At 46.9% G+C, this 141,713-nt stretch overlaps 4 protein-coding genes and 1 long non-coding RNA gene across 16 annotated transcripts in view; 2 read left to right on the forward strand and 3 right to left on the reverse strand.

The window, feature by feature from the left end:
• The window catches only part of CCDC43 (coiled-coil domain containing 43), a 9,946-nt gene extending 7,844 nt beyond the window's left edge, over nucleotides 1-2,102 (reverse strand). The window contains exon 1 of one of the 2 annotated variants that reach the window (XM_072780880.1): nucleotides 1,780-2,102. In XM_072780880.1, coding sequence (XP_072636981.1) covers nucleotides 1,780-2,061 — 282 coding nt within the window. In that variant the 5' untranslated portion in view covers nucleotides 2,062-2,102. The remainder of the gene's footprint in view (nucleotides 1-1,779) is intronic. The other variant, XM_072780881.1, reaches the window with a different exon arrangement.
• Nucleotides 2,103-15,023: 12,921 nt separating this feature from the next.
• On the forward strand, nucleotides 15,024-50,760 carry DBF4B (DBF4B-CDC7 kinase regulatory subunit). The gene is given in 15 exon segments (XM_072780892.1): nucleotides 15,024-15,047; nucleotides 16,865-17,320; nucleotides 17,759-17,824; nucleotides 30,587-30,741; nucleotides 35,122-35,307; nucleotides 35,910-35,960; nucleotides 36,740-36,827; nucleotides 38,834-38,910; nucleotides 40,580-40,613; nucleotides 42,059-42,104; nucleotides 44,914-45,030; nucleotides 47,444-47,552; nucleotides 47,684-47,808; nucleotides 48,664-49,359; nucleotides 49,361-50,760. Coding segments are annotated over 14 exon segments (1,947 nt in total). The 5' UTR covers nucleotides 15,024-15,047; nucleotides 16,865-17,298; the 3' UTR covers nucleotides 49,536-50,760.
• On the reverse strand, nucleotides 50,432-58,106 carry LOC140606865 (uncharacterized). The gene is made up of 2 exons (XR_012009076.1): nucleotides 57,849-58,106; nucleotides 50,432-55,105 (listed from the first exon to the last, which is right to left on the reverse strand). It is a non-coding gene; the product is annotated as an uncharacterized lncRNA (long non-coding RNA).
• ADAM11 (ADAM metallopeptidase domain 11) lies at nucleotides 56,402-76,133 on the forward strand. Of its 9 annotated transcripts, XM_072780883.1 has the most exons (27): nucleotides 56,402-56,532; nucleotides 57,004-57,179; nucleotides 65,288-65,364; nucleotides 65,549-65,615; nucleotides 66,601-66,686; nucleotides 66,778-66,853; nucleotides 67,244-67,310; nucleotides 67,379-67,446; nucleotides 67,807-67,881; nucleotides 67,973-68,044; nucleotides 68,247-68,413; nucleotides 68,838-68,922; nucleotides 69,049-69,139; nucleotides 69,275-69,326; nucleotides 69,829-69,928; nucleotides 70,011-70,082; nucleotides 70,196-70,288; nucleotides 70,651-70,731; nucleotides 71,271-71,321; nucleotides 71,436-71,499; nucleotides 71,726-71,825; nucleotides 72,053-72,172; nucleotides 72,266-72,434; nucleotides 72,527-72,641; nucleotides 72,729-72,819; nucleotides 73,475-73,492; nucleotides 74,010-76,133. In XM_072780883.1, the coding sequence occupies exons 1-27, from the start codon at nucleotides 56,469-56,471 to the stop codon at nucleotides 74,023-74,025; spliced, it is 2,313 nt and encodes a 770-aa protein (XP_072636984.1). In that variant the 5' UTR covers nucleotides 56,402-56,468; the 3' UTR covers nucleotides 74,026-76,133. The 9 variants fall into 9 exon arrangements, with proteins under 9 accessions (XP_072636984.1, XP_072636983.1, XP_072636985.1 ...); XM_072780882.1 differs by having other exon boundaries at nucleotides 73,475-76,133; XM_072780885.1 differs by lacking the exon at nucleotides 56,402-56,532 and adding an exon at nucleotides 66,167-66,248 and having other exon boundaries at nucleotides 73,475-76,133.
• A 21,053-nt stretch (nucleotides 76,134-97,186) lies between these two features.
• Nucleotides 97,187-141,713, reverse strand: part of GJC1 (gap junction protein gamma 1) — a 46,738-nt gene continuing 2,211 nt past the window's right edge. For 2 of the 3 annotated variants that reach the window (XM_072780895.1, XM_072780894.1), the window contains exons 2-3: nucleotides 99,923-99,998; nucleotides 97,187-98,808 (exon numbers count right to left, since the gene is read on the reverse strand). In XM_072780895.1, the coding sequence (XP_072636996.1) occupies nucleotides 97,598-98,788 (1,191 nt within the window). In that variant the 5' untranslated portion in view covers nucleotides 98,789-98,808; nucleotides 99,923-99,998 and the 3' untranslated portion in view covers nucleotides 97,187-97,597. Of the gene's footprint in view, nucleotides 98,809-99,922; nucleotides 99,999-141,677 lie in introns of all 3 variants that reach the window. The other variant, XM_072780893.1, reaches the window with a different exon arrangement.

Here is a 141,713-nt window from a genome sequence, read left to right on the forward strand (position 1 = left end):
GACGCTCAACCACTGAGCCACCCAAGCGTCCCAAAAAAGGATTAATAAAAAGCATTTATTAACTGTTATTTGCTCCTGACAAGATACAATGTTCTTGAATCTTAACTCAAATTGTTGCTGACAAACTTAATTCCTAATACTGAATTCTAGCCCAACCTGGTGATTGATTTAGCAATGCCTTTTGTTTTTTCTGGAAAGGGATTTGGTAAAACAGTCAGTGGCTTGTATATAGAGCCTGACCGACAGAAAGTAAACAGCATTATGAATTATGTGTTTGATATATACCATATTCACTGGCCTTGCTGTTCTGTAAAGTTGCTTCTCAGTTGTTTCATGAACAGGACCCCTGCCTCACCATATAATTCCTGGCCAATTCTTCCCAAAGTCATTTCCTATATAGAAGGGGTTGGGAAAACCAAGAGAAAATTAAGCATGGTGTGTGGATCCAGCAGAGAGAGGGGGAAGCCACCCTTAAAAACGATTGTGTCTTCCGTAGTTCATGTAAACAGAGGCAGATATAAAGAACCAAATCTGGTTTTAGATAACATTTCTCTCATCTATCAAGACACTTAATAGTCTAAGGCAAACTCATGCCTGCTTTTATCAGCAGCAGACATGCAGTTCTAAATGATGACACCATGAAAAGAACAAGCCAAGGAGCTAATACCAATGGGTACCCAAGTTACTTCAACTTCTTTTTCATGGAGTCTTTAGTAACTTCTAAGCTGGAAATAACAACTAACTTAAATCGCTTGCCTCACACTATCCCCCTCCACCAACTTGCAATGTCAAGGTCCAGGAAAATAATTTACTCCATACTGTTCCATTTCCACTGAATTTATGAGCCACATCACAAGCTGTTTTAAAGCTTTCCCATTTATAGGTCAATCTCACCAGAGCAGCCTTTGGGACTAAAAGCGGGACATTGCCAGGAGGACCTGGGACAGCTGCACTGGTATTATATTTCAACCATTTGCCCAATCACTGAACCAGGTTTCCAACAAGTAACTATAAGCAGAGATGAAGGCAGCAGAATGGTCAGGCTGGAAAAGTGGACAACCAGGTGACTTACTACTTAAACACAGATTAAAGTACACATTTCTGAGTTCTTGAATCTGTTTTTAAGAAGCTGGTACCAAGTTTATCTCTCTTCTTTAAAACTCTGACTTTATTTCCCACCTCCTCCAGCAAACACTGACAATTTCTGCATCTCTAAATACTATAAAATATTAAGCACAATATTTGTTTCAGTTCGGCCTAGGCCTAGACCTATACCAAGACTTTTACTGCCAGCTTACCTTTTTTGGACTCTTACCTCCAAAATAGGAACCGAGAGGGTACTTCCTGCAGGCTTTTGTCATGGGACAGCCCTGGACACTGCCTCTTAAAGAGCACAGACATCCCCAGAGCACTTTATTCCCCTCTCTGAACACTGTCAATGGATGGGAATGAGATTGGTCGTTAGGCGTTTATGATAAAACTCTCACTTAGACACTTCAACGCCTTCGGAAGAATACTCACCCAGCTCACCCACAGGCATCCGAGAGGGTCGTGTCCCCAGGAATAAGGGAAAGCCATTCTTCTTTATGCACCTGCAACCTTTTGACTTTCCCAAACCCTGGTTGATGAGCAATCCCCTTCCCCCGAGGCCCAGACCTCAGAATATTCCTCTCCCAGGTAAGACCACTAATCATTTGGGACACCAGGTATGGGAAAAGGGGTACGAAGTACTGACAAGGGCCGCCAGAAAGCTAATAGGAACGTGTCCGGGCTTCTCACCAAGAAAGCAGAGAGGATACCCTGCAAAGCGTCCAGCTTCTCTTCTTCCTCCTCCTCCTGCAGGACACCCAGGATGTAGGCGCCGTAAACGGCTCGGTCCACTCCCAGCGCCTCCAACCGTCCGTCCAGCCATGACCCAAAACCGCCGTCCCCGCCACCGCCTTTTCCGGAGGCAGCCGCAGGCACTTCACTGGGCGCCGCCATCTTGGGGTCAGGGTCCTGCCAGCCTCCAGGGCGCCTACCGCAGTGCCTGACGGGCCGCGCTGCGGGCCCACTGCGCATGCTCCGAGCGAGAACCCACACCCCGTGGAGCGCATGGACCAGTAGTGACCCGCCTGGGCGTCTTGCGGCTTCTAAATAGAGCGCCTGTTGGCAAACGCACGGTTACGTCATCGCTCAGGCACCCTGGCAGGTGAATATTCTTAATAGACTCTTTTTTTTTTTTTTTTTTACAGTCGGGGAAGTTCAGAGAGGTTCGGTAACTTGACCAAAGTCACGCGGCTACTACCTAAATAGGACTGGAACTCAACTTCGAATCCAGCGCCTCAGTTCACCGCACCGAGCTGCCCTTCCGCGCGCCTTCGTGGCATAGATACCAAGTCGCCCACCTTCACACAGCTTTCCAAAGGGAACTCTGTCCGGAAGACCCACCGTCTCTCTCTCTCTCTCTCTCTCTCTCTCTTTTTAAGATTTTATTTATTTATTCACGAGAGACCCAGAGAGAGAGAGAGAGAGGCAGAGATAAAATGCAGACTCCCTGCAGGGAGCCCGATGGGGCACTCGATCCCCGGACCCCAGGATCACACCCTGAGCCAAAGGCAGATGCTCTACCACTGAGTCACCCAGGCGTCCCAGACCCACCATCTCTTAACTAGCACCTTCACCATGCTCCGCTCGTATCAAAACTCAAGCTCCAGAAAACCTTCCCTGGTTCCCGGCAATCTGTGTTAAAAGCAGTGTGCATGCGGTTGCTTATCTGCTTTTAGCGTGTTAGTACCGGACACAGTAGGTGCTCAATAAATGATCAGACAACCTCAAGTTATTTTTCACTCATTCATTCTATACGTAAACGCCTATCTCGGAGGAGCCTTGTTTACTCTTGGCCATCACTGTGCTAAGTAAGAGCTTTCGATGCATCATTGCTTGTAATCCCATCAACAACCCTGTGAGAAGATACTCTTATTGTCCCCGTATTCCCCGTGTTAAAGATAAAGAAACTGAAGCACAGAGTCTCAGAGCTACAGGAAGCCTAACTAGAGGCAAGGAGCTTGTGCACAGCAGCCAGAGCCTCAGCTGAACTCTGCGAAACACCTGGCTCCGTGCAGAAATGAATTACCCAAGAACCTAGGTTGGCTTTTCCTGAACTGCAGAGAGGCTGGTAGGTCATGAACCTGACTCCTTCATTCACTAAATGTTTGAGTACCTACAGCATGGCATTGCTTGTGGGCACCGCAAATACAAAGATAAATGTCACAAAAATCTCTGCCCTCGAATGAGCCTTCAGTCCAGTGAGAACAGGCATGTTTAACGACAATATGGTGACATGTTTTAATGGAGCTTTGTCCAATGGAGGCTGCAGTAGGGTGCCTAGAAGATGAAGTTGACGTTACCTGTTGGAGTTACTTGTTGGAAGCTGTGGAGATGGCTGGTTGCCTAGTGGAGATGGTGCTCTTTTTATTTGTTTAAGATTTTACTTATTTCAGATAGTGAGCGAGAGAGAAAGCATGCAGGAGCAGGGAGGAGTAGCAGAGGGAGAGGGAGAAGCAGGCTCTCCACTGAGCAGAAAGCCCAACTAGAGGCTCGATCCCAGGGCCCTGGGACAATGACCTGAGCCACTCAGGTGCTCTGGTGCGTGCGTATACTTTTTTTGAAGAATGAATAAAACTTCTTTAGGCAAAAAGAGGAAGAGAGGGGATCCCTGGGTGGCTCTGGGGTTTGGCCCCTGCCTTCAGCCCAGGGCGTGGTCTTGGAGTCGCAGGATTGAGCCCTGCATCCGGCTCCCTGTGTGGAGCCTGCTCTCCCTCTGTGTCTCTGCTTCTCTCTCTCTGTGCGTCTCTCATGAATGAATAAGTAACATCTTTAAAAAAAAAAAAAAAAAAAGACGAGAAAAGAAGACCCGGATGCAGGGAACTGTGCACAAAGATTTGTTAGAGTCCTCCAGTGATTCATGTACAGCTTGAGCAACAGAGTTCATAAAGAAGATATGCAGGAGATGACAGCAAGAACAGGGGCTTCTGTACTTTGCAAAGGAAATTTTTTTTTTTAAGATTTTATTTACTTATTCATGAGAGACACAGAGAGGCAGAGACAGAGGGAGAAGCAGGCTCCATGCAGGGAGCCCAATATGGGATTTGATCCCGGGATCACACCCTAAGCCAAAGGCAGATGCTCAACTGCTGAGCCACCCAGGCATCCCTTGCAAAGGAACTCTTGAGAGAGTTCTCTATCCTTATTGAGATAATGTAAATGAATAGACATGGAACATTAAAATTTAGCTCAGGGGCAGCCCCAGTGGCGCAGCGGTTTAGCGCCGCCTGCAGCCCAGGGCGTGATCCTGGAGACCCGTGATGGAGTCCCACGTCGGGCTCCCTGCAAGGAGCCCGCTTCTCTCTCTGCCTCTCTGTCTCTCTGAATGAATAAATAAATAAATCTTAAAAAAAAAGAATTAGCTCAGAAGTACAGGATAGTGTGAATATTAGCTCCATGGCTGCTATGTGGTCCCTAAGTTAAAATATGACAGTAATGGAGTCAGAGGCCAGAGTCAGCCCCCAAACAACACTTGCCTGTTTCAGTACTCAGATACAGCTTCGATTATATATATATAATTTATATATTATATGATTATAATCATATATATGATATGTATTATATGATTACATATTGTATGGTATATAATCATATATATATGATTTCATTTTTAAATAATCTCTACACCCAACCTGAGGCTCAGACTTACAACCCAAAAATCAAGAGTCACATGCTCCATGACTGTGCCAGCCAGGTGTCCCCTCAGATATATCTTCTAACCCAGTGGCTGTCTTATAGGTGGGGCATGTCAGTCAACAGACTTGGGAGCCATCATGATTCAAGGGTTGTAGTTTGAGGTCAATGCAGAGCCCCTCAAGCAGAAAAGTACCATGAAATTTTGTTGGCTTTTCTCTTAATTTTTATTTTGAAATAATTACAGACTCATGGGAAGTTGCAAAAATAGTACATAGAAACCAGTGCACCTTCACCCAGTTTCCTTCAATGGAAACAACTTATATAACTATGTTACAATATCAAAATTAGAAAATCGATACTGAAAAAAAAAATCGATACTGGTACTATGCACAGATTTTTGAAGGCATTAGGAGCTTCTCACAAAACTGAATGAAGATTCTTCAGACCCTGCATTAAAAACAAAAAAGCCTCAGGGTGCCTGGGTGGTACAGTGGTTGTGTGATGTGATGAGCACTGGGTGTTATATGCAACTGATGAATTACTGAACTCTACATCTGAAACTAATGACGTACTATACTATATGTTAGCTAATTGAATTTAAATTTTAAAAAAAGTAATTGCTCATGGTTAAAAAAATCATACAACTGGAAAAGTGACAGAAAGCTTACAAAAAAAAAGAAAGCTTACAGAAAAAAATCAAAATGACTAAACTATAAAAAGATGTTGACGCATAGTTTTTAAAATATGCAAATTAAACTTGGAGATGAGATAACCATGTTTACTTCTCAGATCAAAAAGTCTGATAATATGCCGTGTTGATCTGTGATTGAGTAGCAGGCACTGGAAAATGTTGGAGCAGGAGGTAACTCAATACAATCTCCTTGGAGGGCAATTTGAAAAGAGCCAGCATTTCTATAACTGAGAATTTATTATAATGTATACATGTGTGCAGAATGACCTGTTTATAAGATAATTCATTACAGTGATGCTTATTGTAGTGAAAGGACATAAATAGTCTCCATTCTGTCAGTGGGAGACTGGCTCAAAAGAGGCACAAAAAGAAGTACTGGACAGCTGTAGAAATGGAGGAAGCTCTTTATGTACTGATAGGTAACAAAACTCAAGATACGTTGTTAAAAAAGTGAGGCTCAGAACAGTATGTAATGTTTGCTACCAATTGTGTTTGAAAAGAAGGCTGGGTAAGGGAAATACATATACATACATGTTCTTGCATGTGCATAAAATATCTTGGGAAAGATACACAGGGGATAGGAGGATGATTGTCACTGAGACAGAGAACTCAGGGAAACTAGGTTCAAAACATCTTGTTTTAAAACTATAAGCAGGGCACCTGGATGGCTTAGTTAAGCAGCTGACCCTTGATTTTGGCTCAGGTCATGACCAAGCCCTGTATTAGGCTCTGCATTCAGCAGGGCATCTGCTTCTCCCTCTGCCCTGCCCCCAACGTGTAATCTCTGTCTCTCTCTCTCTCAAATATATATATACACATATATATTTTTAAGATTTTATTTATTTATTCATGAGAGAGAGAGAGAGAGAGAGGCAGAGACACAAGCAGAGAGACAAGCAGGCTCCATACAGGGAGCCCGATGCAGGACTCGATCCTGGGATTCCAGGATCACACCCTGGGCTGAAGGCAGGCACTCAACCGCTGAGCCACCCAGGCATCCCTAAAATAAGTATTTTTAAAAATAATAGAATTATGCAATGTTGTATTTATTTACCTTGCATCTTTTTTCCCCCCAGAAATAAAGCCTACTTGAATACTTCCTCCAATCTCATTTTCTTCTCTTCCTTCCCAGAGGTAACCACTATTCCTGAATTTGGTGTTTATCTTCCTCTGGAATTTTTTTAAGATTTTATTTATTTTAAAAAAAGATTTTATTTATTTATTCATGAGAGAGAGAGAGAGAGAGAGGCAGAGACACAGGCAGAGGAAGAAGCAGGCTCTATGCCAGGAGCCCGACGCAGGACTCGATCCCAGGACTCCAGGATCACGCCCTGGGCCAAAGGCAGGAGCTGAACCACTGAGCCACCTAGGGATCCCCATGTTTTGAAACAGTACATATTACAACATATATATGTATGTATCCATATTACAACATATATATGTATCATATACATACATATATATGTATCTGTAGGAATATGTAGGAATATGTTGTTTTTGCATGTTGGACTTTTCATTCTGCAGTGTGCTTTTTTCCCCACATAAAATTGTTTAGAATATTTATCCATTGATAAAAAAAAAAAAGAATATTTATCCACGTTGATACATGCAGCTCTTATCCATACATTTAAACCACTCTTTAGTGTTCCACTGCTTGAATATATCCCAGTTGATCCATTCCTTCGTTGTTAGGCATTTAGATTATTTACTAGTTTCCCAAATAGTGCTTCAATTAACATTCTTATATATATCTCTTTATGTCCTTGTGGGAAATTTTCACTAGGCCAATAAGCATCAAACATACATTTTTTTAAAAGGCTATTTATTTTAGAGAGAGAGAGAGCACAAATGGAGGAGAGGCAAAGGGAGAGAATCTGAAGCCGACTCCCTACTGAGCATGGAGCCTGATGCAAGGCTGGATCTCAGGATTTTGAGATCATGACCTGAGGTGAAACCAAGATTCAGCACTTAGCCAACTTAGCAAACTGTGCCACCCAGATGCCCAGCATCAAACATATTTTTCCCACATACTCAGCAGGAAAAATATTTCACTATGCATTTCTAATGCACAAATGTGTATTTATGAATCAAATAACAAATTATTATGTCCATGATAAGACATACAAAAAGAATTATGGGGGCACCTGGGTGGCTCAGTGATTGAGTGCCTGCCTTTGCATAAGATCCTGGGGTCCTGAGATCGAGCCACATCTGGCTCCCTACAGGGAGCCTGCTTCTCCCTCTGCCTATGTCTCTCTCTCTCTCTCTGATAAAATCTTTTTTAAAATGCAGTAAATGGGGCACCTGGCTGGCTCAGTCAGAAGAGCATCCAACTCTTGATTTCTGGGTAATGAGTTTGAGCCCCATGTTAGGTATAGAGATGACAAAAAGAAATGAATAACATATTACAAAAATCATACATATTACAAAAATCCTTAGTGAAAATGATGTGGTTGCGTATGTATGCTTCATAACTTTCCCCACTTTTTTTCTTTTTAATTATGGTAAAATGTACCTAATATAAAATTTACCAAAAAATAAAAAAACGAAAATAAATAAAAAAATAAAATTTACCATCTTAACCATGTTTAAGTGTATGGTTCAGTAGTGTTAAGGATTCATCACTGGCAAGAATATCTCTTGAATTGAGCGATTTTTTTTCACTCGTTGGCCAGCTGCCTCCCTCTCAATGCTGGTTGAATTTTCACTTAACCTGAGAGTTTGTACTTGCAGTGTTCACTTGTGAGTAATCTCGATTGTGCTTCTTTGGACAAATTTTCTTAAATCCTTTGTCCATTGGAGGGTTAGGAAAATTCAATTTAGATAGCATAATCTATAAATCCATCCATCTGGGCATATGTGAACTACATAGAATATTAAAACACAAACATACCACAGAGCTGAAAGAAAAAAAAAATACACTATCCCTCCAAATGTGAAGCTTCCCTTTCCCATTCCGCAGATAACATCCCTGCCTTACTACATACCCCAGGATGTCTAACAAGAGAGGCCCAGGGAGGGCACCAGTGTCAATCTGCTTATGGAAGATTAGCAAAGCTCACTTGTTTTTATTCTTTTAGATAAAAGATGAATTTAAATTTTAATGCTTCCTTTCAGTAGCCATGTGATTTTCTTTTGCTAGGAGGTACACACCTCTCTCTGGAGACCAGGATATACCTAGAAAGAGAATTGCTGGGTTGAAGGGCAGATACCCTACTGGATATCGCAAAATTGCTCTCCCAAGGGCTTGTTCCAGGTTACATTTCCACCTGTTTCCTCACATTTTTATTAAAACTTGGTTTCATTATAATTTTTCCAACCAAAAGGGTATGCAATGGCATCAGATTGTTTAATTTGCATTTTCCTAATTACTAGTGAGTTTGAGCATTTTTTGTTTGTTCTCCATTAAAATTTCCTCATCTTAAAAAAAATTTTTTTCTCATCTTTGAATTGCCCATTTATATCCCTTGTAGATTTTTCTGTTGAATTGTCTTTTCCGGGTTGTAGTCCCACTGTCAGGGGGAGACAGCAGGGAGGGGGTGGGCAGGGGAGAAGGAGAGCCTTACCTCAGTCACATACTGCAGCATCGCCATCTGGGCCAGCTTCTCCTGAATCAGCCCAAAGTTGTGAATTTTCTTCCCAAACTGGGTACGATTAGCAGCATGATCCACCTGGAAGAGGGGAAAAAAAAAAAAAAAAAAAAAGAATTGTCTTTTCCTTACTGATTTCCATAGAGTCTATGTTTTCCTTTTTTTCTATTTCATTATTTTCTATTTTTTTATTATTATCTGACCATCTGCAAACTTTGAATGTACTCATTGTTCATTTTCTGACTTGTCAAAGTGAACACTTGGCTGATTCATTTTCATTGTTTTTTAATTTATTTATTGTATTTTTAAAAGATTTTATTTATTTATTTATTTATTTATTTATTTATTTATTTATTTATTTATTTATTTAAGAAAATGGGAGAAGCAGACTCCCAGCTGAGCAGGGAGCCCAACATGGGGATCTATCCCAGGATCCTGTGATCATGACCTGATCCAAGGGCAGATGCTTAACCAACTGAGCCACCCAGGTGCCCTCATTCCTTTTTCTTTTTTTTTCCAAGACTTTATTTATTTTTTTATTTGAGAGTGAACGAGTGAGAGAGAGAGAGAGAGAGAGAATGCGGGAGGGCAGGGGCCAGAGAGAGAGGGAGAAGCAGACTCTTTGCTGAGCAGGAAACCCAACATGGGGCTCTATCCCAGGACCCTGTGATCATGACCAGAGCCAAAGGCAGATGCTTAAGTAACTGCGCCACATAGGTGCCCTGATTCATTTTCATTCTGGCTTGTTTTCTAACATAGCATATTCATTTTAGGTCATACATTTCCCTCTAGTTATTTTAGCTGAATTTTATAGCTTTTGGTTTTTTAAGATTTTGTTTATTTATTTGAGAGAGAGAGCAAGTGAGCAGGAGCAGGGAAAGGAACAGACAAAAAGGCACAGGCTGACTCCACGCGGAGCACAGAGCCCAATCCAGGGCTTGATCTCACGACCCTGAGACCATGATCTGAGCCAAAACCAAGAGTCAGATGCTTAATCAACTGATCCACCCAGGTGCCCCTGGTTTTACACCTTAAAAAAAAAAAGTATTGGGACGCCTAGGTGGCTTGGTGGTTGAGCATCTGCTTTTGGTCCAGGGCATGATCCTGGAGTTCCGGGATTAAGTCCCACATTGGGCTCCTGCAAAGAGTCCGCTTCTCCCTCTGTCTATGTCTCTGCCTTCTCTCTGTGTCTCTCATGAATAAATAAAATCTTTAAAAAACATTATCTTTTCTTTATTGATTTCTAACTTCATTATACTGTGGTCATAGAATATGTTATTTGATTTTTTAAGAAATATTCTGTATGATGTTGATTTTTTGGTATTGGTTGATACTTGTGGGAGATAGTATAAGTCCATTTTTATACTCTTCTAGTGTACTTGAAAATAAAACTGATTTTCTAATATTTGCATATTAAAGTTTGTTACATTATTTAATCTTTTATATGTTAATAATTTTATTCTTGTTACATCTATCTTACTTTTGGGGAGGAAAATATGTTAAGATGTCCCACTATATTTATAGATTTTAGTCTTTCCTTGTTTTTTGTTTTTTGTTTTTAAAGTAGGCTCCATGCCAACATGGGGCTTGAACTCATGATGTCAAGATCAAGAGTCACACACTAGGGATCCCTGGGTGGCGCAGCGGTTTGGCGCCTGCCTTTGGCCCAGGGCGCGATCCTGGAGACCCGGGATCGAATCCCACATCGGGCTCCCGGTGCATGGAGCCTGCTTCTTCCTCTGCCTCTCTCTCTCTCTCTCTCTCTCTCTGTGACTATCATAAATAAATTTTAAAAAAAAATTAAAAAAAAAAAAAGAGTCACACGCTGTATGAACTTAGCCAGCCACGTGCCCCTTCCCTTGTATTTCTGCCTTAAATATTTTTTTCTGCCTTAAGTATTTTGAAGTTATGTTGTTAGATTCATATAAATACTAGGTTACTTAGTTCCTGGTAAATTGTTTATTATCAAGCAAGGACACCTCTATCCCTAATAATTCTTTATCTCTTAAAGTCAATTTTGTCATATTTTAATATTGCTAAAATATTTTAATTTTGCTATATTTTAATATTGCTAATATTTAATATTTAATATTTTAATAGTTTTCTTTGTCCATGTTGCCCTACACTGAGAGGCAGCACAGAACAGTATCAAGAACATGGCCTCTGAAGTCAGACTGCCCTGGTTCATATCCCAGCACTAATGCTTTCTGGCTGGCTGTGCAACCTCAAGTGAGTTATAACTTCAGTGTCCCCATGTACAAATTGGGCATACTTAACTACCCACCTAACAGGGTTTTTATGAGGATTAAAGTAATTACTATTTTTAATGCATTTTGAATGTCATAGTAAGCACTACATAGGTATTTATAAAATAATTAACATATATATGCATATATATATATCTGCATCCATTTTCTGTGTCATTATAAGTATTTCTCTGATAAATACCGTATAGCTGGTAGATACTGCAATGCTGCAGTAGATATTACATAAGTCATAGCACATATGTGTGAGTGTGTCTGTAGACTAACTCCTAGAAATAAGATGCTGAGTGGAAAGATATGTACATTTGTAATTTTGCTAGATAATGCCAAACTGCCTTACTTAGGAAGCTGGTACAACCCCAATGTAAGGCAATTTGGCACTACCTAGCAAAATTGATCTTTGCCAGTCTGTTCAATGAAAGTGGCATTTTAGAGTAGATTTACATTTCTCTTAAGTGAGGTTGTGCGTACTTGAATGCTCTTTGTATTTCTTTTTTTTTTTTTTAATTTATGATAGTCACAGAAAGAGAGAGAGAGAGAGAGAGAGGCAGAGACACAGGCAGAGGGAGAAGCTCCATGCACCGGGAGCCCGATGTGGGATTCAATACCAGGTCTCCAGGATCACGCCCTGGGCCAAAGGCAGGCGCCAAACCGCTGCGCCACCCAGGGATCCCTGTATTTCTTTTTCTAAGAATATTCCCTTACCCATTTTCAATTAGGTTGTTGTTCTTTTCTGTATCTTATTTATACAGGTTTTTTTTTTTTAGGTATTGGGAAATCAGTCCGTGTTCTATGATATGAGCTGATTTTTTTTTTTTTTTTTTAACTTTAAGCACTTCCCTTCCGGAATCAAGAAAAACGGTGAGAAACAAAATTTTGAATTACTATCTCAAAACATTTTCTGCCGTGTAGTAAATATACCTTTTTCTGGTCACTGACTTTGCACTAAACACATGTTTAATATTTAAAATGTCACTTTCTGGTAAATACTATTATCTTCATTTTACAAATGAAAAAACTGAAGATCAGAGAGATTCAGTCATTTATTTGCTTAACAAATATTTAGTAAGCACCCACCAGGATATAGCAGTAAGTGAAACAGAAAAGGTCCTTCTTCTTATGGACTTGCATTCTACCTGGGGAAATATAGACAACAAACCAGCAAACAAAATACTTTCTGTTAGTGGTAAGCACTGTGAAGAAAATAAGCCAAAGTAGTACACCCAGCAAGAAATGGGGGAGCTGCTGTTAGGTTGGGTGGTCTCCAAAGTCCTATCTGAAAAAAAATGAGATTTGATCTCATTGCCTAAACGAAAGAGAAGAGCTGGGAAATGAGACCATTGGTATAAAGGCCCTAAGGCACCAACTCGTTGGGCTCACTCAAGACACAGGAAAGTTTGGTACGAGGAGCAAACAGGGAAAGCCTCTGGGTGGTTTTGCAAGGGAAGGTAATTTTATCCATAATTGGGGATCACAAACAGCTTTTTTGTTGATGTGTATATCAGTTATCTGTTGCTGTCTCACCCCAAAATGTAATGACTTGCCACCAATCATTGATCTTCTCTGGGTTTCTGTAGGCCTGGCATTTGGGAGCAGCTTGGTTGGGCTTTTCTGTCTTGGGATCTCTTGGGATCTCTTGTTCAGCTTGGCTAGGGCTGAACAATCTCCTTGCAAGATGGCTCAATCACATTAGTGGTTCAATTGGTGCTGGCTGTTGTTAACAGGGAGTCTCTATTCCTCTCAGTCTCCACAAAAGCCTCTCCACAGGCACACTTGAGAGTCCTCCTTTCATGATTGCTGGCTTCCCCCACAGCAGGTGATCCAAGAAACAGCAATACAGACGTTGAAATGTTTTATAACCCAGCCTCAGAAGTGGTGTGTTGTTATTTCCTCAATGTTCTATGGTACATAGCCCTATTTGATGTGGTCAGTAGTATCAGGAGTTGTACGTGTTGCAGGCCCTCTTCAGACATTGTCTACCACAGTGTTTTAGAGAATGCTTTTAGGCAACAGGCTTGAACAGTGGAAACCTGAATAAAGTAGAAGGGCCCACAGTGACCCCAGCCCTCTGACTGAAGACAGGACAGGCACATCAGGCCACCCGCCTCAAACTATCCATAGGACCCAACTAACCAATGAACTACTTCCAACCTGGCACAGTTACTAAAAAAGGGAAATTCCATACATCCCCATACCTCCTTACTTCCCTCTGCCTCCTTGCAGAGTGCCTCTTCTTTGCTGCCCTGCCCACCACTCCCTTGCAGTGTATTCAGTACATTCCTACCTCCTTTGTTCTGCCTCAGGTGAATCCTTTCACTGCTGGCACGCTGGCCCTGCACCCGATTGATCGAGTCACCCCACATTTGATTGATTGAGTCACCCCACATTTGGGGAACTGCTTCTAATCCGGACAGACAGCACAAATATGGGTATTTTAAAATTTATATAGTTTTTTTTTTAAGATTTTATTTACTTATTCATGAGAGACACAGAGAAAGACAAAGAGGCAGAGAGACAGGCAGAGGGAGAAGCAGGCTCCACGCGGGGAGCCTGAGACGTAGGACTAGATCCTGAGTCTCCAGGATCACGCCCTGAGCTGAAGGTGGAATTAAACCACTGAGCCACCCAGGGATCCCCAGAATATTTTATAAAAATATATTTTCCAGGGATCCCTGGGTGGCGCAGCAGTTTGGCGCCTGCCTTTGGCCCAGGGCGTGATCCTGGAGACCAGGGATCAAATCCCACATCGGGCTCCCGGTGCCTGGAGCCTGCTTCTGTCTCTGCCTCTCTCTCTCTCTGTGACTATATATATATATATATATGTATATATATATATTTTTTTGGTTTTGACTAAGGTCATGATCTGTCAGGGTCGTGGGATAGAGCCCTGAGTCAGGCTCCCTGCTCATAGGGGAGTCTGCTTGTCTCATTCTCCTTCTGCCCTTCTCCCTCACTCACATGCTCTCTCTCGCTCTCTTTCAAGTGAATAAATAAATCTTTTAAGAATATACATTTTTTTTCCAAAATAAAGATAATTAGAAGAATGGCATTGTTTTACATTTCTCCAAATCTTTTAAATAACTGATTAAACAGAAGAGTGTTCTTAGTTTTGCTTCTGCATACTCCATTAAACATTCATGAAAGAATGAGAACAAAAATTGGAAAATAAGGGCACCTGAGTGGCTCAGTTAAGCGTCTGCCTTCAGCTCACACCATGATTTCAGGGTCCTGAGATGGTGCCCTGTGTCAGGCCCCCTGCTCAGTGAGGAGCCTGCTTCTCTCTCTCCCTCTGCCCCACCCCCATCCTGCTCAAGCACTCTCTCACTCTCTCTCGTCTCTCAAATAAATAAAATCTTTTAAAAAATAGAAAATAATGTCTTTGTGTTATTGTAAACTATTGTAAGTAGTTTGGACTTCATGGGATTTTTTTTAAGATTTTATTTATTTATCCATGAGAGACACACACAGAGAGAGGCAGAGACACAGGCAGAGGGAGAAGCAGGCTCCACGCAGGGAGCCCGATGTGGGACTCAATCCCGGGTCTCCAGGATCACACCCCAGGCTGCAGGTGGCACCAAACCGCTGCGCCACCGGGGCTGCCCTTCATGGGACTTTTTGAAAGGGCTGAGCTACACTTTGGGAACCTTGGACTAGATTATGAGGTAGTAACAAATGATACCCAAATTTCAGTAGCTTAAAATAACAGAAGTTTATTTCTTGCTTGTGCAACAGATCCATTTGGGGTTGCCCATGGTTCTGCTCTACGTCATCTTCACTAAGGTATGTAAGCTGACAGATGAGCCTCTAGCTAGGACATTGCCAGTCATTGTGATGGGGGAAAAGAACTTGGTAAATGATCCTGTCTCTTAAAACTTGTGCTTGAAAGTGATGTCAATTTTTTTCTTTTTTTTAAAGATTTTTATTTATTTTATTATTTATTCACAAGAGAGACAGAGAGAGAGAGGCAGAGACATAAGCAGAGGAGGGAGAAGCAGGCTCCATGCAGGGAACTCATGATGTGGGACTCAATCCTGAGACTCCGGGATCATGCCCTGAGCCGAAGGCAGACACTCAACCGCTGAGCCATCCAGGCATACCGATTTTTTTCTTTTTTCATCAGCCAAAGCAAGTCACATGGCCAAGCTTTAGTTTATCAGGGCCGGTATGTGTAATCTAGTGTAGGGAGGGGCCCTGTGGGAAGGGATACAAAATGTATGTGAGAGATAGAGATAGAGATAGGGATGTATCTCTGCATGGTTTTTAAGGAGTATCATTCCAGTTGTGCATGGAGAATGGATTACTCTGAGGAGATGAAGGAAGCTACTCAAGAGTAAAAGTGGTGTTGGGCCACCTGGCTGGCTCAGTCAGTAGAGCATGCAGCTCTTGAGCTCAGGGTCATGAGTTCAAGTTCCCCTTTAGTAGAGTTTACTTAATAAAAAAAAAAAAGAGTAGAAGTTGTGTTAGAAAGTAACACAGTGCTTTGGGCAAGAAGGTATGGTTGCTTGAACTAAGATGGTAACAGTGGTCTGATTCAAGATATACTTTGAAGTTGGCAGAACTTTTTCGGAGTGAGGGTGGGGATAAGGGAAAATACTGAAATAACCTCTAGGTTTTTGTCTTGAGCAACTAGGTGGATTGTATAACACGTACTGAGATGGAGAAGAATAGGTTTTTTTTTTTTTTTTTTGAGGGATGTGTGGGTGAAACAAATGTTCTGTTTTTAACATATTAAGCCTGAGGTGCCCGTTAGACATCCAAACAGAAATGTTCAGTAGCCACTTGAATATATGTCTGGAGATTAAGGGAGAGGTCAGAACTAGAGATAGAAATTCTGCAGGCGTTAGCATAAAGCTGAGTGTAAACCCATGGAGTTGAATGAGGTCTCCTAGGGAGAAAGTGTTAATATGGAAGAGAAGAGGGCTAAGGGCTAAAGCCCTGGCATGCTGCAACATTTATAGGTGGAACAATGGCTTTTGATCCAGCAAAGGAGATTTGAGGAGCCAGTGAGGGAAGGTGAAAACTGGTAGAAATGGAAGCAAAATGAAGAAATTGCCTCAAGAAGGAGAGAATAGGACAGCCCGGGTGGCTCAGCGGTATAGCGCCGCCTTCAGCCCAGGGCGGGATCCTGGAGACCTGGGATCTAGTCCCACATCAGGCTCCCTGCATGGAGCCTGCTGCTCCCTCTGCCTGTGTCTCTGCCTCTCTCTCTGTGCCTCTCATGAATAAATAAAATAAAATCTTAAAAAATAAAAAGAATTTTTTTTTAAAGGAGAGAATGGTCTGTTTTAATGTTCTAGAAATCATATTGTATGCATATCGCAAAGTGACCGTAGCATTTGGGAACATGGAAGTTACAGCTGACCTGGACAAGTACTGTTTTAGGGAAGAGGTGAGGATCAACGCTAATTACCTGAGTAGAGGAAAAGATGGGAAGTGAAGAATGGAGACACCTCTTTTGAGAAATATTTTGGTTGGGTGAATAAGTGGAGAAAAGGGAAGGAAACAAAGATGTGAAGAAGATGAAATGATGTGTTTTGTAAATTGTCAACGCTCTATAAGTGATAGGCTTGTTTTGTTATTTATTATCTGACTCCCAGGAATTTCCAACCAGCTCAGTGTGAAGAATCACTAAGGCCTGGTATACCACTGGTCCCCAGCTTCCCGTGAGGTGCAGAGTATCTCCAGCCAATGAAAAGTCCAGAGATGAAGAGACGGGTGGAGAAAGCAGAGCTGAGAAGGAAGCGGATGGAAGGGAGGATTTGCTGCGTTAACATTGACCTCGCAGGGCCACCGTAGGGCAGCCCTTCGCAGGTATCACGCTGGCTTAGGGGGCGGAGCGACAGGAAATTTAAACTGAAGCCGCGTTGGAAGGCGCCTGGAGACTGATAGTGCGCTGGTGGGGTTGCCGTCGACGCTTGGACATCGGAAAGAGCTCATGGAGCCCGCGAATAGAACGCGGAGGCCTTGAGGAAGGAGTACGGAGGCCGAGAAGGAGCCGAGGGTTTGAGGAGGGAGAAAGGAAAGGGTACGGATGCCGGGAAGGGGAAGATGGGGTAAGAAAGGCGGAAGGGGTTATGAGAGTATGGAGAGGTTAAGGGATGGGGAAGGTGCCCAGGAATTGGGGAGCGGATAGGTGCAGATGCTGAGGGGGGCAGAAGGGCCGGGAAGGGCTCCCAGGAGTTGAGGAGGCAGGTCTCAGGGGGGCAGAGGGACTGTGAGGGACAAAAACCTGGGAATTAGAATGTACAAAGGGTGACCAAGAAGAGGGCATGGGCGTTGAGGGCGCAGAGTCCTGGAGGAGGCGGTGGGACAGGAGCCTTGAAGCAGGCGCGGGAGGTGAGATGGGATATGGATCGAGATGGAGTTGAGTCTTGCAGTACCGGGGAGCCGCGCTGGGGATTGTGCGGGAATTGCGAGGCAGGGGCAAGGGATGGTGGAAGGTCGAAGGCTAATGATGAAGGTGGTTCTGCTGCTGTTTTGTCCTTTCTCAGGCGACGGCAGACTCTCTGAGCTGCAGAGTTCTATGGCTGACAGTAGCCTCCGGGCTCCGGACCTAGGTAGGTAACAGGTCAGAACTAGGGATGCGAGGTCGAAATTGCTACTCTTGCACCAGAGCCTCCTGGGATGAAAAGGTCGTGAAATGTTTAGCCCTATTGAGGTTTTCTAATTACTTAGTGATTTTGAGTGTGTGTACATGGAGGGATGTCATGAATCGTTTAGGAATTCATATTAAAGGTCGAACGAGCTTTCAGCCTGAATTACGAAGGAGATTAGCAGATGGGGAATCAGTATAGAGTATCTTATTAAGCCCATATTCATGGTTATTTTTACCGTAAACTTAAACACCCACGGAAATAGATAAGTATTTCTGCACGTGCTTACTTCCCTCAATACTCTCCCCTCCCACTTTCAGTATCTTCTAGTTTTAGTTCTGGATTATTCCAGATACAGGCTTTGGTTGTTGCCTTTGAACTGATAATATGCTTTACTAAATAATGTACTCTTTCTTTGCTGGAGAACTTTTCTCCGAGAGTGTTTTCAAAAGGAGGCTTTATGTGATAAACTTTCTGAGGCTTGTATACCTGAGAATATCTTGATTTCACCGTAGTGTTAAAATTCTTTAGTCAAAGTTCTTTTCCTTCAACATGCTGAAAAATTACAGTATTTTCTTCCTGCAGAAAGTAGAGGATGTTGATAATTGGTGTGGTCTGATTCTTGTTCCTTTGTAAGTGACCTGCTTTTCTCATGAGAACATTTTAGATGATTCTTTTTATTTTCTCACATTTTATTTATTTATTCATGAGAGTCACACAGAGAGAGGCGGAGACATAGGTAGAGGGAAAAGAACTTTGACTAAAGAATTTTAACACTACGGTGAAATCAAGATATTCTCAGGTATACAAGCCTCAGAAAGTTTATCACATAAAGCCTCCTTTTGAAAACATTCTCAGAGAAAAGTTATCCAGGCTCTCTCCTGTGGGAGCCTGATGTTGGACTCCATCCCAGGACCCTGAGATCCTGACCTGAGCCAAAAGCAAATGCTCAACCACTGAGCTACCCAAGCGTCCTTTGTATTTGTTTTTAAAATTCACTGTGGTATGACTATGTGTGAATTTTAGAGGGTTTTTTAAATAAGTTAATTACAATTTTATAGTTACATAATTTTAAAAGGTCAGGTCTGTCTCTTTTTTTTTTTTTAATTTTTATTTATTTATGATAGTCACACAGAGAGAGAGAGGCAGAGACATAGGCAGAGGGAGAAGCAGGCTCCATGCACCGGGAGCCCGACGTGGGATTAGATCCCGGGTCTCCAGGATCGCGCCCGGGTCCAAAGGCAGGTCCAAAGGCAGGCGCCAAACCGCTGCGCCACCCAGGGATCCCCTGTCTGTCTCTTTCTTATACACACTCCTCCTTCCCAAAAGTGGGCGTTGCTCCTAGGGTGCCATTATTTACAACTCTTCTAGTATTTACCTACTTATTTCTTTTTTTAAAGATTCTATTTATTTATTCATGAGAGACACAGAGAGAGAGAGAGAGGCAGAGACACAGGCAGAGGGAGAAGCAGGCTCCATGCAGGGAGCGGACTTGTGACTCAATCCAGGGTCTCCAGGATCACGCCCTGGGCTGAAGGCGGCGCTAAACCTCTGAGCCACCTGGGCTGCCCCTACCTATTTCTAAATAGCATACTCATACCGCTTCTGTTGTTTTCAACTTAAATTATATCTGTTGATTTCTCTTCTCTTCTTTCTTTCTTTCTTTCTTTCTTTCTTTCTTTCTTTCTTTCTTTCTTTCTTTCTTTCTTTCTTTCTTCTTTCTTATTCTTTAATTGAAGTTCGATTTGCCAACATATAGTATAACACCCAGTGCTCATCCCATCGAGTGCTGTTTACTTCCTTTTTTTTTATTTTTTTTAATTTTTATTTATTTATGATAGTCACACAGAGAGAGAGAGAGAGGCAGAGACACAGGCAGAGGGAGAAGCAGGCTCCATGCACCGGGAGCCCGATATGGGACTCGATCCCCGGTCTCCAGGATCGCGCCCTGGAGGCAGGCGCTAAACCGCTGCGCCACCCAGGGATCCCTGCGCCACCCAGGGATCCCTGTTTACTTCTTAATATGGAAAATATTTTTTTCTGTGTCTCCACTTACATGCAGCACATACAAACACACACGTTTCTGTCCTCTTCTCTCCTCCTCCCAGTGTATTTGTAGTGTTTGTTTTGTTGTTTTTTGAGTAGGCTCCATGCCCAAAGCAGAGCCCAACATGGGCCCAAGCTCACAGCCCTGAAATCAAGACCTGAGCTGAGATCAAGAGTCGTATACTTAATCCACTGAGCCACCTTGGCTCCCCTACATGTAGTTATTTTTTATTGGTCATTTATTTAGTTGCACTATCATGATTATGGTTATTCACAGATGTCTCATGTAGCAAACTAGGAAATATACTTCATTTTCTATGTATAATCACTAACTCATGTCCAGATTCTACCAGAATTATAAATCTTCCTTCACTACTTTCAAGTTCATCATAGAATCCATGTTTTCTTCTTTGTCTGGTAGACATACTTTCTGAAACCATTTGTCTAAGTCTTGTAGTCTGGTCCAGCTATTCCTAAGCTTGTTGCACCGGTTTCCTCCTAGAATTTCCCCTTCATCATTCTATGGATTTCCCTTTGTTGCTTTCCTGTGTGGGATCCCCTATATTCCAAATTCCTATTTTCTTCTCTCTTCGTTTACTTCCTCATTTTGATAGAGTACATCTTCTAATTTAGCTTCCTGAGGAAGGATACATGAAAAATATATTTTTCAAGACCTGCAAGTGGGACAATTCTTTTCTTCTTCTTTTTTAAGATTTTATTTATGTATTTGAGAGAGAGAGAGAGAAAGAGCATGAGGCAGTAAGTGGGGTAGGTGCAGAGGGAGAAGGACAAATAGATTCCTCACCAAGCAGGGAGCCTGATGTGGAGCTTGATCCCAGAACCCTGGGATCATGACTTGAGCCAAAGGCAGGTGCTTAACCAACTGAGCTACCCAGGCACCCCGACTCTTTATTCTACCTTACATTTGAATGATAGTCCAGCTATTTAAAGAGTTCTAGGTTAGAAATCCTTTTTCCCCAGAATTTTGAAGACATGTTACACTTTTTTTTTTTAAGTGTACAAATCTTGTTTTAATTTTTAATTCCAGTATAATTAATATCCAGTGAGTGTTATATTAGTTTCAAATGTACTGTATAGTGATTCAACCACATTCCACTTCTTACAGCTTCTAGTGTACTGTGGCAAAGTCTGATGCTATAAATATTTCTACCTTCCTCCTGTACATGATAAGGGTCTAGACTGGTCTGTCTGTAAACTACAGCTGCCCTCATCTAGCAACAATGTGATTATTGTCTATCTTTTTCACTTCCAAATTAGTCACTATTATTGTTGTTTTATACAGTCAGCAATTGTTTGGATTTATATATATTTTTGGCAAATTTTTAGACCCCTTCTGGGTCTAGCTTCCTTCATCCCAAAGTATACTTCTGTGAAGTCATTTAGTAAGAAGTGGTTGGGGATGAAGGGGTTTTCTTTGTTTGAAAAATGCCTTGGTGGGTGGGCACCTGGGTGGTTCAGTGGTTGAACATCTGCCATTGGCTCAGGTCGTGATCCTGGGGTCCTGGGATCAAGTTCCACATCAGGTTCCCCTCAGGGAGCCTGGTTCTCCCTCTGCCTATGTCCCTGCCTCTCTTCTCTCTGTGTGCCTCTCATGAATAAATAAAATGTTTAAAAAAGAAAAAGAAAATTGCCTTGGGTTTTCTCTGTTAAAAAATGGGTAGCTCAGTCAGTTAAGCATCCAATTCTTTTATTTATTTTTAATTATTTTTAATTTTTTTAAAATTTATTCATGAGAAGAGAGGGAAAGGCAGGCTCTCCATGGGGGACTTGATTCCAGGACCCCGAGATCACGACCTGAGCCAAACCACTGAGCCACCCAGTGTCCCCTCTCAGTGTTTTAAATACTTATTAGTGACATAAAGCATTTAATAATTTAATTATTTTGTAGTCTATATCTGATCATTTTATTTGAAGCTCTTAGGGATCTAATTTTGCTCTTATTTCTGCTGATTCTCATCCACAGTGGCTTGTTTCCTTCATGTGTTTTATAATGTTGGAGGGTGAGCTAATGTTTGATGATGCTTTATCTGAGGAAATTTTGGGAACCCTGAGCTAAGCTGTGTACCCTCTAGAATTGCTTTGCATTTGATTCTTTGAAGTATGTATGCCAAAGGCATTATGAGCTGGGATTACTTTTTACATTAATTTCTCTGTTTGGTGGTAGGTTCTTAGACCACATAAGTAATGTGAATTTGAATTCCAAATTCTTGGGAGGCCTATGGTTATAAATCTCAGAGAAGTCTTTTGTCATGTGGAGCCCAGGCTTACCCTTTTATCTGTTTTGGTGGATAGATTATTTTCAGATTTACCTTTTCTCCTAAATTCATGCAGGAGTTCTCAATTCTAACTCCTTCCTTGAGGCAGGCACAAGACCTTATCTCCTGGGCCCATCTGGCTCATCAATCCCAAACCCTTTTCTTTTAAGCCCACAAACTCCCCCAGGGCAGTCAGCATTAGCTTTCACCACTGTGGTTTTCAGCTTTCTCATCATTTGGGGCATTTGAGAAGTCCTCTTATTTATTTGTTTTGTGAATTTAGCAGTTAGATGGGATTTGTGTTTATATTTTAGCTAGTATTTTTAGATATTTTGTATTAGGAAGGCTTTTAAATTACTTGGTCTCCAGTATGGCCTGAAATGAAGCCAACATCTTCTTTCTCCTTAATGCCCTAAAATTTCTTGACAGAGTGCCCTGATGTGGGACTTTTTTCATTCATGCAGCTGGCACTTGGAGACTTTCAGTCTGGAAACTCATTTTCTTTCGTTCTGAAAATTGTTAGCATTATTTCTGTAAGATTCATCCCCTCCATTTTCTTTTATATTTCTGGAACTTTATATTCAGATATTGGATCTCATGGACTGATTGTTTGATTTTACTGTCTTTCTCTCCCACTTTCCATCTTCTTTTGTTTTCTTTGGAAAATTTCTTCAACTTAACCCCTGATCATTATATTTATTTCTGTAATGGATCTCTCATTTCCTTTCTTTCTTTCTTTTTTTTTTTTTTTTCCTTAAAGATTTTATTTTATTCATGAGAGACAGAGAGAGAAGGCAGAGACATAGGCAGAGGGAGAAGCAGGCTCCTCGCAGGAAGCTGGATATGGGACTTGATCCTGGAACTCCGGGATCACACCCTGAGCCGAAGGCAGACGCTCAGCCACTGAGCCACTCAGATGTCCTGGCTCTCTCTTTTCCTAAGAGGTTTTTCTTCTCTGTAGGTTTCTTTTTTTTTTTTTTTATAGTTGCTTACCTGTTTATGGAAGGCAGTGCATTCCTTTACCTCTCTGAGCTATTCATGGTATTATTTTTTTGGTTTCCTTCAGCTTTACTGTATTGTCTGTTTCCTTTATGTTCTTTTTTCTCTTTGTTTGGTGGTCAGATTTCTTGTTAAAAGCTTTCTTTTCTTCTTTTTTAGAAGCTTTCTTTAAATATCTGACAATCTGGGGACGCCTGGGTGGCTCAGCGGTTGAGCATCTGCCTTTGGTTCAGGGCGTGATCCCGGAGTTCTGGGATCGAGTCCCACATCAGGCTTCCAGCATGGAGCCTGCTTCTCCCTCTGCCTGTGTCTCTGACTCTCTCTCTTTCTGTGTGTCCCTCATGAATAAATAAATAAAATCTTAAAAAAAAAATCTGACAATCTTTGGTTATCCATTTTTATTTAAAAGTGAGGCAATAGGGGATGCCTGGGTGGCGCAGCGGTTTGGCGCCTGCCTTTGGCCCAGGGCGCGATCCTGGAGATCCGGGATCGAATCCCACGTCAGGCTCCCGGTGCATGGAGCCTGCTTCTCCCTCTGTCTATGTCTCTGCCTCTCTCTGTGTGTGTGACTATCATAAATAAATAAAAAATTAAAAAAAAAATTAAAGTGAGGCAATAAAATGCCAATTGGAGGGGGTTGTCAGTGGTAGACTTGATTGTAGGTAATCAGGCTGGAACCTGGCATTTTGCGGAAGTGTCTTACAGCTCAGGATGCTATGACAAAACACTGTAGACTGAGCGGCTTAAACAAAAGACATTTATTCCTTATACTACCGAAGGCTGGTAGTCCATGATCACAGTGCAAGTAGATTCAGTTCTTGGTAAGGGCTCCTTCCCTGCCTCACGTGTGACTACCATCTCACTGTGTGTTCATACAACTTCTTCCATGCACGCATGGTTGGAGAGAGAGAAAGCTCTGGTCTCTCTTCCTCTTATAAGAACATTAGCCCCATTAGGGGGGCTCGACCTCACAATTCCGCCTAACCTAACTATCTTGCAAGGCCTACACCTCTACTATTATCACACTGGGGGTTGTAAGTATGGTCATCAGCATTCTGGGAGCTCCATAGGGGAAGAGGTTTACAGGTTTCATGGTGCAGCATGTAGATATCCTCTTAACCTTCTGTGTTTTCACTGGGGCTTTATCCCTGCTCTCACCTGTGCTCCATTTTCTCTCATCTGGGCAACTTTCATACTCAGCGCTATTGACATTTAGGACAAGATAATTCTGTTATAATGGATTGTCCTATGTTTCGTGAGATGTTAAGCTGCATTCCTGGCTTCACCAACTGGCTAGGAGCACTCCTCCTCCCAGTTCTGACCACCAAAAATGTTTCCAGATATTGTCAGGTTTCCTGGGCAGGGGGGCAAAATCTCAAAATCTCCACCAGCTGCTGCTGGAGTCTTCTGCTGGGATGGGAGATGGTTCTAGGTACCTAGCTAGGTTCCTCCACCTGAACCACCAACTCATACTGTGTTATAAGATTTAACTCACTTGTTGAAGATTTGGGTTTTTTCTTTTTCATTCTTCACTTTAAAATAATTTCAGACTGGGACATCTGGATAGCTCAGCAGGTTGGTGTCAGACTCTTGGTTTTGACTCAGGTCATGGGCTCAGGCTCATGGGATTGAGCCCCATGTTGGGCTCCACGTTTAACAGGGAGCCCAATTGAGATTCTCTCCTCTGCCTGCCACCTATGCTCTCTCTCTCAAATAAATAAATAAAAATTTTTAAAAAAGTAATAGTAGTAATAATCCTTTGAGACTTACACAGACATTTCAGAAACAGTCAAGGGGTTCTTGTATACTTTTTACCCAGCTTCTCCCAAATATTAACATCTCAAGTAACCATAGTACAATTATAAAACTCAGGAAATTAATATTGATAAAATATTCTCTAACCTACAAATGTTACTTAAATTCTACTAGTTGTTTCCCGGCATCCTTTTTCTGGTTTAAGATCCATTCCAGGGCAGCCCTGGTGTCTCAGCAGTTTAGTGCCACCTTCAGCCCAGGGCCTGATCCTGGAGCCCCAGGATCAAGTCCCACATCAGGCTCCCTGCATGGAGCCTGCTTCTCCCTCTGCCTTGTGTCTCTGCCTCTCTCTCTTTCTGTGTGTCTCTCATGAATAAATAAACTCTTAAAAATTTTTTTTTCTTTATTTATCTGAGCCCAAGAGTCAGACGTTCAACCACCTGAGCCACCCAGGCACTTCCATATTTGTGCTTTTATATATATATATATATTATTATTATTATTATATATAATATTATTATATAATAATATATAATAAAATATATTATTTGTTTATTCCTGAGAGACACAGAGAGGCAGAGACACAGGCAGAGGGAGAAGCAGGCTCCCTGCGGGAAGCCCGATATAAGACTCGATCCCAGGACCCCGGAATCACGAATCACGCCCTGAGCCAAAGACGGATGCTCAGCCACTGAGCCACCCAGGCACCCCGAGGTTGTGCATTTTTGACACAGAAGTGATGTTGTGCCCTTTGTACTACATGGTGTCAGAAGGAACATGAATATGACAGGGCTCATCACTGTGTCCCATTAACTTTGATCATTTGATTACAGTGGTGTCTGGCTGTTTTCTCCACTGTAAAGTTACTATTTTACCTTTATATTTAATAAGTATCTTATGGGGAGTCACAAATGCGACTAAACAAATACTGAGGTCTAAACATTTCCCCCCCCCAAAGAGTCTAAACATTTTTAACAGTAGTTTTTTTATTGAGATGTAATTCACATTCCATATAATTCATCCGTATAAATTTGATGGTTTTTCATATATTCACAGAGTTGTACAACCACAATCAATCTTAGAACTTATATCACTTCCAAGAAAGAACCCCCTACCTAGAGATGGTTATTCCCAGTTTTCCCCTAAGCCCTGGGCTCTAGGTAGCCACTAATCTACTTTCTTTCTATAGATTGGCTTGTTCTGAATGTTACCTATAATTGGAACCATGCCATATGTACTCTTCTGTGACTGGTTTCTTTCACTTAGCATCATGTTTTCACAGTTCATTCATGTCATAGATCAGTATGTCATTTTTTTGTTGAATAATAATACTCCATCATATGCATATGATACTGCTTGAATGTTTGTTTATAAGCTGTCACGTGGACATGGGTTTTCATTTCTTGAGTGTATATCTAGGAGTATAATTGCTAGGTTATATGGTAACTCTGTGTTTAACCTTTAAAAAAAAAAAAGTTTATATGTTTATTTATGCATGAAAGACCCAGAGAGAGGCGGAGATATATATAGGCAGAGGGAGAAGCAGGCTCTATGCAGAGAGCCCATGTGGAACTCGATCCCGGGACCCCAGGATCATGCCCTGAGCCAAAGGCAAGTGCTCAACCACTGAGCCACCTAGGTGTCCCTTTGTTTAACCTTTTGAGGAACTGGCAGACTGTTTTCTGGTGTGGCTGCACCATTTTATATTCCTTCTGGCCAGATATGAGGATTCTGATTTCTCTACGTCCTTGCCAACACTTATTCTTTTTTATTATAGCCATCCTAGTGGAAGTAGTATCTCTTTGTGGTTTTGATTTGCATTTTCCTTATGGCTACTGGTCTTGTGCATCTTTTTACATGTTTATTGGCTATTTGTATATCTTTAAAGAAATTATATCTATTCATTGCCTTTTTTTTTTTTTTTTTGAGAGAAAGAGTGCGTGGGGGTGGGAGTCACAGTGAGGTGGAGGGAAAGAGAATCTTAAGCAGGCCCCATGCCTAGCAGAGTCTTTTGCGGGGCTTCTTCTTTTAACCCCAAGATCATGATCTTAGCCATAATCAAGAGAAGGACACTTAACTAATAACTTCACCACCCAGTGCCCCCCCACTTTTTTTTTTTTTTAATTAATGTATTTCTTTTTTTAAGTAGGCACACACCCAACATGGACTTGAACTCATGACCTTGAGATCAAGAGCCATACTGTCCCGCCAACTGAACTAACCAGGCACCCCTCGTTGCTCATTTTTAGTTGGATTATTTATCTTTTTATTATGTGAGGGTTTTTTTTTTTTAGGTATTGTATTTTTCATATCATTTATCTCCGATTCTTTACTTGCTGATCCTGTTTTATATTTCTAGTATTCTCCTTTTGAGGTGTTTTATTATACTGTAAAATTCTTTTCTCTGTCTGGTCCATTACTTAAGATGGACAGAAAACCTACACCAGAGGAAACATCTTTTTTCTTTTTTTTTAAGATTTTATTTATTCATGAGAGACACAGAGAGAGGCAGAGGGAGAAGCAGGCTGCTTGCAAGGAGCCTGATGTGAGACTCGATCCCAGAACTGGGATCATGCCTTGAACCAAAGGCAGACACCCAACTGCTGAGCCACCCAGGTGTCCCAAGGAAACATCTTTTATAGTACTTGTCTTCTCCCATGCTCAGGGCCATGTCTCCTGGAGGCAGCCACTCTCCTCGAAATATGCTTCTGGGATGCAGATGCAGAAGCGTACACCCTGAGTGGCTCAGTTGGTTAAATGGCTCTTGATTTTAGCTCAGGTCACGATCTCAGGGGATCGAGCCTCATGTAGGCTCCATGCTCAGCATAAACTCTGCTTGTCCCTCGCACCCTCTTGGTTTCTCCCCCACCAGCATAGGCACGCACCCACGCTCTCTGTTATCTCTCAAATAAATAAATAAATAAATAAATAAATAAATAAATAAATAAATAAATCTTTTTAAAAATTTGATCCAAACCCCTTATTTAAAATCCAGCAGTTTGGGGATCCCTGGGTGGCTCAGTGGTTTAGCGCCTGCCTTTGGCCCAGGGCGCAATCCTGGAGACCTGGGATCGAATCCCACGTCGGGCTCCCGGTGCATGGAGCCTGTTTCTCCCTCTACCTGTGTCTCTGCCTCTCTCTCTCACTCTGTGTGACTATCATAAATAAATAAATAAATAAATAAATAAATAAATAAATAATAAATAAATAAATAAATAAATAAATAAATATAAAATCCAGCAGTTTAAGGGACACCTGGGTGGCTCAGCGGTGGAGCATTTACCTTTGACTCAGGACGTAATCCCTGAGTCCTGGGATCTAGTCTCTCGTTGGGCTCCCTGCATGGAGTCTGCTTCTCCCTCTGCCTATGTCTCTGCCTCTCTCTCTCTGTGTCACTCGTGAATAAATAAATAAAATCTTTAAAAATAAATAAATAAATAATGGATGCCTGGGTGGCTCAGCGATTAAACATCTGCCTTTGGCTCAGGGCATGATCCTGGAGACCCGGGATGGAGTCCCACATCGGGCTTCCTGCATGGAGCCTGCTTCTCCCTCTGCTTATTTATGTCTCTGCCTCTCTCTCTCTCTGTCTTTCATGGATAAATAAATAAATAAAATCTTTAAATAAATAAAATAAAATTAAAATTAAATCCAGCAGTTTGGGGCTCCTGAGTGACTCAGTCAGTGAAGTGTCTGTCTTCAGCTCAGGTCATGATCCCAGGGGCCTGGAATCACGTCCAGCAGGGATTCTGCTTCTCCCTTTCTGTCTGCCTCTCCCTCCTGCTCATGCTCTCTCCCTCTCTCTCTCTCTCAAATAAATAAATAAAATATTTTAAAAAATAAATAAAATCCAACAGTTTTATTTTTTTTTATTTTTTTAATTTTTATTTATTTATGATAGTCACACAGAGAGAGAGAGAGAGAGAGAGAGGCAGAGACATAGGCAGAGGGAGAAGCAGGGTCCATGCACCGGGAGCCCGACATGGGATTCGATCCCGGGTCTCCAGGATCGCGCCCTGGGCCAAAGGCAGGCGCTAAACCGCTGCGCCACCCAGGGATCCCTCCAACAGTTTTACTAACTAAATCGTGGTGTTGGCTGTTCTAGGTCCATTTTTCCAAGCATAACAGACACTTTAAACTTGTTAGTTTCAAGTACATTTTTTTTAATTTCAGGGAAGTTTTTAGTATTTTGCTAGGTTGTATGGTATTTTGTATGGGGATTTTTTGTTTTATTTTTTGTCTTCAGGAACTCCTATTATCTGTATAATAGAACTTCTTTGCCTGTAGTCAGTGTTTGTCACATTGTCTTGAATCTTTTTTATCTCTTCAAGTTTTAACATTTTACAATGAAAGTTTTCAGCCCTGCAACAAAGTCAGAACAATTCTATAGTAAGCACAAGCACATAGATACACCATTTAGATTTTATCATTGACATTTTAATATACTTATTTTATCATAATGGATTTCCATCTTATATTTTTTATTTCAGGTTATTTATAGACATTAGTACCCTTCCTTTTAAATAGTTTAGCATGCATTTCATGCTAGAATTCCATATTTGTTTATAGTGTTTTCCTTTTAATGTCAAATTTATATGCAATGAAACGCACAATTCTCTAGATTATATTCATTGAGTGTTTGGAGGGAGTTAGCTTTACTGAAATATAATATGTGCCTGGGTGGCTCAGTGGTTCAATGTCTTCCTTCAGCTTCCTTCCTGAGCTTCCTTCAGCTCAGGTCATGATGGGATAGGGTCCTAGGATTGAGCCCTGCATTGGGCTCCCTGCTGGGAACCTCCTTCTCCCTTTGCCTACGTCTCTGCCTCATCTCTCATGAATCAATAAATAAAATATATTTTAAAATTTACCTATAAAATTCATTTATTATAAGTGTTTGCTTTCAGTGGTTTGTAGTTAATTCAGAGTTGTGCAACACACATAGCAGTCTAATTTTAGGATTTTCATCACCCCATAAAGAACCTCATGCCCATTTTTAGTCACTCCTTATTCCCACCCTCAGCCTTTAAGCAACCATGGATGTAATTTCTGTCTCACTCTGTTTTCCTTTTCTAGGCATTTCACATAAATGGAGTCATGTAGTATGTGGTCCTTTGTATCCGGCTTTTCTAATTTTGCATGTGTTTGAGGCTCATCGTGGTTGTGGCAGGCCTGTGTCAGTGGCCAGTCTTTCTTACTGCCCAGTAATAGTACATTGACTGCATGTGTTGTGTTCTGCTTACCATTTTATTTACATGGGAATTATTTCATATGGGTTAAATGAGTCACACTGCCATGAACATTCTTGTACAAGTTTTTATCGGGACATACACTTTCATTTCTCCTGGGCATATGCCTAGGAGTGGAATTGCAGAGTCCTGTGTTAACTTAATGGTTAGCATTTTGAGAAACTGCCAAACTTGTTTTCTCAAGTGGCTGCAACATTTTACATTCCTGCCATCCATGGACCAGAGTTCTGGGTTCTCCACAACTAAGCTTCATGAGGGCAAGAACGCTAGTCTCAGATTCATCTTTCTGTGCTGGGGCCTAGCCAGGGCACACCACCCGGAGGCTGTTGGTGAGCATTGCTTGGCTTGCAGGGACTCCCTTAGCCCCTGCTTCTCACTTTGCACCTTTTGTTTTTCTTTCCTAGGGACTCAGCTGGGAGTTTCCGCTTCTCTGAAAAAATGCCGGAAGACCTCAACAGATGCTGGGAGGCAACCCTTCTCTGGAAAGTCCTTTTATCTGGATCTGCCTGCTGGCAAAAGTCTCCAGTTTTTGACGGGGGCCATCCAGCAGCTAGGTGGGGTACGTAATCTACTTCTGACCTGCGATATGTGCCTATGGGGGTTGTAGGGCAGGAGCTGGAGAGAGATTCTCTCTGTGACTTCCATGTATTTTTAGTGGTACAATCAAAGCAATTTTAAGTATAAGCCTTTTTTTTTAATAAAGTTAAAATTTTTTTCCCAGTTAGAAAAGTATCTGAGAAATTTTGCAGAACATAGAACTGTTCCAAGTGAAAACCATCATTTTGATGTATTTTCTTCTGGACTCTTCTCTCTCCCTCTTTGTTTCACAGCTTTATTGAGATGTAATTCAGGGATGCCTGGGTGGCTCAGCAGTTGGGCGTCTGCCTTCAGTTCAGGGCATGATCCCGGGATCAAGTCCTGCATTGGGCTCCTTGTGGGGAACCTGCTTCTTCCTCTGCCTGTGTCTCTGCCTCTCCCTCTCTCTGTGTGTGTGTCTCTCATGAATAAATAAATAAAATCTTTAAAAAAAAATAAAATAAAAATGACATGTACAACAGTCAATTGTAGAACATTTTCATCACCCCAAAAGAAGCCCATACCCATTCTCAGTCACTCCCCATTTCTCATAAACACCCCCAACCTGGGTAAGCATTCATCTATTTATGTATTTTTTTTCCCCTTTATAAAATTTTATTTTATTTTACTTAGAGTAGGGAGGGACAGAGGACAAGGGAGAGAGAATCTTAAGCAGGCTCCACACCCAGTTCAGAGCCACACAGCGGGTTCCATCTTACAGCCCTGAGATCATGACCTGAGCTAAAATCAAGAGTCACATGTTTAACCAACTGAGCCACCCAGGTGCCCCATTGCTTTTTTGTTGTTCATTTTCTGTGTAGCTATGATCATGAATACGTTTTTGATTATCAACTTTTTGCCCATATCCCTAACACATTAGCACTTTCCTATCATTATTGTCTCTCATATACATTATTTATAGCGAGAATTTAATATCTTTGAGTGGATTATTAATTTATTTAATTGTTACCTTATGGACACTGAGATTATTTCGTTATTTTAGATTTTTAAAATAACGGGTGAAAAACTTTGGGTAGGGATGCCTGGGTGGCTCAGCGGTTGAGTGTCTGCCTTTGGCTCAGGGCATGATCCCGGAGTCCTGGGATTGAGTCCTGCATCAGGCTCCTTGCATGGAGCTTGCTCCCTCTGCCTGTGTCTCTGCCTCTCTCACACTCGCATGCGCCCCCTCTCTCTCTTTCTCGCTCTCTCTGTCTTTCATGAATAAATGAATAAAATCTTAAAAAAAAAAAAAAGTTGGACACTTAACAACTGAGCCACCCAGGTGTGCTGAGTGTCTAGCTCTTGATTTCAGCTCAGGTCGTGAGATAGAGCCCTGTGATATACTCCACACTGGGCGTGAAGCCTGCTTAAGATTCTTTATCTCCCTCTCCCTCTCCCCCACCCCTACCTGCTTGCATGCAAGTTTTCTCTCTTAAAAAAAAAATTAATTAACTCTTTAAAAAAGGTCTTTTTTCTCATGCTGGTGTCATCAGGGCTCACTCCTGCAGCTACATTTGGGTGGAGGGTCAGCTTGGCTGGAAGAACCAAAGTTGGCCTCACTTACACATCTGGCAGTTGGTGCTGGTTGCCTCTATATGGCTTCTCATGTGTCATTTGAGAAGCTTCTCACATATGTTGTAGGAATGTATAATATCATATGTATGTATAGTAAGCTGAGCCAACCTCTTTATACAGCAGTGTCATGGTAGCTTTCAGAGAAGTTGAAGAGAGAAGCTACAAGGCCTCTTAAGGCATAGGCTCTAGAACATCTTTCACTACATTGCATTATTCAAAAGGAGTCGGATTCAAGGCAATGGAAAAATGGGCTCTGCCTCTTGATGGGAGGAGCAGCAGTCATGTTGCAAAGGGGTAGGTGTACTGGAGTGGAAGGGATGTGCAGCCATTAGCCATTACTCCATTCATACGGGAAAGTCCTTGCCCTGCTCCTACTTGCTAACATTTGTTTTTGCCATATTACAGAAGGTAGATATGCTCATTTAAGCCATAACTTTATTTAAAAATTTTTAAAGATTTTTTTTAAAGATTTTATTTATTTTATTCATAGACACAGAGAGAGAGGCAGAGACACAGGCAGAGGGAGAGGGAGAAGCGGGCTCCATGCAGGGAGCCCCATGTGGAACTCGATCCCAGGTCTCCAGGATCACACCCCAGGCTGCAGGCGGCTCCAAACCGCTGCGCCACCGGGGCTGCCCCAAGATTTTTTTTTTTTTTTTTAACAGAGAGAGAGACAGAGGGAGGGAGAGAGCAGGTGAAACAGTGACAGAGAGAGAGATGGAGGGAGAGAGCAGGTGCAAGCAGGGGAGCGGCAGAGGGAAAGGAAGAAGCAGACTTCACGCTGAGCAGGGAGTCCTGATAAGGAGCTCAGGAGCTCCATCCTAGGACCCCGGAATCATGACCTGAGCCAAAGGCAGACGCTTAACCAGCGGAGCCACCCAGGCACCCCTCAAGCCATAACTTTAAGGATTCTTTTTTTTTTTTTTTTTTTTTTTTTTTTTTTTTTTTAATTTTTATTTATTTATGATAGTCACAGAGAGAGAGAGAGAGAGGCAGAGACACAGGCAGAGGGAGAAGCAGGCTCCATGCACCGGGAGCCCGACGTGGGATTCGATCCCGGGTCTCCAGGATCGCGCCCTGGGCCAAAGGCAGGCGCCAAACCACTGCGCCACCCAGGGATCCCTAAGGATTCTTTTTAATTGTGACGAAATGTATATAGCGTAAACTGTGCCATTTTAATCATTTGTAAGTGTACAGTTATCAGCATGAATTCCATTCATGTGGCTGGGCAGCCTTCACTGCTTCCACAGCTTTTTATCCCCAAACAGACATTCTGTAACCAGTGAGCAAGAACTCCCACTTTCCTTTTCTGCAACCCCTGTCACTCAAATCTCCTTTCTATCTCAATAAATTTGCTTATTCTAGAGCCCTCATGTCAGTGGAACCATGAATATTTTTCTGTTGTGTCTGGCTTATTTCACTTAGTATGATCTTTTCCAGGCTCATCCATGTTGTAGCCTGTGTCAGAACTTCATGTCATGGCTGAACAATATTTCACTGTACATATACATCACATTTTGCTTACCATTCATCTTTTGGTCACTTGGGTTTTTCTGCTTTTTGGCTGTTATAAATAATGCTGCAGTGAACATGGCTGTACAAGTATCTGTTCAAGCCCCTGTTTCCAGTCCCTTGGGGTGCATGCATAGAAGCAGAATTGCCAGGTCCTGTGGTAGACCACGTTAACTTTTTTGAGGAACCTAAACGTTTGTTGGTATTGTGTAGTTTTTTTTGGGGGGGGGTTCTTAAGTTCAGTGCCAAGTTTCTTTTTTTTTTTTTTTTTTTTAATTTTTAGTTATTTATGATAGTCAGAGAGAGAGACAGAGAGGCAGAGACACAGGCAGAGGGAGAAGCAGGCCCCATGCACCGGGAGCCCGACGTGGGATTCAATCCCGGGTCTCCAGGATCGCGCCCTGGGCTAAAGGCAGGCACCAAACCGCTGCACCACCCAGGGATCCCTCAGTGCCAAGTTTCTTATCCAGTCACCCTTTAGAGAGGGCCATCATCCAGCCTTATTTTTAGTGGTGTGCTGGAGGTAGAGCCAACTGTTAGCATCTCTTTCCAGTTCCACATTCAGTAACATCATGTTGGTAGCTTGAAATCAACCACAGTGAGAGTGTTCACCCCCCAGAAACCGGCACACACTACAAAGCAGGGCTTTTTCCCTGGAGAGGGGGGTCATTAAGCATTCAGTGCCTTACTGCTGCTTATGTCCATCTTTTCTACTCCCCGCAAATGGGAGTTGTGTCCTTGTGTCTCAGGCACTGTGTTGGGCCCTTGGGATACAAAGATGTGTCAGATCCTCTCAATGCCTGTGAGGAGCTTACAGGTAGGACAAGCAGGCACTTGTGCAGCTGAGTAGTAGCCAGACCCTTTCTTGTTTCATATTTTTGCCTCTTTGGGTAGTGTGGTCCAGATGCCCCAGTGTGTCTTAGCAGGAAAGCCATGGCCTAACTAAGCTATTCTTGTGTCAGGCCCTGTCAGTATGCTCTCACTCTGTGTAGACTCAGACTGGTCAAATAACAAAGCCCATGGCCTTCTGCTGCTGGGTCAAAAGAAGTAGCTCTGGAGACAAAACCTGTATTTTATCTATCTATCTATCTATCTAAACCCTATTATGTTTCAGGATGATGTCTTCTTGGGGGCTCAGTACAGAACTGCATTTGGTCTATTTAAAGACATTGATTCTGAAACTTCTGGCAGCCAAGATTTCCTTCCCTAACCTCTCAAAGTCGATGATTCTACATCTGCCTTTTGGTTTTCAGCCACCTCTGTGATCTGGTTTCAGGTAATTGAGGGTTTTCTGAGCAAAGAAGTAAGTTACATCGTGTCCAGCCGTAGGGAGGCAAAGGCAGAGAGCAATGGGACAAGCCCCAGAGGCTGCCCCAGCCCCAGCGAGGTCAGAGGGCAGACGCCGTCCATAGTCCATCCAAAGGATGGCCACACCAGGCCTTCACAGAAGCCTGCAGACTCGGTAAGAACCTCATCGGGTAAGAAAGGTATGTTCTCTGAACAAAGGAAGTAAGCCTCGGTGGGCCCTTGGGGTGGTCTCCAGCTTTAGTTTCATCTGGTTTAATTTAATCTCATTTGAATTCAGAGACTGAAAATATGTTATCATAGCTCTGGATCTAAAAACCTCAGCAGCTCATTATCCCCATGCTCTCCCTTCTGTGGTACGTTTCACTTTTCCTGGAACTTCCATGTCAGAGGTTCCAAAACAATAGGAAGGTCCTCTGTAAACCAGAGAGGGCTTGTTGAAATTGGCCTAGGCTTATCTGCGGGGGTGGGGGTGGGGGTGGAGATACTTAAAGAGAGGTCTTAGAACATTGGTGACACTTTGACCTCGGGTAAGTTCAGAACGCCTTCTCCACCTGGGTCTAAGCTGCAGCCACCTGTGGGTGACCTGGAACTGTTTGTGGTTTCACCTTTATGCCAGAAGGTTTTCTAGGCACTCGTTCCCCTGCTCCTCAGCTGTCACTGCTCCCAACTTTCTAAGAGACGTGACTCCTAAGACCTCATGAGCACCTGTGTGGAATATCTGTTTGTGCACACCTCATTGCTCTTCTCTCCTGCCAGGTCCCTATGAGCAGAGGGAAGGAGTTACTGCAGAAGGCCATCAGAAACCAGGTGAGTCGAGGGAAGGGGGCTGAAGGTGGGCGGCTCCGGCACAGGGGAGGTTTAACCTTTCTTCTGAGGGTCTTCTCAAGTACTGCTATAAAACGTACCACTTGTGAGATGTCTCATCCTTATTTTCTTACAAATGAGGAAGTAGACCTCAGAGAAGTTAAGTGATTTGTCCAGAGTCACCCAGGGTGGCAGTGGTAGAGTTGGATTTGACTCCCCAATCCTTCCATCTCCAGAGCCCAGCAAGAGCACCTCGAAGGGATGTTGGAGGACGTCTGTGCTGTACATAAGCCAGACTTTGTATGTCTTTTACAAGTAACTATTTATCCCTTTTGCAAGATCCAGAGCCATTAAAGTAAAGTGGTGGGAGGAGGAGTTAAGGTGATCTTATGAGAAAAGTGGGTAGTGACATCGAGAAGGGTGCTCGGGCTATGACAGGGGAAGGTGGTGTCGCTGCACTTGGGGCGGGTGCAGCCTGAGGCAGTCACACCTTCCTGCCTGATCATGATGTCTGTCGCTGCTGTTTGTTGTGTCCTTGCTGGGTGCTGAGAGCTTTCCTCGCAGAGGCCCTCCTGACAGCTCCCTGAGAAGCCTGTGCTGCTTCCTGATCACAAGTGGCTGGGCAGCAGTCTGCCCGTCTGGCAGTGGCCAGTCCATGTGGAGAACAGGGTCCTCCAGTGACTTGAAGTAGACCCTCCCACAACATCTCTTCAGGGGGTGACCCGGAGCCATTCAGGCCCCGGGGAGTCTCTTGCTCCTGCCTGACTGCATCATCCTTCCAGGAGAGCAGCAGTGGAGGAGGTGGCGGGAGCAGCAGTAGTCTCCTGACCAATGCCCGCTCCTGGGGAGTGAGGATCCTGCATGTGGACGGTACCGTTTCTACCTGGGGCTTCTGTGGAGGGGAGGTGGGGACTGGCTGGCAACATCCACTCTTAGAGGGATGTCAGCCAGTGTCAGCTAGCTGAAAGCAGATGTGCTCACTGTGTTGACCCACAAAGGTCGGGTGTGGAGACCAGCGGTAGTGATAGCAGGGCAAAGGTACTGGAAGATGCTCCTTTGTTTAACTGCGCTACATGTAGCTCTCCTCCAGCTGCTGTCATGAACCTGTTTCACAAACACAGAAATCCTCCTACTGCCCACAACCACTGATCAGGTTTTACTCTGTGTTGGGAATTAGCTCAATTAATCCCACTGCAGTCTTTCTTGCCCATTGTACAGATGAGGAAATTGAGTCTTAGATAGTAGGTAAATTATCCATAGTTTTATCAGAAGTGAGGAGTGTGGCCCACATTCCAACCTAGTTTGACCCAACTAAATTTCATGTTCTTTCAGAGCACCTGGCTGGCTCAGTCAGTGAAGCATGTGACTCTTAATCTCGGGATTGTGAGTTTGAACCCCACATTGGGTGTAAATATTACTTAAAAATAAACTCTTTTCTATTTTAATTTTATTTTTGTATATAAAGATTTTATTTATTTATTTGAGAGACAGCACAAGTGGGGAGAGAGGCAGAGGTGGGGAGAGAGAGACAAGCAGACTCCCTGCTAAGCAGGGATCTGGACAAGGGGCTCCATCCCAGGACCCTGAGATCATGACCTGAGCTGAAAGCAGTTGCTTAACCAACTGAACCACCCAGGTGCCCCTAAAATATTTTATTTATTTTAAGTAATCCCTGCACCCAACATGGGGCTTGAACTCACAATACCAAGATTAAGAGTCGATTGATTGGACAGCCTGGGTGGCTTAGCAGTTTAGCACCACCTTCGGTCCAGGGCGTGATCCCGGAGAACCAGGATCGAGTCCCATGTTGGGCTCCCTGCATGGAGCCTGCTTCTCCCTCTGCCTGTGTCTCTGCCTCTCTCTCTCTCTCTCTCTGTGTCTCTGTGAATAAATAAATAAAATCTTAAAAAAAAAAAAAAAAAGAGTCAAATGATCCACTGACCAAGCTAGCCAGGTACCCCAAAAATAAAATCTTAAAAAAAATTTTTTTGCATGTTCTTTGTTTTATGTAGGGTTGCCTCACAAGGTAACCACCTATTTGCAGGTTGTAATAAATTTACGTTAGAATAGCTGTCCTGAATGGGCTGGCTTTGAAGGCCCTCATACCCAGTTCTACTTTGAGTCCAGAGGTCCCCCCCACCCTTTTTTTGTTTTCTGAAGATTTTATTTATTTGTTTGACAGAGAGCGCAAGCAGGAGGAATGGCAGACAGAGAGTGAGAAGCAGGCTCCCCGCTGGGCAGGGAACCCAAAGCAGGGCTCCATCCCAGGACCCTGGGATCATGACCTGAGGTGAAGGCATACACTTAACCAGCTGAGCCACCCAAGCACCCCTAGGGTTTTCTCCTAATGACATCGTAGGGGCTGATCCAGATCCAGCTCAAGATGTGCCTGAGTGTTAGAGAACTGTGCTCAGGAAGATCCTGGTCTGGGATGTGGGGGGCTCCATTGTTACTGGAAAATCAGCCATTTCTGATGTGGTCTAATTTTCTGCCTTCCTGTGTGTAAGAGAAGCTCCTGCTGGGACTTCCATCTAAGGCTGCATCTGAGTAACTCACATGGCTGGTCTCCCCCATGGAAGCAGCTCTTCAGTGGTACCTAAAACCCTTGTGAGCAGGAAGGCACCTCCTATTCAAGAGCTATACTCAGTGCTACCAAATAGCGTGAAGCCAGCTTAGGTACTTTTCCAAGGATAGAGGACGCAGCCCTTTATTATCAATAGGTGCAGAGATGACACATAACCAGAAGGTGGCAGGCAAGGCTGGTATGACCCAGTGGGCCAGGCCTTGAGAAGTTTAGCCCCCAGCCCCAGGAAGGAGCCATGCTGGGGAAATAAGGAATGGGAGCCTTTGGCCATAGTCCTCTGTTTCCTCCACAGAAATGCTGATGCATGTGCAGCAACTGTCTCTCAACGCTCTATGTGTGAAGAAACAAGGGCTGAAGAAGAAGCCAGAGGTAGATTGTCCTACTGAGCTGAAGGGAAACGGATGGCTTGCAACAGCAAAGTCTGCGACAACTTTGGTGAATCCATGACCTACGCAAGCCATGTCTTCTGGCCATCCTGGAAAAAGTACAAGGAGTGCAGCCTCTCAGCATGTCCCTGGTGTCCATAGCCTCTCCTTTCAGTGCTCCCTACAAATCTCCCATGATACACTGAGGCATTCACCGTGGCCTAGGCCAGGGACTGCCTGTGGGTAGTCCTGGCCTAGATAAAACATAAATGCTCATGGCCTGCTGGCCAGGCTGCCATTCTGGGGACAGCTCTTGGCCCAGGAATGAGCCTGCAGATTGTATGGGTGGGGGCAGGGGATGTTGCAGTTTGAAAGAGCTGTCACCTTCCAAATTCTTATTTGGCTTTTCCTTCCTTTGCTGGAGTTAGAACTGTGTGTACCACACATCAAGAGAGCCCCAGCTGATTTTTAAAGCCACGGTGTCTTCACCTAGCCTGACTCTGAGGAAGGATTAAGCCTTATAGGCCCACCCCAAGGCCTCCTGGCACCCAGGAGCAGGGCCAACAGTGGTAGCAAACCAGTCTGTGCAAGGTGGAGCCCTCCACCTCAGTGCCCCTTGCCCCACACCCTCTGGTCTGCGAATCTTTGGGATTCTGCTGCTGTTAGATAGATTTGCATTGTTCACAATTCAAAAGGTTGTATGATGAAAGTCTTTCTCCCCTGTGACTCCTTTTCCCCAGCCATTGAGCTTCCTCCCTGAGATAAGCAGCGTGAACCGTTTCTTGGGTATCCTCCCAGGATCCAGGCTTATACAAGCAGTTAGGTCAGAAGGTACCCCCCCTTTTATGTAAATGCAGGGAATTTTTACTTTGCTTTGTTCACTTACTAATCTATTTTGTAGATACTCGGGTCTTCCAGAGTGAGTTGTGGGTGCAGTCTGCTGATATTCAAGGGGATAGGGAAAGCTTCTTTGGGTTGTTTGCCCTGGAGGTGTGGCCTGGAGGAGAATTCAGAACTTCTGTGGGCCCAGAGGTATAGTCATGGGCTCATTGGATCTCTCCTGTCTCCCTCCCTGCTGAATCCTACTGATTTCTTGTTTTTTTCCATTTAGTTTGTAATATTAGCTTTATTTGACCTTGACCTAAACACTGGTCTTGACCAACAGGGTCCAAATACACAAAACAGGGCACAGGAATGTGAGAGGCATGCGCTTCATGTTTGTCTTGTAAGCTGACCTGGAACGACAGCAGTGCCTAGAAGATGCAAAGTGCCATGCATGGGCATCTGCTCTGCTTCAGGTCTATCACCTACTCCCTTTGCATCTGTCTGTCCATTGTCGCCATGACGGTGAGGCAGGCAGGTGCTCCTCACACCCTGGGCTGCACAGCGCGGGCCTGCACCCAGGTCCGGGGGCTCTGTAGCTTCTGCTCTTGGCTGTGTCCTGCGTTCCCTCCACAAAATCAGCTGCCATTGAGATGCACACGTGGGGCTTGCCAGTCATCACGTCCCCGGGGAGGCAGAGGGAGCCATTGTGTTGGGTCTGTTCTAGCTCAGGGCCCAGCCAACAGCAGGAAGCAAAGTGGGGCAGATTCACAGCAACTCGCCTCACCAGGCCCGCTTCCTCGACCCTCTAGCTCCCTTGCATCCTTAACCTATTTTCCCTTTCCATTTAGGGAACGTGTCCAGCAGAGCCAAGAACGCGGAAAGGTCAGTGTGGTAGCTTTCCTCATCTAATTGCAGTCCCTCCCTCCTAAACGCTTCCCCACGGCTCCCTCTGTGGCAGCATCTGCTCGCTTTTCTGCGGCAGGAAGCAAGTCCAGGTTGTGTTGTCCTGTTGTGTTTGCAGGGCCTGAGCTTTGAAGACGAGAGGGCGGGAGAAGGGTATCCATGAGCGAGCCCAGAGCCGCCCAGCCAGAGCTTTTCTTTAGCGCCAAGACCCCACATGGCTGCTCTGGCTCTCGTACCCTCTGCCTATTCCTGGGCATTGACCAAAGTTCGGCCTCCTTTTCCTTCTGATTCAGGAGCAGTTTGGGGTGGGCAGTTTGACAGCTGCCTACCACTCTCCCAAATGCCACACTCCCTGAAACTGACAAACAGGCAGATTGACAGCCCGGCTCCTGGCCCCTCTTGGACCACAAGAGAGTTTCTCCCCGTGGATGTTTCTCCCAAAGATGCTCTTTAAGTGGCATTTATTCGTGCACAAGCAGGAGCTAAGAAAAGTCACTTGGCACCTCTCATATTCAAAATTCAAGGAAATCTGTGGGGGAATTGATTTTAATCACTGTCTCAGTTAATTAGAAAGACAAGAAATCGCCCCCAAAAAGTAATTAATGGGAGCTGCTGCCTTATGAGGAGTGAGGCTGCTTTTTGCTTGGGCGCTAGCAGAACCTCGAGCAGGTCTGTGAGTGAGGAGGCGCCACTCCAGGCGGATCTGGGGGCTGCTAGGTCTGCCCGGGCTCCCAGCCTGCTTTGGGTGTCCTTCTGACAGGGCTTCTGTGGGAAGTAGAAGTGGCTCTTAATACCTAAGAGATTTTGTAAACTATGTGAATAACTAGCTAGTAGAGGTTGAATCTCTTGATTAACAGCAAATTCATCTTCCCAGCACCTCTTTGATCCTGTCCATCTCTGCCCCACTGCTATGATCCATAAACATTCTCCAGCCCTCTTCCTCCCTGCTTTTCTGCAGAAAACCTAGGATCCTCCTGAGGTGTCCTGCCTGAGAGTGTTCTCAGGCCCCTCAGGATTCTGAAGCAGCAAGAGGGAATGTCGGGGAAGGACCTGAGGCTTTTAGCCCAAACCAGCTGGGGCCAAACTCTGCCCCTACCCCTGCTCTAGTCAGGTTTCTAACCCTCAGCTGACAGCCTCCAGAACCCACACACAGAGCAGGGTCCTGTGTCCAGCTTTGGGGTGGGGGGCACTCCGTGGCCTCTCTCCCGTAAAGGAACTGTCACCCAGGGTAGAGGCCAGAGGAGATAGAGGTAGGTGCCTGACCTCAGCCAAATGGAAAGGCATGCTTTGGGGTGGCGTGGGCTCCAGCTCTGCATAGCTCTTGGACCTTGGCAGAGCCTCGCCTCTGAGCATTTCCTGTGCGTGTAGCGCGGGCCTGGCACCGTAGCCAACAGATGGCTAATGTGCGCATTCTTCCTTTCCAGTGGCCAGGCTGAAGGCACCATTCCTCAAAATTGAAGATGAGAGCAGGTGAGTGGTGGGGGGACCCCATCTCCCTCCCCTCAGCCCACCGGGCTGCAAGGAAGAGAGGTGCTCAGGGGCCCCAAGCTGATGGGGTCATGGAGCCCCTCAGCCCTACACCTTCATCTTCTCCAGAAGCTGCTCTTTCCCCCTGTCCTGGAGAAGTCTCCAACAGACCAGGAGGAGCCTCTGAAGGTGGCATTACACAGTTGGCCCTCCTCTTGGTCATGAGTCAGAGGTTAGTGACCTGTGTGTGCATTACCTCCTTTTAATGCTCTGCTTTTATGAGCACACGATGTCCCGCCCAGGCTCATAGCTCCTTGTTTCCCCCTGGGCGTTCACTGGCACTTCCTACCAGACCCGTGCTGGCCCAGGACACTGCTAGAATGGTCCTCTTGGCTGAAGCCAGGGTACTGGGGGTGGTGCTGGTGATTCCCTTGTCCAATCGTCTTGAACTGGAAGCCTTTCTGTTTGGCTGTGCAAAACCAATTTCTGACACATGTGATCTTGTGGGGACCCTGGGAAAGAGTGGCATGAGGATAGCCTAGTGGGGAAACTGAGGTCAGAGAAATTAAGGGACTTATATACAGCCATTTGGCCAATGAGTCTTAGCCCAAGGTCAGCATCCAGGGTCCTGCCTGGTGTCCTTGCCTGGTGTCATCTTCACCCTGCCCTGTCTGTCCACCAGCGGGCCCCTTCTCATCTAGAGCAGGAGGGACATGTTGATAACCTGTGAGCTGTCAGGCCCCTTGGTTATCATTGATTCTCCAGTAAGTCCTAGATCAGAAACCTGTAAATCCATAATCACTTCAAAATAAAAAGTTGGGTGTTTGTTTGTTTGTTTGTTTGTTTTTAAAGATTTTAGGGATCCCTGGGTGGCGCAGTGGTTTGGCGCCTGCCTTTGGCCCAGGGCGCGATCCTGGAGACCCAGGATCGAATCCCACGTTGGGCTCCCGGTGCATGGAGCCTGCTTCTCCCTCTGCCTATGTCTCTGCCTCTCTCTCTCTCTCTATGTGACTATCATAAATAAATAAAAATTTTAAAAAAAAATAAAGATTTAAAAAAAAAAGATTTTATTTATTCATGAGAGAGAGAGAGAGGTAGAGACACAGGCAGAGGAGAAGCAGGCTCCATGCAGGAAGCCTGATGTGGGGCTCGATCCCGGGACTCCAGGATCACACCCTGGGCCGAAGGCAGGCGCCAAACAGCTGAGCCACCCAGGGATTCCACTGTTTTTGCTTTTTTAAGAAAAAGCCCACATGAACCCAGCAGAAACTCTTAGAATCAGAGCTTTCTAGGTCCTTTCGTCTCAGTATAGGCAGCTATAAGGCCCAATACTGGGGGCCTGCCTATCCTCCAGGGGACTTAGGTTTCCTTCTTGGCACTTGAACACAGTGGAGAGTTGGCTTTGATGGCCGGAACATGAGTGGAAGGAAGGCAGGGAGATACTGAGGATCTCTCTTCTCCAGTTCCTATAGAATGGAGGGTACACGTCCCCTACCCCAGCCCTGTCACTACCAGTTAAACACAAGTAGTTATGGCTTGTACACACCGCCAGTGCCTCAGTATCACAATGAGCATGGCAGGCACACAGCATTTCCAGAGGGGCATACATTGTTGGTGTGCCCCTGGCATCATAGGCGAGAGCGGGGATGAGGCTTCTTGTGGTTCTGTTTATGTACTCTCCTGAAGCTCGGTAGCCTTACCAACCTCAACTTTGCAGCCTTCCGAGCAGAAACAAAACACTGAAGAAGAAGAAGAAAGAGGGTAGTACTGTGGCTGTGAAGGGTGCCTTCTTCTCCTAAGGGCCTGAGAAGACTCATGTATTTCTTTAAAAAAGATTTTATTTATTTATTCATGAGAGACACAGAGAGAGAGAAAGGCAGAGGCACAGGCAGAGGGAGAAGCAGACTCCATTCAGGGAGCCCGATGTGGGACTGGATCCCGGGTCTCCAACATCAGGCCCCGGGCTGAAGGCGGTGCCAAACTGCTGAACCACCGGGGCTGCCCAGACTCCTGTATTAATTCACCCCTGAGGCCACAGGACTCTCACCATGCTCCCCCTCCCCCCACCCATACACACACACCAGGAATCCCTGGCCCGTGATCTCCCCTGGAGCAAAGGCCGTAACAACCAAACGCAGCATGCCTGCCAGCTACAGCAGCAGGCTTTGCCCAGGATCCACAGATCACCAGACCTGGCCCTGAACATTTCTTGAATGTGAGCAACTTGGCAAACCACCAAAACCACTCAGTGTAGATCTGACTATCCAGAACCTTCACTGTGCTTCTCTTTTCCATTCAGAATGCCTCCCCTCAGGTGGTAACAGAGGAGTAGCCCAGAGCAAAAATGTTCCTCTTCATGGAATAGAAAAGTCACTGTTCTGGTTTAAATATTCCTTCATTAAGGGCTGCCAGGCTAGAGTCCTCAAAGGTGGTTAGGGTCAGGAAGCAAAGTGGAAAGATGGATCAGGAGTCGAAGACATGGCTTGTTGCCTGGTCTGGACCACTTAACAGTCGTGAGCCCTTGGACAAGTCACAAAACGTTTTGGGCTTCGGTTCCTCTTCTGTAAAATGGGCTGACACCGCTTGTTCCTCTCAGCTCAGATGAGGCAGAGAGAGTAGACCGGCTTGATGAGTAGCCAGGGAGTGCATCAGTCTTACCAAGAAGGATGGGGAGGGTTTGGTTTTAGAACTGAAGAGGTATATGGGGGAGAAGCCACTTTCTCAGGATCAGGATTCTGAGGGTTTGGGCTGGGCCTCTCCTCCCCCTCTTCCTGCCCCCACAGTAGTCAAAATGAAGTTCTCTGTGTTTCAGGAAGTTTCGTCCCTTCCACCATCAGTTTAAGTCCTTTCCTGAAATTTCTTTTCTGGGACCCAAAGATGCAAGCCCCTTTGAGGCCCTGATGACCCCGAGCATCTTGCTTCATACCAGGTGGGTGTTCCTGGTCTGAGTACCTAGGGCTGGCTGCAGGAAGGGTCCTTCCCCCCGGGGAGTCTGCTGGTCCAATTTGGGAATGGCCATGTGTTCACTCCTGAGGCAAAGCCTGTTCGGGGAACTTCGCCCAGAGAAGAGAGATACTAGGAGTCTTCATCCATTTTACTTGGTGTTCTCCATCCCTACTAAGGAATTTGACTTGTGTCCAGAGGGCAACAGGCTAGTTTCTGAAACTCAGATCTACACACCACCCTTACCAGAGTACCCTGGGCTCCCATTAAAGATGCAGGTTCTCAAACTCCACATCTACAGAATCATGGTCTCTGATGATGGAGCCCTGAAAACTGCATTCTTATGAGCTCCACGGGTGATCTTTATGCACATCAGAATTGGAGACCTTTGTAGCTAAACATCAGGAATAACCTGGGGGCAGGGGATCTAGGGACCTACGACATTGTGTAGCTCAGAGTGGCTGGTAGGCTTGTGGGTGTTCCTTCTCTGCAGATGTGTGAGAATTTGAACCTTCACTGAGCAGAGGGCAGAAGGGATATGGCTCGGGGGATGGACCCAGATGCCTTCTTGGACCTGTTCTAACTTCTGGATCACAGGGTTAGTTCACAGGAGAACAGGCCAGGCAGATTCCCAGCATGAGAGTTCCCAGGGCCAAGAAGGGCCTGTGGATCCCCCCAGCAGACAGAGACCATGAACAAGCCAAAGTGACGGCCAGGTACCCCGCATACCTTTCCCAGAAGGTGCAGGGGACACCAGTGGGTGGTGTCAGGGCTGGGATGGCTGCAGATTGCAGAGGAACAGAGGTTGTAAAAGAAAGATAGTGAAGCGTTGGGTGTCTGCATGGGAGAAGTATGGGGAGAGAGCAGCCCGGGGTCAGGGGCAGGATGGGAGGTTTGGGGGGGTGAGAAAATCTATGAGAGGAAGTGTTTAATTTTTTAAATTTAAAAGTGAGTAGTGTACTTTGGTTCCAAATCCAAGAATTACAGAGGGTTTAAGGTGAAAAGTCTGTATTCCATATCTCCCCTCCAATCTCCAGATCATGGCTATGTCCAGAGAGAGTTTGTGTGGTCGGAAGTACATCACATATCCTTTGCTTCTCTTCTGTAAAGAGGGGTTGAACAGTGGCTGGGCTGGACCTAGCCTTTCCCACTTGATGTATCCTAAATGAACTTCCCATTAGTACCTAGAAAACATCCTCATTCCCTTTCATGGCTTCAAGGTCTTCCATTGTATAGTCTTACTGTGTTTTCTTTAATGAATCCCTTATTGATGGATACTTAGATTTTTCCAGGCTTTTGCTGTTACAAATAATGCTGCGGTGAATAGTCTTAGAGTGAATTTGTAGAATAAATTCCTAAAAGCAGAGGTGCTGGGTCCAAGGGTTCCTGCATTTATAACGTTGATAAACACAACCAAATTGGTTCTCACATCGTGCCTGGGCCTGTCACCTCCTGCCTGGGCTGCCACTCAGAGCTGTCCCCCGTGCCACCCTCCACCAGCCTGCTAGGTTAAAAACTGTCTCTTGGTATGATCTGCATGGTCATTTTTTCTCATTATGAATGAGGTTAAGTACATTCGTATGTTTGATTATTTGAGTCTCTTTCTATGTGAACCTTTTTTATATCATTCATCCATTTTTCTTTTCATTGATTGCTTTTCTTATTGATTTGTAAGGAGCCCTTCATGCATTAGGGAAACAAGCCCTCTGTGTTATTAATTATAAATACTCCTACACTCACACCCTGCCCTGTCTGTGATTTGTCTTCTGTTTACATTTTCTGCCATGCATACATTTCTTTAGATTGCATGTAGTTGAATTTATCAGCTTTTTTCTGTTTTCTGGGTTTTGCATCATGCTTAGAAAGCCCTCACAGGGGACTATTTTGGACTTTGTTGAGTTTGCTCAGACAGCCAAGCAGCCGCTAAAAATATGGGCCTGAAATTCAGACGAGAAGTCGGGTTCAAGAAAGAGATTAGAAAGTCCCCGGTGAAGGTGACAGCTGTGCACAGGGCAAGCCAGCGTGAGGGAGGAGACAGCCTGAGCCAGAGGAAGGGGACAGTCCAAGTAGGAGAGGCCAGGAATAGCACAGTCCCCTCACTGCCACCGAGGCCTTTCCCCTTTCATCCTGCAGGGCAGATGGACATAGGTTCAGATGTGAGCTCGAGCTGGAAGAGTCCTAGGAGGCCTTCTTGCTGCCACTGGCACCCGTCCTCACCTGTGCTTTGCAATGTTAGGGCAGTGACAGGACAGAGATCTCTCACCTTCCTCATTGGCACTCCTGCCACCTCTGGACAAGGGTCCCAAGTGTCAGCAGGCCTGCCAATGTCTGTCAGCCCCTCTGAGGGCCCCCACAGTGACTGCTTTCTTGCCCTCGCCCCCAACCCACGCTTTCTGCAGAGAACCCAAGGACCGAGAGCCAAGCCCAAGATCAGCCACCTGCACCCTGCCTAGGAGGAGGAAGGGCTTCTGTGAGTGCTGCCAAGAGACCTTTGAGGAGCTCCATGCGGTGAGCCCTCCCTGCCAAGCAGCTTCTCCCGGGCTGCTCTGACAGCACCTTTCCTACCCAGCCTGTACCCCACTCGCATCCCACCCTGGTCTTGCCTAATGAATGCCCTGTGCCCCTCTCACCCTGGGCAGCATCTCCGGAGCACCCAGCACCAGGGCTTTGCCTCGGAAGCCCACCCATATGCAGAAGTCGATCGGCTCATCGCCCAGCTCAGCCACAGCTTTGCCGATGCCCCCTTCCAGACCAGCCTGCCCAGGTGAGTGCTTTTTGTGCGGCCCTGCCGGCGAGGCAGGCGCAGCCACATCCTCGCTCTTGCTGCTGCCCGTTCTTGGGGAGAAGGAGCCCTCAGGCTGATGACGCCAAGGACCAGGCTGTGGCGCTTTTCTCCTAACCACCATCTTCCGTCCTGTTTCTTTTGGGGATTGGTGGGGGTTGGGAGCCCTCCATCTGTGGCTCCAGCTGACAGGGACTGGGCCCACACCAGCACGTTGCTCCTTCCTAATGCACAGGCATTGCAGTGCTTGTGGGGGTGGGGAGAGCAGTTCAGCCGTTGCTCTTGCATGTGCCTGGTAATGTGCCTGTGTGACCTTCTAGAAGCAGAGAAGGGAATTCCTGGGTCCCTCCCAGATGGGGATCTCTCTGCCGTTCTAGAAGTTACCCCCAGAAAGAAGGATTGCAGGGGGTTCTCCAAAATCCCAGAGCCCTCTGAGCTCACCTTCCCTGCTGCCGACCAAAGAGCTGTGGCTTCCCCTCTCAGGCCAAGTCTTCACCTCCCTGGGCTCAGCTTGGAAAGCCAGGCTTTGTGCTGCATTCTCTAGCCGCCAAAGGGCACAGCCTCCGCTGCAAAGTTATTAAATGGAACAGCCTCTAACCTGTTCCTCTGGCCAGCCCAGACCACAGGCCACAGAGCCAAGAGAGGTGTAGATAGTAGTGGCCGCCACTGCAGGGGCAGCCTGAGAACAGACCTTCCACAGAGCCCCAAAGTGGGCCACTCTCTTCATACCAAAACCCAGGAGGGCAGCGCCATGGGTGCCCTGTCCCAGGAAGATCCCAACTTGCCGTGTGCTCTAAGGTGAGCCTTGAGGCCCACTGGATGCTTCTGTTTCCACAGGCAGCCAGGCTCCCCATCTTCAGATGGTGAGCCTCTGTGGCCTGAGACTCTGCCTCTCAGCCAGCCCTCTCATCCATGCAAGGCAGCATCTCCCAGTATGAAAGAGGACAAGCACCAGGCCTCGGGCGCCGGAGAGCCAGATGGAACAGTGGATAGCATGAAGTCACCCACAGAACCTACGGAGACTGGCAAGATGCTGGGACCAGCAGCAAGCTACCAGGAGCTAGGGGGATCAATTGATGTCATTGCAGACTCCCCAGGGACACCAGTGTCTAAGAGCCCTGTACACGAGTGCCTCCTGACAAGCTCTGGTTCTGCAGAATTCTCAGGCCTGGACGTGGCACTTGTTGGCCACAAGCGGAAGGTTCAGTTCCCCAATGGCAATCCTGAAAAGAGGTCAGGGGTCTCTCAGCCACAAGCCTCATTCTTTGTCCCGAGAGCCAGTAGTCCTTGTGGCACCAGGACAACCAGTGGCAGGCCTCTCCTCTCCCTTCCCCTCCCAGGCCATGAGCGCAGGCCTTTGACTTCCTTCCTCCCCGTGTGTCCCCCACAGACCTGCCTCTCTCTCCCGGACTCCTTCCCCTGGCAGCCCCCAGATAGGCCAGCAGAGTGCTGGGCCGCACAGCCCCCTTGGCCTGGGGGAGGATGGCCCCCCGGGTCTGAGGAGTCTGAGCGAGCAGCCCCCGGCCCGTCTGCAGCTGGCTCCAGGCCAGCTGTCAGCCCGTCTGCACTCAGCAGCTAACGTGCAGCCCGCAGGAGAACCTGCAGAGAGCCAGTCTACCTCTGTCCCCTGCCCTCTGCCAGCCAGCTGGGGGGGGGCAGCTGTTCTCAGTGGTTCTAGGCCCCCTAACCTCCCTGTCTCCCAGCACTAGCAGAGAACTGCTCCCGTGAGTTCTCTGGGACATGCAGCAACTCTGGACTTGAGGGCCAGATACACCGGTACAAGTTCTACCTCTGCTGAGTACTGCACGCCCGGCCAGGGCAGACCAGACACAAGGAGGACAGCACCTCAGGGGCTCCCCACAAGAACCAGAAGAGCCCAGGGGGCCTGGCCTCTGAAGTCAAAGCAAACAGCTGTTGTCATGGCCAAGCTCTGTGGGGTTGACAGAGCTGGTCCACCCACTCCCTGGCCTTTGGGGTGGGACCAGAAGAGTCTGGGCTGGGGGCAGCCCTCTGCCCCCACCTCCAGCTGTGTCCCGGGCAGGCAGAGGTCTACAGTGGGCCCCTCCGTCCACGCCAGCCGCCCGCACCTGGAGGCAGAGGCAAAGTTGGCATGGGGAGGAACCACAAAGAAGCTAGGAGCAGCAGGATCCCCGGCCTGGCTTCCTGTCCCTCTGTAGGCACTCGCCTCTTGCAGAGCTGGGTTTCGGTGCTCCCCACCCCCACCCCAGCCTCCTTTCCCAGGAGCATGTGGCTCTCCTGCTTTCTGAAATGCCTGTTTGTCCCTTCCCCCAGCCCCCCACGCTCGTGCACACAGATCCTCAGGAACATATGAAGCAGAGGAGGGGCTGACTGCAGCACCTCCAGAGCTCCCTGGCCCCCGCATTTGGTGGGAGCCCAACACTGAATGGACCTTTCCCCTGAGCCCAGGTTATGGCCAGATGCCCCCCTCTAGGGACCCCTCCACTCTTCCCTGGCTGCCCACCCCCCTCAACCCATTTCTGCTGTTCCAGGGTCAGCGGTTCACCTGCCAACTTCTGCATCACCCTCTTCCCTCCCTCCTTCCCTAAGGACCTCCCCCCATTTCTTTCAGCCAAGCCATTAATCTGCAGACAGAGATGGGTTTGCTATTGATTCTTTGGCCACTTTTTTTTTTATTACATTTTGTGCTGTGGTTCTTCTCACCCTTCTCTGCCTCTGTGTGTTTGTTTCTTTAAATGTTGAAGCTACAAGAAGCCTGGTGCTATTCTGTGTCTCACTTTGGAGGAAGAAAGTGGGGCCTAGCTGTGGGTGAGGACCAGAGTTGTTACTTTGGAAATAGAGCAACTGTGTGTACAACCCTCATAGAGGTCATGTTTGGCCTTTTTATGCCATTCCTGTTAAACTTCACAATTAATCTTGGTTCGGAACTGTAAATAAATTTGTTAATAACAAATAGCAGAGGATAAAGCTGGAGTGCAGTGTGTCAGGCCTCAGTGTACCATCCAGTGACCCAGAGCAGGGCGGCGGGCCCAGCATACATGGGCAGAGTGAGTGGCCAGCAGGATGGGTGCCCCCTGCAAGGGGGAAAGCATATGTCAGAGCCACCACCCTCCCCGGCCCAGTCCCTGAGGGCTGCATCTGTCCCATCTCCCCTGGTCGGTCACTACGTTCTGCTGCCCACTGAGTGGTCGCCTACGGAGAGCATGCCCACAGCCCACTGCTGAGGAAACTCCTTTGCCCTTAGGAGCCTTCCTGCAAGGGGCCCCCTCCCTTATCCCCATTGCCTCTCCCACAACACCGCCACTCTGGCTGAGAAGTTTTCCCCACTCCTTCAGACCTCCAGGATATCCTGATGTGCTGCTCAAAGACCGACGCACCCAGTGTCAACACCCTCCTCACCATCTGCCCAGGACCTCCCAGCCGACTGGCCTTCCCCTCCCATCTCAAACAATCGTGACCTTGGACATCACATCTCAGCCAGGCCAAGCCCCAGGGTTGTCTCCCCATCCGCATTTTGGTTCCAGCACTCAGGAAACACATTTAGAAGGGACCCCAGGACACCTGAGACCTGAGCTAGGACAGACCTGGGGTTATTCAAACCCCCTTCCACTCTTCCACAGATGACCTTGACTCAGACTCTGCAGGCACTGCCTCCCCCTGCTCTCTGTCCCCTTCCCACATCTGACTCTTGCAAAGGGAGCAGTGTCCTTCCTTCCAGTCACCGTCACTGCTCCCTGCTCCGCCCCCCCGCCCCTTCCTTCAAACCTGGTCAAATTCCTTCTTGAATTTGCCATCTCTTCTTCCCTCTGCCCTAAAACTCCATCCTGGAAGACACTTGCATTGATTCAGCAGGCTCCCCCTGCTCTCCAGCTACTTCCTGCGGTCTCCAGCCACTGCCTCCATGTCTGCACCTCCTTGCCCTTCCAAACCCACGGAGGCTCTGCCTGAAGCACTCCACTGGGCTTGTCTGTCCCAAGGTCACCGGAGAACCTGATAATTGCCAAAGTCAGGTCCCTCTTCTTTTCCACCTTGAAACCTGGCTCCCCTGCTTCGTGACCTGCATACCCCCACCCCCACCCCCGCTGGCCTAGTCCTTCCCTCCGCCAGCCTCTGACTTCTACACCAGCCTCGTTAGGCACCGGCCTAGATGTCTGCCCTGAGCTGGCTCCTAGAGCCCTTACCCGCCCCTCGGCATCCCTGCTACCTCTACCTGGGCCTGGGACCCTTGTTCTCACCTCTGTACACTTCGCAGATGTGACCTGAGTTGGTAGCGCCACCCCTGACTCCCTTCTGAATTCCACTCTTCACTGTGCTGGGTGGGAAGGCACCCCTACTCACGCCGTGACTTCGGGGAGTCCCTTTACTACTCTGGGCCTCGGTTTCCTTGTGTTTCAGTGAAGGGCCCCACAGGCTCCATATTCTCCAAGGACCCTGTAGTGTATGCCTGCAGGCTACACAGGCCCAAGTTCACATCCCAGTCCTGCCCGTCACTGACCTGGGGCAAGGTTTCTGAGACACTTTTCTTAATATGAAAAATGGAGATAAAAAAAAAAGAAAAATGGAGATAATGGTAGTTTCTGCCTCACTAGGAAATCTTGAGACATCTGTTAGTGAAGTTATAAACACTAGAACACATTACAAACACAGCAAACTTTTGATCCGCCCTCCTGCCCAACACATACCTGTGAGGCTTCTCTAAACCCTTCGATAGAGCTTCTTTTCACTAATATACCTTGTGACCCACAGCCCCATATCCAGTGTGTGTGCGTGTGGCTGAAGCTGCTAAAGGGCTCAGTGAGACACCCAGGCCCCAGCCCCGGCCACTTTCCAACAGCCGGTTTCCCAGAACCTGAGGATCCCATGCGTGAGGGGAAGGGGGCAAGGGCATGGGTGCCACATTTCCCCAACCCTGGTGTGTTCAGCCCTTGGGAACATGACATTTGTGCACTCCAAGCCTCTCAAAGGATAGGTGTCCTGGGAACCCCGGTGCCTCCAATTCCTCCCTGAGCTTCAGAGGCTGAAGGAAGGACCACTGAGGGAGGGACTTCCCTCAGGAGAGCTATTGGTAGGAAGAGTGGCTCTCTCCTGGTGGAGAGGACGGGGTGCCAGGCTGGGGTCTTCTGAGCCCGAGGCTCTGGGCATTTGCTCTGCTCTCCCCCACCCACAGCAACAGGTCAGCAGGCATCTCTCCATGTGCTGGGTGGAGCACCTGATGAGGCCCCAACCCACAGTGGGGTCCTGTGGGTCCAGGACAAGAGTCAGGAAGCCAGTTTTCTCCTTGGCACCTTTAGGGTCGTAGAGACAGTGTGAGCCCAGATCAAGTGAGCTTTCTGTGCACCCGGCCCGGCTCTGAGCACTTAAGACCAGCCACTCATTTAGCCCCCAGCAGCGCTGTCAGGAAGGGCCTTTCTACCCCCATTTCACAGACAGGAAACAGGCTCAGGGAGGCTGGGAGACTTGCTCAAGGTCACACAGCCCTTCACCAGGACTAGGACACCAGCTTGCTGCCTGAAGCCCTAATTCCCACTCTTCGCGGGGCACCACCTTGCCCTCACCCAACATGGTCTCTGCTACAGGCCTCACAGCCTGGGCATGGGGCCTGGCGGCCTCTGTTGGCAGGAATCGCAGCCCCATGTCTTCCGGGATGGAGTTTTTGGGCAGAAGGAAGGAGGGGGGCCGGGGGGCTGCAGACTCGCCTCCCTCACCTGCAGCTGCTGGGACTCCGTCTTGGCCCCGCATCAGCCCAGCTTGGCCCCCGTGCAGGAAAATGTGAGGGAAGAACTGGCTGAAGGGCAGGACTTCGGGGAAGGAGGCCCCAGGCCTCTTGGTGGTAGAGGCTCCTGAGGGAGGGCTAGGCCTGGCGACCAGAGCCTACCAGCTCCCTCAAGCAGGGCTCACCCAGAGGGTAGCATCAAGATGGAATAGTGGCCCCCGCCTCTGATGTCCAGAGTCCTGTCCTCCTCCTGCAAAAGCAATGGGCAGAAGCGATCAAAGGAGCCCGCCATAGCTGTGGCACTGGGGTGACGATTCTCCCAGGCACCCCTGCCTCTGCAGCTCTTGCGCTCAGGAGAGAAGGTAGGGGAGAGAAATGGGAGAGGTGGGGGATCCCTGGGTGGCTCAGCGGTTTAGCGCCGCCTTCAGCCCAGGACATGATGCTGGAGACCTGGGATCGGGTCCCACGTCGGGCTCCCTGCATGGAGCCTACTTCTCCCTCTGCCTGTGTCTCTGCCTCTCTTTCTCTCTCTCTGTTTCTCATGAATAAAAATCTTAAAAAAAAAAAAAAAAAAAAAGAAAGAAAGAAAGAAAGAAATGGGAGAGGTGTAGCTTGTAGCAGAACTGCCATGGAGGGGGCACCTGGATGCCTCAGTGGTTCAGTGTCTCCTTTCAGCTCAGGTCGTGATCCTGGAGACCTGGGATCAAGTCCCACATCGGGCTCCTGGCATGGGGCCTGCTTCTCCCCCTGCCTGTGTCTCTGCCTCTCTCTCTCTCTCTCTCTCTCTGTGTGTCTCTCATGAATAAATAAATAAAATCTTTAAATTACAAAAAAAAAAAAAGATACCAGCTGGGCCTGCTTAAAGCTGCCAACCCAGGGCAAGGGGCTGTTGGGGGTCAAAGGGCCACACAGTTGAGCCATCACTGGAGCTGGCTCAGGATGCCACCAGCGAGGAGTCAGTCTGGGGGCCAGGAAGGACTCCTAACAGGAACCCCAAATAACCAGAGCCTCACAGAAACCGTAGCAGTGCACCTCAGCTGGGAGGGCCAGGCCCCAGACTGGGCATGCTGTGCTCTTGCTCATGTTGGGGGAGGCAGCCGGAGTGTCCGTTGTGAAACGACAAGCCCCACCTATCCTTTTGGGAAGCACACTGGATGGCAGCTCACTGATGTGGCCCTGGAACTGGCAGGGCAAGATGAACTCATCTGAGGGGCACCTGGGAGCCAAACCGTGGGAGGCGGGCTGGATGGCCTCTCATGGACCGACTGTCACCTGTGACTCTGGGAAGCTCACATGGGCACCTCTCTCTTGGAGCCTCCGTTTCCCCATCTATGAAAGGAGAAGCACCATCTCTCCCTTCTGACTGAGTTTCTAGGGACTATCCCATAGCAGGCTTTCATATCTGGGAGCCCCTCACGCCTACCCCCTGAAAGAGGTTTCCAAGATGTCTCCAGAGTGAAGGACCAATTGCCTCAGTGTCGCTGAGCATCTGGTACTGGAGTGGCAGGTGGTTGTTGGGGGTAGTCACCCTGGTCCTGCATTGATGTCAGCACCTCCCGGGAAATTGCCTTCTCACCTCTCCTGAGCCTAAAATAGAGCGGAGGGGGGGGGGGAGATGCTGTCACGAGCCAGAGACAGTTCCCCCATCCCTGGCAGTCCCTGGTCCCTAGGGAAGCAGAGGACCCAGGAAGGGATTCCCTGCATCCACTCCTGCTCCCCAGCCTAGTGTGGGTTTGAGGAGGCTCTGGCCTTGGGCACAAGGTCATGATGAGACCTCACCAGCAGTACCCAAGCCCCCCACCCCCTGCCCCATCCATCTCAGGTCTCTGGTTCTTGAGATCCCTAGCAGAGATCAGATTCCAGCCCCCAGTATGGGGACCCATCCTATCTAGGAGCCGATGAGCTGAATTAGGGTACAGAGCAAGAGAGGAAGGTTGAAAGGTCAGGTGGTTTGCAGACAGCGCAACCCAGTCCGGCCTGAGAGGGGAAGTTGGGGGGACTCCAGAGGTGTCTTCTGCCCCTCAAAGATTTGGGCTGGGGGGGGCAGGAATGGGGTATGCTAACAGCATGTAAAAGAGCTGGCTAATTTATATATTTAGGGGCTAGAACTGGGGCGCCTGCCCTGTGTGAGGGATTCAGGAGCCGAGGCAATAGGCCAAGAGCCCTTGCCGGTGGCTCTGGTGACAGCAACCCCGGAAGCCCTCCCGGAGGCAGGGGCATCTTCGGCCTGGAAACCCAGCGGCCAGGATGGAAGGGGGCCTGGCCCCGGGGCGTGGGAGGACCCGCAGGGCCGGGCTCCGCTGCGGGGCGGTGAGAGCTCCCCTCGGTCCCGTGGCCTGTCCTCCCACCTTCCCAGCTCCGGCAAGCTGCAGTCGAGCCCGGGCCCTTGTGGCGGGCCCGACACCCCTCCCGGGCGGGCAGCCACGCCCCCGCACCTCGACCGCGCGGGTCCCCAGACGGGCCGTCACCGGGTCAGAGCGCGGGGTCCCCGCCTCCCTGCCTCCCTCCCCTACCGAGCCCCGGGCCCTCGAGCTCCCCCCCCGAGGGGCGCGCGGCCGCGCCCCGCCCGCACCTGCCGAGGGGGCCACCGAGCCGCGGGCAGGCTGGTCTCCGGGCGGCGCCTCTTTTGTCCTCCCGGCGCGGCGGCCCCGGCCCTGCCCGGCTGGGGGGGCCCGCGGGGGGCGGGGGCGGGCCCTGGGCTCACGTGCTCGCCGCTCGGCTCTTAACCCGGCCCGCCGCCCCGCCGGGATGGCCGCGGCCGGAGCGCGCTGAGCCGGGCGCCCGCCCCCCGCCCCCCGCCCCGCCGCGCCCCCCGCCCGGCCCGCGCCCCCGCCCCCGCCCCCGCCCCCGCCCGCGGCTCCCGCAGCCGCGCCTCCAGCCCGCGCCGCCTCCCGCCCGCGCCGCGCCGCTCGCAGCCGCAGCCCCCGAGCCGGAGGACTATGAGCGAGCCATGAGGCGGCTGCGGCGCTGGGCGTTCGCGGCGCTGCTGCTGCTGCTGCCGCTGCCCCCGCCCGGTGAGTGACCCCGCGCCCCCGCCCCCGGCCCCGGCCCCCGCCCCGGCCCCGGCCCGCCCGGCCCCGGCCCGCCGCCCTCCCTGCCCCGCCCGGGTTTTGCGGCGCTCTGCTGCGGCCACCTTCTCCTGCAGTGCTCGGGGTGACGGCCGGTCCGAGCGGGGGGGGCGGGGGACGGAGGGCGCGGGCACCCACCTGTCCCCAGCGCGCCCGCCCCACCGCGGCCAGCCCCCTGCCGCCGGCCCGCCGGCTCTGCAGGTCTCTGCGGGTGGGGGGGGCAGTCGTGACGGGCGGGCGGGACGGAAGCTGCTGGCCCCCTCCCCATCAGGCTCTTCCCTCTGCAGGGGAGCCGATGCTCCCACCCCAGGGCTGCAAGGGCCACGCCACAGCGGGGGATGAGGTGCGCTCACCCCTGTCCCAAGTCTCTTGCCCCTCGGCGGGCATCTGCCTGCAGCTCTGGCCTTGTCTCCCCAGGTCTTGGGACCCGCGGTCCCTTCGGGGCTCTGCGCTGGCGGGTCTCACCCCATTTGGGGCGTCCGGGAGCCCCTGAGGTCACAGAGCCCAGCCGTCTGGTGGGGGAGAGCACCGGGGGAGAGGTCCGAAAGCAGCAGTTGGACACCAGAGTCCGCCAGGAGCCACCAGGGGGCCCGGTGAGTGAGGCTGTGTGGGGAGGCCAGGGGGCTGGAGCAGGCCTGGAGCCCAAGGAAGGCCCCCCCAGGCAGCCAGGGTTTGTGTGCGCCCCCCAAGCTGGCGTCTGCAGCTTCTCCTTCTGTACAATGGGCTGCCTACCGGCCGGCCGGGTGCCGGAGCCCACTAGTGGGGAGCGCTTGCCTCACTCTAGGCACCCCTCCAATCATCATGGGGATCCCCTGCCCTCCGTGGACCCTGGAATGCCTAAGATTCAGTCCAGCCTTGGGTCAGCCTTCCACCAGCCCCCACTTCCCTCCTGCCAAAGCAAGTGGTTCTACTTCAGATGCGGCTTGGGGAGGGCAGTAGAGGGCAGAGAGAAGCAGCCAAGAGCCCAGGCAACGGTTTCTCATCACAGCCCCCCTCAGCGAGCTTTCTTGGAACAGCTCAGCGCTTGCTTCTGCCTCAGTTTCCCTCTGTGCACTGATAGGCTTGTCATTCTTCCTGTCCTCACTAAGGGTGGAGCCTCAGAAGGAGGTTGGAGACCCCAAGCTCACCCACAAAGGCCAGCTTCACACCCCCGCCCTGTCCCTTTCAGCTACCAGGCTCCTTCTGCCTCCCAGAGGAAGGTTAGGAATGAAGGAGATTAATTGCAATTAATAATTAATTAATATCATGTGAATAATAATTACCCAGATGGAATATTCATTCAGCACGCCTCGGCTCTCCAGGAGCTGGAAGCTGAAAGTTAGCCAGGTCAACGGGGGCGGCGGAGGGCGGGATGGCGAGGGCCTGGCAGAAAGAAACGGGAGGTGTAGAGGAGAGACTCAGAGGAGGGGTACAGCCCAGGTCTGGGAAGTTCTGGCAGCTGGGGGTGGTGGGAGGTAAATTGGGCCGGGCAGAGGGAGGAAGGAGGGAAACGGAGGCTAGCATTACAGACATCTGTCAGACTGGCATCTGGCCCTGCCTAATGTACTTGGTTAAAAGCCCTTAGGGGGGGTGGAGGGGTTTGTGGGGGGGGTGCAGGGGGCGATAGATACTCGGGAAATGGAATGGAGCAGGAAGGCAGCATGCATAATAGATGGACCATCACTCCAGGCAGGGCGGGGGAAGGAGGGGGTGGTTAATGGTCCTGGGCAGGCAGGCTTGGGTGGGGGTGGGGGTGGAACAAGGGTAAGAGGGAAGGGGTCTGAGGCTGCCTTTGGTGTCTGTCCAGGTTCCTTGGGAGATGGTAGACGGGCCGTAAGGATGGTCCAAGGCCAGGGATGAGGTGTCCTGGCTGGGTTTGGTCCTTGGTCCACTTTCTTCCTTAGGGTCACCCCACCCCCGAGAACTGTGCACCCCAAGCCTGTGTTGGCTAAGAGTTAACCGCTCAGCTCAAATGCTGGGACCCCTGGCAGGTGCCTCAGAGGCAGTCCAGATGGAGGATTGGGTGATACCATGGTGGGGTCAGAGGGCGGGGAGGGACGAAGGCATGGGGACCGAGTAGAGATGAAGAATGGAGTACTCCTTCAGCCCAGTCCTTCCTGGAGGGAGAAAGCGGGGGGAGTCGTCTGGACTATGATGGTGCCTGGAACTGTGTGCGGGATGGGGGGTGGGCAGGTTCCCAGGATAGTGATGAGTTGGGTATGCAGGCAATAGGGGCATCTCTTAGAGTGTCATTCTGTGGGGTGAGTGGGTGGCATGTGTGCATGTGTGATGTGTGTGTGAGTGACCAAGTCTGAATATGCCCAACGGGGTGTCTGAGGGGTAAGGGCAGGAGTGAAGGGTTCATGGATCCGAGGGGCAGTGGTCACCTTCAGTGGGGGTCTCTCTAGCATGGAGCCTTCCCAGGGACCTCCCTGCAGCCTCCCCAGGGGACATACTCATAGTCCTGCCTTACCTGTACCTCAGGCTCTCCTGAGACCGGTTTCTCACAACTCTATAAAGCAGGGAACTTTTGCCTGCCCATCTTACAGATGAGCAAGCTGAGGCTCAGAGAGGTTAAGTAACTTGCTCAAAATCCATCAGCAGTGGAATAATCCCCTCCAAGGCCAGGTGCTTCCCACTGCACCATTCTGCCTCCAGGGACTTTCAGTTTTGGCACCGGGGCACCCCCACCCCGCAAGGTGGAAGAAGGTCAAGGGAGTCAAAAAGACATGTCCAAGATACTCCCCCTGACTGGAAAGAGATATTGCAACCCCCTGCCTCCCACCTGGCCTTTCTCCCTGAAGCACTTCTGGTTTTGGACCATCCAGGGCTGATGACGGAGCCTGTGTCCCAATGGGAAGTGCCACACCCTGGTGCTGCTGGGCTCAGTCCAGAATTACTGCATTGGTTTGGGACCTCAGGCTGAGCCAGGTGTTGGGTCAGCAGCAAGATCTTTATTTGCTCTGGGTCATGTGGCGAGGCTGGGGGACACTGGCTGGCAGGACTGGGTGGTGGGACCTTGGCTGCTCGCCGGCTTTGGCCTGGGATTGGTCACATCACCTGTCTGAGGCCAAGCTTTCTGATCCCTAAAATCAGAATGATGCTAATATTAATTTTGGCCTCATCCACCTCCAGGAGGTGGTGATAAGAAAGGGTTTTGTGTGCTGAGGAATCCTGGCTTTTATGGGAGGGGCGGCGGGCGAGACAGAAGGTGGCCAGGAAGGAATTAGAAGCTAGAGAAATGAGTTTACTGGGCCCTTACTGGGGCAGTGTTATGCCTTTACACGTATTGGTTTATGTAATGCTCATCACAGCTCTAGAGATGGGGCTGTGGTTATTCCCATTTTACAGGTGGGGAGACAGGCACAGAGAGGTGAGATAACAAGCCCAGGTCACACAGCACTTACATAGCAGAGTCAAGACCGACACCCCAGATGGATACTCTGAACCTGCCTGCCTCTCACTCAGGCTTATAGTGAGTGAGGAGGGCCACAGGGGAACCCTCTGCCCTCTCTGCCACTGCTCTCAACTCCTCACCTCTGTCCAGTTTGGAAGTCCTGAGGCCCACAGAGGTGGGGGAGCTTCTGGAAGTGCAGAAGCCCATGGTCACAGGGAGCTTGAAGCGGAAGGTTGAGACAGAAGAACCAGCAGGGCCACCATGTACAGTTGGGCTGGTTTTTCTTCTTTCTTTTCTTCTTTCTTTCCTTCTTTCTTTTTTTCTTTAAGATTTTATTTATTTATTCATGAGAAACACAAAGAAAGAGAGAGAGAGGCAGAGACACAGGCAGAGGGAGAAGCAGGCTCCATGCAGGGAGCCCGACATGGGACTCGATCCCGGGTCTCCAGGACCACACCCCGGGCTGAAGGCGGCGCTAAACCGCTGGGCCACTGGGGCTGCCCCGGGACCCTCTCTCTAGTCCGCACAGAGCTGCTGTGTGGACATGCCTGCCCCCGGGGGGGACTCAGACTCCTTCAGAACCAAGAAAAGTGCAGGATGCGGGGAAGCAAACAATGGGAGTGGAGAGGTTCCAGGCTCCAGGCCTAGGAGACAGGTTTATCAGAGCCAGCTAGGGGCGGGGGGACCCCAGTCACGGGCTGAGCTCCTATGAAAGTTTTCCAGACCAGGATTTACTGGAAATGCTACTATCCCCGAAGCCCTCGCTGAGGGTGTGTGTTTCAGTGTTTGTGTTTTCTTGCTGTAGGCGGGGGCCGATCCGGCAAGGCTCAGTCCCCAGCCCTTACTGGAGGGCGGTCACCAGCAGGAAGCCACAGGGCCTTGTGCCTGGAGCCCTAATACTGCACTAGGGCCACGGCCGTGCTGGTCTGTGCAGCCAAGGTCGCAGCTCTGTCCTGGGATTGGAGGCAGGAAGTGGTTCCTGGGAGGGGACTGGTGGCTAGAGGCTGCCCCGGGACTCACACTGGGCCCCACTTGCTCTGGGAAGGCCAAGGCCACGAATTGAGCCCCGCAGTGAGGTTGGGCAGAGAGATGGTTCACACAGGAGGCTAGGCTTGGGTCTGAAAGGTTTTGGGATGGAGAGGGGGGCAGCCTTGGTGGCTCCTGGTTCTGCTGCCTTCTGAATCCCACCTTCCTCATCCATAAAATGGGGCTAGGAGTCGTCTCTCTTTTGCCAGTCTGCTTGGGGGACCAGAGGTGATGGTGTTGATCAGGTGTCCTCCCTGGGATCTGGCGAGAACAGATGTTCAACATCTGTGAGGCCTGCCCTCGCTCCTGAGTGTCGGGGCGGGGGTGGGGGGAATGCGGGCAGCTGGCACCAGCATGAGAGGGCTGGTGTCTGAGACAGAAGCCAGGGCATTTGGGGGTTACCTGTCAGGCTCCAGGTGGTGCAAGAGTCTTGAGTCCTCCCCAGCCAGACACTGGCCTGCGAGCTTGGCCTTGCCTGATTTCCCGCTCCTGGCTGCCTAGAGGGATCCAGTTGCCCAGAGTCTGTCCCCTGAGGGACTAATGACCCTCTAAGGAAATGATTCTGTCCTCAAAAATGTAGGTCAAATCCTATGATCAGAAATGTGTTCAACTGCTCCGTCTGGGATTCCCACTGTCCAGCCGATCGGTTGAGCCTCAGCACGTTGTGGGGGACAGCGGCGGTGGGGAGGGGATATCTCGAGGTGGGGCCCTGCGTCTCTGGCTCCCTGTTTTCTGCCATCACCCAGCCCATGTGGTTCATTGAGTTTCCTCAAAGCCCTGTTCAGCTGGAACATTTACACTTCATTCTTCAATTATTAGTAATGTGGTTACTTATCCTTGCGATAGTTACACGTTAAAAAGGGTTTCCATCTAATCTTCACGATACCCCATTTTACCGATGGGAAAACAGGCTCGGGCTTCTGCTGCCTTTCCATTCAACATGAGTGTTGAGCTCCTGGGCAGGGGAAAAGACAGGCGTGTCGTGTATTCAGGGGACTAGAGGTCACCATGTGAAAAGTTGAATCAGTGATCAGAGATGTCCAGAACTGTGTGCTCACAGACCCAAAAGTAGAGGGGGCTACAGCCCTCTGTGGGTTGAGGGGTGCAGGCTTTGCAGGCAAGGGTGAGGAGGAAAAAAGGCAGGGTGGAGATAGAGGTTCAGGAGCAGGGATTTGGGGTGACAGTTTGAGGGGCACTGCTTAAACACTCAAATTTTTTGGAGCATCTGAAAACCCTCAAGATCCTCAGACTCCCCCTTCCCAAGACTGGATTCTGTGGGTCTAGGGTAGAGACCTAGCGTCTGTCTGTATTTGCGATTCTGGAATGTCAATGGGATTTTTGCCTCCTTCCTGCACCCCAAATCTGGTTGAGCCTGACACAGGTCATCAGCCAATGCCTAGGGGGTGGCCGGGCTGGTGACGAGGGGCCTCGGGGAGGGCACAGCCACTGAAGCCAGGTGGCCACAGCCGCCACGGCAGACTTGAACTCCAGCCTCAGGGTGAGATCTGACCCTGCACCTCCCCAACATGGCCCTGGGCCAGCCACCTCCAAGTGTCTCTCCCTGAGCCTTGGCCTGCCATTTGTAAAATGAGCACCAGACGATCCGGGGGCTTTGAGATCAAATGAGCCAGGGCACGTGAGACCACGGAGCAGGAGGCAAGAGCAGGGCACGGGGTCGAGGCCTGGCCGGCCGGTCATCAGCAGCGCTGAGCTGGGCACAGAGGTGGGCAGGCGGATGGCAGGGGACAGGGGCTCCCAGGGGAGGAACTGAGGGATAATGGGGGAGGTTGAGGGCAGGTCAGGGGCAGAAGGCAGACGTAGCAAGGAGAGGTTTGGCTTTGACAGAACTGGTGCCTGAAGCTTGGCCCAGGGGGCTGTCTTAGGAAGGGGGTTTGCTTGGTCTTTCTCTTCCTGCAGACAGGGTTGTCCCAGGTAGCCCCTGCCCAGCTCTCCAATTTCCCTCCTCTTCCTCCAGCACCTTGCTGGCTTCCCCAGCACTCCCAGGACCTGCTTCCCGTTGGCCCCAGCACCCCCGCGCCCCCATCCCAGCAGCTCCCCTTGCCCTTATCTGGCCTGAGCCCTGTGTCCTGCTGGGGGAGGGGCAGCCCAGCCCAGGTGAGGCCCTACCAGGTGGGACAGAATGAGGCTGCAGGAGATGGGGGGCACGAAAAGAACCTAGCATCTGCTCTTCCAACAGTCTGGGCTTTCCGCAGAGTGGGGTCAGCTTGGTCTGCACAGAGATGGGGAGGTGAGCCTGCTGGCTTCCTGAGTGGTGGAGAGTCTGCTAGCACCAGGGCCCACGCTGCCAGAATTCTCCTGGCCTAGGACGAACCCCAGCCACACAAAGCCAGCTTCACAGCCTTGCATCTGGGCTCATCGTACCATTTTCAGTGGAAAATATCTGAGGCTCAGAGAGGCTGCTTCATCATCCCTGAAGCTACACAGGGCAAGGGGTCTGGACAGGCTGCCCCTCTGGGGGGCCGGTCAGGGCAGAGATAGGGGCTTATCAGTGGGGGTGCAGAAAGAACAAGCACATACAGACTCGAGGGCAGGGGAAGGCAGAGGTAGTCCAGGCAGGGGTGGGTAGGGAAGGCGGAGAGATTGAGCCTAGGAGAGGAGCAGGAGGGTGGGCATAGTCCAAGCCAGGGCGTGGGGTGGGAAGGGTACAGGTGGTCCAGGCCCGGGGCAGGGAAGCAAGCAGAGAGGGTCCGGGGCAGGAAGAGGAAAGCAGAGACTCCTCAGCCTTGACTTTCTATTTCAAGTCTCATCGACACTCTAGGGGCTTAGGGTGGAGCTTGGAGCTCAGTGAGCCTGGGACTGGCGAGTCAGTGTCCTTGGGGCTCAGCGGCTGCCTTCCCGGGTGCTGGCCCTTCACCCCACCTCACCCCCTCTCCTAGGGCCTCTTGAAGACACTGGGCCTTTTCTATCTTACTTCACCTTCCAGGTGAGGAAGCCTTGGAAGCTGATTCTGTGGACTTGAATCCCAGCCCCACCACTTAGCTGTGTGACTTTGGGCTAGTGTGTCAGCCTCTCTGGCCTTGGGTCTCCTCATCCGTCAGATGAGGAAAGCAGTGGCATCTATCCCACTGGCTAGTTGTGAAGAGTAAAGATGATAATACTTGTATTTAGAACAGTGCCCGGCACATAATAAGCACTCAGTAAAAATGAGAAATCTAGGTGGTTGGTAAGGAAGCCAGCTAGCACCAGGCTATGAGATTTTGTGACCTTGGGGTTCCCTTCCATCCTGCAGCCCGGAAGAAAGGTGGCAAACAAAAGCCCCACACCTGCATGGCCGAGTGGTGGGCCCCTCGCTGGGGGTGGGGGTGGTGTCTGGGTTTCAGTCTTCTTAAACGGATAGGGATGTGAGGAAGGCTCTAGTCCCTCTCAGGCCCTCGCCGCGCTGCTGGTGTTCGGTGAGGCCTGAGCTTGGAGTGGGCTCGGGAGAGCCCCGAAGGCCCGCTCATCCCCTTAGCGCAGACCCTCCAGCCCTTTGTTCTGTCCAGGTCCCTGTTCCTCCAGGCACCGCAGCTCCAGGCCTGGAGTCCCCGCTCCCCACAGACGCTGGGTAGGGCAGCCATCTTGCTCAGGCCGGGTACGTTGCCATGACAACCTGGAGCCTCCCAGCCCCACTGCGAAGGCCCCTCTGAAAAATTTATCAGGAAAACTTCCGTGTTTAAAAATTAACCACGGGATTGAAATATTAAAGATGAGCTGCTTTGGGCAAGGCGGAGGGCAATGGACTTGGGGGTAGAGGAGCCAAGTTCTTTCCTCCCGACAGGATGGCCTCTGCCCATCACCCCGGCTTCCCATTCTAACCCCTGCTACCCTGCCTGCGGAGCACGAGGCCTCCTCCATAAATCCAGACCGGACCCAGATGCAGGAAGGAAGGGGCCTGCTTTACCAGGCCCCGGGGGTCACACTGCATCCCATCTCCCGTTTGCCCCCTTCCCATGGTACTTCCTGGGGGGGCTCGCTTTACACCCCCTGAGGCCAGGAGTGGTCCTGCCAACAGCAGGGAGGGCCTGGCATGAAGCAGCGGGTAGGCTGAGATGCCTTCCGTCCCTGCGGCTCAGGGAGACCAGCCCCAGGAGGTGCCTACACCAGAGAGGGTGGGCTGTGCCCAGGGCTGTGTATTCCTGCCTGCCCCCAGGGAAGGAACAGGGTCCCAGAGAAAGATGAACTCTTGCCCCCAAATCAGTGGTACCCCCCAGCTCCCGGGCCAGGCCATCCTTTCCCCAGCACTACTCCTTGTTCCGGGGTCCCCACGTTGACTCACTTCTGTCCTCCCCCCACCGCCAGCCTGTCCACCTGGCCCAAGTGAGTTTCGTCATCCCAGCCTTCAACTCAAACTTTACTCTGGATCTGGAGCTGAACCAGTGAGTACGGCCTTGGGCCTGGAAGGAAGGGCAGCAGGCAGGTGGGCGAGGTGGGGGCGGGCGGGGGGAGATGGGGGCAGGCCCGGCTCATGGGACCTGGATGTGAATTGGGGTGGGACCCAAGTGGGACCCACAGCCCCAGCAGTGACCCCGTCCTTCCTCCTGCCCCCTCTGTCTGTCTCAGTCACCTCCTCTCCTCGCAATATGTGGAGCGCCATTTTAGCCGGGAGGGGACAACCCAGCACAGCAGCGTGAGTGCCTTTGAAAGGGGACAGGGAAGTGGAATGAAGGGACAGTGGGTCAGTGGAGATGGGGTCCAAGGTGTTCTCTATATTTGGCTGGGCCCTGCCCCTTGGGATCTCTGCCCACCATGGAGGCTCTAAGGGTCAGAGTCAGAATTGGAGCGACGTATTGAACAACATGGAGCCTGGGCTCCCTTCACCCAGTGCCCAAGGTCTGACTCTGCTGGTCTCTCTGCCTGACACGGAGGCTTTCAAGGACCCTCCCTGCTCCATGCCCAGACTTTTCTAGGAGGCAGCACTTGGGGAAATGTTCTTACTCAGCACCAAGGCCCTGGGAATTCCTGGCTGCCTGGGACACGAGGGTCCCAGCCCCAGAGGCCCAGGGGCCTAAGCAAAGATGAATGAATGTCTATAAATAGCCTCCCCCCCCCCCCCCCCAACAACCAGCCAGTTCAGTAACTGGAGCACAAGTAATTCTGCAGGAACAGGGAGGGGGGTGCTTGTCCCCTCTGACCCGAGAGCCCCGGCCAAGAGGACACGTGCTGCTCATACTTCCTCAGCCACAGACCATGTCCAGAGGTGGTCCATGGAGGCAGTGGTGTCTGTGAACACACTGTGTGTGCAGGTGTGTGTGTGCTGGGGGTGAGTCCACAGCTTTCATCTGATTAAGTAAGCTCATCTATGGTAAGTTCTTAGAACAGTGCCTGGCACACGAGTGCCAGTCCTTCTCCAAGGAACCTGTGAACCATGTACCAGCCCCACCAAATGGTCAAGAACCACTGGTGTAGCCCAACTTCCTCATCTTACAGATGAGGTGAAGGAGGCCTGGAGAGGACCAGGCACTTGCCCAGAGTAGAACCAGGCTCCAGATCCCCAGATGTAGCCAGGGACCAGGGCCACCTGTGCCCTGAGCAGCTGCAGTGGCCCTCACCCCTCCTGGTGCCTTCAGGCCAGGGCAGGGGGTATGTTCGCTGATGTTCTGCTGCTCCTCCAGGGGGCCGGGGACCACTGCTACTACCAGGGGAAGCTCCGGGGGAACCCCCACTCCTTTGCTGCCCTCTCTACCTGCCAGGGGCTGCAGTGAGTAGGGGGGAGAGGTTGGGGGGAGAGCCTTTGGCCCTGGCCGGCGTGGGGGAATACATGGTGGAGAGCTGTGCCTCTCTTTCTGCAGTGGGGTTTTCTCCGATGGCAACTTCACCTACATCGTGGAGCCCCGTGAGATGGCCAGGCCACAGGAGCCTCCCCAGGTGAGCCCCCCACAGGCTCCTCTGACAGCCCTGCTACGCTGCCCATCCTCGTGGCTTGTGGCTGCCTCCTCCCTTCGTAACCTCAGCCTTCCTGCCCTCCTCAATCACCCGAGCTCTAGTTCCCTCCCCGTGTGCCCTCAGCTCCAATGTCCCCTCTAGCCCCCAAGTAACCTCCCATTGGGCTCCAGTGTCCTTTGCCCCTGTCTCTCAGGGCACCCCCAGGTCTTGACCCCGGAATCTGAGCATCTGGGAGATCAGATCCAACATGGGAGCTCTGGCCAGTTCTGGGTCACCGTGGGGTGGGGTGGGGAGGAGGGCTGGAGCTGTCCCTCATCTGGGCTCCAAGCAGACCTGGTCAGCCCCCCAAGAACTGATTCCCCCTCATTTCAGGGACCCCTCCCCCACCTCATTTACCGGACCCCTCTCCTCCCAGCCCCCCTCGGATGCAGGGAACCAGGTAAGGGAGGGAAAGTGGGGCTGGGGAGGGGGCCGGCTGTGCCCCCCTCACCTGCCCCCTCCCCCCAGGCTGCCTATTTGCTGCCCCTGCTCATACTGCTCCTGTGAACCGGCCGAGGCTGAGAAGGAAAAGGCAGGTACGGGGGCCCGCACAGACCTCGGGCTGCAGAGACCTCAGGCTGTGGTCCAGAGCAGAAGGACACCCCATCCACGATGGGGGCAAAGGAGGGCTCAGACTGGTGTGGCTGGGGGCCAGGGTACCGTGCCTGAGAGGAAGCCCCCACCTCATTTCCTATTGCCTGTATCAACACCCGCCCGAATTATGGACAAACTGAGGCTGCCTGCCCTCGTACCAAGGCTGGGGAGGGAGGGGACCCCCACCAGTGGGGGATCAGCCTCATCCCCGACTGGAGCTCAGCACCCCCGAGTCTGCCCATGGCTTGGCCCCAATGCCAGACATGGAGGGGACCGATTCCAAGTGCCCACCCACCGCCCAGGTCCGCCGGGGCCACCCTACCGTGCACAGTGAGACCAAGTATGTGGAGCTGATCGTGGTCAACGACCACCAGCTGGTAAGTTCCCAGCCTGGGGGCAACGCCAGGAGGGGGCCCTTGCCAAAGCAGACCTGGAGGCTGGCCCTCCGCCCACTCTCTTTCCTCCCAGTTTGAGCAGATGCGCCAGTCGGTGGTCCTCACCAGCAACTTTGCCAAGTCGGTTGTGAACCTGGCAGATGTGGTGAGCCATCTCCCTTCCCTTCCCTCTCCTCCTCCGCCCCTACTCCGTTGCACACATGCTTGGGGTGAGCTCTGGAGGGCCCCCTCAGCCTCTGATTCCCACTTTCTGGAGAGACAGGCTGAGGCCCTCCTCCAGCCAGCCCTGTGCCCCCGCCCTCTCCTGCCCTCCAGCCCCACCCTCATGTTCTTCCCTCTGGGCTCAGATGTACAAGGAGCAGCTCAATACCCGCATCGTGTTGGTTGCCATGGAAACATGGGCAGATGGGGACAAGATCCAGGTGCAGGATGACCTCCTGGAGACCCTAGCCCGGCTCATGGTCTATCGGCGGGAGGGCCTGCCTGAGCCCAGTGATGCCACCCATCTCTTCTCGTGAGTCCGCCACCCCACACATCCTGCCAGCCTCTGCTGGTTGCTGCGATGCACAGGGTTGCTGAACACCTGCTCTGTGCCAGGTGCTCTTGTAGAGTCTGGGGACTGGGCTCTTCTTGCCCTACCACCCAGACACTCGCAGCAGGCTGGGCATCTTTCCCTGTATCTTAGGCTGACGCCCCTTTTTCTGGTCCCTAGTGATCTTCTACTGCCTATCATCTCCCTTCTTGTCCCCTCTTCTCCTTTCAAACTATCCCAGCATCCCTTCCTCAGGGACTCAGAGCTCTGATAGAAGGGAAAAATCTGGCTCCCCTCCCCAAGGAAGGGCTATAGTGTGGGAGGCTCCCCAATCTCCCCCTCACAGCCTCCGGAAGCCACCACAGGCAAGGCAGTTGGGATCTCCTGACACCCCCCTCCCTTCCAGGGGCAGGACCTTCCAGAGCAGCAGTAGCGGGGCTGCCTATGTGGGGGGCATCTGCTCCCTGTCCAGGGGTGGTGGCGTAAATGAGGTGAGCGGTGTGGGGCATGGCTGTGGTGGGGGTTAAAGGAAGAGGGGGTGCTTGCTGTGAAGGGCATGAGCCCTGTGCCTTTGGAGGGATGTAGACATCTTTGTCCCCCATCTTCCTCACCCCCAGTATGATAACATGGGCGCCATGGCAGTGACCCTGGCCCAGACGCTGGGGCAAAACCTGGGCATGATGTGGAATAAACACCGGAGCTCAGCAGGTATCAAAGAAAACCCCCCACGTGGCCCCACAACCAGCCCAGATCCACTCCCAGCAGCCCTAGAAATGGAAAGGGTGTCCATGGGAGGGGGTCAGACCTCCACCCTCCCTTATATCCACCTGGCTCACCTCTCAGGGGACTGCAAATGTCCGGACAACTGGCTGGGCTGCATCATGGAAGACACCGGGTGAGTTCTTGGGGACCAACTGGGGGAGGGTCTTGGGCGAGGGAGAACTACAGGGAGTGCTGGGTGGAGTCTGGATCCAGTGGCCTCAAGAGGCCCGGCTATTGGACCCACTTAGGATTTCAAAAAGCCCAGTGTTCCACGGACACTGCCCAGGGAGACCCACGTTCTCTAGCCCGACGCAAAAACTGCCAGACTGTAGTGTGCGCTGTCGCCACTAGGAGCCGCCAAAGCCTCATTTGGAGGCACCCTCCCTCCTCGGCCACAAGCCACGCTCGGAGTCCTGAGGTTTGGGGAAGGGGACGCGAGCCACGCCCCCTGCCCGTCCCCGCTTGATGGGCAGGCAGGAGGAGGATCGTGCCGTCTCCCAGCACCTAAGTCCTCAGCCTCCTCGAGATGTGACCGCGTCTCCCTGTGCACCCCATCCCCAATCTTGAGAAGGAGCGAGAGTGGGCTGGGGGGGGCGCGGGGGGACTCAGCGGCTTCGTGCCCTTACCCTCCCCAGGTTCTACCTGCCCCGCAAGTTCTCGCGCTGCAGCATCGACGAGTACAACCAGTTTCTGCAGGAGGGCGGCGGGAGCTGCCTCTTCAACAAGCCCCTCAAGGTACCAGCCCCAGGCGGGGACGTGTGGGAGCGAGGCTTGGGCAGGGCCCCGGCCAGACTCTCGACGCCCCTTCCCCGTGCAGCTCCTGGACCCGCCAGAGTGCGGGAACGGCTTCGTGGAGGCGGGGGAAGAGTGCGACTGTGGGTCGGTGCAGGTGAGAGGCTGGTGCGCGCGCCAGGTGCGGGGCGGGGGCGCGCGCCCGGGAAGGTCTGGGTGGGGCAGGTCAGGGCTCGCCCACCCGGCCCGCCGTGTCCCCGCGTCCCTCAGGAGTGCAGCCGTGCGGGTGGGAACTGCTGCAAGAAGTGCACCCTGACTCACGACGCCATGTGCAGCGACGGGCTCTGCTGTCGCCGCTGCAAGGTGAGGGGCACCTACCGCCGGGGCGGGAGGGAGGAGGCGGGAGAAGGCCCGGGGCTGGGGACCTCGGGGTAAAGGGCGGGACTTGGGGAGGAGGAGCCTCTGGAGGCGGGGCAAGTGCAGGGGCGGGACTTGACGCGAAGAAAGCGCCAATGGGGATGGGGAAGGGCGGGGCGTGCGCGTCCGTGGGCCCGTTGAAGAGCGGGGCGGGGTACCTGCCCAGGGGCGGCGGGGGGCGGAACCGTGAGTCGGCCCGGGGGCGGGGTGACCGGGCTGGGAGGGGCCGGGGGCGGGGCGGGGCCTCGGGGAAGGCGGGCGCGGAGCCGCCGCTGTGGCCTCCGCCGAAAAATGCATCCCTTTCCCAGTACGAGCCGCGGGGCGTGTCCTGTCGAGAGGCCGTGAACGAGTGTGACATCGCGGAGACCTGCACGGGGGACTCGAGCCAGGTCGGTCCAGCCCAGCCGCCTTGAGGGTCCCCGGGCGAGGCAACCCCTATGCTTCTGGGTTGGGCCCCGCCGGGGCCTCGGTTCTCTGCACCCCTCCGCTCCCCTGCTGGCGTGGCCCCGGCCGGACAGCCTACTTCCCTCGCCTGAGAAACGGGTTCTTCATGCGTCCTGGTTTTGCTCCTTCCGTCATTAAGTCAGTATAGGGTGGCTGGGGTTCCGAGGGCCTGGCACGGTATTGGTGTGTGCTCGGGATCAGAGTGTATAATAGTATAGTTAACATCTCTTAAGTCCTTACTACATGCCAGGTATGTAGTTCCTGTAAGTTCTCCTAGCCCTGTGATGTAGTTACAGGAAACAGGGAGACAGGAGAGCCTATGGGACTTGCCAATCTGCGTGGTCTGAATTCGTAGCCAGGTCTCTTGTCCTTGCCTTGGAAGAGCCCTGTACTGAGCCCCAGGAGGGGGGCGTTTGGCACCCCTTCATTCGTCAACTCCCAGTCTTGGGGGCTCCTGTGCTCAGTCCAGCCCCTCTGTCCACAGTGCCCCCCTAACCTGCACAAGCTGGATGGTTACTACTGTGATCACGAACAGGTATGATGGGTGGGGGCCCCTCTCCCTTGGGCCCTCTGGCTCAATACAGTCTTTTGTCTTCTATCCATTCAGACTACTTAGGTCTCAGTCCCTTGTCTCCTGTTTGTTCCTTAGGGCCGCTGCTACGGAGGTCGCTGCAAAACCCGGGACCGGCAGTGCCAAGCCCTTTGGGGCCATGGTGAGTCTTTGGCTTGGAATGGGAGAGGAGACTCTGGAGGACCCAGAGTCAAGAGGCTGGGGAGGGGGATGTTCTGGCTAAATATACCTTCTACCAAGTGTGTGGGTCTCCAGGATCTCAGAGACCCAGTTGGACTGGCGGTCAGGCCAGAGTGTTGGAGGCAGAGGGCTGAGGTCCTAGGGCGTTCCGGGGTGGGTGGGTGACGCCTGGCATCATCTCTTTACAGCCGCTGCTGATCGCTTCTGCTATGAGAAGCTGAACGTGGAGGGGACGGAGCGTGGGAACTGTGGGCGCAAGGGGTCAGGCTGGGTCCAGTGCAATAAACAGTGAGTTACCAAGGTTCCTGATTGGCCTCCCTGGCTTGCGGGGCCGGGGGGAGGGGAGGCGGTTCAGAGTTGGGACAGCAGGTCCTAGGATGAGCCTATGAGTCCCAGTGGAGAATATGTGAAAAATCAAGTGGTGGGGAAGAGGGCAGATTTGAGTTCAGTAGTAGTAACAGCAGTTGAGTTGGAGGTCAGACTTGGAGCTCACTGTCTCCACCCTGCCCCAACAGGGATGTGCTCTGTGGCTTCCTCCTCTGCGTCAACATCTCCGGAGCTCCTCGGCTGGGGGACCTAGGGGGAGACATCAGCAGTGTTACCTTCTACCACCAGGGCAAGGAGCTGGACTGCAGGTCTGGGGCGGGACCGTGTCTGGGGAAGGGCAGGTCGCAGCCGTGATGGGGGTGGGAGGGCAAGGGTCGAGGCTGGCTCTGCCTGTTCCCCAGGGGTGGCCATGTACAGCTGGCCGATGGCTCCGACCTGAGTTACGTGGAGGATGGCACTGCCTGCGGGCCCAACATGTTGTGCCTGGACCATCGGTGCCTGCCAGCCTCTGCCTTCAACTTCAGCACCTGCCCAGGCAGCGGGGAGCGCCGGATCTGCTCCCACCACGGGGTGGGTGCCGGGAGGCCAGGGATGGTGGAAGGGGCTCCTGAGAGGGGCAGGACCCCCACTCACCTTTCCTGGCTGCCCCCTCACCTCTCTAGGTCTGCAGCAATGAAGGGAAGTGCATCTGTCAGCCAGACTGGACGGGCAAAGACTGCAGCATTCACAATCCCCTGCCCACGTCTCCACCCACGGGGGAGACAGAGAGATATAAGGGTGAGGCTGGAGCTGGCCAGAGTCGGGGTCTGTCTCTCCCCTTCTGCATACCTGTCCTTGCCAACTGAGCCCCGTCCTTCTCCCCAGGTCCCAGCGGCACCAACATCATCATCGGCTCCATCGCGGGGGCTGTCCTGGTCGCAGCCATCGTCCTGGGCGGCACAGGCTGGGGATTTAAGTAAGAGACATACATACACGTGACCCCCCACCATTCCCCAGCGTTCTGGGGGCGCATCAGAACCCCATACTTCCCTGAGAAGTTAGCTAAGCCAGAGCTTACACGTCACAGTGTGGGCCAGCCGCAGGGTCTCGTTTTGCTCACATTTCCAAGAGATTAAAAAACAAAAACAAACCAAAAAAACCCAAAAGATAACCAGTTAACAGTCCTGGTTCCCAGCTTTTCTTGCAAAAGGAGAGTGGGCCTCTGTGCATCCTGGCACTGCGGTGGGGCGGAGCCAAGCAGGAACAGGAGCTGCCTGAAACTGGCTGTGTCCTCTGTCCCTAGGCCCCAGGTGTTCTGTGGGCACCCCTAGACCCCCCCATCCCTCGGTGTTCTGTGGGCACCTGGGGCTGGGGCCCTTGAGCTGGTCTAATTCCTCCATGGTGCAGAGGAGGGACCTGAGTCCCAGGGTCACTTGGGGAGTTAGTTGCAGAGTCAGGACTCAAACCCAGGTAGGGCCTAGGTCCTCCCTAGGCCGCTCATTAGTGACCAGGTCCTGGGGACGCTGGCCCATCTCTTGGGGAAGGGGTCTCATGGGAGCCAGGAAGGCCCTCCCTGAGAGAAGGGCAAGGTCACAAATGGCTCCTTTTCCTTTCTCTCCTTGCTCCTGAAGAAACATCCGCCGCGGAAGGTACGACCCGACCCAGCAGGGGGCAGTGTGACGCCGGCCACGTCATCCCTCCCGCTGTCCCTGTCTCCTCCATCTCATTCGTCACCTCACATTCTGTTGATGGGGAGCTGGGGGCTGATTCCTCCACCCCTGCTGTCACTGCTGTCACTACAGGGGTGGGAGAGCCCCACTCCGGGAAGAAAGTCCTCAGCCCTCGCCCCTTCCTCCTGCCCACCCGCCGTCCCAGGCCTTGGTCCCTGTACTCCCACCCTTCCTGCGGCCAGACCATCCTGGCCAGGTGGGGCCTTGGAACTGTGTCCCCGCAGCCCCCTGCTCCCGGGAGGGGAGCCTACCTCTGCGTCCCATCTGTTTTGTCTTCCATGTCACCGCTGTCTGAACTTCCCACCAGATCCCCTCCCTGGCCAGCCTATGACTTGCCGCCTCTAGGGCCCAGCACTGACCTCCCAGGGCCCGGCTCAGGGGCTCTCCCTCTGGGCCCTGCCTCACGTCCTCCCCTGACGCCCCCTCTCCGTTCCAGGTCCGGAGGGGCCTAAGTGCCACCCCCTCCCTCCGAGCCTGGCGCCCACCGTCTCTCCGCCCTGCACCACGAGGCTGCCCCCGCCCAGCCACGGAGGGAGGCACCGTGCAAATGTCTTCCGGGCCCAAGCCTTTCAGCTCCTGGCCCCACGGGAGGGGGGTGGGGGTGGGGGTGGGGCTGTGGCCCTGGCCTTCCCACCGCCAGGGTGGACCAGGCCTGGGGCATTTCCCTCATGGTCCCCCACCCCACCTCATGCGGCTTTGGCCTCTCACACCAACTCTCCCTGTGTGAATGTAGCTTCCATCATCACAGACTGCCACAGCTCGGGGGCGGGGGGGGGGGGCGCTTGGGGGACCCCCCCCCCAGTGGCCATGGCCTGGGACGGCCCCTCCTCAAAACCAGGCAGCTGGGACCAGGGTTTTAGCTCTCTGGGACTTAGGGGGAGGGGACTGACATCTACCTTTTTTTTTACTGAATCTTAACTGATGAATGTAACTTTGGGGGTGCTGGGGCGAGGGAATTTGTGGGGATATTTTGACATTTGTGGGAGGGATCAGAGGAACCGAGGCATGGCCCTCCCCCCGGGGCCCTCCCCTGGGAAGATACACCTGGAATCCTCTCATTGGACGGAGCCCTCCCCAAGCCAGGCAGGGGCAGGGCACACTTGTGTGCCCCTCGGCCAGCCCTGCTGAGCTTGGAGGGAAGAATGAGTGCTGATTCAAACCAAAGCTGCCTGTTCTGTGCCCAAGGCCGAGGTTATGGGTACGACGACCACATGTCCCAGATTGTCTTCAATTTCAAAATGACCATCCTGCTGTCCCTGCCAGGATGTATGTATTTGGGAGAAAATCCAGTCCCTGAAATAAAATGACAGCTCCCCCCTTTCAAGAAGGGTGATTCTGGGGCTGACTCAGGGTTTAGCTGCCCCCCTAGCATGGCCTAGAGGTCCCAGGCTGGGCCATCTTCCCAGGGAGGACTCTCCCAAGCAGGAAAGGCCAGGGAGGGCCCAGTGACTGGAGGGTTAGGGGTTTTGCCTGTGATGTACAAGAGGAGGTAAAAAAAAAAAAAAAAAAAAAAAGGCAGGTCTCATATGATCCTCAGCTTCTAGGAAAGTCCTCAAGGCCCTGTCAAACCAATTCGACTCCTTACCCTCATTCCAGGGCTGAGTAGTAAGTTTACAGTTGTTCTCCCCATTACGTCCTCTGATCCCCACTGCAGCTGAGCCTGACGGACAGGCTGAGGCGGGCGGGATTCCTCATTCCTGCCTGTGGCCTTCCCTCGTGACCCATGGGACCCATGGGACGGCGGAACCTTGGTTCAACTACTACAAACCAGCCAGCAAGGGCAAGATGGGGGTTAAGCTACCTTATGGATGAAAGCCACAAATGAGCAGAGCCCCTCACCCCAGAAATACCCCACCCAGACTCAGCAGGGATTTCTGGACACCCCAGGGCCTTTGAGCTGCCTGTTCAGTCCCTCTGTTTCTGGGGCATCTTTGAGGAGGAAATGGCTCCCTGTTTATCTGCACCACCCCTCAGGGCAAACTGGGGACTGAGACCCTTTGACACCCCTTTGGGAAGCCGGATGCGGCTACAGTGGGATCCTCAATACTGAGCTCCAGCTGGCACTGCCCAAGAGAAGGGGGTGAGTGGGACACCCCCTGGCCAGTCCTGCTCCGCCAGCCCCACGAACTGGAGCAGGGGCAGGAGGGAAAGGGCTGGGTTTGGCACTGCTGCCGAGGTACCGTAAGGCATTCTCTGGTGGCACACGCGTACACACAGCTGGTAATGCATCTGGCACAAGCATTTGGATCCACATCTCTGCACAAGTGTGAATACCTCTGCACATGCAGACAGGCCTGTGTGTGCGCACACGTGGGGTTGGGCGTGGGGTGTGGAGGACTCAAGACTTCCTGTGACCAGTCCACCTGGCTCCCAGCTGTCTGCATCCTCCCGGCCCACCCTGGCAACACCCAGGGAGGAGTGGAGGCTGCATTGGCCCCGGCCTGGAAATGGCTCCATACAGCATCTTGTAAATACGTCATCTGGGGCTCGGGGTGGGGAGGCAGGGACAGGAGCATCAATTAAAGATCATGTCCTGGGGCTTCCGTGGAGCTCACACCAACCTGTGTCTCTCCTTTCTATAAATGACCGCACTGTGACTTGGGCCCTTCCTTGTCCTCCTTGGCCCTGGAGGGAGCATGATGACTGGGGCACTGGAGGTGGGAAGTGAGCACCCAGGACTGGGCGCTGAGAGACTGGGACGAAGGAGTGTAGCTTTCCATTCCCGGCCAGGAAATAGGCGCTGATGGGTGGAGGGCCAGCCTTTCCGCTTCCTCGGCTCTCCCAGCAAAGATAACTGCCTCCCTCTGGCTTTGGCAAAGCAGAAGGGGAGGTGAATAGGAAGCATCTTACTCAAAGGCAGGAGCCCCAACTTCCCTTTTATGGTTATAGCTAGAGAAGCCTCTCCTGGTCTCCCAAGAGATTCCAGAAAGCTGGATAAAACCACTAATCTGGTCCCAGGGCACCTGCTCTTTGGCCTGCAAAGAATCTGCTGTTTCTCACTTCTGCTCGCTCCCACCATGCCTGGGGCAGGAAGGGGCTGAGCTCCGCCAAGGCTCAGAGCCCCTCTCATTCTTCCCATCTTCCCCTTCAGAGGCTTTGGGGCCGGAGGTACTTGCCTCTGGAAGCCCCACTTGTTCCCTTGTTCGGGGCGGGGGCAGATAAGATGAGAGCTGGGGCAGAGAACGAAAGCAAGGTGATTTGGAGTACAGATAATGCGAGCAAGAAATAGCAGCGGTCAAGGGCCCGGAGAGAAGGAGCAGCTGGAAGCTCCAGATTCCCGAAGGGGAGGGGCTCCCAGGACCACCGCGGCTCTCATGCAGGGAGAGTAGGACTCAGGGCTGCGCCAGCCTAGGTTCCTGGTCCCTGCCCTGTTCTGACATCTGAGTCTCCCGGGATATTGGGAACATCTACCTCCTGTCTCCCCACCTGGCAGCCCAGGATCCTTCTCAAACCTGCCAGTCCTTGCTCTTCTAGGCTTGCCCTGTCTGCTCTGGATGGGAAGCCTTCTTCACTTTCTCCACTCCTGCTGCCTCTCCTCCGCTCTTCCTTCTCACTCCTCAGTCTGTCCTGATCTTCAGACTCTGATGGGTCACACAGCTGACCCTTCAGGTGGTGACCAACCTGGCTGCTGCCAGAGGGCATGGGTGAGGCTTGTCACCAGGGACTCATGAAAGTCTGCTCAGTCACTCTTGACACCTGCTTCTCTGCCTCAGACCAAACCCTGGAGCCCCTGGAGTTACCCAGGCACCCTACGTGCCCAGAGAGCAGGGGGCAGCAGAGCAGAGTGGGCACCAGGTGGCATTGGGAACGCCAGGCAGGTGGCTTCAGCCTCTGCCCCTGGGCTGCCCTCTGATGCCAGCACACCTCCCATCTGCCCAGGTGGAAGGCTCTGTGGGCTGGAATGGAGCACCAGATCTGGTCCAAACAGATCATCAGGAAAAGTACTTGCTTTGGCTTCAGGACACATCACAGGCAGTTCTGGCAGGGTTGTTCCTAAAGAGCGTGCAGTGGGACCAGAAATTCAAAATTTGCTGTGAAGGTCACAGTTGTGAGAATTCCCAGGTATATATTTTTGATATATTCTGCTCCCAGATCCTTTGATAGGATCACCACCCCAGGCTGAATCTGGGTCACTCTCTCTAACTCAGCACTCACCTGTTCAGAATTTCTGGATGGATTGTGGGTCCAGATTTTATTTTATTTTAAAGGTTTTTTTATTTATTCATGAGAGACAGAGACAGAGAGAGAGAGAGAGAGGCAGAGACACAGGCAGAGGGAGAAGCAGGCTCCCCTCAGGGAACCTAATGTGGGGCTCCATCCTGGGTCTCCAGGATCACGCCCTGGACTGAAGGCGGCGCTAAACCGGGCCTGCCCTGGGTCCAGATTTTAATTCCCAGTTCTATGTGTGGGCTTCCTCAGTGCCCTCCTGAGGTGAGGGTGACCACGATGGACAGCTGGGATCACTAAGCCCCATCTGCACCTTGCATGTGCTCAGTGTGTTTGTTGAGTTGAAAGAATGATTATAAATTCATTATGGGGCAGCTCCGGTGGCCCAGCGGTTTGGCGCCACCTTTGGCCCAGGGTGTGATCCTGGAGACCCCGGCTTCGATCCAAGCCTGCATCTCTCCCTCTCCCTCTGCCTGTGTCTCTGCCTCTCTCTCTCTCTCTCTCTCTCTCTCTCTCTCTGTCATGAAAAAATAAATAAAATCTTAAAAAAAAATTCATTATGGTCCATCCTAGTGTCTAGACTGGTGTTGTGCAATAGAATAATGTACATCACCCACAAAGGAAAGCGACGTAGGTGTCTTTAAATTTTCTAGTAACTTCACTAAAAAGAAAGAAACAGGTAAAGTTAACATTTAAAAATTTTTTTTAAAGATTTTATTTATTTATTCATGAGAGACAGAGAGAGAGAGGCAGAGACACAGGCAGAGGGAGAAGCAGGCTCCACGCAGGGAGCCTGATGTGGGACTTGACCCTGGGCTGAAGGCAGTACTAAACTGCTGAGCCACCCAGGGATCCCTAAAGTTAATATTAATACAACTTATCAAATCAAATATATCCAGGGCAGCCCCGATGGCGCAGCGGTTTAGCGCTGCCTGCAGCCCAGGGCGTGATCCTGGAGACCCAGGATGGAGTCCCACGTCGGGTTCCCTGCATGGAGCCTGCTTCTCCCTCTGCCTGTGTCTCTGCCTCTCATTCTCTCTCTGTGTATCTATGAATAAATAAATTAAAAATCTTTTAAAAAAAACAAAAAAAAAACCCAAATCAAATATATCCAAAATATTCTCAATTCAATATGTAATCAACATAAAATGATAATTGAAATGTTACATTGTTGTTGTTTTTTTATTTGTCTTTGTACTAAGTCTGAAGTCAGGACTGTATTTGGGACTTCAGGTATATGTCAGTTTGGACTAGCCCCATTTCAAGTGCTCAAGAGCCACATGTGGCCAGCAGCTACCATCCCGGATGGCACAGGTATAGACAAGAACTACTGAATTGCATCATCTCAACCCAGGAAACTCTGAAAGGAGGAAAGGCCAGAAGAGAGGACATAGATGAGGGCAGGAGAGACCAGGTTTGGCTGCAGAAGACAAGACCTCATTAAAACTCAGAGGGAATCTGCGTGTGCCTTCCCAGGAGGCAAGGGAGGAGCTAGGATGATCTTGGCAAGATTAGGGAACTTTTTTTTTTAATTTTTATTTATTTATGATAGTCACACACACACACACACACACACACACACACACACACACACAGAGACACAGGCAGAGGGAGAAGCAGGCTCCATGCACCGGGAGCCCGACGTGGGATTCGATCCCGGGTCTCCAGGATCGCGCCCTGGGCCAAAGGCAGGCGCCAAACCGCTGCACCAGCCAGGGATCCCTAGGGAATTTTAACTTAATCTAGAGTGAGAGAGCTAGATGCGCCCTGCCCTGAACCCAGGAACTCGCTGTGGATAAAGTGAGACTTTGATCACCCTTCTCAGAAGGGCAGTGGAAGACCAGGGACAGCCCTGGCCCTGAGGCTCGGTGCCCAGGAAGCCTGTTCTTGCCAAAAGCACTCCGCAGGCAAGGGCTGTCAGCCGCGGCTCCAGCGTCAACTTCTGGCCTTTGAAGCTGGAAATTCATTCTTGTTTCTTGAGAAGCCACAGACACAGGAAGTGAGATCTGCATCCCACCCGTACACAGGTCCCTGAGGCCCTCCCACCCTGAACCCCAAAACCCTCCATACTCCTGGCTCCAGCATCTGTGGGGGGGCTTCAGGCCTTCTGGTGCTGAAAGCAGGAGCAAGCATCGTCAGCGCCGCGCCTCAGCTTCTGCTATGGTGTGTCCTACAAGAGCCCTAAGATCTTGCGCCCTAAAGACCATCCCTGGTGACAACTCCTGAAGTGTGCCCTGGCAGCCCTTGCAATGGTGCAGGAGGCATGGGCACCTGCTGTCACCGGAGCCCTTGGGAGAAAAGTGTCTCCCTGCCTACGAGTCGACCGATGAGGCTGTAAAGCCATGGGCAATGTCACCCACGCAGCATGCTGCGAGAGCCTTCGTTTGGTCACATCTGCCCTCCAGGTTGGCTGTAAGGGGACAAGGTGCGACCCGGTCGTCCAGGGTGCCAGCGGAACACCCCTAATGCTTGGCTGCCCATTGCTTTTGCACACAGCCATTCACATGCTCCATCCGACCACCAGCCGAGGTGAAGCCTGACCCACCCCGCACCCCGAGTTCAGGGATGACAGCGTGCTCAGTATGCCCACTGGGCCCAAGCTGCCTCGGGGCTCAGGCCTTGGGTCTGCACTGCCTCCTTGGGCAATGCTTCCGCTGGGCTCTGTTTTTTTTTTTTTTTAAATAATTTTTTAAAGATGTATTTATTTATTTATTTAGACAGAGAGAGAGAGAGAGAGAGAGAGAGAGGCAGAGACACAGGCAGAGGGAGAAGCAGGCTCCATGCAGGGAGCCCGATGTGGGACTCGATCCCGGGTCTCCAGGATCATGCGTTAGGCCGAAGGCGGAACTAAACCACTGCGCCACCGGGGCTGCCCTACTTTCCGCTGGGCTCTGGAGTGTGTTTTGTTTTGTTTTATATAAAGATTTATTTATTTACTTACTTGAGAGCAAGACCACACGAGGCAGGAGAGGTGGAGGGAGGGAGAGAGTCTCAGACAGACTCTGTACCGAGCACTGAGCATCACGTGGGGCTCGAGCCCACGAACCTGAGACCATGAGCTGAGCTGAAATCAAGAGTCGGATGCTCAGCTGACTGAGCCACCCGGGTGCCCCATTGGGCTCCAGAGTGTTAACTGCTGCTCCCCTCACCCCCACCCTGACCCCTCATGCACAGGCCTGGCCTTCAGCCAATCTGAACCCCTGCCCATTTGGCAGCCTGCAGGCTTCCTGACAAGTGTCTGACCAGATGCCAATCTCTATTCTCCCCGAGAGCCGTCTGCTTCTCCCTGGCAGCTGTAGTGCCCACTTGGGTTTAAAAATAAACTCACTGTCTGCTTCCTCCAGCCTGACCCCAGGAACTCCTTCCAGGTTGAGCCTGGTCCCGGCTGCCTCTCCAAATGAGGTGACACCATAATTCTGCTGTAAGGAATTCGTTCCAGTGTTCCCACTGAGGGCAGACCGTATGAAATCCATTCTAGGAAATGCCATCCTTTTCCATCCTTAAAAACAAGACCACCAGGGAACCCCGGGTGGCGCAGCGGTTTGGCGCCTGCCTTCAGCCCAGGGCGCGATCCTGGAGACCTGGGATAGAATCCCACATCGGGCTCCCGGTGCATGGAGCCTGCTTCTCCCTCTGCCTGTGTCTCTGCCTCTCTCTCTCTCTCTCTCTGTGTGTGTGTGTGACTATCATAAATAAATAAAAATTAAAAAAAAAAAAGACCACCACTACCAAAAACAGACCCTGGCCACCAGCCCCACGTCTTCACAGCCACACCTGTTGATAGAACCACCTGCCCCGCCCCGCCCCCGCCCCCCCATTTCCTCACCACCCATCCAGTCCTTGGAGCAACAGTAGAGGTTGCCAACTCCAAATCATCTCCCTCATTCCATCACCTGGATCCTGACAATGGCCACCTCTGTTCCTCTGGCCCTGCCCTCTACAGGCCTGCCTCAGTCCCGGGGCTCTGGCTCACCTGTTTGCCTTCTACTTGTCTCTACAGCTCATTCAGGGCCATCTTCCCTTCTCGGCTCCAATGTCTTTCAGTTCCTTGAAAATTTTTGCTTTGGATCTTCTCATTTACAACTCCATTCCTCACTTTTTCTGGCTAATTATTATTTTGCCTCCAGCTCTCAATTTATGTTGCTTGCTCCAGAAGGCCAGCCTGGCTTGGGTGTCTCCCCTGCAGGCTCTTAATAGCGCTCCCTAGGTCTACTTCCTCCGTCAGAGGGCTTGGCACGCTCTACCTGCTGGCCTGTCTGCTCCCCTACTGACAGCATCAGCTCCATGAAGGGTGGCCCGGGTCTGCCTTTTACCATATTCCTAGCACACTCAACATTCATGGCGCTCAATAAATGCTTGTCGAATGAAAAAAAAAAAGAAGTGTCATCCAAAGACTACAGCAGGCTGGCTGGTTGTGTGTTGGGCTAGGAGAAAAAGGAGGAACATAAAATTGGACCTGAAAATCCGGGTTGGCTCACCACTGTTTTTGTTTAACCGGAGTTTAATCTGGAATTTGAGCGATCTTTGGGGCGTGGAAGCAAAATAGTTTCATTTGAACCATACACCATGGCATGTGCTCATGGTGGAAATTTCTTTCCCAATGCACAGAAGGAATAACTGGAGCTCCTGCATGGCTCAGTCTAATAAGCGTCTGCCTGTGGCTCAGGACATGATCTCAGGGTTCTGGGATCGAGCCACAGGTCGGGCTCCCTGCTCCTCGGGGCACCTGCTTCTCCTTTTCCCTGCTCATACTCTCTCTCTCTCTCAAATAAACAAAATCTTTTTTAAGACTTTATTTGTTAACGAGAGACACACACACAGAGGCAGAGACATAGGCAGAGGGAGAAGTAGGTTCTGTGGAGAGCCGATGGACCCTGGGATCACAACCTGAGCCAAAGGCAGACGCTCAACCACTGAGCCACGCAGGTGCCCTCAAAAAAACAAAATCTTAGAAAAGAAAAGAAAAGAAAAGAAAAGAAAAGAAAAGAAAAGAAAAGAAAAGAAAAGAAAAGAAAAGAAAAGAAAAAAGAAAAGAAAGAACAAATGAACAAACTGACTTGCTGCTGTAAGGAAAGAATTAGGAGTATATTTACAAATCCATCCCCTCCCCAACTAGCTTCTCTCTTAGCCTCTCCAGATGGATCAGTGGAAACATCATGCTTCTAGCACCAGGCCCCCCCTGTCTATGGGGCCTTAGAAGTCACAGCCCTAGCCGAGTGCTCACCGTGGGCCAGGCTCTGGGGCAGCATCTCCCGTGATCCTCACTTGCCAACCATGGTGGGGCCAAGACTAGCCCCACTTCACAGATCAGCCCCACTCAGCCTTAGAGGATGCACCCCGTCTGACACTGTCGCTTTTATGTAAAGGTCCTATTTTCTACAACTCCGTGGAAGCCACCCAGGAGTTTCATTTTCTGTTCTTGCATCTTCCCCAGAGCCCCTACACAGGACCACCTAACATAACCTCACTGGGGAGGACACGTGGCATCTGTGCTGTCCCATCCCTGTGGCCAGAGAGGAGCAGCAGAGCACGAGGTACAACAGGTCTGCCTCCCCTGCAAGGACCCTGCTTCCTTCCAAGGACATTTATGGTCCTTCCTCTTTCAGAGGCTTTCATAAATGTCAAAGATTTATAGTGTTTATTTGCTAAAATACTTGTCCAGAATCTCCAAGAGCTTAAGAGGAAAGAATAAAAAATGTGAAGAAAAAAGTCTAATGACTGGTGTGGCAAAGGGAACGGAGACTGAAATCCTGCTTAATCAGATGGAATTGCAGAATCTGGAGACAAGGGCCCCCTGCCTGGGTGGCTCAGTGGCTGAGCCTCTGGCTTTGGCTTAAGTTATGATCCTGGGGTCCTGGGATTGGGTCCTGCAATGGGCTCCCCGCAGGGAGCCTGCTTCTCCCTCTGCCTGTGTCTCTGCCTCTTTCTCTGTGTTTCTCATGAATAAATAAATAAATGTAAAAAAAAAAAAAAAAAGAATCTAGAGACAAGGGACCTAAAAAAGCTATCTGTACAGCTTCCCACAGACTCTTCATGCTAAACTGCCCAACCCGGCCTGTATAAAATCCTACAGTGATGGGAAACACACACCTCAAAAAGTAACAGATTCCTGATCTGAACATAAAAGCTACAACCACATTCGGCCTCCCTCCCATCTGTCCACACTGGTATCCTTCCCCTAGGACAGTGCTTTCAGTGTGTGAAAACTGTGGGTATGACCCGGGCACAAATCTTCTCTTCCTCAGGCTCAAGATCCTCCCAATTCAAGTGCTCCTCACCATCTTACTGGCCTGCCAACCTGTTTTGCCATTACCTTCTGGGCACACCCCCAACCTACCCACGAGCTTCCTCAGCCTGCTGCTCAGACATAGAGAGAACCCCCCAGCGTGGCGTGCCCAGCAGAGCCAGAGCAGTGGGTCTATCTCCATTGTTGACAAGGAAATCTTATTTCTCCAGAAGTGGTAACTGCCCTGATCAGACCACATCAGCAATGTGTATTTATTGGCCATCATCTTACCATGATTTGGCCTAAATCTGTAGACATGAAATCTGAGTAAGTTATTTTTTAAGATTTTATTTTTAAATAATCTCTACACCCAACATAGGGCTCGAACCCACAATCCCAAGGTCAAGAGTTCTGTGCTCCACCCACAGAGCCAGCCAAGCGCCTCTGAGAAAGTTTTGTTTGTTTGTTAAGATTTTACTTACTTATTCGTGAGAGACACACACACAGAGAGGCAGAGACACAGGCAGAGGGAGAAGTAGGCTCCTTGCCGGGAGCCTGAGGCGGGACTCAATCCTGAGACCCCAGGATCACGGCCTGAGCTAAAGGCAGATGCTCAACCACTGAGCCACCCAGGCGTCCCTGAGAAAGTTCTTTGAACTAAATTTAATATAGCTTTTATTTTTTAGGAAGGAACCAGAAACTGCATGTCAATCTCTTACTACATGGTGACACTGGAAGTTATGCTTGAAAAGGCAGCTGAGGACTCACCAATAAGGATCTGCATGGTCTTTCTTTTGGCGAGTGCTGCAAATTCCCTTCTGTGAAGTGATCTCTCTTGTTCTCTTGAGAATGTGGAGCCAGGTGAGGCCTTGTTCTTGGTTGCTGGAAATCTGAGGCTGAAGGTGTTCACAGCTGGGCCATGGAGCCAAGTAGTCATTAAAACAGTGAGGTAGGTCTACAGGTGTGGGTATGAGAAGCACTCCCAGGTGTGGTTAAGGGAGAAAGCACAATGCAGAAAGGCTTATAAATTGACACCTTACATGTTGGCTGCTACTGGCATAGGAAAAACCTGGGAGAATTCACAAAAATGGACCAGAAGTTACACATGGGAGGAACGCTGCTGGGAAAGGGACATAGGGATTTCTTTTTTTTTTTTTTTTAATATTTTGTTTATTTATTCATGAGAGACAGAGAGAGAGAGAGGCAGGCAGAGGGAACCCGATGTGGGACTCCATCCCGGGCCTCCAGGATCAGGCCCTGGGCTGAAGGCGGCGCTAAACCGCTGAGCCACCAGGGCTGCCCGAATATAGGGATTTCTATTTTTCATTCATTTAATACATTTTGGTGATTTTTTTTTAATTATTTTTTTTCTTTATTTATTTATGATAGTCACAGAGAGAGAGAGAGAGAGGCAGAGACACAGGCAGAGGGAGAAGCAGGCTCCATGCACCGGGAGCCCGATGTGGGATTCGATCCCAGGTCTCCAGGATCGCGCCCTGGGCCAAAGGCAGGCGCCAAACCGCTGCGCCACCCAGGGATCCCCATTTTGGTGATTTTATTTGCTTGCTTACTTACTGGCTTCTTGGAGTTTATTTTCCAACTGGTGCAAGGCACACAGTTACAGGGTGTCATGAAGACTTCCGTGTGGCTTGGCTACTAAAGTGGGGGGGTGCTTCTCTCAGCTTCCTTTTTGGTGTTTTGCTATAAAAGAACCCAGATGCTTCCTCTTGCTGCAGCCTGTAGTCTATGAAGTGAGGGGCTCTGATGAGCCTAGTGCCTCCTGATGCCTGGCAGTGGCCATTCAGGACTGGGGTCCGATGTTGGCTTTGCCAGATTGGCCACCAGGCTGCTTCCTCAAGGTTTCCAGAGCCAAGTCACAGGTGATCCTGCTGCTGGAGGCCTGGGGGAGATTCCAAGCTAGGGGAGAGCTTGTGCTCAGAGGCTGCTTCCACCAACCCCCGTCTCCCACGCTGGCCCCGGGGAGGGTAGATTCACCATTCTGGGGACTCCAACACGGTGGCCACGGACGGGAGAGTGGACTTCCTGAAAAAGAAGCCTCCCCACTTGGGTGGGCCTTGGGGAGACCCGTGTGGTGGGGGATGGCTTCCCCAGGATACTCTGCCCTTGCACAGGACCTGTCATTGGAAGTGGAAACCCGGCGGTGCCGGTTCACAGTGGTGGGTGGCCACAAGCCAGCGCTGCAGGGGATGGCTGCCGGCGGGCGCTGTGGGCTGGTGGAAACCTCTGCGGGGTCACCCCGTGGGCCTCGGGCGACCCCAGGTGGCGCAGACAGGGGCACTGGGCCGCGGAGCCCATTAGCGGCGGAGACCACGCAAGGCTGGGTGCGCAGGGTGCTAATTTTAAGACATGAGTGTATATTACCTTTTAAGTATTAGCAAGGGTTCTCTGAGTATATAAGCTGTGGGCCATTTTTATTTCCCACATACTTTTATGTGTGTGTGTGTGTGTGTGTTCTTAAGATTTTATTTATTCATGAGAGACACAGAGAGAGTGAGGCAGAGACACAGGCAGAGGGAGAAGCAGGCTCCATGCAGGGAGCCCGACGTGGGACTCAATCCCGGGTCTCCAGGATCAGGGCCTGGGCTGAACGTGGCACTAAACCGCTGAACCACCCAGGCTGCCTGCTTTTATGTGTTTGAAGGTAAATAAATGCATGTGTGCTTTTAACAAGAGACACTGCTAGGAATGGCTTTTTAGGGATGGGGCAATTATTATTATTTTTTTTAAAATTTTTATTTATTTATGATAGTCACAGAGAGAGAGAGAGAGAGAGAGGCAGAGACACAGGCAGAGGGAGAAGCAGGCTCCATGCACCGGGAGCCCGATGTGGGATTCGATCCCGGGTCTCCAGGATCGCACCCTGGGCCAAAGGCAGGCGCCAAACCGCTGCGCCACCCAGGGATCCCGGGATGGGGCAATTATTGATGTCTTTTGTTTTCTCTTTATTCCTTCCTGAGTTTTCCAAGTCTTTTATAAGGAGCATGTAATACTATCTTCATGACTAGAATAAAATGTCATTAAAGTAGAATAGTCAACAAAGAAAAAAAAAAAAAAAACCCCAGAAGGCAATGGTATTTATATATATATAAAAAAAAAACTCACAAAAATCATTGAACTATATACTGGAAAAGGGCACATTTATTGTCTGCAAGTTATGCCCCATAAAGTTCGTTTAAGGAATTAAAAAAAGCTTTAGAGCTCTTACATTTCATTTTAAGTAGTCTATGTTATAGTACAGAACTTATCTTCATGGAAAGTAAATTCATGTGTACTAGCAGCAAATGCTCCTGTTAAGTTTCTAAGTGCTCCCTTTCAGGAAAATTCATTAAATTTAAGTTCTCTAATTTTGATGTCACCAATTTTGGCTCTGGGGTCCTGTAGCCTATTACTAAAGATGACAACTGTAATTCTGTTGAATAAATAGTTTGCTTAATGGGGCGCCTGCCTGGCTCAGTTGGAAGAGCATGCAACTCTTGATCTTGGAGTCATGAGTTTGAGTCCCACACTGGTTGTAGAGATTATTTAAATAAATAAAACTTTTAACAAAAAATAATAAATGGTTTGCTTAAGCAAAGAACAAACATGTGTATATGCTTGTGTGTGCATAAATATTTCTGGAAACAGTGATTAACTCTGAGGAAGAGTAATAGGAAGGAATGTGAGGGGGACTTTTACGGTTTTATATCTTTTAGTATTGGTCAAAATGCTTTTATTATTTTGTTTTGTTTTCTTTTTTTAAATTATTTTGTTTCTTAAGTTTAATTTTTTTTTCTTTGAGTATGAGGAGGGGAGGGGCAGAGGGAGAGGAAGAAGGAGAGAAACTTAACCAGGCTCCATGCTCAGTGCAGAGCCTGATGCAGGACTTGATCTCATGACCCGGAGATCACAACGTGACCCAAGATCAAGAGTTAGATACTTAACGTACTGAGCCACTCAGGTGCCCCCTTACTTTTTTTTTTCCTAAAGATTTATTTATTTATTTATTTATTTATTTATTCATTCATTCATTCATGATAGAGAGAGAGAGAGACAGAGACAGAGACACAGGAGGGAGAAGCAGGCTCCATGCCAAGAGCCCGATGAGGGACTTGATCCCGGAACTCGATCCCGGGACTCCGGGCCTCGTGCCCTGGGCCAAAGGCAGGCGCCAAACCACTGAGCCACCCAGGGATCCCCGCTCCCTTACTTTTTAAAGTAAGTTCTGCGTGCAACGTGGGGCTCAAATTTACAACCCCAAGATCGGGATGCCTGGGTGGCTCAGCAGTTGAGCGTATGCCTTTGGCTCAGGGCGTGATCCTGGGGTCCTGGGATTGAGTCCCAGATCAGGCTCCTTGCATGGAGCCTGCTTCTCCTCCCTCTGCCTGTGTCTCTGCCTCTCTTTCTGTGTCTTTCATGAATAAATAAATAAAATAAAAAAAAAAGAAAAATACAACCCCGAGATCAAGAGTTGCAAGCTCTGACTGAGCCAGCCAGGCGCCCCAACAAATGAGTTTTTAAAAAAGTAGGCTGGCTGCTGGCTGAATTTGGGTTGATATGGCTATTAAATTGCTACTGATAAAATCATAGAACCAAAAAATGGTTTGCATTAAACAGAGAATTGCTATAAACAGGGAACACCAAAATGCCTTCCGCACTGGTAGCATGATTTCTTACCTTTCTGCACGAAGTGGCTCAGACTTGGCAGTTTATGCTGGTGGTTTTTCTGATAGTTGACTAAAGCCTTTTCCATCCTGTTACCAGGCCTCAGAACCCATGTTTGACTTCAATCAAGATGGGGTTGCTAGTTTTAGCAAATAACATAGGACCCTCAGTCACATTTGAATTTTGGATAAATGATAATTTTGTACATATTTTCCATATATAAGATGCAATATATAATAAATGATTCACTGTTGATTTGAACTTCAAATTCAAGCAGGCGTCTTGTATTTTATCTGACAACCTAAATCAAAGGTAATAGGTTCCTGCCCAGCGCATGTATTCCAGGCCAACCTATGTCAATCTGTTCACAGCCTTCTCTGGCAGTCCCTGGTTGTGCTCTGGTATGTCACATTCCTCCTGACCTCACAAGAACCCCCACACCCCATGCTCAGCCTTTCCCTTTCCTAGGATCCTAGAGACTACTCAGAAGAGCTGGCTTGAGTGGCCACTCACTGCCTAAGGGCAATGAGATAAATAAAACGAAAAGCAGTCCCCACCCCACACTGTCTCTTCTAGGCCAACAAGTCCCCAGAAGCAGACCACTGGAATGAAACAGCATAATCACAAGCTGGTCTGGGAGGGGGCCAAACTAGGCAGACCTTTGTCCACAATCATTTCCCCATCAGAACATGAAGTAAACAATCCACTGACAACCTGCACTAATCCTATTTCCAGGGCTTTTGACTCTAAGAGCATCTGGGGAGCCCAGATCCTCGTGCAGACCATTCTGCAGAGGCTGTAGCCTGTCACTGCTGTCAACAGCACCTGGGTACAGGATCGAACATCAGCCTCTGCCTGCTGGGCACAAGCCACAGCTGCAACATGCTTTCAGAAAAATGGGCCAGGCCAAAGGGGCTCCCTGTCAGTGCTTTTCAATGTTCCAGTGCAAAGATAAAATTTCACTTTCACAGGACTACACAAACTAAAAATAAAATTTAAAAAAAAAGCGATCTAGTTCTGTATCATTTTTCCCCATGGTCAGGTCCCATTCAGGTCACTGGCTGTGCAGGGAAATCAGTTATGAACAGTTGCTTGGCTCTGCCTTGCCTGGGGTTTAAGGCTGTCAGCCAGCCATGCCCTCTGTGATGGCCCTGGAGAGCAGAGCAGACAAGGATACTTGTGGAAGGTTTGGCCGAGGGTAAAGAGGGAATCCGGTCAGCTTTTCCTCCAGGCACTGGCAGTGGGCTTCCTTGGGTTTTCTCTCACAATCCCCGAATCTAGTTGAAAATAGGCCTAGCGTGTCAAGGACAGGGCAAGGAAATGCTGTGCCATTTCCTCAGGATTGAGAGGGCAGGAGAAAACCAACAGACAGCTAATTCTTGTCACCATGTCATCTTTTTCTTGTTTTCCACTATTCATTTCCCGTTTCTAATGTCCTCAAAGATGTCATTCAACATAGGGTGGAGAAATTTCTAAGTAACAATGCTAACTCATTGACATAGAAGGTGGTTCTCTTTGCATGGGACTAGTCATAGCCATAAAGTGGAAGCCCTGAATCCATTGGATTTTTTTTTAAAGATTTTATTTATTTAGTCATGACAGACACCACACACAGAGGAGGGAGGGAGGGAGAGAGAGAGAGAGAGAGAGAGAGAGAGGCAGAGACACAGGCAGAGGGAGAAGCAGGCTCCATGCAGGGAGCCCGACGTGGGACTCGATCCCGGGTCACCAGGATCACACCCTGGACTGAAGGCGGTGCCAAACCACTGGGCCATCGGGGCTGCCCACCATTGGATGTTTTACAAAGTTATACAACACAGAGTCCAGGACTACATGCTACCCAGCACCTACCCCCTGCAAATCACTTATGGATTATTCGGTCCAGCCCTTTAGTCCTCCACTCCAGGGTGCCATCATTCTGGGCTGGCTGAGAAGACATGTGCTATGCCAGGTCTAAACCTCCTTGGAAATAATCCCTTCCCCTTTCACCCTGGCAGGCACACACTTCAAGTTTTTCTTTTCCCTAAGATAAGTGGTTCTCAAAAATCAGTGTAGGTGGTGATTGTGATACAGAATTGTTGCCTGATGCATGTATTCACCTTCTAGTGGTGGTTACTCAACTGTATGCATTTGTAACTATGTATTATATGCTAAGTAAATAGGGTGAATTTTACTACATGTAAATTATGCCTTAGCAAAAGATTTTTAGGGGTGTCTGGGTGGCTGAGTTGGTTAAGTGTCTGCCTTCAGCTCAGGTCATGATCCCAGGGTCCTGAGAGCATCAGCTCCCTCTGCTCAGCAGGGAAGATGCTTCTCCCTTTCCCTCTTCCCCAGCTTGTGCACTCTCGCTCACATTCTCTCTCAAGTGAATAAATAAAATCTTAAAAAAAAAAAGATTTTAAATAATCATCTAGAGAACTTAGTTCTGACTATGTAGGCCTGAGATGCATCTGAGGAATCGGTATTTAAAAAAAAAAAAAAGATTTTATTTACTTGAGAGAGGGGAGAGAGCACAAGCAGGGTGCCCAATCCTAGGACCCTGAGATCATGATCTGAGCCAAAGCAGACACTTAACCGACTGAGCCACCCAGGTGCCCAAAAAGCCTACATTTATTTAAAAGAGATTTGTGGGGGGCAGCTCAGGTGGCTCAGCGGTTTAGCGTCGACTTCAGCCCAGGGCATGATCCTGGAGATCCAGGATCAAGTCCCACGTTGGGCTCCCTGCATGGAGCCTACTTCTCCCTCTGCCTGTGTCTCTGCCTCTCTCTTTCTGTGTGTCTCTCATGAATAAATAAATAAAGTCTTAAAAAAAAATTTGTGGGATGCCTGGGTTGCTCAGCGGTTGGGCCTCTGCCTTTGGCTCAGGGCTCCCAGGATCGAGTCCCACATTGGGCTCTCTGCATGGAGCTCCTCCCTCTGCCTGTGTCTCTGCCTCTCATGAACAACTAAAATCTTTAAATAAAAATAAAAAGATTTGTATTTATTTGTTCATGAAAGACACAGAGAGAGGCAAAAGGAGAAGCAGGCTCTCTGTGGGGAGCCTGAGGTGGGACTCGATCTCAGGACCCCAGGATCATGCCCTGAGTGAAGGCAGACACTCAACCACTGAGCCACCCAGGCGTCCTGGAACCTACATTTTAATAGGCATTCCTGTTACTTCCTCCATAGGCAACTCAACGGTTATATTTGGAAAAAATGCTATAGATACAGCAAGGTCCACCCAGCAAAGAGCCACACACCTATCTGCCCTGATGAGAAAGCCTACTAGCAGCTGCTGCACACCCCCCCCCCAGGAAAAGGGCTAAGGGTGCTGTATTGAGCCACTGTGCAGACCTGGCGTCTGTTCTCAGCTCTGCCTCAACCTCCATATTCTTCATGCCCCTGGGGAACATGCTTCCAATGTGAACTCAAGGAGAGAAAACCCTAAAAATATTGTATATTAAGATTCATAAAAGCCTTAGAAAGTTTTAAACTCCATGTAGCAAAGATTTTAACTTTGATGACAATACCTCTTCCAGGTATTAGTTCTGTTCTGATGGCAAATCTGCCCAAGAATCCACTTTCAAAAGGAGCAGAGTGCCTTCACTGCTCTGACAGCTTTTGAACAGCTCACAAGTTCATTACCAAATATGGCTGGCTGACCAGTTTACAATCTGTGGTGCTGAGGGTGCACTCTGTGCATGACCTACCAGCCAGCCTTCTGCGTCTGGGGGGAAAGAGGGTATTTGTACAATAGATACTACCCTTTTCTACACTTACCTCCCAGAAGGCACTCCTCTTGTTGAAAAGGCCCTGAGAACCAAAGGGAGCCTTTGACAGGGTAGGATCCCAGTGACTACACTTAGACTTCAGCTTCCCCACTCCTCCCACACAAGGCCACATACTCTTCCCAGATGATGATGCCAGAAATATGCCCATCCAGGCAGCCCCAGCACTCCCAGGGGTTGTAACTCAGCTATGAAAAAAAGGGCATGTTTTGAGCCCAAACATCTACTTGGAAAATTTCCTGCTTGTGCATTCCCACTGAGATCAATTTACAGGTGAAAGTACTAGAAGAGGTTTTCATATCAGGTTTTCTGTACAAACCATTAAGCTCTCGGGTACTATTTTACACAAAGAATGGGATAAAATCCTCAATATGACACTGGCAGCTGAGTTTTCAAGTTTGGGAAAATATGCACAGACCATGAACGAATCTTCTAAACTGTATTTGGAACCGACAAAACATTGGGAACTGACCAGTCTTCCTGAGAAAAAGCCCCAAGCAGAGTCTGTCCCCATTATTAAATTTTTACATTAATGTACAGAACAAAATTAGCAATGAGTGGTCTTTGGCACTAGAACGGATAATTCCTTAGCTGTTCATACAACATCCAGACTGCACACCACATGACATTAGATTGCTGGTTAACAGTTAAATTTTACATTTAAATTATCTTAAAAAACTAGAAGTCCTAGCTAAGTTTTTCAGTATCAGTATGCTAACCATATCTTGTACTTAGTGCCTGAGGTAGACTTCTCTAAGAGCTTTATTTAAGAAAACACAATTGAGAATATAATAAAAACATTTCCAATCTTAGAAGCATAGAGTCAAATGCTTTGCTGGTTCAACAAGCCAACCCTGAAATACGTAACACTTACTCCTTTTATTTCTGTAGAGATTCTGCATGGGAATTAAGATTTTCCTTTGTTTGGACTCCTGGACTTTGAAATACTTATGGATTGCCTCTTTGGAAAGTATGATTATTAAGGTGGAATGTGCACAAACCAAAATCACTTAACATCATTATTAAAAACAACATTACTCCATTAGGGACAAATAAAATCTTTTAATCTCTCCACGATGTGTGGCCAGAATGAGTAACAAGTATGCAATTCAACCTAATGATTCTAACATCTGATGGTGACTATAAACTATTACAAATTTAGGATATAGAGGAGTCGAAATTTTATTTCCCAACTCTGCACTGTATAGGCACCAGGGCTTTCTTATTTTCAGGTTGTAAGGCTCTTCATGAGATTACATGATATTATAAAGATACAATTAATCTAATACCAGGAATCTTCAATCAAAATGACCAGCAGCTGTGTATCTTTGACTTTGGGTACTTTTCTTCAGTTGGGAAAGGCCATTCCTTTATAAAAAGGCATTTCTTGAAATAGGTTCAAGTATAACATACTTGCCTTTTATTGAAAGCTAGCAGGCCAAAAATTTATCATAAACTATAAATGTTATTTTTAGAGGTGTACTGCCTCTTAAATGAGACAGAAGGAATAAAGCATGGATATTTATAAGCCAAAAGGGTAAAGCATTGATATGACTAATGGGAATAACATTTAAATCCATTCTTGGAAAAAATAAATAAATAAATAAATAAATCCATTCTTGGTAGGAACTGCTTAAAGCAAGTGTTTTAAGCCATCACTGATTCCTGTGCTCAAGAGCACTGAAGGATGTCTGAACTACCATCATGTAGTTCTGTCAACTATTTTTTTCTTGAAGCTCCAAGTTCATACAAATGACCAATAGTTGGTTTTTTAATACCTTTCACCAGAGGATCTAACTACTTAACATTTAGGAGAAGTAAGTAGCTCCTGAAGCTTGGGAAAAAAAAAAAAAAAATATCAACTGAACTGCCTAATTTCACACCATGAAAAAAATGACAAGAGTTAAGGTATAGAATGAGGACTTTTTTTCCTCTTTTAAGACATAGGTGCCTTTCTGAAAGACATGTATGAGAATTGTTGGGGCTGTGAAAAACATTTTAGATGGCAAAGTTCATTTTTATCAAAAGTAATTCTATAGACATTAGTCAAGGAAAATCCCCAGAAAAATTACCTCGAATGAGATAACACTCTTGTGGTTTTAAATAAGCAAATATAGAGGCAGGAAAAATGAAGTCATAAAGCAAAAACAAAGCCACAAAGTGAACATTAACATTTCTTTAGGGGAAAATGTTATCTAATTCTCCCTTCCAATTTGAACTAAGAAAAAAGCCTGTTTTATAAGTGTTTTCTGAATAATAGATTTTAATACAGATGATGAGCAAAAGACACACTACATCTGAGTAAATCCAATAGTATATTAAGAAATATAGGGATCCCTGGGTGGCGCAGCGGTTTGGCGCCTGCCTTTGGCCCAGGGCGCGATCCTGGAGATCTGGGATCGAATCCCACATCGGGCATCCCGGTGCATGGAGCCTGCTTCTCCCTCTGCCTATGTCTCTGCCTCTCTCTCTATCATAAATAAATGAAAATAAAAAAAAAAATTAAAAAAAAAAAACATTTAAGAAATATAAACTTGTCAACTATACCCTGGTTCCAGTATATGAAGGACTAAGCACTCAATTATTTAGAAAGTATATGTCATGCGACAAAGGCCGTTTTCAATGGCAGTTCAGAGGAACAGGATTTTGATAGGGGAAAAAAAAAGAGGTTGATTTTATCAACCCCTGCTGACAGGCTTTTTATACTAATACCTGAAAGTTCCAGAATAACCAGAACGGTATTTTTAGATTCAATGTAGACCCAACTAATGGGCTAAGCTAGACACAGGTAGGGCCATCTTCCTAATGGAGGTCCTCGACATGCCATTACGGGAAAATGGCTTTGGCAAATTCCCACGTGCAAAGGCTGAAGGAAATATACCAAGAAAGCAGTGAGACTTGGGAACTCCATGTCATAATTAAAACTTCCGTGAGAGAATAAAAATAGATTTTTAAAGTGTGTGCACATGTGAAGTGACTGAAAGTATCTTTCCATATACTTTAAGATGTTAAAGAAATGATCCAGACACAATGTAGCATTCTCAAGCTGAGAAGAGAGGTCTTGGGCACTCCTTGTGGGAACGAGTTCCCACTCCTGACACTGTGTCTCTGCCGGGCATTTTGGCTCGGCTCCCTATCGGTCCTCAACCTTCCCAACAGTGCTGGTGAAGCCGCTCTGCTTTCTTTCAGGCTCTGCGCAGATGGACTCAAGTGTATGTGTATTTTCTGTTCTTTGATTAAGAAATCTCCTTGAAGCTCTAGTGTCATACAAAGCTAAGCTAAGGTTCAATGTTAAAATCTTGTTTTCTAAAGAAAATAAATAAATAAAATAAAATCTTGTTTTCTAAGAAGAATCAGTTGAATTTCCTTATAAAGCATGTGGTATGAAGGACACTCTACACGTCTACTAATCCTCCAGGACACAACACGTGTCTCATTCTCTGAAATTTCCCCTTTGGTCTTACCTGAGTTTACTTCCCACTTAAGATGTTTAGAGATTCTAAGGAGCTTCTCTAGGCTAAAATTTATAAATTTAAGAAAAAAAAGCAAAGCAAAATAAGGTTTAATGCATGGTTAGAAAATAAGCTTAAATTTTCTATTGAGTAGAACAAAGAAAGAAAGAAATGAAAAAGAAATAACCAAAGGTGCTGCAGGATTCTCCTAAATAATAAAGAATTGACATTCTAAAATTAAGACATAAAAAAAATAATACTTTTAGAATTTCAAAGTCAGAGGTGGCTTGTCTTCTCTTAGAAAAGAGTGAGACACTCAAACAAAAATGCTTTCTGGGAAAAAAAGGCCCCTTCCTATAAATCTTTATCAAGCTCTTACTCAGATGCTCATAAACTCTGAGATAAATGATGTGAACATGATGTGAGAGCAAAGCTCTCCAACATAAAATAGGACCAAAAACATCAATAAAATACTGCAAATTATGGGTGTTATGTGAACACTAATGCTAGCCATTAACAAAAATATATGCCTATAGGGAATAAATACTGAAATTCTCTTTAGGTCTATTTACAGGTAGAATCCTCGTTCTGACTGGTTTCCACACAAAAATCTACATAGGCAGAAGTACAGAAATGATAAAAGCTTCACAGTAAATTACAAAAATTAGGAATTCGGACTTAGGCTTTCTGTCATATGCAGTGCAAGTAGCTTTGAGTATTCTTAGCCTATAAGGGAATTTTTTTTATCTCTAATATTAACATATAAAGAAAATATCACTGGTTTCTTAAGAAACCCGGGAGGCAAGTTTCAGGATAGAGATTTAAGGCAAATCAAGTAGGGCCACAACTAAACAGTGTAGTGGGGTTCATTTTCCAGGAGTGGCTTTGCTTTGCAATAGAGAAATGTTAGTCACAACTCTGGTCAGGGTCTCTGCACTGCTATCAGACTGGGGATATCTTTGTGTATCAGCCTTTATAAAGAACTTAGATTATATACACACCAACAAGGCATATACGGGTAACACTTGATAATTAAAGGAATCTTGCAGTGAATCATTTCTATCCTTTGCAAACACAAACAGATTTTTAAAGACTGGATTCAAGTCTGGGTTCATGAATGAGAGTCAAAGATTGCTTAAGTAAAGGAGAAAAGATCTCAACCTCCTCCTACTGTGGATTTTCTTTCCAAGACTGAAAATTGATGCTTCCTCCTCTGGCTCCTTACATATCTGAAATCTTCTCTGCAACACAAGAGGCACTTTTATTAGGTGTGGCATCTATTAAAACTTTAAACCCAGGGTAGAATTTGCTGAACAAAAGTAATAACACTAGCCTGATAGGCATTACCTTAAGGATTTTTTTCCTTTAATATAAAAGTATAACTACAGTGGTCCAATATACAAATACAAAAAAAATTCTCATACTAAAAAAAGTACCATAATACTGTACATACAAAAACTTTTCAACAAGAATGATTTAAATATATCTGTTCTTTTCCAGATCTGGAAGACACAAATGTAGAGTTCCATAACGGTATTATTGCTGGAATATGTGCCCAGGAACACTGTGTTTTCCCCTTTTCTTCCCCCTTGTCCCAGCCCCGCTTTCAGAGTCCCCTGAGCTTGGATCATGAGCCAACAGCATCTCTGAAGATAACCAGAGCCAAATGTTTACTCAATGGAAGTCATTATTCAGTGAGCCGCTGCTTACCATAAACTATGAAAAGCACAAGTTTTAAGCCCAGCCAAGACTAAATCCAGACGGAGGTCTTCCCATCTCCTGATTTGCTACTAGCACTGCTCTTGTTGGACCCAGCTTTGGACCCCACTTTGGCTTTTTTTTCCCGGGGTCCGTGGGGGTTGTTTTGGTGACTGTAGGCCTGGATTGCTAGATCCAAGCGTTCCTGAGCCATTTTAATCTCCCGCTGCAGAGTCTCCAGGTCAGCGGGGAGGTTCTCCTCGTGGCTGCCATACTGTTGTTCCTGGGCGATGTTGGCCTTGTTTTGCTTGTAGGCAATCTTAGCATTGGACAGTTCGGTGTACTGGATCTGATCTGGTTTGACGGCAATGTTATAGCCAGGGGGAGCAGATGGTGTATTCCAAGTGAAAGGATAATTATAAGCACCCGGATCTTCCAGTTCCCTCCTTTTACTGTTTAGTGAGTCTCGAATTGTCCCAAACCCTAAATGAAGCATTTCCCAAATGTTAAGCAACAGGCAAAGGCCTGTAACACCATACATTATTAGAAGGAAGATGGTCTTTTCAGTAGGTCTAGAAATAAAGCAGTCTATTTTATGAGGGCAAGGAAGTCTGCTGCACACATAAAATGGGTGGACTTGGAAGCCATACAGAAAATACTGCCCTATCAGAAAACCCACCTCAAATACGGTCCTTGCAAGCAACTGCAGCACGTAGATTTTCATAAGCCCATCCTCCCGAATCCGCCGTCGGCCATCATGCTTGGGTTTAGGTTGGTTCTGCTCCTTATTTTCTTTTTCACTTTCCAATTCCATTTCTGGATACATCATGGGATCCTCTTCATGGTCCTCTTCTGTTTCTTCAAGAGCCCGGTGCTGTTTCCAACGCATTGCATACGGTTTGCTCCGAGCTGCCTTCTTGTCTGCTTCTCCATGCTCCATTTTGGCAATCTTATGAATGGCATAGCCCAGGTACATCACTGAGGGGGTTGCCACCAGGATGATCTGGAATACCCAGAAGCGCACGTGGGAGAGGGGTGCAAAAGCATCATAGCAGACATTTTCACAGCCTGGCTGCTCTGTGTTACATACAAATTTGCTTTGCTCATCGTAATAGATGGACTCCCCTCCTACAGCTGTAAGGACAATCCGAAAGACAATCAATACAGTGAGCCAGATCTTCCCCACAAATGTGGAATGGTTGTGGATCTCCTCTAGCAGGCGAGTCAGGAAGCTCCAACTCATGGTGACCGAATTGGTTTGCCCTGATAAAAATGGGAAAATGCCAAAGGAAAATCTGAATAACTTAACTTTTTGATGATACCTCTAGGAACTACTCTTCTGAATACCTGAAATCTAACTTCAAGGCTCATGTTAGAATGACAAAAGAAAGAGCATCTCAGTCTCTCCTATGTCAGGTAGGACACTTTACCTCAGTCTATGGAGCACTTGTTTGGGCCTGCAGCATCCTAGGATGTCTGGTCAGCTTTCATGTCTTCCCTGGTCCCAAAGGTAAAATTGTAGCTATCATCTGAGATGTATTTCTCAGACCCAGCATACTGGATTCTTTATGTATACTATTATTTCATAAGACTTCTTTGTGAGATACAGATAAAAAAAAAAACAGAACAGAGTATAGTAAGGCTTATTCTGTCCACTCATGGTGACTAGCACTGAGAACACAATGGGGACACATGGGCCGTGGGCAGACTCCAGTGTGAAGAGACGCTGTATTAGGAAATTTAAATTTTGGACTCGGTGACAAAGTATTAAAAAGAATTAAGATGATACAGCTACAAATAACTGGCAATGATCAAAGAAAAAAAAAAAGAAAGGAAATAGACACTCCCTAGCTGGGCTGCACAGCATAGGAGATTCTAGGATCCTGTGTATTGCTGTACTTTATGGCAGATATTAAAAATGTTTCCAAACTAAACTGTGAGGACATTAAATCCAATCAATAGGCAAATCCATTTAAAACAGCATTTTGAAGGATTCAGATTCTCAGAATCTGAGATTCTTAGATCTATGCCCAGAATCCTGCTAAAAATCATTTAAATGAGGTGATATATATATATAAAATCCCTAATGTAGGGATCCCTGGGTGGCGCAGCAATTTAGCGCCTGCCTTTGGCCCAGGGCGCAATCCTGGAGACCCAGGATCGAATCCCACGTCAGGCTCCCGGTGCATGGAGCCTGCTTCTCCCTCTGCCTATGTTTCTGCCTCTCTCTCTCTCTCTCTGTGTGACTATCATAAAAAAAAAAAAAAAAAAAAATTCCCTATTGTAATCCCTGACCCAAAGCACACTTCTCTCTCCCAGTTTACTTTTGCAGATTATCGGTGATTATCGGAATGACCCAAGTTTAAATATTCTTTACCTGTTATCCAGAACTTCTGGTATCCAGAATTTTCTTAGAGGAACGATGTTTTGCTTACAACTTTTCCAGATTTCCTCTGGAAGGAAAAAAGACAAGAGAAGGTCACAAGCTTCCTCCCACAGAAAATAATGAATCATTAAAATGCCATTATCAGGAACAGAGTTTTCTATGGAGCATAGGAATCAATGAGGATGAGGCAGGCAGAAACAGGCTTGAATGTGAATACCACTATTTATTTCTCCCAACACATGCGGTAGAGAAACTATGTTTAACAGTAACCCAAAGATAATCTTAAGTCATTGCAGTCTAAGGAAATATGACAGGAAGATGAGTCATTTGTGCAAATCTGAAGCAGATCAACTCTGGCACCTATAGGAAAAAGCCAAAGCAGGAAAGTCTCAACAAATTTAAACCGGGTCACGAAAGGCCTTGCGAAAATCTTCACCCTGGATGCTCTATTCCTGTTCTATTCCCTGGAGCAGCTAAAACCTCTCACTGGGATTTGAACAGCCAACTAGGAGCAAGCTGTTTAGTTAAAACACCCAACAGCTGGCTCTCAGTCACTGGGACACCCGAATCCACACAAGGTGATTTATAGATTGACACAGACCGCTCACAGAAAGAAAACACCTGCATCTGCGTTGTGATTTAAAAAAAAAAAAAAAAAAAAAAAGGCAGCCCGGGTGGCTCAGCAGTTTAGCGCCACCTTCAGCCCAGGGCCTGATCCTGGAGACCCAGGATCGAGTCCCACATCAGGCTTCCTGCATGGAGCCTGCTTCTCCCTCTGCCTGTGTCTCTGTCTCTGTCTCTCTCTCTCTGTGTGTCTCTCATGAATAAATAAATAAAATCTTAAAATAAAAAAAAATCCAGGGGCGCATGGCTGGCCCAGTTGGTGGAGTGTGCAACTAATGATCTTGGGGGCAGTGGGTTTAAGGCCCACACTAGGTGTGGAGATTACTCAAAATCTTTTTAAATATCCAGGATAAATTATTGCTTATTATCAAGTTCTGCCAACTCTGAATAGCATAAAGTGCCAATTTCATTCATCTGCTATCATTTTTAAAAAAGATTTTTATTTACTTGAGAGAGAGAGACAGAGACCGCAACAGAGACAGTGAGAGAGAGCACAAGCAGGAGAGAGGAAGAAGGCTTCCTGCTGTGCAGGGAGTCCAATGTGGGGGGCTTGATCCCAGGACCCTGGGATCATGATCTGAGCCAAAGGCAGACACTTAACCAACACCACCAACCAGAAGCCCCTGCTATCATTTAATTTCATAAATAAAGGTCAGGGAAAGAATAAGAAAAGATAGAAGTCCTGGCACTCACATAACATGCAAGTATCAAGATTATGTACAGAATCTGACCACACAAGCATCTCACCACAGGACTTCAAATACATTTCCACTCCTAATGTCTAAATGAGCTCAGTATTTCTCCCACTGAATACACAGATTATAAAACCACTAAGGAGTAATATCCAATCTTTAAATAAGGTGACATAAGTTTCCAACATGGAACTTCTGTAATGATTCATATCCCCAAGTTCAGACTCAGATTGTTCCATACTTAACTGACCACGCCACCCAAATGAGTATCTTTTTATTAATTGTTGCTATGAAAGAATTTCTCAACAGTTCAGAATCTCATATAATAATCTAATGTCTTTGGGGGGAGGATGAATGGTGATATGTCCATCAAAGCTTATGTAAATTATAAAGCGCAACTTAGACACAGAAGTAGGCACTGTACACTGGTTAAGATGTAGGCTAGGCCTAGAAAAATGCTAAACCCTTAGAACCTGGTTTCCCACGGGCATTCATAAATACCATAGCACCCCATATCTGTACCTTGAGTATGAATGATGTTGCATTTAGTAACTTAATTCCAGCATGTCATAAAACAGGTAACTGGAATTTTCTTTCTAAAGTAACCATGGGCTTCCTAAAATGAATGGCAACATCACTTTTATCTACTGGGGAGTCAACAGATTTTTCTTTGCTACTCTTTGCAAATCCCTTTCCTTTCCTTGCAAGCATTAAGAGAATGGCTTATATACCAGACTACACTATTCCAAGGGTGTGGAAGGGCGAGAAAGGGAAGGAGGCAGGGAGGGAGGGAGAGAAAATAGAACAAGTGAAAGGGTGGGTTCCAGAACTGACATTTCTAAACAGAACCTGTCATTGCCAAGTGTGGTCTCATTGTTCTTGCTCCACTACAGTTCCCTCTCTTCCTGACTTCTCTGTTTCAGCAAACAGACATAGATAAGGAATGGGGAGGGAGAGTGTGCAATTAATCTGTGAATGTCTCTCATGAAAAAATAAGAATAATTTCCATTATCTCCATCTATGAAGGAGAAAGTGACAGTGGAGCCTGTGACAAGTGGTGGTGAGAGGTGGGGGGGTGATAGATACCTAAATGTTTTTTGCTAACTAAGAAAGCCCCAATTGATATGTATTTTTTGTACTTAATATCTTTTTGACAAAATAATACTCTTTATGCTCTGGCTGAATTTATCTACAGACAAATTCTAGGAAGTGGTATTACTAGGCCACAGGAAATGAAAATCTGCATGGCTCTTGCTTTGTACTATCGTCCAACTTTCTTTCTTTTCTTTTTTTTTAAGTAGGCTCCATGCCCAGCATGAAGCCGATGCAGGGCTTGAACTCATGATGACCCTGACTGAGATCAAAAGTTGGACCCCTGACCCTTAACCAAAGGAGCCACCCTTGTCATCCAACTTTCTAAAAAGGTCCTAGCTATTTATAATGCCTAGCAAAGAACAATTATAATTTCACCTCAACCTCATCAGCACTGACCTTTATGCTACTTCACTAGGATGCAAATCACATATCAAAATTGTATCAATTTGTATGTTTTAAGATTTTATTTTAAAGTAATCTCTGGGGCAGCCCCGGTGGCGCAGTGGTTTAGCGCTGCCTGTAGCCCAGGATGTAATCCTGGAGACCCGGGATCAAGTCCCACATCGGGTTCTTTGCATGGAGCCTGCTTCTCCCTCTGCCTGTGTCTCTGCCTCTCTCTCTCTCTCTCTCTCTCTCTCTCTCTCTCTCTGTCTCTCATGAGTAAATAGTCTTAAAAAAAAAAAAAAAAAACTTAAAAATCTCTGCACCTAACATGGGGCTTGAACTCACAACCCCAAATCAAGAGTTGCATGCTCTACCAACTGAGCTAACCAGACGCCTCTCAATTTGTATGTTTTTAATATACCAAGACATGCTTCCCGCATATTCTACCCCCTTCATGGACTATTTCTAGCCCTTTGGCCATTTATTTGCAGAGTGTATTCTTAATATAGTACAGACATTAACCAGTTGGCTTTTTTTTTTTTTAAGATTTTATTTATTTGAGAGAGAAAGAGCACGCAAGACTCTCAAGGGCAGAGAAAGAGAGAGAAGTAGGCTCCCCACCGAGCAGGGAACCTGATGCTGCTCCATCTCAGAACCCTGGGATCAGATCTCAGAACTCTGGGATCATGACCTGAGCCGAAGGCAGATAGATGCTTAATGGACTGAGCCACCCAGGCACCCCCCATTTGACCTATAATATAAACACTTTTTTTTTTATTTTTTATTTTTTTATTTATTTATGACAGTTACAGAGAGAGAGAGAGGCAGAGACACAGGCAGAGGGAGAAGCAGGCTCCATGCACCGGGAGCCCGATGTGGGACTCGATCCCGGGTCTCCAGGATCGCGCCCTGGGCCAAAGGCAGGCGCCAAACCGCTGCGCCACCCAGGGATCCCAATATAAACACTTTTTTAAAAAGATTTATTTATTTATTCATGAGAGAGGGGGGCGGGGCAGAGACCCAGGCAGAGGGAGAAGCAGGCTCCATGCCGGGAGCCCGACGCGGGACTCGATCCCGGGACTCCAGGATTGCGCCCTGGGCCAAAGGCAGGCGCTAAACCACTGAGCCACCACCCAGGGATCCCCTAATATAAACACTTTTAGTTTACTGTCTTCCTTCAAATTTCCTTATTTTTATATAGTCACATGGGTCAACTTCTTGAATAAATTAAAAGGTGGAAGAGTTATTCAGTTATTCCTTCTAGCATGACTTTTTAAGTAAATAATACTGCAATTCATGGTAGCCCATAATTCAAAAGGACTCACATACACACACACACACACACACACACACAAAACACACTAAAGAAAATTATGTTTGCTTATATAACATTTATTGGACAGAAATCAAATGTGCTATTTTTAGTCCATTTTCCAAATAATGAAAGTTACAAATCTACCTTGTCTTGTACTAGAAAATAGAATTTTCAAAATTAGTTGGCATAAACATGGTAATAAATTACATAATTCCCTCCTAAATTCTTTGTATTTGAAGTTTTCCACAGTTATATCTTAACAGGATCAAGTCAAAGTTTACCACGTTTTTCTTTTCCTTTTTTTTTTTTAATTTTTTATTTATTTATGATAGTCACAGAGAGAGAGAGACAGAGGCAGAGACACAGGCAGAGGGAGAAGCAGGCTCCATGCACCGGGAGCCCGACATGGGATTCAATCCCGGGTCTCCAGGATCGTGCCCTGGGCCAAAGGAAGGCGCCAAACTGCTGCGCCACCCAGGGATCCCTTTCTTTTCTTTTTTTAAAAAATATTTTATTTATTGGGGATGCCTGTGTGGCTCAGCGGGAGCCTGACGTGGGACTCCAGGATCACGCCCTGGGCCGAAGGTGGCGCTAAACCTCGAAGCCACCCAGGCTGCCCTTACCACATTTTTCTGTGAAAAAAGAACTCATAGGATTTTTGAAGATTAAAGACAAAGCATATTATTTGGATTATCCCAGGATGTAGATTATACAACTAGATCCTTTCTAAAAATGAAGAAATGAGGGATGCCTGTGTGGCTCAGCGGTTAAAGTGTCTGCCTTCGGCTTGGGGCATGATCCTGGAGTCCCAAGATTAAGTCCCACATCGGGCTCCCTGCATGGAGCCTACTTCTCCCTCTGCCTGTGTCTCTGCCTCTCATGAATAAATAAAATCTTAAAAAAAAAAAAAAATAGAAATGAGATCCACAAAACATACAAAATTTGCCCAAGATCATACAGTTATTAAAGTGAAGCCAGAATCTGAAGTCAGTCTTGCTCCAGAATGGCTCTTAACCACTAGTAAAGAATTACATTACAGATGGAACTATGTGTATAGATTCCATGTGGACACAGAAAGGTTGGGGGGAACCTAATCCCAACCTTTGGCATCAGAATTAAACTAAATAATAAAATAAATTTACAAAGATCAAAAGGAGAAATTTCAGAAAACAAAGTCAAAACAAAAACAATACCAGAAAGAATGTAAAGGTTTCTTAGCATTTGGGGGAGGGGGGATAAAACTAGAAAAGTGGTATCTCTAACAGAAATGGTTTAATTTTTTACTTGGGCATTGAGAATAGGGACTAGAGAAGTTGGTAAACTCAGTTCAGGAGATGCTAGTCCGAGATGTGAAAGGGGAGCTACTAGGATGGTATATACAGAGCTAAGAGCTGTGCTTGATCTCAAGGCAAGCACTGTTATTATTCCTAGTGCTGTTACAACTTTTGGGCTTGTCACTGTATCTGAACTAGAAGCTCTTAGAGGCTACACCTCTTTCACCTCTGCTTCCCTAACATCTAGCCCAATAACCAGCACACATTAAGTGCTAAATAAATGTCTGACAAATGAATAAATGCATTCCTATGGGACCCGCTTTGTACTTATTACAACCTATTCTATATTTTTCACCTATATTCCCACTGCATCAGCCTGTTCATAAAAAGAGTAAGTAGCCTTGGGGTGCCTGGGTGGTTCAGCTGGTTGGGTGTCTGACTCTTGATTTCACCTCAGGTCATGATCCCAGAGTCATGAGATCGAGCCCCATGTCAGGCTCCATGGTTAGTGGGGGAGCCTAGGTTCTCTCCCCCCTCACCTTGCTCATGGGTGTGTGTGCACTCTCTAAAATAAATAATTTTTTTTAAGAAAAAAAAAAAAAAAAAAACAACCCAGCAGCCTCATGAGGCAATGAATCTTGGTTCACAGGACAGTTTAAGCAGAAAATGGACTGTTGTATGGAGTCAGGTGTTAGGCAAACCACTGAGCTAGAAATTAAGAATTTTCACTTCAAAGTTTTTGTTTTGGTTCAACACCTTTCAGAAAACCAGTTGTTTACTTTTCCCGAGTTGTCTCCCTTTCCTGTTTCCCACCATTTTCTCTTCAAAATCTCTACCTTAAATTCCCAAATCCCAGCCCAATTCCAAATTTTCAGATGCTCTTACATTCCTCTTCACTGAGGAAATAAGTGCCAACAGATGGAAATGCTCTCAACTTTCTTCTCTTCCTATTTAAAAAACAGACAACTCTCGGCCTTAGCGCCATCTTCTTGGAAACCTCTGTGCCATGAGAGCCAAGTGGAGGAAGAAGCGAATGCACAGGCTGAAGCGTAAAAGAAGAAAGATGAGGCAGAGGTCCAAGTAAACCGCTAGCATGTGCATGCATGGAGCCACGGGAGCAGAAATAAGGAAAACCAGAGGCCAGAGATGCTGGTACCAATTGCTGGACTGCATGCCTACTTTCTAGAGCTTGATTCAGGGGATCTAGAACATCCATCACCATCTGATTACAACGACCACCTCTGAGAGACCAGACTTGATCACACCAAAACCATCCCTCCTTGGTCCTTTGCTCTGGACCTGTGACTTTCAGGACTAAGTCTGTTTCCATTTGTGGCTGAATGTAACACGTGTACAATAATTCATCTCTTCTGCTGTCTTAGCTGAAGAAAAAAGAAACAGACAAAATATATGAAACAATAGCTATCAGACATCAGACAACAGGCAGCACAAGACAGGGATCCCTGTGAGAAGGGACATGAACAGGTGAGACTTCTGACAGTTCTAGCTTACTGCCTGGAGATTTTCCAGACTACAGAGCAGGGAGGATGGAACCCAGAGGACCTGGCCGACTCACTGAATTGAGGAGACAGAGTACCCAATTTGGTGAGGCCAGTGTAGCTAGAATTCCCAGGGCAGAGTACTGGAGAGGACGAAGCTGCAGAGAGAGCAAGCTCTGGACATCAGCATGGGACTCAACTCTGTCCAGTCAGTTGAGTACTGGCCAGTGAGGAAAATACCCAAAGAAGGGATGCAAACTAGAAGAAAACATGTAGAATAACCCCCAAGTATCACATAGGGCAGGAATAATTTTTGTTCCTACTAGCCAGAGGGGAAAGACATCCTCACACATGGGACATCATAGAGAGTACTCAGAAAGGTAATGCCTCAGAAGTGGGGCATAATTAGTTCTAGACTAAACTCTAAAGTTCCCCTCAACAGGGGTGCCTGGCTGGCTCAGTCAGAGGAGCATGCAACTCTTGATCTGAGGGGTCATGAGTTCAAGTCCCATGTTGGATTAAATAGAAATAACTTAAAAAATTAAGTTCCCCTTAATGAAGTTTATTTTAAGATTTTATTTATTTATTCATGAGAGACACACACAGAGAGAGAGAGAGAGAGAGGCAGATACACAGGCAGAGGGAGAAGCAGGCTCCACGCAGGGAACCCAACGTGGGACTCGGTCCTGGGACTGCAGGATCATTCCCTGGGCTGAAGGCAGATGCTTAACCGCTGAGCCACCCAGGCATCCCCCCTTAACAAAGTTTAAAAGCAAGCCCTGAAGACTCAAATTGTTTTCAGAAGTTAAAGGAGTCCAGCAAAAATCTCAAAAATATTTAAAGGAATCAAAATATCAAAACCCAATACCTAACAATTCATAATGTTTGGCATCCAATAAAAAATTACCAGGCATACAGAAAAATATGATACATTTAGAACTAGGAGACAGGGATCCCTGGGTGGCGCAGCGGTTTGGCGCCTGCCTTTGGCCCAGGGCGCGATCCTGGAGACCCGGGATCGAATCCCACATCAGGCTCCCGGTGCATGGAGCCTGCTTCTCCCTCTGCCTGTTGTGTCTCTGCCTCTCTCTCTCTCTGTATGACTATCATAAATAAATAAAAAAAAAGTTTAGAACTAGGAGACAAAGACATTTAAGCTGCTATTATAAAGGGAGACGTGGAAGGGAGACATGGAAGATGTAGACTCAAATTGAACTTTTAGAGATGAAAGTTACACCTAAGATGAGATAATGTGTAGATTTTTAAAAACTTGAAGGCAGAGCAACAGAAACTATCCAGAATAAAACAAGGGAGTGGGGAACAGAAAATAAGTAAGAGTATCAGGAAGCTGTGAAACGACTAAGCGCTCTAATACATCTAATTATAATGCCAGTGAAAAAAAGGGGTGGGTGGGTGGAGAAAAAGTGCAGAAATAATGGCCAAAATTCTACATCTTTGGTGAAAACTATAAATCTACAGAACAAAAAAATTCAATAAATCCCAAGCATAAGAAAAAAAGACATTTTATAAAGTGCAAAGATAAGAATGACAGATTTCTCATTAGAAACAATGCAAGCGGGATCCCTGGGTGGCGCAGCGGTTTAGTGCCTGCCTTTGGCCCAGGGCGTCGTCCTGGAGACCCGGGATCGAGTCCCACGTCGGGCTCCCAGTGCATGGAGCCTGCTTCTCCCTCTGCCTCTCTCTCTCTCTCTGTCTCTCTCTCTGTGTGACTATCATAAATAAATAAAAATTAAAAAAAAAAAAAAACAATGCAAGCTGGAGGTGCATTGGTTGGTTAAGCATCCAACTCTTAGTTTCTGCTTAGGTCGTGACCTTGGAGTCATGGGATCAAGCCCTGTTGTCAGGCTCCACACTCAGCATGGACTCTGCTCGAGATTATTTCCTCCCTTCCTCTCCCCAACCCTACTCATGTACTCTCTCTCTAAATAAATAAAATCTTAGAAAAAAAGAAAAACAATTCAAGCTAGAAAATGTATAACAATGCATTTCAAATACTGAAAGACAAAAACAATTCTATTCCTAGCAAAACGATCTTTCAAAAATAAAGATGAACTTCCCTGCTGGGGTGGTGTCAGAGGTCTAGTGGAGAGTCAACTTTTACTACTCTTCAGGTGTAATATGGCCACTTCCTCATAGTATCAATTGAGGTCACATGAGGAACAGTAATGAGGCATCCTTGCCCCTCCCAGCCACCCACCAGTGGAAGTCTAAATTCCCACAGTCACCCTGCAGTAACAATCATCGTCCCTTAGGGTGAAGAGACCCAAGTGGAGAAAACTGGACTTCCAATCTTGGTTGTCAGTAAGGAAGGAGCACCCCCTTTCTCCTCTGGAGAAAGTAATGTCAGAGACATGCTAATATAGAAGACTTAAGAAGATCTAAAATCTCTTTAACAACCAAAATGTCCAAATTTCAATCAAAAGTCACATGTTATACCAAGAACCAGGAAAATCTTAACTTGAATAGATAACAATACCATGATGACAGAGATGCTAAAATTACATGACAAGGATTTTAACAGCCCTCATAAAAATGCTTTAATGGGTAATTATGAAACACACCTGAAACAAACAAATAGAAATCTCAGAAAGACAAGATAAAAAGTAAAGCCAAATGAGGGGGCATGGGAATACTGTGGCTCCTACTGGTGATTCTGCAGGGCCAATGTCCAAGCTTCGTGGTCATGGCAGCAGATGCTCACTGACTGACAGCAGAGGACAGGAACCAAGCTATACTTGATCTTAAAGCAGCAGGATGGTCAGAATTAAATGAGACAGATGTCATCTACAAAGAGTTCTCCTTCAAAAATTCTAATCAGACAGCATTTGGCTTTATGTCCTGAGTTGCCCTGCAAGCAGAAAAGATGAAACATCACCCAGAATGGGTCAATGTATACAAGGTGCAGATTACCCCGACTTTGCATGACTGACCAAGAGACTGTGAAACTAGCCAAGTTTACTGAAAAGGCAATTGCTTCTTTTCGATTTCTTACAAAATGCATGTCAAACCCTATGCACACTTTAGCTGTCACGGATGTTGAAGGATGTTGATGGCAGTTTACATGAACAAACTAAGTTGTAAATGTAGCTCACCTTTTTTTTTTTTTTTTCTAAGATTTATTTATTCATTCATTCAGAGAGAGCAAAGAGAGAGGCAGAGACACAGGCGGAGGGAGAAGCAGGCTCCATGCAGGAAGCCCGATGTGGGACTCGATCCTGGGTCCCCAGGATCACACCCCAGGCTGCAGGCGGCACTCAATCGCTGTGCCACTGAGCCCTGTAGCTCACCTTTTGACTGATCTTTTGTACAATCAGTACTTAATTTAAAAAAATGATTTAAACTTGAAAAAGAAAAAAGTAAGGGCATCTGGGTGGCTCAGTCAGTTAAGTGTCTGCCTTTGGCTCAGGTCATGATCCCAGGGTTCTGGGATCAAGTCCCACATTGGGCTCCCTGCTCAGCGGAGAACCTGGTCTGTCCTCACTCTCTGTTGTTCCGCCTGCTTGTGCTCTGTCAAATAAATGAAAGAAAAGAAAGAAAAGAAAAGAAAAGAAAAGAAAAGAAAAGAAAAGAAAAGAAAAGAAAAGGAAAGGAAAGGAAAGGAAAGGAAAGGAAAGGAAAGGAAAGGAAAGGAAAGGAAAGAAAAGAAAAGAAAAGAAAAGAAAAGAAAAGAAAAGAAAAAAGAAAAGAAAAGAAAAAAGAAAAGAAAAGAGAAAAGAGAAAAGAACCAAATAGAATTTATAGAATTAAGAAATATAATCACCAAAAAAAAAATTCAGTGGATGAGCTTGGCAGTGGAAGGGACAGTGAAAACAATCAGTGAACCTGAAGACAGAAAAATATATATTATCCAATTTGAATAAAAGAAAACAGATTGGGGGTGGGAGGGGTGTGGGGCGCACAGGGCAGGGAGAAGCAGCTTCAGGGATCTTATAAGAATCTTAACAAAAGATCTACAATCCTCTCATCAGAGATACAGATGGAGAACTGAAAGAAGATGAGGCTAAAAGAGTATCCAGGGTAGCCCGGGTGGCTCAGCGGTTTAGCGCCGCCTTCAGCCCAGGGCGTGATCCTGGAGTTCCAGGATTGAGTCCCACGTCAGGCTCCCTGCACAGAGCCTGCTTCTCCCTCTGCCTGTGTCTCTCCCTCTCTCTGTCTCCTATGTTTGAGTATTCAGGGAAATAATGGCTGAAAATTCCCCATATTTGGCAAAATACAAAACTACAGATTCAAGGAGAGATCCAACCCCAAACAGGATAAACCTAAAGAAATTCATGTCGATAGGATCCCTGGGTGGCGCAGCGGTTTAGCCCCTGCCTTTGGCCCAGGGCGCGATCCTGGAGACCCGGGATCGAATCCCACGTCGGGCTCCCGGTGCATGGAGCCTGCTTCTCCCTCTGCCTGTGTCTCTGCCTCTCTCTCTCTCTCTTTCTCTCTGTGACTATCATAAATAAATAAAAATTAAAAAAAAAAAAAAGAAATTCATGTCGAGGGATGCCTGGGTGGCTCAGTGGTTGAGTGTCTGCCTTTGACTCAGGGCATGATCCAGAATTCTGGGATTGAGTCCCGCATCGGGCTTCCCACAGGGAGCCTGCTTCTCGCTTCTCCCTCTGCCTATGTCTATGCCTCTCTGTGTCTCTCATGAATAAACAAATAAAATCTTAAAAAAAAAAAAAAGGACTAAAAGAAAAATCACAGAGGCTAGAAAGTAGTAGTGCATTTTCCAAGGGCTTTAGCAGAACAACTGTCAATCAGAATTCTATATTCAATCAAAATATCCTTCAGGAATTACGGCGAAATCAAGATAATTTCAAGTGAAAGGAAAGAAAAAGAATTTAAGGAATCTTGGAACATCAGAAAAGAAAAAGTAAAAATACGGTAAATACAACAGACTTTCCTTTTCCCTGAGTTTTCTAAATTGATTACTGCAGCAAAACTTCTAACACTATCTGAGGTGGTTCTCAACATATGTTGAGGAAATATTTAAATATCTACATTATAAAAGCGGGGATTGGGATGCCTGGGTGGCTCAGCGGTTAAGCGTCTGCCTTTGGCTCAGGGTGTGATCCCGGAGTCCAGGGATCAAGTCCCACATTGGGCTCCCTGCATGGACCCTGCTTCTCCCTCTGCCTGTCTCTCTGCCTCTCTCTTTCTGTCTCTCTCATGAATAAATAAATAAAATCTTTAAAAAGGGGTGGTGGTGGTGGTGGTAAGGAAGGTAAGGTTTCTCTGCTTCTCAAAAAAAATTTTTTTTAGAGATTTTATTTATTCATGAGAGACAGAGAAAATAGAGAGAGAGAGAGAGAGACAAGACAGAAGGAGAAGCAGGTTCCCTGCGGGGAGCCCGATATGGGACTGGATCCCAGGCCCTGGGATCATGCCCTGAACCCAAGGCAGATGCTCAACTGCTGAGCCACCCAGGCATCCCATTTTCTTAGGAACAATAGCCAATAAGCCATTAATTCATAAATTATTACTTCATGATGCTCTCAAATACATCATCATACACATCTGAATTTGAATATCTAAAATATCATAAGAATTGAAAAACTACCTAAATAGCTATTAATTGATGATGAGTGGTGAATAAACTATTGGTAACATCTACATTATGAACAGTATACATACCAGTAAGCCTTTATACTACCAATCTACCAAAACTTCTTGCCAAAGATACTTCTATAGTGCCAAATTCAATAGTCCATTCTCTTATTCAACCTTTTAAGCCATATTTGATACAGCTGATCACTCCTTCCTCTCCGAAATACTTTCTTTTTCCCCCCTGGCTTCTCTGATACCTAGTCCTCTGGCTATTATTTTTCAGGTTACATTTCAGTCTCACTTCTCCTTTTTCGAACTTCTAAATACATATCCTGATCTTTATCCTCTCTTATTACCCTACCCTTCCTCAGTGTTCTTTGCAGCTTCCTCAAACCAGAATTCAAGCTATGTCCCATTTGCTTCAACAGCTCTCTTCAACTTTATTTTTTTTAAAGATTTATTTTTTACTTATTTATGATAGACACACACACACACACACACAGAGAGAGAGAGAGAGAGAGAGGCAGAGACACAGGCAGAGAGAGAAGCAAGCTCCAGGCTGGGAGCCCGACGCGGGACTCGATCCCGGGACTCCAAGATTGCGCCCTGGGCCAAAGGCAGGTGCGAAACCGCTGAGCCACCCAGGGATCCCCTCTCTTCAACTTTAGACCTGAAATTCTACATCTTCTCTTAGATGTCTAATAGGCACCAATTTAACATACCCCAAACCAATCTTCCCATTCTCTGAAGACCTACCTACTCCATCTTCAGTTAGCCAAATCTAAGTAAATGGCTCCAGCATTCATGTTCCTCTAGTCAAAAACCTTTAAGTCAGCCTCACTCCTTTTCTCATCTCAAGCCAAATCATCAGCAAATCCTATTAGTTCTATCTTCAAAATAAATTCACAGTTCAATCACTTCTTACCACCTCCATTACTACCACTCTGATCCACCTTCATTCCTAAACAAGACTACTGTAAAAACAAAAGTCTTCTACCTGGTCTCCTAGCTTTTTTTTTTTTCTTTTTTAAAGATTATGTATTTATTCATAGAGACAGAGAGAGAGAGACAGAGGCAGAGGCAGAGGGAGAAGCAGACACCATGCAGAGAGCCTGACGTGGGACTCGATCCAGGGTCTCCAGGATCACACCCTAGGCTGCAGGCGGCACTAAACCACTGTGCCACTGGGGCTGCCCTGGTCTCCTAGCTTATGCTCTTACCCCTTTCAAATCTATTCTCTTAAAGCTTTTATTTATTTTTATTTTTTATTTTATTTTCTCTTAAAGCTTTTAAAAAGTTAAGTCATATCATGTCCCTTTTCTGCTCAAACTCTTTTGGAATAAACCCAAAAATCTTTACCAGTCTACAAAATCCCCTATCATACATCCACAGTTTGCTTCTTGTCTCATAAACCTTCCATTCTCCCTCTTGCTCATTCTGACTCAGGACCAGCATCCTATCCTCACTGCTCCTCAGACTGCACCAAATACACCATGCGTTTCTCAAGACTTCTCCTGCACTTGCTATTTTCACTGCTTTGAACACTGTTTTCATAGCTACTGGCAGAATTGTCTCATTCAAGTCTGCTCAAAAGTCATCTCCTTAATGAAACATCACTTGAAGCACCTAGTTGGCTCAGTCAGTTGAGCATGCCACTCATGATCTTGGGGTTGTGTGTTCAATCCTCATGTTGGGCATACAGATTACTTTTAAAAAAAGTTAGAAAAGAAAAGAAAAGAAAAGAAAAGAAAAGAAAAGAAAAGAAAAGAAAAGAAAAGAAAAGAAAAGAAAAGAAAAGAAAAGAAAAGAAAAACATCCCCCAGACTAGTCTCATTACTCAGCTTTAATTTTCTTTATAAGCACTTAAACTTACATAATACATGTAATTTTTAGTTTATAATTTAGCTATTTATAGAACATAAGCTCCTGAGGGCAGATTTTTGTTCTTTATTTCTAGGATCAAAACCCCACGGCCTGACAAAGGGTGGTAGGCTGTCAATAAATATCTATTGAATAAATAAATTCAGGCATTTAGAAAAATAATGTTCATGGTTTACTATTTGAAAATGTGGAGTACAAAACAGAGTTATCCCAAATTTGAGAAAACATATAAAATATATGCATTAAAAAATCTTAGAAGAGGGGTGCCTGGGTGGCTTAGTCAGTTGAGTGAGCAGCTTGTGCATTTGACTCAGATCATGATCTCATAGGTCATGGGATAGAGCCCTGTGTCAGGCTCCATGCTCACCAGGGAGTTTGCTTGAGATTCTCTCTGTCCCTCTTCCTCTGCCCCCTCCCTCCCCAAAATAACACATACATATATAACTTTTTTAAAAATCCTAGAAGAAAACAAAAAATTAAAATATCTGAAAGGCTATCAACAACACCCATTCTACTTTCTTTTTTAGCCTGTTTCCTGGAACATTACCACTAGAATTCTCTAAAATGGTTACTCCTTTGCCAAAAAGCCACTAATGGAGGTGGCTCCTCAAACCAGGGGCCAAAGATGGACTTTTAAAGATTTATTTATTGGACGCCTGGGTGGCTCAGCAGTTAAGTGTCTGCCTTTAGCTCAAGCGTGATCCTGGAGTCCCAGGATAGAGTCCCACATTGGGCTCCCTGCACGGAGCCTGCTTCTCCCTCTGCCTTTCTGTCTCTCATGAATGAATACATAAAATCTTAAAAACAAAAAAACTTATTTATTTGGAGGGGGGGAGGAGAGGGAGAGAGAAACTCAAGCAGACTCTGTGTTGAGCTGGGAGGGGGGAGGTCGATCTCACAACCCTGAAATCAGGATCTGAGCTGAAACCAAGAGCTGAACACTTAACTGACTATGCCACCCATATGTCCCAAGATGGACTTTTAAATTAATGGTGTTTGGGCAACAGGAACCACCTGGAAAAAAGATAAAAAGGAAGAATTCACACCTCCCATTAGATATCTAGATAAATCACAAATGGGTAAAAAGTATTGGACTAAAACAGCTGATATCTGGATAACCTTCAAAGCAGGAAGCAAAAGATAAAAAAAAAAAAAAAAAAAAAAAAAGATCAATTTGAGTATGGGGGAACCTGGGTGGTTCAGTGTTTGAGCATATGCCTTAGGCTCAAGGCGTGATTCCCAGGGTCCTGAGGTCATGACCCGCATCAGGCTCCCTGCAGGGAGTTTGTGTCTCCCTCTGTCTATGTCTCTGCCTTTCTCTCTGTGTCTCTCATGAATTAATAAATAAAATCTGGGGGAATCCCTGGGTGGCTCAGCGGTTTAGCGCCTGCCTCAGCCCAGGGCATGATCCCTAACCTATAAAAGAGTTAGGAAAGAGGCACCTGGCTGGCTTAGTTAATAGAGCATGCAGTTGTTTGTTTGTTTGTTTGTTTTAAAGATTTTATTTATTTATTCATGAGATATATATAGAGAGAAGCAGAGACACAGGCAGAGGGAGAAGCAGGCTCCATGCAGGGAGCCTGATGTGAGACTCGATCTTGGGTCTCCAGGATCACGTCCTGGGCTGAAGGAGGCGCTAAACGGCTGAGCCACCCAGGCTGCCCAAGCATGCAGTTTTTTGTTTTTTTTTTTTAAAGATTTTATTTATTTATTAATGAGAGACATAGAAAGAGAGGCAGAGGGAGGAGAAGCAGGTTCCATGCAAGGAGCCTGATGTGGGACTCGATCCCAGGAATCCAGGATCACGCCCTGAGCCAAAGGCAGATTCTCAACCACTGAGCCACCCAGGCATCCCCAAGCATGAAGTTCTTGATCTCAGAGTTGTGAATTCGAGCCTCATAGAGATTGCTTAGAAATAAAATCTTTTGGGGATCCCTGGGTGGCTCAGCGGTTTAGCGCCTGCCTTTGGTCCAGGGCACGATCCTGGAGTCCCGGGATCGAGTCCCACGTCAGGCTCCCGGCGTGGAGCCTGCTTCTCCCTCCTCCTATGTCTCTGCCTCTCTCTCTCTCTCTGTCTATGATAAACAAATAAATAAATCTTAAAAAAAAAAGAAATAAAATCTTTTAAAATAATCTTTATTATTAAAGAAATAATTTAATAGGCTCCCCTGCAGGAAGCCTATAAAGACCTAATTCCCCTGCTATATAGTTCCAAAAATAAAAACAAAAGAAAAAAATAAGAACACCCGAAACCTACAAAACCAAAACCTACCCAATATCCAACAGAAAATGGGCAAGGAATACAGACATTTCATGACAAAAGCCCCTATAGGTTCCCCTTAAAAAAAAATGTACAACATAGATAGGTGAACTTTGAAAAAATAATGCAAAAAAAAAAGAAAAGAAAAAAAGAAAAAATAATGCTAAGTGAGGTCAAACACAAAAAAGCCATATATTATATGATTCCATTTATATGAAATGTCTGGAACAGGCAAATCCAGAGACAGAAAGATTAGTGATTGTCTGGGGCTTTGAGAAATAGAATGTGCCTATTAATGGATACAGGGTATCTTTTTGGGATGATGAAAATTTGACAGTGTGATAGCTACACAACCCTCTGAATACTAAAAACCATTGAATTGTACACTTTAAAAGGATGAAATTTTAAGGCACGTGAATTATATCTCAAAAATAAAACAAACTTCTTTGAGATACAATTCTTCTATTGTGTTGGCAAAAATCCAAAAGTTGTGGGATGCCTGGGTGGCTCAGTGGTTGAGTGTCTGCCTTCCACTAGGGCGTGATCCAGGGGTCTGGTGAGTCCTGCATCGGGCTCCCTGCAAGGAGCCTGCTTTTCCCTCTGCCTGTGTCTCTGTCTCTCTGTGTGTCTCTCATGAATAAATAAATACAACCTTAAAAAAAAAATCCAAAAGTTGAGGAGGCCATGAAGAAACATGTTTTCATACATCGTTGTTGGGAGTGGTACAACCTCTCGTGGAAATTTGGCAGTATCTAACAACATCATAAATGCATCTATCCTTTGACAGGTAATCTGACTTTTGGGAAGAATCATATGGGATCCTGGGTGGCGCAGCGGTTTAGCGCCTGCCTTTGGCCCAGGGCGCGATCCTGGAGACCCGGGATCAAATCCCACATCGGGCTCCCGGTGCATGGAGCCTGCTTCTCCCTCTGCCTGTGTCTCTGCCTCTCTCTCTCTCTCTGTGTATGTGTGACTATCATAAATAAATTTTTAAAAATTAAAAAAAAAAGAATATTATAACATTTTTTTTAAAGATTTTATTTATTTACTTGGTGGGGGGAAGGGAGGGAGGTAAGAAGGGAGGAGGGAGAGAGGAATAGAGAGTGAGAGAGAAAGCACATGCACAAGCAGGGGGAGGAGAATCAGAGTCCCAGCTGAGCAGGGAGCCTGATGTGGGGCTCCATCCCAGGACTCTTGGAATCATGACTGGGCCAAAGGTAGACACTTAACTGACTGAGACATCCAGGTGCCCCTAGAGCATGGTTTCTCTAAAGGACTCAAATATCCACTGTCTAGGGAATAGTTAAATTCACTATGGTCTATCTATACAAATAATGAGAAATGCTATCCCTGCATAGAAAGACACCAAGATATTTAATCAGTGAAAAAGGGTAGGTATATTAAGTGTATACAGGTTTGTCTTTCATGTAAGGAGGAAAAAAAACTGCAATCTGTGTTTTTTATTTTATTTCTATTTATTTATTTATTTATTTATTTATTTATTCATGAGAGACACACAGAGAGAGGCAGAGACATAGGCAGAGGGAGAAGCAGGTTACCCTGTGGGGAGCCTGATATGGGACTTGATCCCAGGACCCTGGGATCACGACCTGAGCCAAAGGCAGATGCTCAATCACTGAGCCACCCAGGCATCCCTGCTTTTATTTCTATAAAGAAACACAGGGGTACAACAGGCTGGCTCAGCTGGAAGAGCATAGGGTTCCTGATCTCTTGAGTTTGAGCCCCACATTGGGTGTAGATTAAATAATTGAATAAGCAAACTTAAAAAAAAAAAGCCACAAGAACACACAAAAAACTAGCAGACCAACACTTCTGATTATATATCTTTTCTTTTAAAAAATATTTGAGACAGACAGAATGTGAGCAGGGGCAGGGGGAGAGAGAATCTCGGACTCCCAACTGAGTGCAGAGCCCAATGTGGGGCTTGCTTGAGATCATGACATGAACCAAAACCAAGAATCAGTTGCTCAACTGACTGAGTCACCCAGATGCCCCTATGTATCTTTTCATAAGGTCTTGTTTTTTTGAACAAAATAAATATATTGGCTTTTAAAGGAAAACACCTCTAAAGGCATTCCAAGCCCTATAGAATAAAGTCTGCTTGAGATTTTTAAAAACCCTTTAATAAACTTTTAACATTAAATTTTTCTTCAAAAGCTCAAATGTTCTTTATAAAGTATTCATCTTAAAGATTTTATTTATTTGACAGAGTGCACGCGCTCAAGCAGGGAGAGATGTATAGGGATAGGGTGAAGCAGACTCCCTGCTGAGCAAGGAGTCCAATGTGGGACTCCATCCAGGACCCTGGGATCATAACCCAAGCTGAAAGCAGACGCTTAACCGACAGAGCTACCCAAGCACCCTAATAAAGTGTTCATCTTAATTTGTTTTACTTCAAAGGAAAAATTCATTATTTACATTAATTTACATTATGAATTTTCATATGATTTGTTGTTTCCTTTATTAAAATTATTTTTTTATTTTTTTTAAATTTTTTAAAAATTTTTATTTATTTATGATAGTCACACACAGAGAGAGAGAGAGGCAGAGACACAGGCAGAGGGAGACGCAGGCTCCATGTACCGGGAGCCCGACGTGGGATTCGATCTCGGGTCTCCAGGATCGCGCCCTGGGCCAAAGGCAGGCGCTAAACCGCTGCGCCATCCAGGGTTCCCGATTTTTATTTTTTAAAAAATATTTTATTATTCATAGAGAGAGAGAGAGAGGCAGAGACACAGGCAGAGGGAGAAGCAGGCTCCATGCAGGGAGCCTGATGTAGGACTCAATCCTGGGACTCCAGGATCACGCCCCAGCCCAAAGGCAGGCGCCAAACCACTGAGCCACCCAGGGATCCCCTAAAAGAGTTTATTTATTCATAAGAGACACAGAGAGAGGCAGAGACATAGGCAGAGAGAGAAGCAGGCTCCCTGCAGGGAGCCGGACAGGGGACTCGATCCCCGAACCCTGGGATCACACCCTGAGCCAAAGGCAGACACTCAACTGCTAAGTCACCGAGGCATCCCTCTTGTTTCCTTTATTTTTTTAACAACTTTATTTATTTTTATTTTTATTTATTTATGATAGGCACACAGTGAGAGAGAGAGGCAGAGACACAGGCAGAGGGAGAAGCAGGCTCCATGCACCGGGAGCCCGACGTGGGACTCGATACTGGGTCTCCAGGATCGCGCCCTGGGCCAAAGGCAGGCGCCAAACCACTGCGCCACCCAGGGATCCCTGTTGTTTCCTTTATTAAACCCACTTCTTCTGGGGCACCTGGGTGGCTCTGTTTTTTGGCTAAGAGTCTGACTCATGATTTTGGCTCAGGTCATGATTTCACAGTTGTGAGACTGAGCCCTGTGTTGGGTGCTGCCCTTAGCACCCGGCGTGCTTGAAGATTCCCTCTGCCCCTTCCGCCCCCTCCCCCAAAGGAGCTCTCTCTAAAATAAGTAAACAATATCTTAAAACAACAAAAACAATACTACTTCCCTGGACACCCTCATGTCTGCTCCTCCCTCACTTCATTTATGTTTCTCTTCAGAGGCCACCTCCTGTTGTGACACCTTCTCGGACTACCTACCTATAACATCCCTCCATCACTTTCTATACTTTCACCCTGCCTTTCTCCTTCAGAACACTTATTAATACTACCTAACATATTTTTTATTTGTTAATTTGTTGATCATAAGGACTTTTTTCTTGTATCTCAGGCATTTACAACAATGAACATCTCAGCAGGTGATCAATAACTACTAATTTTAAGACTTAATAAATTTGAATCTTTGCTCATTGATTTTCCTCTACTTTATTTTTAAGTAATCTCCTCAAGAGACATTTGGACTCAAAGTTACAACCCTGAAATTAAGAGTTGCATGTTCCATTGACTAAGCCTGTCAGGCACGCTCCTCCTCCACTTTAAATTGTCCTTCCACAGGGGCGCCCAGGCGGCTCAGTGGCTGAGCTTCTGCCTTCCACTCAGGTCGTGATCCCGGGGTCCCAGGATCGAGTCCTGCATCAGGCTCCCTGCATGGAGCCTACTTCTCCCTCTGCCTGTGTCTCTCAAGAATAAATAAAATCTTAAAAAAAACACAGAAAGAAAAAAAAAATTGTCCTTCCACAATTTCCTACCTGAAAAAAATTTCATTCCTTAAGAGCTAGGTCAAGGGTCACTTCAAGTTTCCTTTTTTTTTTTTTTTAAAAAAGGACTTTATTTGTTTATTTATTCATGAGACAGAGAGAGACAGAGGCAGGGACACAGATAGAGGGAGAAGCAGGCTCCACGCAGGAAGCCCGATGCAGGACTTGATACCAGGACCTCAGGATCATACCCTGGGCTGAAGGCAGGTGCTAAACTGCTGAGCCACCCAGGGATCCCCACTTCAAGTTTCCTTGACTTCCTCAATCAATATGCTCCCCAGAAAGCTCTAATAATTATTTATTCCTTCTTTTCTTTATGATTTATTTATTTATTCATTCATTGAGAGAGAGAGAGAGAGAGAGACAGGCAGAAGGAGAAGCAGACTCCATGCAGGGAGCTCGACGTGGGACTCGATCCCGGGCCTCCAGGATCACGCCCTGGGCTGCAGGTGGCGCTAAACCGCTGCGCCACCAGAGCTGCCCTAATTCTTTATTCCCCTAATATCAGGACTTACTCTGTGAAACCAACATTAGTGATACTGGTTTCTTCTGCTGGAACAGGAGTTCCCTGATGTTTGAAAAGTCCATGTTTCTTTAAATTTTCTGGACACTGGGCAGCCCAGGTGGCTCAGCGGTTTAGCGCCGCCTTTAGCCCAGGGCGTGATCCTGGAGACCAGGGATCAGGTCCCACGTCGGGCTCCCTGCATGGAGCCTGCTTCTCCCTCTGCCTGTGTCTCTGCCTCTCTCTCTCTTTCTCTCTGTGTGTGTTTGTGTCTCTCATGAATAAATACATAAAATCTAAATAAATAAATAAATAAATAAATTTTCTGGAAACTTAGCTCCTAGTATGCTGCCCACGATACAAAAAGCACTCAATGAATGTATGCTATATTGAACAGAAGATCTGAATGAATTTGTATGAAGTGGAAAATGTAAAACATGTTTACTAATACAATCATATTTCAGGAAAGAATACAATGAATGGTATAAAAGCACAAATGTGATAATAATCAGAGAAGGGAAAGAAACTAATTCCTATGAATTAAAAAAGTACAAGCGGTCAATTATACCTCAATGAAGTTGGAAGAAAAAACAAAAAGTTCACTGCAGAAGACAAGTGGGTGTCGGAAGGGTGGGTATGGTTTCACCAGACAGAGCTGGGGTGGGAAGCAAAGGCAAGGGAGATGCAGAAAATGGTCTGAGTGAGAAGCTGCACAAGAAGCCTCTTAGACTGGAATATGGTGGAGGATGTTTGGAAGTGGTTGCAGAGAAGGCTGAAAAGGGAAGGCACATCAGTTTGCAGGGAGTCTTAGTATACCATGGAACCTGAAATTAAAGCATTTAAGTAGTGATGAGTAAAGGTACTTCAGATGTGGTCCACAGACCACCTTTATCAGAATTATCCAGAGGGCAATGTTCAAAGTGCTGACTTGCATGTCCTATTTACCCAATTCCCACTCCCAGGCCCACCAATTCAGAATCCAATTAATCTTCTATGGTTGGACATTTAGGTTGTTTACAGTGGCTTGTTATAATATTCATAACTTTGTATACAGACTCAATTATAGACTTAGTTTTTATTTTATTTTTATTTTTTTAAGATTTTATTTATTTGACAGAGAGAGAGAGAAAGAGCACAAGCAGGGGGAGCAGTGGGCAAAGGGAAAGGGAGAAGCAGGCTCCCTGCAGAACAAGGATCCCAGCAAACTGGAATCATGACCTTAGCTGAAGGTAGATGCTTAACCAACTGAGCCACCGAAGTGCCCCTTAGGATACACTTCTAAAAGAATTGCTGGTCAACAGTTGTATGAATTGTGAAAATTGTGTGTGTGTGTGTGTGTGTGTGTGTTTACAGGAAAAGGTCTTCTTTGCTCACTCTCTCTCTCCAAAAATTCTAAAGTTTTTGCCCTGTATTGCCAAATTACCCCTCCAAATAGCTGGTACCTATTTATATTTCCACTATCAGGTGAAAATGCTGGTTTCCTCACTCCCTAACCAATGATTTCAAAATATATGTATTTTTTAAATTAATTTATTTATGATAGACATAGAGAGAGAGGCAGAGACACAGGAAGAGAGAGAAGCAGGCTCCATGCCGGGAGCCCGACGTGGGACTCGATCCCGGGACTCCAGGATCACGCCCTGGGCCAAAGGCAGGGGGCTAAACCGCTGAGTCACCCAGGGATCCCCTCAAAATATTTTTTAAGAAACAGTTTACAGGGCAGCCTGGGTGGCTCAGCGGTTTAGCACCTGCCTTCGGCCTAGGGTGTGATTCTGGAGACCCGGGATCGAGTCCCACGTCAGGCTCCCTGCATGCAGCCTGCTTCTCCCTCTGCCTCTCTGTGTCTCTCATGAGCAAATAAAAAACAAACAAACAAACAAAAAAAAACACACAAAAAAAGTTTAATGTGAAATGGTGCAGCCACTCTGGAAAACTGTGTGGAGATTCCTCAAAGAGTTAAAAATAGACCTGCCCTATGACCCAGCAATTGCACTGCTGGGGATTTACCCCAAAGATACAGATGCAGTGAAACGCCGGCACACCTGCACCCCGATGTTTCTACCAGCAATGTCCACAATAGCCAAACTGTGGAAGGAGCCTCGGTGTCCATCGAAAGATGAATGGATAAAGAAGATGTGGTGTATGTATACAATGGAATATTACTCAGCCATAAGAAACAACCAATACCCACCATTTGCTTCGATGTGGATGGAACTGGAGGGTATTATGCTGAGTGAAATAAGTCAATCGGAGGACAAACATTATATGGTCTCATTCGTTTGGGGAGTATAAAAAATAGTGAAAGGGAATAGAAGGGAAGGGAGAAGAAATGGGTAGGAAATATCAGAAAGGGAGACAGAACATGGAAGACTCACTCTGGGAAACGAACTAGGGGTGGTGGAAGGGGAGGAGGGCGGGGGGTGGAGGTGAATGGGTGACGGGCACTGACGGGGGCACTTGATGGGATGAGCACTGGGTGTTATTCTGTATGTTGGCAAATTGAACACCAATAAAAAATAAATTTATTATTAAAAAAACAGTTTAGGGGATTCCTGGGTGGCTCAGCGGTTTGGCGCCTGCCTTTGGCCCAGGGCGCGATCCTGGAGTCCCGGGATCGAGTCCCAAGTCGGGCTCCCGGCATGGAGCCTGCTCTCCCTCCTCCTGTGTCTCTGCCTCTCTCTCTCTCTCTCTCTCTGTCTATCATAAATAAATAAGTAAATCTTTAAAAAAAAACAGTTTACATTAATAAGAGTTTAAACTATAACAAGTTTCAGACTACCACAATCACTAGGGCAATGCAAATAAAAAACATGAGATACCGCATCACACCCATCAGATGTTTATTACAGGGGCACCTGAGTGGCTCAGTGGTTGAGCATCTGCATTTTTAAGATTTTATTTATTTATTCATGAGAGACACAGAGAGAGAGGCAGAGACATAGGCAGGGGGAGAAGCAGGCTCAACCACTGAGCCATCCAGATGCCCCCCCCCTTTAAAGATTTTATTTAAAAAAAAAATAAAATAAAATAAAGATTTTATTTATCGGGAGCATCTGCCTTTGGCTCAGGTCATGATCCCAGGGTCCTGGGATCCAGTCCCACATCGGGCTCCCCACACAGGGAGCCTGTCTCTCCCTCTATTTCTCTCTCTCTCTCTCTCTCATGAATAAATAAATAAAATCTTAAGAAAAAGAAAGAAAGAAAAAAAAAAAAACAAGATGTCTATTACAGAACAAGAAAAGAACAAGTGCCAACAAAGCTGTGAAGAAAGTGAAACCCTTATTGGGCATTGCTGGTGGGAATCTAAAATGGTGCAGCTGCTACAGAGAAAACAGTATGGCTACAATTTCCTCAAAATATATATTTTTAAAGATTTTATTTATTTATTCATGAGACACACACACACACAGAGAGGCAGAGACACAGGCAGAGAGAGAAGGAGGCTTCATGCAGGGAGCCTGATGTGGGGCTCGATCCCAGGACTCCAGGATCACGCCCTGGGCTAAAGGCAGGCGCTCAACTGCTGAGCCACCCAGGTGTCCTAATTTCCTCAAAATACTAAATATACAATTACCATATGATCCAGCAATTCTCCTTCTGGGTATATACCCAAAGAAACAAAAGCAGGGACTCAAAACAGATTCTGTATACTCATGTTCACAGTATAATTATTCACAAGAGCCAAAAAAGGTAGAAGCAACCCAAGTGTCCACTGAGATGAATAAACAAAATAGGACATTTTGTAATATACAATGGAGTATTCTTCAGCCTTGAAAGGAAGGAAATTCTGACACATGGATGAACCTGGACAACATTATGCTAAGTGAAAGGAGTCAGTCACAAAAGGATAAATGTTACATGATTCCACTTACATGAGATAGTAACAGTAAGCAAATTCACAGAAACAGAAAATAAAATGGTGATTGCCAGGAGCTGAGAGGAACAGGGAACTAGTGTTTAATGGGTACAATTTCTGTTGGGAAGATTCAGAAGTTTAGGAGATAGCTGCACAATGATGTAAACTGACTTAATGCCACAGAACCATACACTTAAAAAAATTGGTTAAAATGATAAATCCTATGGTAAGTATATTTTGCCACGATAAAAAAAAAAAAAGGATAATAAAAGTTTTAGACTATGGAGCCCCTGGGTGGCTCCATCAGTTATGTATCTACCTTCAGCTGAGATCATGATCCCAGGCTCCTGGGATGGAGCTGTAAGTCTAGATCCTGGTCAGCAGGGAGTCTGTTTCTCCTGCTCCCTCTGCTCATGAGCTCTCTCTCAAATAAATAAATAAAATCTTTTTTTTTTGTTTAAGATTTTATTTATTTATTCATGAGTGACAGAGAGAGAGAGAGGCAGAAACACAGGCAGAAGAAGAAGCAGGCTCCATGCAGGGAGCCCGATGTGGGACTCGATCCCGGGTCTCCAGGATCAGGTCCTGGGCTGAAGACAGCTCTAAACCGCTGAGCCACCCAGGCTGCCCTAAAATCTTTAAGAAAAGTTTTAAACTAAAATTAATTCATGCAACTGGTACTTACTAGCATCAATAAGCTTGCAATCTAGTAGTTTATAAGAAATTTACAAACACTTTTAAAAAACTATAGCTGGGGGATCCCTGGGTGGCTCGGCAATTTAGTGCCTGCCTTTGGCCCAGGGCGCGATCCTGGAGTCCTGGGATCGAGTCCCATGTCGGGCTCCCGGCATGGAGCCTGCTTCTCCCTCCTCCTGTGTCTCTGCCTCTCTCTCTCTCTATCATAAATAAATATTAAAAAAAACTATAGCTGTATTGAGGTATTTAATGTACAGTTATATATGCTAAGCAATAGAGGATTAGAGGAAGCTAACTAGAATCATCTGTTAAAAAAATTTTTTTTTCATCTGTTAAAATTTAAGCACTTTATAGTGGTAACGGTATAAGGAAATGCTTTATTTTTCAGTTTATTTGATTCATTTTTTCCACTGCAAGCTCTTTACTATTATGTTGGCCACAAAAACAAGTTATTCCAAAAATATCACTTTCATATATTTCTTTGGAAAAGTCTCTCTAGTAGACTCAAGTTAAAAAAGCTCCCAAGGGTTCCAGATCAACAACTAAAAACTCAATAACTTGTCCCCTGTCAATTTTTAATCTTACTAAACTATAATAACCAGGAAATTAAAAATTTTAAGGTAAGTAGTGTTGTTCTAAATGTTTTGCAAATCCAACAATCAAGTCCAAATGGGTCAGAGCCAAGTTTTAATCTCTTTCTAACCAAAAAGCAAACACCCCAAACCTAGGATAGACCAGATTTTAAGAATTTTAATTCCTTTTTAAAATAAAAAAAGCCCAAGATTAACTAAAATTAATTTTCTAGGATAGTCATTCCTAACGTTGAATTTTATGAGTCCAAGATGGAGTAAGCACTGAACTAGGAGCTAAGAGATTCTAACAGGCACTTCAGGAGTAAGTATTTCTTTCCATTTATTCATTTGTGAAATAAGTGGAAAATATCAGATGATTTCTAAGGTCCCGTCTATTAACATTTGATGAAAATCACCTCAGGCAGAATAAAATTTGTAAAAATAACCAACAAATTATGTGGAATTCAGAACTCTACAGAACAGGAAAGAGGTGAAGTAACTATAGTGAAATTAAACAATGATAAGATGTCAAACTGTCAAAAAAGTACTTCTCAGTCATCCCAGAAAATCTGTAGTTGAGTCAAACTAAAAAATTTCAATATTGACTCACCATAGTTCTAAAGTATTAACTATCTGGGCATCCCAGATCATAAGCTGAGCAATCCATTAAGAATTGTGCTAGTGACTCACACTCCTGAATGAGACGGCTTTATGTGCAGAGACAAGGAATCAATTAAAGGGTTTACAATGAAGTTTTGTTTAACTGGAATGTTTTAAGTGGAAGTTAATTCTGCATGAGCGATAATAGATGTTTAATAACTAGCTAGTGACAATTTCTAAGCAAAAGTATTATGGCAGCTCACTAGCAAACAGTAATCTATGTGTTACAAACATAAAAACAACTTGTTTTCAAAAGAGCTCTTGGCTATGGACAATATTTGAGAAACACAAAATATAATTTGTTGTGAGTCAAATTATAAAACCTAGTAGAGAGAAAGTAGTTTGAAATCTTGGCTCTATCAACCAACAAAGAAACAAAATACATCACTGTGGGTTGAAGTGTCAATTTGTGCTGGCAAGAAGCCACTCTATTTAGATGTAAGAACCTTCAGGAACCAGCTGGAGAAGTATGAGGAACCTGGGATAATGCATTCATTCACATTGTAAGTGGTACTGTCTTCGTGTAAAACAAAAGGACAGTATTGGTACACTTGTCTCAAACAGCCTGAGTTTAGGTCAAATCAACTGTCTGAACAATGATCAGTCTGAGAATGAACATGTCTAAGACAAAATAAAAAACGTGTAACATTTCCAATATGTCTAGGTTCACAACTTAAAATCTGCAAAAAAAAAGGGGGGGGGGGATCCCTGGGTGGCTCAGCGGTTTGGCGCCTGCCTTTGGCCAAGGATGTGATCTTGGAGTCCTGGGATCAAGTCCCACATCAGGCTCCCTCCATGCGCTTCTCCCTCTGCCTGGGTCTCTGCCTCTCTCTCTTTCTCACGAATAAATAAAATCTTAAAAAAAAAAAAAATTGCAAAAAAAAAGAATTATCATCTACTGATGGGTAAGGACAGTCTGGCAAAACCTTTCTGGAAGGTATTGTGGTTAATATTCAGGAACTTTAAAGTGTTTACATCCTGGGATGCCTGGCTGGCTCAGGCAGAAAAGCATCCAAATTTTGATCTTGGGGTTGTGGGTTTGAGTCCCACGCTGGGTGTAGAGACTACTTAAAAAAAATTTTTTTAGGAAAAAAAAAAAGAAAATATTAAAGTGTCTACATCCTTTGATCTGCAATTTCACATCTAGTAATTCATCTAAAGTAAATGCCCAATATAAGACAAATTTTATGTAATTTAGGATATAACCTCATGATGAAATACTGCACAACTACTACTATAAATCCTGTTTTAGAAGAGAGTTCACAAAAAAAAAGAAGAGAGTTCATGGGAAGCCCAGGTGGCTCAGCAGTTTAACGCCGCCTTTGGCCTGGAGTGTGGTCCTGGAGACCAGGGATCGAGTCCCACATCAGGCTCCCTGCATGGAGCCTGCTTCTCCCTCTGCCTATGTCTGTCTGCCTATGTCTGTGCCTCTCTCTCTCTCTCTCTGGGTGTCTCTCATGAATAAATTAAAAAAAAAAAAAAAAAAGAATGAAATTAAAAAAAAAAAGTAGTTCACAAAATTCAGATGTATACAATTATTTAAAGACAAAAGTAGACTAGTAGTTGCCTAGATCCGAAAGGGAGATGGGGCAGGGGCGGAATAGGGAGTGATTGCTATTAAGTGTGGGGTTTATTTTTGGAGAAATGAAAATATTCTAAAGTTAAATTCTGGTGATGGTTATAAACCGTGTGAATATACTGTAATTTTTGAATTGTACACTTTAAACAGGTCGACTGGATAGTGTATGAATTATCTCACTCAAGGTGCTTAAGACCCTTTTAAACAATTTTTTAAAGATTAGTTATTTATTCATGAGAGACATAGAGAGAGGGGCAGAGACATAGGCAGAAGGAGAAGCAGGCTACATGCAGGGAGCCCGATGTGGGACTCAATCCTGGGACTCCAGGATCAGACCCTGAGCTGAAGGCCAATGCTCAAACACTAAGCCACCCAGGCGTCCCTGTTTTAAGTCACTTTAAAAATGTTTAGATGAAGTAACCAAAACAAGAAAACGGGGCATGGAAAGTAGACATCAACCAAAGTGGGGGCTACTGCTTATTATAAACTACAGCTATGGGAGTTATCAGACTGTCATATCTTTTTTTTTTTTTAAGATTTATTTATTTATTTCAGAGATAATAAATAAGATTTATTATTTATTTATTTATTTAGTGTACACATGCAAGTGGAGGAAGGGGCAGAAGCAGAGAACCTTCAAGCATATTCCTCACTCAGCAGAGAGCCCAATGTGGGGCTCAATCTCACAACCCATGAGATCAGGACCTAAGCTAAAACCCAAGAGTTGGACACTCAACCAACTGAACCACTCAGGCTCCCCAAGACTGTCAAATCTTTCAAAAGAAATCTTCAATGTGGATGTTTATGTGAAGTCTGATTTTTATGTATATTTTTGATTGAAGTGGAAAATACCTACAGAAAGGTGCATAAATAGGGCACCTGGGGGGCTCAGTGGGTTAAGCATCTGTCCTCAGATACAGTCCTATAATCCCTGCTCAGCGGGGGTCTGCTGCTCCCTCTACTACTCCCGTTCCCCGACTTGTGCACTTTTTTCTCTCAAAAATAAATAAATGAATTTTTTTTTTAATCTTCTTTTTAAAAAAGGTGCATACAGGGAATCCCTGATGGCCTGGGGATCCCTGGATGGCTCAGCGGTTTAGTGCCTGCCTTCGGCCCAGGGCATGGTCCTGGGGTCCCGGGATCCAGTCCTATATCAGGCTCCCTGCATGGAGCCTGCTTCTCCCTCTGTCTGTGTCTCTGCCTCTCTCTCTCTCTCTCTGTATGTCTCTGCCTCTCTGTCTCTCATGAATAAATAATTTTTTTTTTTTTTTTTTTTTTTTTTTTTAAGGTGCATACAGGGAAGCCTCAGTGGCTCAGTGGTTGAGCATCTGTCTTTGGCTCAGGGTGTGATCCTGGGGTTCTGGGATCGAGTCCTGCATTAGGCTCCCTGTGAGGAGCCTGCTTCTCCCTCTGCCGATATTTCTGCCCCTCTTTCTGTCTCTCATGAATAGATAAATAAAATCTTTGGGGAAAAAAACGGTGCATACATACAAGCATGAAGTGCAATGAATTGGCACAAACCGAATACACCCCTGTAACCAGCACTAAAATCAGGAACAAAACATTACCACACACACAGAGCCAATCATACCCGTTCCTACCCAAAAGAAACCACCATCCTTTGGCTAACAGTATAGATTAGTTTAGCCCAGGGTTAGTTCTTGGTTGTGAGAAACTGTGTGCACAGTAGGGTGTTTTGCAGCATACCTGGTCTCTTCCAGTTGTGGCAACCAAAGATGTCTTCAGACACTGCCAAATGCCCCATGGGGAACAATATTACACTACATTGAGACCCACTGGTTTACCTGTTCTTGAAGTTGATATAAATGGAATCATACAAAATGGACTCTCTTGTATCAGAATCATACTCTTTTGTGTCTGATTTCTTTTGTTCAGCATCTGTTGAGTCACCAATTTTGCTGCATTTAGCTTTAGTCTGTTCATTCTCTTTGTTTTACTATATTGCCATCGTATGACCATATCACAATTTATCCATTCTATTGCTAATGGGCATTTGAGCCGTTTCCAGTTTGAGGATATATGAATGATGCTACTATGAACATTCCATATGTCTTAGAGTGAATATATGTATGAATTCCTGTTGAGTACCTAGAAGTAAATTGTCATGTCAGCTTCAATAAGTTAGTATTTTTCCAAAGAGAAAAATTTATCAATTTACATTCCTACCTATTTCTTCTTCTTTCGTGTAAGCAACTAATAGAAAAAAAATTAGAAATATATATGTATGAAAAAAAAAAAAAGAAATATATATGTATGGATTTTTTTTTGCAGAGGGAGAGAAAGAATCTTTTTTTTTTTTTTAAGATTTTATTTATTTATTCATGAGAGACACACACAGAGAGAGGCAGAGACATAGGCAGAGAGGGAAGCAGGCTCCATGAAAGGAATCCGATGTGGGACTCAATCCTGGGACTCTGGGATCACGCCCTGAGCTAAAGACAGACAGACGCTCAACCGCTGAGCCACCCAGGTGTCCCAGGAGAGAAAGAATCTTATGCAGGCTCCATACCAAGTACAAAGCCCAATGAGGGGCTCAATCTCAAAACACTGAGATCATGACCTGAGCTGAAATCCAGATTCCAACACTTAACCAACCACACCACCCAGGCATGCAACATTTAAATAACATTGAGCCAGATATCTTATCAGCTAAATAAAGCCTGCCAATTTGTGACCTGTTTAAAAAGAATATTTCAATATGTGGCGGAAATGCTCATATGTAGTAGAGACAAACAAACAAACAAAAAATCTCCAGCAACATAATATACATGAATGGAAATACACCAACACTGATAATGGCCTACGAACAATTTCTACTTGCTTTTCAGTGTTTTCTACAATAAACATGTTAATAAAGGAGTTGGCAAAGCTTTCCTATGCAACAAAAGCCCTGAGGGAAATTTTAAAAGTAGGTCGGGGCACACATTCCATATTTGCATACATTCATAAAGACCTAATTAAGTAATGGATATATCACAGAAAACTATCTCATAGAGCCTTTGATACAGTTACTACACCCCCTTGCATAAAGAGATTCAAGACAGAACTTATATAAAATTCCACTCCAGAGTAAAACCGAGTCTAGAGGCTAATTCTTAATTTGTAAGGATATATCAAAAGATAGTTTATTTAAGCAATCTCTACATATAACATGGGGTTCAAACTCATGACCCCAAGATCAACAGTGAGGTGCTCCACCAACTGAGCCAGCCAGGAGCCCCAAAAGAGAGTAGTATTCTGACACGATGTCTTATATACAGCAGTTTACTATCATAATGTTGTTCTTTGCATTTCTTTATAAACTCACTATAAAATGGTTCAGAAGCAACACAGAAAATTAACATATTTAATATTCCCTTGAAAAATATAGTAGTTGTCACTGCTACCTGCTGGTTATTGAATGTCTGATATTGAGTATTTGGAAAGAGTTACCTTTATTTGAGAAAATGATTATCAAAATAGCCACCAAAAACTTAACCAGTCTTCATTATTTTTTTATAAAGATTTTATTTTATTTATATAGAAAGAATGCCCACTAGAGGACACGAGCAGCGGGCAGGGCAGAGGGACAAGAACAAGCAGACTCCCTGCTGAGCAGGGAAACCCAATTAGGGTTGGATCTCAGGACCCTGAGATCATGACCTGAGCTGAAGTCAGATGAAGTCAGACAACCCACCAAGCCCCCCAGTCTCCACTGTAAATGAATGCTATTAAATCCTCATTTGCCATATAAAAATGTTATAAAACTCATACTTTCGGTCCTAATCACTCCACTTCATTTTTTTCTCCTTCAGTTCAAGGGTTCTTCTGTTGGGATAAGAATATGCCCATGAGACTCAGTACAAACCCAAGAGATATTTCTGAGAGAAAATGCTAAGTGTTAATATACTGCCCTAGAATTTTTTTAAAAAAGATTTTATTTATTCATGAAAGACACAGAGAGAGAGAGAGAGAGAGAGAGAGAAGCAGAGACACAGGCAGAGAGAGAGAAGCAGGCTCTAGGTAGGAAGCCCAATGTGGGACTTGATCCCGGAATTTGGGGATCATGCCCTGGGCCAAAGGCAGATGCTCAACTGCTCAGGCACCCAGGTGTCCCTAGATGAATTATTTAAAGCAAAATTATCGGGTAGCCCGGGTGGCTCAGCGGTTTAGTGCTGGGCCAGGGCGCGATCCTGGAGACCCAGACCCAGGATTGAATCCCACGTCAGGTTCCCTGCATTTCCCTCTGCCTCTGTCTGTGACTCTCTCTGTGTGTCTCTCATGAATGAATGAATGAATGAATGAATGAATGAATGAATGAACGAACTTTTAAAAAAGGGCAAAATTATCTGTTACTTTAAGGCTTTGAAGATTAGCTAAACTGGAATCTAATAAGACCACTATTCTGAAATTGGAGTCTCATCTCCACTTTCCTACCTCAAATAACTATTCTGATATATATGTAATTCCAAACCACAAAGAAAAACCAAAACAACAGTTTTCTGAGATAAAGAAAATGAGATAAGAAATAAATTTCTTCTTTTTCTTAAATTAAGTTTCTTTACCAAACATGGGGCTCAAACTCACAACCCCAAGATCAAGAGTTGTATGCCCCACAGACTGAGCCAACCAGACACCCTAAGGAGGAAATAAACTTTTATTAAAAGAGGTTCAAAATGCTAAGATGCAGGGGATTAGCTGGCTGGCTCAGTTGGTAGAATGTGGGACTCCTGATCTTGGGGTAGTAAGTTCAAGCCCCATGTTGGGTGTAGAGTTTACTTTTTAAAAATGCAAAGGAAGGGCAGCCCTGGTGGCCCAGCGGTTTAGCGCCGCCTTCAGCCTGGGGTGTGATCCTGGAGACCCAAGATTCAGTCCCACATCGGGCTCCCTGCATGGGGCCTGCTTCTCCCTCTGCCTGTGTCTCTGCCTCTCTCTCTCTTTGTGTCTGTCATCACATTTTAAAATCTTAAAAAAAAATGCTAAGGAATAAATAAATAAAAATAAAAAATAAAAAATGCTAAGGTAGGGCAGCCCAGGTGGCTCGGCGGTTTAATGCCGCCTTCAGCCCAGGGTGTGATCCTGAGACCCAGGATCGAGTCCCACGTCAGGCTCCCTGCATGGAGCCTACTTCTCCCTCTGCCTGTGTCTCTGCCTCTCTCTGTATCTCCCATAAATAAATAAATAAAATCTTAAAGAAAAAAATACAAGCAATATAAATATAACTAAAGAAAAGTCCCCTTTAAAACAACGACAAGAGGGCAGCCCCGGTGGCGCAGCGGTTTAGTGCCGCCTGCAGCCTGGGGTGTGATCCTGGAGACCCAGGATCGAGTCCCACATCAGGCTTCCTGCATGGAGCCTGCTTCTCCCTCTGCCTGTCTCTGCCTCTCTCTTCGCGCTCTCTGAATGAATAAATAAATCTTTAAAAAAAAATAAATAAATAAAAATAAAACAACGACAAGGGGATCCCTGGGTGGCGCAGTGGTTTGGCGCCTCCCTTTGGCCCAGGGCGCAATCCAGGAGACCCGGGATCGAATCCCACGTCGGTCTCCCGGTGCATGGAGCCTGCTTCTCCCTCTGCCTGTGTCTTTGCCCCTCTCTCTCTCTCTCTCTCTGTGACTATCATAAATAAATAAAAATTTAAAAAAAATCTATAAAACAACGACAAGTAGGAGTGCCTGGGTAACGCTGTTAGTTAAACTGTCTGGCTCTTAGATCTGGCTCAGGTTTGATATCAGGGTCATGAGATCAAGCCCTGAGTCCAGCTCTATGTTCATTGTGGAGTCCCCTTGAGTTTCTCTCTCTCTCCCCTTGCCCCTTCCCCCAGCCTCCTTGCTCTTGCTCTCTCTCAAATAAGTCTTTTTTTAATGCACTTCTCTTTTTTTTTTTTAATTAAAAATTTTATTTATTTATTCATGAGAGACAGAGAGAGAGTCAGAGACATAGGCAAAGGGAGAAACAGGCTTCCTCTGGAGAGCCTGATGCGGGGCTCCATCCCAGGACTCCAGGATCATGACCTGAGCCAAAGGTAGACGTTGAACCACTGAGCCACTCAGGTGTTCCTCAAATAAATAAATCTTAAAAAAAAAAAAAAAAAAAAAAAAAAAGAGCAACAAATAGATGAAATACTTAGGAATAAGGCTAAGAAAAAAATATACATCTTTTAAATAAGAAACACTTAAAAATTACTGCCAAGAGGGGGATCCCTGGGTGGCTCAGCGGTTTAGCGCCTGCCTTTGGCCCAGGGAGCGATCCTGGAGTCCTGGGATTGAGTCCCAGGATCGAGTCCCGGGATCGAGTCCTGCGTCGGGCTCCCGGCATGAAGCCTGCTTATCCCTCTGCCGGTATCTCTGCCTCTCTCTCTCCCTCTCTATCATAAATAAATAAATCTTAAAAAAAAAAATTACTGCCAAGGAATGTAAAACACTTCAAAGCTTTAGACATAAAACATAAAACATTATATGTTCTTGGAAACAAAATCATCATAAGATATTAGTTCTCCCTAAACTGATCTAAAATATAATATCATCTTGATTTCTAAAAATGCCAATAGAATTTCTTAAGGACCAGACAAACTGACTTTTTTTTGTTTTTAAAGATTTTATTTAGGGGATCCCTCGGTGGCGCAGTGGTTTAGCGCCTGCCTTTGGCCCAGGGCGCGATCCTGGAGACCCAGGATCGAATCCCACGTCGGGCTCCCTGCATGGAGCCTGCTTCTCCCTCTGCCTGTGTCTCTGCCTCTCTTTCTCTCTCTAGAACTCTCATGAATAAATAAATAAAATCTTAAAAAAAAAGAAAAAAAAAAAGGGGATCCCTGGGTGGCGCAGCGGTTTGGCGCCTGCCTTTGGCCCAGGGCGCGATCCTGGAGACCCGGGATCGAGTCCCACGTCGGGCTCCCTGTACATGGAGCCTGCTTCTCCCTCTGCCTGTGTCTCTGCCTCCCTCTCCCTCTGTCTCTCATGAATGAATGAATAAATAAATAAATAAATAAAAGCTTTTAAAAAAAAAAAAAAAAAAAAAAAAGAAAAAAAAGAATGTCAAAGAAAAAACCTAATCTCCAATTTCTTTATTATAGCTGACAGCCTATATAAGCTAGCTATGATTATTTTCCTGGGAGGCAAGTGTACACGTTGTGTATACTATACCATTGGTGACCACTATATTTTTGGTCTATTAAAACCGAAGATCAGTCAGGTCATGGCTATTAGTAAGTTTACATCAATAAATATTTATCAAGTAACTAGCACTGTATTGGCATAGAAGACCAACAGTGTAAAAAATAACATTAAATAATGAGGCTTTTAATTAGAAGAATAAAAGCTTTGTCAGAAATTACTTGCTATATCAGCAACTATAAATAAAAAAGAAATTAGTAAGCACTCAAATAATTGTTGAATACAGAAATGAACTACAAGCTAGGTACTGATGATAGATATTACTACTGACTGCATGAAATATGAACAGTCTACTGGTAAAAGTCATACAAATAATTAATCAGATCAAATGGCAAATAATACAAATAATTAACAGTCTAATGGTAAAAGAGTCATACAAATAATTAACCAAAATTAATTCTTTGCAAGAGAAGTGCAGGATGCCATAAGAGTATGTTATTGAGTTCCCTAACTGAATCTAGGAGGATCAGAAAATGTTTCTCCACAAAAGCAATATTTTAAGCATATTCTGAAGAACTGAGGAGCTGCCTTTCAGGCAGAAGAATTAGCTACAGCATGTTCTAAGCCTTTAGGTGAGCTTTGAACCTTTAAGGAATAGGGGAAGGGAAGAAAAAAAGAAAAGAAAAAAGGAAAGGAAAAGAGAAAAGAAAAGATCAATAAACTAGACCACTCATAACAAAAAAGTAAATACAAAGACATGATGCTGGAGAAGGAGGCAAGGCCAGATTAACCCTTGTTAAATGAAGAAGGAAGGCCTAAAACGGAAAACAGAAGTTTTCAGGTAAGTGAGGGACTTCCTTAAATTTGTTTTATAAAGGGATGCCTGGGTGGCTCAGCGGTTGAGCCTCTGCCTTTGGCTCAGGGCCTAATCCCTGATTCCCAGGAGTCCATGAGCTCCTTGCATGGAGCCTGCTTCTCCTCCCTCTGCCTGGGTCTCACCTCTCTTTCTGTGTCTCTTATGAATAAATAAATAAAATCTTTAAAATAAATTTGTTTTATAAAGACAACTGTAGCTGCTGTGAGAAGAGCTGATGAGGACATACTGCTTAGGGTATATACGTATGTAGTAAAAGTATAAAGAAATGCAAGGAATAATAAATTCAATTGGTGAATTACCTACACTGAAGGTTGAGGGAAGGAGGATGCAATCAGGTGGGGAAACACAGAAGACCTGACCTTTACTGGTAATATTTTATTTCCCTAAGCTGCAAGGTAGTTAAAATATTTATTGTAGTATTATTTTTATTACTTTTTCTGTCTTAAATATCTCAAACTACCCCCCCCTTAAAAACAAGAGTGAATGAGAAAGGGCTATTTATAATTGATTATAAATTGTCTTAGAAAAAGGTGACCTAGACTAGATAGGAAGACAAAAAGTAGGGGTGGCTCAGCGATTTAGCCCCTGCCTTCCGCCCAGGGCGTGATCCTGGAGTCCTGGGATCAAGTCCCACATGGGGCTCCCTGCATGGAGCCTGCTTCTCCCTCTGCCTGTGTCTCTGCCTCTCTCTCACACATCTCTGTGTTTCTCATGAATAAATAAATAAAATCTAAAAAAAAAAAAAAAAAAAGGAAGACAGAAGGTAGAAATCACGAGTCAGTAAGTTGTTGATAGAGCCACTTAATGAAATGGTACAGTGAAGAAGGTCTATTTGAAGCCAAGATCAAGAGGTCAGTCTGGGCAACTCAATTCAAAAAAAGTACCTCTGAAAAGGACGCCTGGCTGGCTCAGGGGTTTGGCGCATGTCTTCGGCCCAGGGCATGATCCTGGGGTCCTGGGATCAAGTCCCACATCGGGCTTCCTGCATGGAGCCTGCTTCTCCCTCCGCCTGTGTCTCTGCCTCTCTCTTTCTCTGTGTCTCTCATGAATAAAAAAAAAAAAAAAAAAAAAATCTTAAAAAAAAAAAAAAGCACCTCTGAGTAGTTAAGTAGAGATGCTGAGTGGGCAGCTGGGATAAGAAGTTTTGGAGGCAGACAAAAATTTGGGAGTATTAAAAATACATATGGTAACTGAAGCCACAGAATGGATTAGATTAGAGGACCAAGAGTTGAGAAAGACTGTCAATTAAAGATCTGGTAGAGAGGATGGGGGAAAAACCTGAAAGAACAATCAGAGAGCAAGGGCAAGGGGAGGCAAGAATCAAAAACCAAGAAAAAAGAGCACTTCAGGAAGGAAATTTCTGAATCCAAATAAACACCTATTCTGAAGTGGGCAATTAGGAATCAGAGGTCCAGGCACCTGGATGGCTCAGTGGTTGAGCGTCTGCCTTTGGCTCAGGTTGTGATCCTGGGGTCCTGGGATTGAGTCCCACATCAGGCTTCCTGGAGGGGGCCTGCTTCTCCCTCTGCCTACATCTCTGTGTCTCTCACAAATAAATAAATAAAATCTTTAAAAAAAAAAAAAAAAAAGAATCAGGAGTCCAAGAATGAGTCAAAGGGAATTCCCTAAAAATAGAAGTCCAGATCGACCTTATTCTGAACATTCCCAAAAGAAATGTTATAATTCAGCTAAGTAACAATAAATTCAGTCAAAACTAATAAATCATACAAAGAGGGATGCCTGGGTGGCTCAGTGGTTGGGCATCTGCTTTTGGCTCGGGCGTGATCCTGGGGTGTCAGGATAGAGTCCCGCATCAAACTCTCTGCATGGCGCCTGCTTCTCCTCCCTCTTCCTATGTCTCTGCCCCTCACTGTGTCTCTCATGAATAAATAAATTCTTAAAAAAAAAAAAAAAGAAAAAAGAAAAAAAGATCAGGGACGCCTGGGTGGCTCAGTGGTTTAGCGCCTGCCTTTGGCCCGGGGTGTGATCCTGGAGTCCCAGAATCGAGTCCCACATCGGGCTCCCTGCATGGAGCCTGCTTCTCCCTCTGCCAGTGTCTCTGCCTCTCTGTCTGTGTGTCTCTCACGAATAAATAAGTAAAATCTTCAAAATAAAATAATTTTAAAAAATCATACAAAGATGTACATGAAAATATTCTTTATAACTATGAGACGTGAATACAAATTAGAGAATAGGGATGTGTGAAGTTTATTCCATTTCTATAAAAACTTTCTCCTAAATCCTATACATTTCTTTTGTTTCAAAGATTTCAGATAATTTCCAAATTGTTAAATCTTCTAGCACGTTAAACTGTAAGCATTTTGAAAGCAAAACCATAGTACTTAATCTTCAGTATCTAGTTTAGTGTCTAGCAAATACTCAAATGAAAAGAAATAGTTCACTAATGAATGAATGGCACCAGAGTACTTTTGTCCAAATTGCGCTGGTGCTACAAGCAATATAGCTAAAAACAAAACCAAACAAAAACCAAACTGAGGGCTCTACTCATTCTACACAACACTTGTTTTCTTTAGGAATTAAATGAAATCTGCAGAGATCTTATCCTTTTCTTAGGGGAAAAAAACTCTTTGGGCAACACATTCCACACACAGGTCTCAATGACAAACTTGATGGCTGTCAACACCTATAGTGTTTGCAAAACTCAAGAATGTACTACCACCATATGCCAGCCAGTATTGACCGTCTGGTCATTCATTCTAAGGAGCTGTAGAAAATAGCAATGCTCAGACTTAAAAGAATAGGTCCTTACTTTCACAAAAATTAAACTCATCAGTTGCAGTATATATCTGAAAATTGCTGGCACTTAGCTGATATTAACAGTTCCTAATTGTGTTTTAAGTTAAAATATCAGCTAAAATCTTTTTTTTAATTATTTTTTTATTTTTTTTTATTTATTCATGATATTCACCACAGAGAGAGAGAGGCAGACACACAGGCAGAGGGAGAAGCAGGCTCCATCCATGCAGGGAGCCCGATGTGGGATTCGATCCCGTGTCTCCAGGATCTCGCCCTGGGCCAAAGGCAGGTGCCAAACCGCTGCGCCACCCAGGGATCCCTAACATATCAGCTAAAATCTATTGTCATATGTATTCTAAAAGAAATGGTCTAAAAAAAGTCATCCCATTTTTCTTTTTTTCTTAAAAAATATTTTACTTATTTGAGAGAGAGCATAAGCAGGGGGAGCCGGAGAAGCAGGCTCCCTGCTGAGCAAGGAGCCAGATGCGAGGCTAGATCCCAGAAGGCAGATGCTTAACTGACTGAGCCACCCAGGCACCCCATTGCATTTTTCTTTCCCTAAATTTCTATCAGATATTTTGGCTAGGAGTCACACATTTCTACGCTACAAGAAAAGCACCGATCAATAAAAATAAATACATTAGTAAGTAAAAAAAAGCACTAATTTGTAAATAAATAAGTATATTCCCAGTTGCACTAACTGTCCAGACTAATAATAATGAAAAAAAAAGAAAAGAAAAAGAAGAGAACACAGCTCATTATTCTGAAATGTGAACAAACTTCAAATAAAAAGCCCAGCTTTTTGGAATTCATCTCTTCGCAGTGAATTAGGCATGGAACAAATTATGGACTTACTAAGAGAATGAAACTCTAGATTTTAATGATATATTTTGTATTCTAGGATCCCAATTACTGAATTGATAGGGAGAGCCTGGAAATATGGTGGTGGGTGGTGAGGCTAATCTGAGACAGACCATCTATTCCTTCCCTTTGGTTAATTTATACAAATATAAAATAAGAATATAAATATTATCAAGGGGTGACAGTATTTAAGTAAGACTGTTATGCTGAAGATACGTTAACTTTTTAAATCCTTTGGACTGAAGGCTAAAAGTCAATTCTACCTTCATGAACTGAACTGAAAGTCTCAGGGTCCTTTGCTCTTGTTTGAAAGAATTGTGGTAGTTACTTAGTACAGATAGAAAACCAATTCTGAAGTCACACAACCTAAAAAAAAGCTAAAAGCAATGACTTTTAGAAAGGGTATTTGAAATGCTCTGGAAAAGCGCACGACAGTTTAAGACAAGCAGTAAATAGTTATCAAACCATTACAAATCAGGACAAAATAGGGAGAACTTCCATAGAGCTCCTATATATTCTCTTCAAAATGTCCTTTACTTACAATACTCTGCTCACAAAGACCTGGTGAACACGAAGATGCAGATTTGTTTACCACACCTTTTTACCTTTTACCCAGAAGAGTCAGTTCATGTTTAATTCTGCCATTCTATACCACTGAAGAAATCTAAAGCAACTGCAATATACTATGCTAAATTCCAAAAAATAAAACCAGCGAAACTCCGGAAAAAACGTCGTAACCACGATTCACAATATATTTAGTTAGAAGCTCTGGAATTAAGTTTATTTTTCTGCATTCTTACTCTGAATAATACCTAAACTCTCTTTAGGGGGTAAAGGGCTTGATCCTTAAATTATTACTCCCCTTCCCTACAGATAGGTTATGTACTCGAGATGTGCTGTTCCTCCGTTTATCAGGAATTTAAAATCCCCTTCATTTACACAGCTTGATTTTTATAGCGCTTTCACACACACTCACTTGCAAGGATGCACAACACGAAACGTACAATCATTTTAGACGAATCCGGCACAAGATAACGCTCATCCAGAACTTACTCTACCTCGATGTACTCGATTCCACAAAGTACGGTCCTGATGCTACCAACAAAATAAGGCGTGAGCACAATGAAATCTGTACCGCTTGCAGGTTCTCAAGGAACAAACATTCCTTCAAACGATAAATCCACACCCGCCCGCCTCGCAAAGAAAAAGTAATCCCGATTTTAGAAACAGTCGCAAGGGAAGGAAAACAACGCAAATTCTAAACCACACATTCATGTAAATCCTTTCAACTCGAAAGCTCCAAACGCAGCCACCAGCCACACAATTGGCCACAATCGCAGCTTTAGCGCCTTCTCGTAATTTTGAATCTGGAGACTGAAGGGAAAACAAAACAGTCGTCCAAAGTTTCACGAAGTAGGGGGGAAAAATCATTGTAAGTAAAGGAAGCATGCTAATCAGGAGGCGACCGCGCCGTGCCCCCCGCACCCCGATTCCCCTCTGCCAGCCCTCCAAGTAAAGCTTGTCTGAAACACTGACAGGAGGCAGGAGTCCCAGCCGCCGTGCTGGAGGACG

Source organism: Canis lupus, chromosome 16 (genome assembly GCF_048164855.1).
Source record: "Canis lupus baileyi chromosome 16, mCanLup2.hap1, whole genome shotgun sequence".
NCBI lineage: Eukaryota > Metazoa > Chordata > Mammalia > Carnivora > Canidae > Canis > Canis lupus.

What these genes read in the sequence shown, in the direction of transcription:
- ADAM11 (XM_072780882.1), top strand. Translation starts at nt 56,469, where the DNA reads ATGAGGCGGCTGCGGCGCTGGGCGTTCGCGGCGCTGCTGCTGCTGCTG. An exon ending in TGCATCATGGAAGACACCGG is followed by an intron (nt 69,327 to 69,828) that starts GTGAGTTCTTGG and finishes TACCCTCCCCAG; the next exon opens with GTTCTACCTGCCCCGCAAGT. An exon ending in TGGGTCCAGTGCAATAAACA is followed by an intron (nt 71,826 to 72,052) that starts GTGAGTTACCAA and finishes CTGCCCCAACAG; the next exon opens with GGATGTGCTCTGTGGCTTCC.